This window comes from Lontra canadensis, unplaced genomic scaffold, assembly GCF_010015895.1.
Source record: "Lontra canadensis isolate GAN:19392208 unplaced genomic scaffold, GSC_riverotter_1.0 scaffold35, whole genome shotgun sequence".
In the NCBI taxonomy this organism is placed as follows: domain Eukaryota; kingdom Metazoa; phylum Chordata; class Mammalia; order Carnivora; family Mustelidae; genus Lontra; species Lontra canadensis.
The window spans coordinates 11,044,121-11,175,319 of record NW_022631029.1 but is presented as its reverse complement, the minus strand read 5'-3'; the positions used below and the strand labels follow the sequence as shown (position 1 = coordinate 11,175,319).

Genomic DNA, 131,199 nt, shown 5'->3' with positions numbered 1-131,199 from the left:
TTTTTTTTTTTTTTTTTTTTTTTTTTTTTTTTGAGGGAGAGAGAGAGAGCACGCACGTATGAGCAGGGGGTTGGGGGAATGCGGGGCAGAGGGAGAGAGAGAATCCCAAGCAGGCTCCAAGCTCAATACAGAGCCTGATTCAGGGCTCTGAATCCTACTACCCCGAGTTCACAACCTGAGCCAAAATCCGAAGTCGGACAGTTAACCGACTGAGCCACTCAGGTGCCCGAATCCTTTTCTTATAGCATAAAAATATTTGTATTCTTACCTGGGAAAGACTCAAGTTTCCACAAAATAGCCCCAATATGGTCTGTATTTTTCAAAGTATGTTTATCTAAACACTTTTTTGTGTGTATATACATCTGTATGAAATAGAACGTGGTGGTAAAGATCTACATAATTTGTGCTAATGAATAACAGTTAGTGTAGTTTTCAAGTACTTCTTTTGCCAAGCAGTCTTGACCATTTTGTTCTAAACATAATGTGTATAAAAAAGAATTAACCAGGGGTGCCTGGGTGGCTCAGTGGGTTAAGCTTCTGCCTTCAGCTCAGGTCATGATCTCAGGGTCCTGGGATCGAGCCCCGCATCGGGCTTTCTGCTCAGCAGGGAGCCTCCTTCCCCCTCTCTGCCTGCCTCTCTGCCTACTTGTGATCTCTGCCTGTCAAATAAATCAACAAAATCTTTAAAAAAAAAAAAAAAAGAATTAACCCAATTCAAAAATGGGCAAAGGACTTGAATAGTCATCTTCTCAAATAAGATCTAGAAATGGCCAGCATGCTGGCAAGAGTGTTGGGCACCCGGAACCCTCTTGCAGCACTGGTGGGGAAGTAAAATGGTGCGGCAGCTTTGGAAAACAGTATGGCAGTTCCTCAAAAAGTCAAATATGGGATTACCATAGGAACCAGCAGTTCTATTCCTGGGTATATACCCAAAAGAATTGAAAACAAGGATGAAGACTAATGTTGACTAAGCATTATTCACAATAGCAAAAAGGTGGGAACAACTTGTGTCAGTCCTCAGATGAATGAATAAATGAGAGGTAGGATGTGCACATGATGGAGTTACTTGTCAGTGTTTGTAGAAGGAAGGAGACTCTGACACCTGCTACAGCGTCAATGAACCTCAAGGACACGATGCTGGGCAAAGGAAGCTGGTCACAAAAGGACAAATATGATGTGACTGCATTTGAACGAGGTGCCCAGAGTAGGCAGATTGATAGGAACAGAAAGTCGAATGGAGATTATCGGGACTGTGGATGAGGGAAAGAAATCTTGGTTAGTTACACAGCATTGTGAGTGTCCTGAATGCCGCTGAGTTCTACACTTCCATGTGGTTATAGTGCTAAATTTTGGTAGATATATATTTACCATAATTTTTTTTTAAGATTTACGTATTTGAGAGAGAGAGCGTGCACTCAAGTGGGGGGAAGGGCAGAGAGAGAGAATCTTAAGCAGACTCTCTGCTGAGTGCAAAGCCTGGTGGAGAGTTCTGTCTCACTACTCTGACATCACAACCCATGCTGAAATCAAGAGTTGGACTCTTAACTGGCTAAGCCACCAAGGCACCCCTACCGTAACTTTTAGAAATTGGGGGAAAAGGAATTACATTTGTGCTTCTTGGTAGGCCTTCATAATGCCAGAGATCCAGAAGTGAGTAAGTCAGTATTCGCTTGGGGAGATGGAACCTGTGCATCCTGCTCCAGTTATGTGCGCTGGACAGAGAAGTGTGTCCCAAGTGAGAATTCACTGTCTGTTTTGAGTTACACTGAATGGATTTGAAATGTTAAACAACTATCTTTAATGACTCCTTGCATCAGGGAACGACAGGGTGATTTATAATAACTCAACCTTGATAGCCCATCAGGTGATGCTGTGTTGTTATTTTACATTTTGCGGGTATGATATTCCGGAAGGATTTGATGAATTTTTAATATCCCAATGTGTTATTTGATGTTCCATAAAACATGGAAACAACTTTATCTTGATTGCTGTTAAGGCTGTATGGTGTTCATATAATGATAACCGCCAACGTCCACTTACTGAATGCTTGTTGGGCACCAGGCATCATGTTGAGAATTTCATTTTCACAGCAGCTCTGTGAGGTAATTGCCACAGTTGTCCCCATTTTTCAGATGGGGGAACTCAATAGAGAGACTGTCATTTTCCCCAATTAACAGCTGGGAATTGAACCTAGGTGTCTTTGATTTCAGACCCGAAACTCTACAACTTCTTCAGAAGTAGAAAAATAAATAAATGAAAGCATACACATTCTTTCGCACTTTTTTACCTCCACAGTATATAATAGATGTTAGTGCTGCCTTGTATTTGAACCAAGATCCTGAATCTGGAAAATCCCCTTCAGGTGCTAGGAAGTGTTGTGACAAGGTAGTCTTACTAGTCTCACAACAGCATTGTTAATGGGGGGTCTGAATCTGCCATTTGACAATTCCTTCAGTTAAACAAAGCTTCTTGTCACGTTAACTTGCCAAGATATATTACATTAATTCTGTTTGTTGAGTGTTTTCTAACGGGGCGCCTGGGTGGCTCAGTTGGTTAACCGTCTGCCTTTGGCTTAGGTCATGATCCTGGAGTCTCAGGGTCGAGCCCTGCATCAGGCTCCCTGGTTGGCGGGGAGTCTGCTTCTCCCTCTGCCCTTACCCCACTTGTGTTTTCTCTCTCTCAAATAAATAAGTAGAATCTTTTTTAAAAAATGTTTTCTAAGAAGAAGTGGTTTGGTATGAAATTAGTTTTTTACAACTGGGGGAGGCCTCCGCATCTTCGCCACTGTTATCGCGCCCCACCTACGTTCTCCTCAGCCCCAGTAGCCGCACTGGCGCCGCTCCCCCAGCAGGCGATGCGAGAGACTGTACGGTGGCACTCCCTTAGCTTTCCGACCCTCAGAAGTGCGTTCCCCGGCAGCCTCAGTCCTGGGTGCTGGCCTCCTTTCCCCACCCCACCCATCCCGGCGTGGTGTCCACGGTCTCTGCTAAACCCCATCGGGGTGTCCCACCCACCTCACCCTGTTCAGAAGTTCGCATGAAGCCACTTCTGCTTTTAGGGAAGACCTGTATCAGTACCTACCTACCTTGCTGACCGAAAGAAATCCAAAGAGGATTTTTGCTTTTATGAAAAAAGGTAAAAAGCAAAAATAACATTTGGCGTTTGTGTGGCAGCAGGCCACCACAGCGGCAGTGACACCCTGTGCGGAGCCAGTGGCCCGCCGAGCCCCTGCCCTGGGAACTGCACTTGGCATCCCTGGGTCTTAAGCACCTGCGCTTTGTCTCCAAGTATTCTGTGCGTCTGTTAGCAGGATGTGTGCTGAGGTATCCGAAAAGCCAAAGAGAGGGGCACCGGGGGGCTCAGTCAGTTGAGTGTCCAGCTCTTGGTTTCAGCTCAAGTCATGATCTCTGGGTCATGGGATCCATCATGTCGGGCTCCACGCTCAATGAGCAATCAGTTTGAGATTCTTTCCCTCGCCTCTGCCTCTCCCCGCTGCTCACTCTCACACACAAATAAATAAAATCTCAAAAAAAAAAAAGCAAAAGATATTATTCTGGGGTCTAGAAATGGTCAAAAATTTTCCATATGAATTAATAATAATTGCTGCTTTACTTTCTGCCATTTTGGCTTAATGAACATTTCCTAGGCACACTCCACGTGCAGATAGCTGGGGAAACCTGTAATTGTTGATCACACGGATGAAACAGACATTTGCCTGAGGAAAAACTACGCTTTTTTCCTGTAGAAATGTTGTGCCCTCCCGCTCTCGTGCTTGTGCTTCAGGTGCAGTGTAGTTCCAGGCCTTTCTAGGCCTTCTCGGGTGCTGAAAGCCATGTGTTTCAGTGAATTGTCTTTTTCTACGTAAACGTTTATCTGAGTAACTAGTCCACATGCTTTAGAAATAAAACCGTATATCAAGGGTGCCTGGGTGGCTCAGTTGGTTGAACATCTGACTCTTGATCTCAGCACAGGTCTTAACTCTCAGGGTTGTGAGTTCAAGCCCCGCATTGGGCTCCACACTGGGCATGGCGCTTACTGGGGGAAAAAAAAAAAAAAGAACATATGTTGAGGTTGCTTAGCATTTTCAAAGTACTTAGGTTAGTCTCCCACTAGAACGTAAGTCCTGCTGAGAGTCAGAATTTTTTTGTTACTCCTACTGTGTCCTCTGGGCCCAGGTCAGAACAGGCCTTGGCACCTTGGAGATAAAGAGGAAAAAAAAAAGAGACGGTAAGTGAATATGGCCGTCCTGCTTAAAGTAAAGGTACAGGATAGCTCAGGAGTAAAAAGCATAAATATTTCTCCTTCAGATCATTACAGTGGTATCAGTAAGCCAGATCACTATAACAGATGGAACTTTTAACATTTTCAGACATAAGTGCTTTGCTTTTTCCTAAGGATTCTGTGATTTGGTGGTAGGAAGGAATGGCCTGCTATTTACAGAATGGTTAAATTTGGAACTTAGTCCCTAAGGTGCAATGGCTAGCTTTTTTTTTTTTTTTTTTAAAGATTTTATTTATTTGACAGAGAGAGAGAAATCACAAGTAGGCAGAGAGGCAGGCAGAGAGAGAGAGGGGAGGAAGCAGGCTCCCTGCGGAGCAGAGAGCCCGATGTGGAGCTTGATCCCAGGACCTTGGGATCATGACCTGAGTAGAAGGCAGAGGCTTTAACCCACTGAGCCACCCAGGTGCCCCAATGGCTAGCTTTTTATCAAGAGCTGTGAAGTATACAAACAAAGGGAGGGTTGCTTACTCAGCATTTGATCCCTATGTCCTTATATGCATTGCTGACATAGGGCAATTAATCCCTATTAACTTTGTGGTAAGATACTTGCCTTATATCCATTTGCCAAGGAAAAAAGGTAAATTCTAACATTATACCAGGAGCCCCTAAAACTTGGGTTTTATTATAAATACAGATTTCTGCCCACCAGCGTGGGGAGGTGATTTGGCCTTAATCCCTAGCACATCTTCAGTTTGTTGGTTCCTTAGTTCCAGACTCCATCCATCCTTGCTTCTGCAAACTCTTTTGGTTGATGGGAAAGAAGTTTGGTTACACTGGTTTGCAAGAGATTTCTTTCATTGGGTGCTTCGATTTGTTTTTTGTAGTCTGCTCCATCTGGACACAAACATCTGACAGTGGAAGAATTATTTGGAACCTCTTTGCCAAAGGAACAGCCAGCTGTTGTGGGTCTGGATTCGGAAGAAGTGGAGAGGCTGCCAGGAGATGCCTCCCAGAAAGAGTCCAGCTCATTCCTACCATTTTCTTTCGAGCAGTCAGGAGGAGCCCCTCAGTCGGAAAACCTGGGTGTCCATCCTACTGCCCACCACTCAGTCCCACCTGAAGTCCCTACCCCGGTGCTGATCACTCCTGCCTCCATTACACAGTCCGGTGACAAACAGGCCCCAGGCTATGCCATCCCACTGCGCCCTGTGCTCAGTCCCACTTTACCAGCAGAAGCTCCTACAGCACAGGTTCCGCCCAGCTTACCCCGAAACACCACCATGATGCAGGCGGTGAAGACCACGCCGAGACAGAGGTCTCCACTCCTGAGCCAGCCAGTCCCTGAGCTGAGCCATGCCAATCTGACTGCCACCCAGAGCCCCTTCAGGGCCCCCCTGAGCGTGACAAACACAGCTGGTACATCCCTCCCAAGCGTGGATCTTCTCCAGAAACTCAGGTTGACCCCACAGCATGACCAAATACAGACGCAGTCTCTTGGGAAAGGAGCCGTGGCACCCAGCTTTTCCCCAGCAGCTGGCCAGCTGGCCACACCCGAGAGCTTCATAGAGCCTCCCTCCAAGACTGCCGCAGCTCGAGCCTCAGCAGCCCTGAGCAACATGGTGCTTGCTCCCCTTCAGGTACTGGCAGGAGGCTGGGTGGCTCTGACTGGTGGGGGAAGCTTCAGAGGCCTTGACAGTGACAACTAGGACGCAGTCCCTTCAAAGAGACAGCTGTTAGGTACATCTGGGTCCGGAAGACGGGAGGTAAGAAGCCCTGTAGTGAGTAGCCAGATCACTGATACGTGTTGGTGTGACTCAGTTCCACTGCCCCAGAGATAGCCCTGGTCAAGCCAAGAAGCCACACGAGTGTTTTCCTATCAGGGCATGCATTGTAGAGGGTTGGTTGGTTTCTGCCTCACAAGTCCAGAAGTCCACGTTTGACTCAGGACTGTAGATGCAGATTATCGCCAGCTTTGGCCCATCCCCAGTTCCCTTGGTATTCACTGAGTGCCCACCTTGGGCCAGGCACATTTGGGGTGCCATAACAGTATCCCAGATTTGGAGATACAGGATCAAGTGAAGCTTCCTAGTGAAGCTCATGTTCAGCTGAGATCTGAAGACTCAGCGGAAGTTAATCAGACCTTCCCTAGAGGTAGAGAAGAGTGTTTGAGACAAGGAAAGGAAAGTAGCATGTGCAGAGGCCTGGAGATGAGCAACATTTATTAAACATGAAGACCTGTAGTGTGGTCGGATCTCCTGCGGAAGGAGCTTGGAGGCGAAGTTACTGGCCAGTCAGCAGGGCTTTGGAAACTATGTGACGCAATCTGAGGCTTGTTCTCAGAGCCCAGGGAGGGCAGGTGGCCTCCTAAGGGCTTTGAGCAGAGGTGGTGAACAGGGAAGGAGAAGACGGAAGCAGGACCACCGTCAGGAAGGAGGCCAGGCGGTTACCCAGTCTTGAGCTGGTGGGGGCCTGACTTTGGGAGTATGGACCAGCGGGTTCGTTCACAAGTGTGAGCAGTGGGACCTGTTGGTCGATTGCAGGTGAGGTGTGAAGAGGCTTGTCCCTCAGTGATGGATGAGGCTGGCAAGTTTACAGGTGAGAGTCACCAGGATTTCAGCCCTGTGCCCTTTAATAATAACCCTGAATCTTAAGATTTCACCAAATAATAGTGTACAGAGAGTCCATCATAGTAATTGTATGTGATTTCATAGTTGATGGACAGTTTTGTTCCATTCTTTTGAAGTCCTGTACAGAAAGACAGAAAACAGTGTTTTGGTTCTATCTTGAAACTGTGCTTTCGGGCCATTTCTGTTGAGGTTTTGTGCAGTCTACGGAGAGAGAATGTTCTGACAGATGAGTACCACACCCCTGCCGAGCGCCTGCTGCTCTGGAAACCTGGCCAGCGGCCTGAACTGCCGCAGTGCCGCCCTGCTCCACTGTGCCTCCTTGCGGGGGCCCCGACGCACGTGTGCATTTGCATTTACCTCTCATTTCCTTCAGGGTCTGGGGCTCCACTGAATTTTTTTTTTAAGATTTTATTTATTTGACAGAGATCACAAGTAGGCAGAGAGGCAGGCAGAGGGGGGAAGCAGACTCCCCACTGAGCAGAGAGCCCAATGCGGGGCTCAATCCCAGGACCCTGAGATCATGACCTGAGCCGAAGGCAGAGGCTTAACCCACTGAGCCACCCAGGAACCCCAGCTTTACTGAATTTTAAATGTATTTGCTCTACAACACGAAGTTCTTTGTCTCCCAATGAATAAGGATAAAATGTAGCATGTGGAGGTGTAACTCTAGATGAAGGCTGTCTAGTGCCCCCTATCCAAAGTTCACGCCACCTTATCGAGGTTTCAGGCCACCAGGATGTGGCATCTCTACAGATTCAACAGCAAAACCGTGCGTGGGATGTCCCCACTCTTTTCCTTAGAGACGCCTTGAAGGTTCTGCACACAGCCCTGTTCTTGGGGAGACTGAGGGGGCGGGAGGGCGTCCCAGGGCCCTCGCCCTGCAGTTGAGGCAGAACTAGTAGTGTCTGCACTGTTCTTAACTGCTAAAGTGAATTTATCCCCGGTAGTTGGGAAGTTTTCATTGAAGCTTGCTAAGTCTGTTCATCTTTTCTTTTTAACGTTGCAGTCTATGCAGCAAAACCAGGATCCTGAAGTCTTTGCCCAGCCTAAGGTGTTACCCAGTGCCATCCCGGTAAGCTCTCCCTTTCTCTGAAGAACACATTCTCTTTAGGTTTTTCCGCTGGGCATGAAGTAAAACATTGTTGCTTGAGTGGCAAGTTGCAGCTCTCGGGCCTGGAGCCCTCTCAGGTGCCCTTCTGGGCCGGGCTGCCCTGCTCCCCCAGCAGAGTTAATTGCTGTGGCCCCTGTGGGCTTCCGGTCATGGTCTCTGGAACAGTGCCTTCCCTGACTGTGCAGAGGGGGGCGGGCTCGCTGTCCGCTGAGAGCATGTCAGCCTGGTTTCCATGAGGAGGAAATACTCTTTGTCCTTCGAGGACCCTGATGCCTGGTTGAATCACCACCGTGCTCGGGCTCCAGGCCTGCATGCTCTGCTCGCTGGCCTCACTTTTTAAAAGTTGTCCCCACCCTCCATTACCTGCCAGCCCTGAAGTGCACGCTGATTGTTTTCAGTTCCTGAACTTTTACCTTCCCATTTACCTTTGAGCCTTTATGCCTGGCCTCAAGTCTCAGAACTGAAACTGCAGCCCGCTCCTGCCTGGTGGTGGTAACCCATCTTCCCTGTAGCTTGTCCTGCCACCTGGGAGTCAGTGGGGGCAACACCAGCATCAAAAACAGACTGGATGGCTCAGGCCCCAGAAGCCACACCCTTAACACTGTGGCTATTTATAAACGAAGAGGGTGACAGGAGAAGGAGAAATTGAGATGCTTGTTGATTCTGTCAGATGCAGAAATTACTAAAAATGCTGATTATTTCTGGTTTAGTGTGTTCTGTTGGTTAGCCATTGTTAGTGTATAAGTACATCTAATTGGGGAAAGGAGGTAGATGTTCGTTTTATGTGTAAGTTTTATTTGTGTCTTTGATACCTGTGGTGGTAGAATAAATATATTGAACACTACAAAAGAAACTAATGTTTCATGTAACTGGGTTTTTTTACTCCTTTTTAAGATGTTATTTACTTATCAGGGGGTGGGGGTGAGGGCAGAGGGAGAGGAAGAGAGAATCCATCCCGAGCATGGAGACTGAGGCAGGGTTCGATCTCATGACCCCGAAATCATGACCTGAGCCAAAACCAAGAGTTAAACGCTCAAATAACTGAGCCACTCTATAACCCTTCCCTTCTTTTTTTTTTTTTTTTTTTTTTTAGCAAAACAAACAAAAAAAAATGTTGATATGTAGTACCCATAATAAAATGTAGGTGTTTTACGAGTTTTAGCATACATAACATACCTTGGGTACCAGTCAAGATATGTAACATTTCCATCACTCCAGAAGGTTCCCTCATGCCCTCCTCCAGTCATTTCCCTGCTCCCCATATAAAACTTTACATTTTTAATTTATCATAGGTTTGTTATTATTGTGCATACCCCGCTGGGATCATACTTCCTTTCTGTGATGATCAGACTTGGCTTCCCAATAAATGGACCCTTCACCCTTTAGCTAACAAGCCTCATTCATGACCATTGTTCGCCTGCAGGTCACAGGCCCCACACTGGTTACTGCAACAACCATGGCAGTGTCTTCGGTCCTGTTGTCCCCAAGTGTTTTCCAGCAGACGGTTACAAGATCTGCAGACCTCGAAAGGAAAGCAAGTGCCCCTTCTCCGCTGACTGTTGGAACATCAGAAAATCAGAGAAAGCCTTCCATTATTCTCAGCAAGTCTCAGCTCCAGGATACGTTAATACATCTAATAAAGGTATGCAGGCCATCCCAGCAGTTGAGTCTGTAAATTCTTGTCTTCAATATTAAAGAACGTATGAGTTCTTCTTAGAAAATCAGTTCATAACGTAAATTCGAGACTAGCCAGAACTAACGTTTCTCTCTTTCTGAGCATACACTCCCAATGGAAAAGTTTCTGAGTGAATTCCAAAATATTGATTACGGTTGCCTCTGGGTTGTGGGATTCCTTGGGTAATTAGTTATACATCATTTATACAGCTTTTTTCCTAAGCTTTTGTCAAGGAAGTAAGTTCTGCTGAGGTAAACGAATCATTCCCATCTCTTCCAGAATGATTCCAGCTTCCTCAGTACGCTTCACGAAGTCTACTTGCAGGTTCTGACCAAGAACAAAGACAACCACAACTTATGACTGGAGCAGAATAAATCCGAAGGCAGAATGTCGACCTCAAACAAATAGGCCTCATCATGGAAACTTCTAAACAGAACATTGAGTTTTGAGAATCCTGAAATTGAGCCTATGAGAAAGAGACTCATTCCTTAAGAATGTTTTCCAAGTGACGTTCTCAGTGATAATGGAGGTTTCACTGTGAAGCATCACCAGCAGACCTTTGTTTTGACAAAAAAAAAAAAAAAAAAAAAGAAAGAAAAGAAAAAAATTCATTGTGTTAAGTTGTGTGGGTGTTTTCATCAGCTCTAAGAAAGGATGTGAAATGAGGAGTCTGGTTTTCAGCTTGCTTTCACTCTCAAGGTCTTAGGGAGGAGGGGTCACCAGCCTTGCAGCAGAGTTCAGCCCAGCCCGTGCCCCTTCCCCTGCTCCTCCCTCCCAGAAGTTTGAGTTTGAGCCTTAGGCTGATGTCAAGTTCTGATCAGAGCAGAAGTCAGCTCTGTGCAAAGTAGCTTTGAGTTTTAAGGATCAGAGTTTAAGTTGGCAAATTAGGACTGATTTGTTCAAATGAAGTATATTTTTATGAATGCCCCATTTGGGCCTTAAAATTCTGAAACTTCTCAATTGTGTTTTGTTCTTAAGTGTCCCCAGTGCTGCCATGCAGCAGGCTCCCCGGGCAGCGATACCATGTGACTAGGGCCCCGCCAGGCTCTGTGATGGTATGGGAGTAGCATGTCACACCTTTGAAGCAAAGGCTGCGGCTGGTAAAGACTGAATTCGATCAGAAACCTTCACTTTCTGTTAACCTCTTGAGTGGTTTTGGAAATGTTAAGTTTTGTGTGAAGTGTAGCCTTATTTTCCTTTTCTGTCTAAACACAGAAGTCCTTGTTGATTGTTTTCCTTAACACTTTGACAAAAGGACCAGTGGACCAATCTAACAAAGCCATTCTGGTCCCATTCCTCGAGTCTACTGAGAGTAGTTTTAAAGCTATGCAGAAAAGGGAGCTGTTATTCACACTGCCCTTACTTTATTATAGAAAATGGAGTTAAAAACAAAGTGTGAAATTCAGAACTTTACCAATGTATTCCTAGGCTGTGAGTACTTTTGCAGCCCAAAGTGTGGAAATATGTAAAGATGCTTTGTTATGCTGCTATTGACCTGCCATGATTTATATTTATTCTTTTATAGCATGTAATGGTGATTAGTAATATTTTAATGTAGAATTTGATTTATTTCAGCAATAGTAATTTTAAGATACTCTTTGAATGAAAGTGTCTTCGTTTCTATGATACAGATCATTTTGTAGTATTTAACCAATTAAGATGCACTGCTTACTTTTCTGAGCACTATTTAATGATGGGGTCAAAACCCAGTTGGCTCAACCAGGTAGCATAAGGATTAGCTGTGAATAATGCTGGTGGATGTGGTGGTTCCTCGGGAACAATCATTTTAAGCTTTAATGGTAACTTAATCATAAATCCATAGATTTTCTTTTTTTTTTTTCCTAGCTCAGATTTTAGAAAATTACTTGTGAATTACATGCTTGTTTTAGTTTGGTCTTAGTTTTTTTTAGCTTAAAGAATACTTTGATTGGCTTTCGTTAATCTAAATGCTTCCTGGGCAGTCTTCTGCTTGTCAATTTAGTGTCTTTTCTTGCTGTCTACATAGTTACTTGTGAATCGTGCAGAAGTCAGGGAAGCTTAGAAGTTCTCATACTCAAGGGGGGAAGAGCTTGTTTTCAAAGCTAGTGTGTAAACCCAGCAACCAAAAATGAATTGATCGTACATCACCCAGGAAGGACAATGTCGGAGCGAGATCCAGAGTGTTGCTTACACCAGGAGATGGTGTCGGGGGAGCTACGTGACTGTGACTGTTCTCGGGAAACAGGCTTGATCGCACCCCCAGCGTGGTTCCGGTGAGCTTCGGTACGTGGAAGAATCAAGGGATTCTTGTTATAATAGACATTTGACTTGAAATGATCTGAGTATGCGTAATATTATGAAAGAGTTAGAGAATATCCTAAGGAGGGTCGGTAATCAGATCTGTTAATTTTCACCCTTTCATCCAAGGAATGAATAGGACAGACAAGAAAAGAGAATCTATGATAAGTTTTCCGTAGTGGGAAAATAAACTTCGAAGTGCCCAAGTCATGGAGACTTGAAAAGGGTCAACCTGTTTCAACTCTCAAATTTATGTATTCAGAGGATTTACTTAAATTCAGAAGCCAGAAGTTCACCGTCATGATTACCAGGAGGTTCGGGCCAGAATGAGTCCTTGAAAGGTCAGGCCAAGCCTGACTTGTTGCAGTTGGATGACCCTGGCCCAAAAGTCACAGATCAGTTGCCTTATTCCTCGGTCAGATTTCCTATCCAGAACCTCACGCTAGCTTAGGTTGCATGTGTCCATAGCTGCCGTGACTTGACTGGAACCTTTGTCTCAAACCTTAGTTGAATCAAAGTGGACACCAAAACACAGATGCCTCTGGCTAGGTTTTGCAGTTAGGCCACTGCATCTGTCCTTGCATCCACCCCAGCCCCAGTGGGTGGCACTGCTCCTTTGCTATAGTTAACATCACCTTTGGATCGACCCCTGCCCCTCCCATACAGCCACGTTCCTGCCCTGCAGCAGCTCCTCCGCAGCGGGCGTCCTTTCAGAGATTTGTAAGGTGGGACTTTGAATCCTTACGTTTTTAAGCGAGCCTGTCAGTGTTAGAAGATGCATTTCATACTGTGTGCATGGAGTGTCCTCATCTCACCTTGCAGACCTTCGGGGGGGGGGGGGTGGCCATCACAGAGCGGGGTTCTGCAAAGAGTCCGAAGTGACGGCCACACAGGCCTCGTCTAGAATGTGTCTGGCCCAATTTTGCATGTCAAGCATCTGTCCTTTTTCTGCCTAGGTTTCCTTATAAAACTTAAAAACCCTATCGAATCTTGTACTAGGTAATATGTTGAAACCATGCAGCTTTATTACCATCCCTACTCCCCCCAAGAATGTAGTTTGAAGTTTTCTCATTGGGGTAGTAGAGGCCATAACTGCCATCGTATCCCTGATAATGCAACATGAAATTGAAGGTGCCTAACCGCTTAAAAAAACAAAATCAGCCATCACACGGTAACTGGGCAAAACATAGAAACAGAGGAGCGAGAGGGAGCACAGGCACAAGTGGGCCCAGTCCACAGGAGTGAAGACAAGGAACCACAGGGACGTGGGTCCTGCCTTTTGCTGCATATTTGCTGCTAAGCACGAGTTTCGTTCTTACCGATCTTTGGTTTTCTTCGGTTGTATTCAGAGTACCTTCTGGAACCAATAGTGCCCTGCATTTTCAGGTGTATAAAATGTTAAGATCTAAGTCAAGGAAAGCAATTTACACTAGGCTTTTTCAAAGCTATGTTTAAGAACATTTCCCTGAGGGCCGGGGCCTCAAGGAGCCTGTTTCCCAGCAAAATCAGCAGGAGCGAGGTGTGCAATGTTTCACTCGGTTTTCTATTCGACATCTTCATTTGAAATGCTAAGATGCAATATCGTTCACTTTGAATGGGGAAGATGCAAAGTTGTGTTTCCCTTTTATCTGTGTGATTCCTTAAGAAACGTGTTTTTAAAATCTGTGTTCTCATTGGTTTTTTTTAATTCTGTATTACTGCTTTGGCCATGCAGCTCTCATGACTTTCAGTATACGGAATTCTCAGCTCCCTGAAGTGTGGGGCTGAGAAGCTCTGGAATTACAGCAAGGTTTTTGTTCCATGAGCGCAATACTGCATCATTAACATTTTTAATGGTATGGATTTTATACCATCTGTGTATGTTTGCAAATATTAAGTTATTACATGTTTTCAGATGAGCATTTTTCATCCTAAATTTTATATGTTTGCAAATATATTTTTTTAATAAAAGTTCAAAACCAAGTTTTAGCACCTACTAAATTTTAATTGTGTTTTTATTTAATTTAGAGAAATGGAACTTCTAAATGTGTTGTTACCCTTTGCCAGAACCGCACGCTGGTGAGATGGGGAGAGGTGAGAGGACAGAGCCGCCAGAGAAGGCCCTTGTCTGCCCATTGCAGACAGAGAAGGCCCAGTTTGGGCCCGGCCAGCTACGCCGCAGTCCATGTGGATTCCCAGGTCCGAAGCCCCTGAGGCCTGGCGTCCGTGAATGACTGAGCACTTCCTTCCCCGGTAGCTGAACAGCGAGTGTGTAACGGCTGCGAGCGGACACCGCAAGAGCTTCACTGAGTCTTCAGTGGCTACCCCAGCCAGAGGGTGCACTTCTAGTCACAGCCAAAAACACTGTTCTGTAGGAGATGACAGCCAGAGCCAGTTCCCACAGTCTCACAGTTTGTGCTTATCGGGCTGTCACATGACAGGCATCTAGGATGACAAGAAAAGAAAGAGGGTGGAAACTAAAATCTGATCATTGTGGGAAATAGAGAAAAGTTTCAACGGGAAAAAAAAAATGGTTAATCTTCTCTCTCCCTAACAACTGTTGACATGTTAGTGATCCGAACAAAATTCTGCATAAGATGTCTGTTAGACCTGCCTGCCTTCTCAGGGCAGAGACGAAGGCAACCCATGCCTTAGGACAGTCACCATTACAGCTGCACGCCCACTCGGTACTTCCAGGGTTGCCGTCCCATTTGCTTGATCTTCGGAGCAAGCCATTCTAAGGAGAAGGAAGTTGAAGCAGGAAGTGACTGAGGTATGGGCCAAAGGTTGCTTCTTAAGCCAGCGCAGGGTCTTGAAGCCAAGCAGGCCAGAGAGCTGGTCTAGAACCACTTTCTTCACTCCTCTGTCTCCATGATGGATGGTCCTGGATTGCTTTTTCATAGTTTCTTGGGTTATCACTGTTTATTAAAGGCTAACGAGGTCTGTTCATCTTGCTGGTTTGCTTGTGTCGGCGCCTAGGAAACCAGATAACTGGGTTCATCGGAATTTCATGGAAAGGGAATGTCAGCAGGCCCTGCTGTAGCAGAGGAGTGTTTGGGGTTTTTTTTAAGATTTTATTTATTTATTTGACAGATCACAAGTAGGCAGAGAGGCAGGCAGAGAGAGACAGGGAAGCAGGCTCCCCATGGAACAGAGAGCCCAATGTGGGGCTCGATCCCAGGACCCCGGGATCATGATCTGAGCAGAAGGCAGAGGCTTCACCCACTGAGCCACCCAGGCGCCCTGGCAGATGGGTTTTAGTTTTCTTGGTTGTCTCGAACGACGATTTCATGCACTGTTTATGGATCCTGGTTCCATCTCAAAGATCCGGTGCTAAGAACCCGATCTTTGAGAAAGGGTTGTGTGAATAAGCCTCCTGAGGCTTCTGGGAAGCCGTGTTTGTCTCAGAAAGCTCTCTGGAACCAGCCCGTGGAGGAGAAGCTTGAACTCCAGCAGCCGCGCCGTCCCCGCGAGGGAGGCCCACCTTTCCGTGAAGCCACGTCCTCTGAAGGCAGAAGGGAAGAGCCGCGAGAGGGGGGCTCAAGCCCCGACGGTCCCCCTAAGTGTCCCCCTTTCAGACGGTCCCTCCCGGGCTCTCCTAATCACAGGCCACGCGACGAGGCCTGACACGCTCGCCAGGATCCTCCGCCTCCTCGAGCTTGCGAGACGGAGTTAGGCAAGAGGACAGCGGCCGGGCTCTGGCAGCCCGGCCTGCGGTGGACCTGTGCCGGCCACACACCGGCCCCGGCCAGCCCTCCGCATCCCCTCTGGGTGCACCAGGTGCCGCCGGCTCACAGCTCCAAGCAAGACGGCTCTTGTAACCAGCAGAGGCTCAACAGCCTCCAAGGAGCCTGGACAAAGTCCGTGTGACGGGTGTCGCCCGGGGTCTCTTTCGGTCTCCACAGGTGTGCATATCTGCCGTGTGTCCCCGGCTCGCTCACGTGGGCCTCTCCACAGCCCCGAGTGCCGCCCCGTGAACGGGTCCCATGGGGACCCCAGGGACTCCCTGTCCCCCCGGGCAGGGGCTGTGGTGACACAGACGTCGGTCCATCACTCTGAAACAGGCCCCGGAAGGCAGAGCCCAGAAGGCAGCGCAGTCCCCACGAACCGTTTTCCTACCCCGTCTCTGCCCTTCCAGAAAAGTGAGTCTGGCACCACCTGAGCTCTGGCACAGCCCGGGAAGGCGCCCTCAGCAGCCCGCCTCCCTGTGCCGCGACCTCTCGGAGGGGCGGCAGAAGGGCCCTGGCTTCCGAAGTAGGGGGCGAAACACATCTTGCTCCCCAAGTCCCACTTTGTTGTGCTGTCCCTGCCCCCCTGGAGACTGTCCCCGCGCCAGACCACTCACCACCTGCGCAGAGCCACCCACACCGACGCAACTGAGAGACTTCCAGGTCAGACCCCCAACCTGCAGCAGGCCCTCTGGACAGGGAAGGGGAGTCCCCCCCCTTTAGCATGTGTCCGTTCCAGGGCCACCACGCCAGCAGGCATCTCAACCCCCCTTTCCCAACAAATGCTTCGGAGCTCCTCCTTGAGTCTCCTGACCCAGAATTCACAGAGAATGTGACCCCTGCCCACACACACCATCTTTAAAAATATACTAATTGTGATATAAAGGAGAAATCTTAATTTGCAACGAAATGCTCCCTATTAAATATGTAAATGTTTGGGCATGACACACATTCTCAAAATTCATAAGAAGCCCTGGCTTCACTCTGACACGTCTCCCCACCCCACTCTGAAAAGTGGCTGCCCTCTCCCTCCAGGAGCCTGTCCAGGGCCCAGTGCACCCAGGAGCCCATGGCCGCCTCCACCCCTCCATCACCCGCAGTGCCCTGACTCACCGTGCTTCTGCCCAATAGGGAACCAGAGAGCTGTTTCTGGTCCAGCCAGAGAGTGCGAGGTCATTAATTAGCAACCCCCCTACCCTGCCCCACAGAAGACTCCAGGGTCCTTAAGTGATGGGCCGGTCCTGTGGCTGGTGCCCTCTTGCTCAGGCAGCATCTCCCCGGGCTGTGTCTCTGATGGGGCAGGGGAAGGTAGTCGGAAGGTTGGGAAGAGAGACACAGACACCCCTCATTAGTCCTCATCCAACCCTGGGGGGGCAGGGGTATTGCCTGTATAGCTGCAGATGCCATAAACACACACACACACACGCATGTGCCCTTACACCAAGCTTCCTGGGCGCTGGGATTGCTTGAGCCCCTCTGTGCTCACAGCACAGCACATGGTACAGGTGCATGTCCCTCTTTGTGGGATAAAGTGAACTGTACCCTCGGGACCACCTGGGAGATACAGGTTGTTACCTCACTTGTCAGATGAGGGTCCTGCGGATGGAGTAATGTGCCTCGGAGCATCTGCCCAAGTTCACCCAGATAGAGAGCAGCCGAAGCAAGAGTTGAGCTGGGCTTGTTCATGCCACCTCCCTCTGGGTTTAAGGTTTGCGGAGAGAGCCTATAGGTTCCTGGTGCATTCTGAAGAGCATTGAAATGACAGTAGCACTGCTCCCCCTGACAGGGCCATTAATTGGTTAAAGGACTGCTTCACCTATGGTGCTTGTTGCCAATGACCCTCATAGATGTGGCTCTCAGAGAGCTTTCTCAGCCCTAGGCCAGAAGGGGACAGGGGAGGCTCAGAGGCGTCTTGTGGGGACACTGCCCGAGTCAAGTGGGGAAACTGGGGCCCAGGGCAGGAGGTGGGTGTAGACACAGCCCACTTTTCCCCTTCATAGCTACTGCTGCTTTCCAGTTCAGTGTTTTAGAATTTGAAATGGGTTTATTGTAGAAAGAAAGAAGAAAGAAAGGGAGGGAGGAAACAAGGGTGGAAGGAAGAAAGAGAAAGGAAGGAAGGAAGGAAGGAAGGAAGGAAGGAAGGAAGGAGGAAGAAGGGAAGAGAAAAAAGAAAATAAGCCCAAAATGGAGTTAGTTGTTCTAAGCCCCAAGCCAGCAAACCAGGGTTTAGTACCTAAGTTACCTTCAGATTCAGCCTCTCCCAGGAGTGGAATTGTAAGCCAATCAGTCTGAAATTTCCTGATCAACACTAGTAATCTTCATGAGAGACCCTTGCCATCCCCAAAAGGAAGGTGACCTTGCCTAAAATAATACTTTGTTTTGTTAGTGACCTTTTTGTCCCTGCTCACTTCTGCCTATAAAAGCCTTCCACTTTGACCAGCTCCTTGGAACATTTTCCACTTGCTGGATAGGATGCTGCCCCATTCATAACTCACTGAACAAAGCCAATTAGGTCTTCAAATGTACTCCATTGAATTCTGGTTTGGTTTTTTTCAACAGACTTGGTGGCAGGAGTGGGATCTGGAGTGTACTTAACCAGCACTTGGGGATGAGAAACACAAACCCATTTGCATTCATTTCCAAGGGCCACGGGTAAGTTCTTCTGGGTCCTGAGCTCTGCTCTCTTTGCACTGAGCACTTGATCTAAGCGGCTTTCCAAAACACGGCAGGCCAGCTGGAACTGCAGACGGCTCTGCCTGGAGCCAAAGCCCTAGACTTCAGACCCCTACTCCCAGGTTTCGGAGTGGAAGACCCCCCAGCCCATCGTTCTGTCTGAAGACACACACGGGAACTGTTAGTGTCACGCACGGTTCCCCATTCAGGCGCAGTTCCCAGCCTGTCGTCCCCGTTGTTGGGGTCTGATGGTTCAACGTAACACATCTCCTGCTGCTCCCCTCTGCCCTCCGAGTGCTCAGTCTAGTCGTCCTCTGTCCAAAGGGCCTTCCAACTCCGAAGAGCCTATTCAACAGCTACTTTCTGAAGTTAGACCACCTGACACTATGGGTGATGCTTTCAGGCATCTTCCACCCAGTCAGAGGCCAACCTAAAGGCCATAGTCATGTTGTCCCTTCCTTTCCCGATCCAGGCCACTGGTTATTGATCTATGGGAGCAACTCTAGATCTCATGAAGATGGTATCTCCTGTACCCTCTTTGAGGCTGCCTCTTGGGCCCATGGGCTTGTTTTTGTTGTTGTTGTTGTTGTTGTTTTAAGATTTTATTTATTTATTTGACAGACAGATCACAAGTAGGCAGAGAGGCAGGCGGAGAGAGAGGAGGAAGCAGGCTCCCCGCCAAGCAGAGAGCCCGACGTGGGGCTCGATCCCAGGACCCCGGGACCATGACCCGAGCCAAAGGCAGAGTCTTTAACCCACTGAGCCACCGAGGCGCCCCCATGGGCTTGTTTAATACGGCCAGAAATACTTGCCATTTTGTAACTGAGTCCAACCTCATTAGGACAGGAAGTCGAGAGGTGAGATACCAGGGTAGGGAAAGCCACTCTGTTCCGAAAGCCCCCCAAACAAGGAGATGGCAGACTACTGTCTCAAAGACCATCTCCCCCGGGCATGAACTCAGCTTCTTTATGTCCGGGAAAGGAGGCAGCAGAACGGTGCTACAGTCGAAAGATGAATGATGTCTGTAGACATCCAGGAAAGACATTCAACTTCTCCATGCCTGTTCGTTTGATCTTTGTGTCCAGGAATCTGGTCATGGCACACCTGTAAATATTAAACATAGCATAGTCATTTCTGTACTTACTTCCTTGTTTCCTGGAATGAGGCTGATTTCTGGTAAAAAGCACTTTTTGTAAATCTCAGCTGTAAGCAAAATTCCTTTGAGATTAATATGCATGCATGTGGGACTAACCAGAGGTTTCTAAACTATAGGTCGCAGCAGCAAGAGAACTTCAAGCAACATGGGTCAGACATGCTAAGTTTCTCCCTGTCACTGTCTGTCCCAGCTAAACACTGACAAGGTATTTAAAAGAATTTTTAAGGAGCTCTGTGGCCAGAAGTTAGCCATGTGTGAAGGCTAATATTTAGAGTCTGATAAGAACTATTTTAAGTAGGCCTTCTCCCCTAAGCTAAATGTATCAGAGGGGGAGTAAAAACATCCCAAGGTAGATGGGTGGCTGTGTCAGTCCTGTGATACCATGAAGACAGTAACACAATGTTTTGAGGAAGTAAAAGCAGTTATACTTTATTTATTCATCTAGTATTTGCAGGGCCAGAGGTGTGGCTCTAGGAACAATTCAGAGTCCACCAATCATTTTGAGAAATCCCAAAAACCTCACTTATTTATCTCAAAAGGCTTATCCCTTTGCCTTTGAGATGCAAATGTCCTCCTTGGTCTTCTTCATCTATGTTCATGTGTGTCCAACACAAGTGTGTTGGAGATGTGTGGAATTTTATACCTCCAGATAGTATTGCCAAAATTAATTCATACAAGAGCTCTATTTAATCAGCTCAAAGAAAATGAAGGGCTTATATAAATTAAACTCTCAGAAACATAAGAGAGGGGCGCCTGGGTGGCTCAGCTGGTTAAGCACTTGACTCTTGATTTCAGCTCAGGTCATGACCTCAGGGGCATGAGATTGAGCCCGCTCTGTGCTGGGTATGGAGCCTGCTTAAGTTTCTCTCTCTTTCCCTCTCCCCCAGCCCTGCATGTGCTGTCTCTCTTTCGCTCTCTAAAAAAATTTTTTTTTAATTTAGTTAAATCTTAAAAGATAAATATAAGAGAAAAGTAATCCAAGTGATTTTCTGGTTCCCGTGATCTGGGAAAATATTTGGTATTAAGTTTTGGTTTAAGTTCATTGGTTTAATTAAAACAGGCATGTCTTTAGCATTGTCAGCATTAAATATAATACTTTTTCTCTACCTAAGTTTACTGAAGATCAGATGTTATATTTGTATCAGTATATGTTGCAAGTGTTCCCAAAAGTGTTGCATGAAATTCCTCAAGTCTGATATATCCTGTTATAATGTTATTATCATAATTTAAAATTCATATGTCACAGAAATTTTTTTTTCCAACTCTGTGATAATGAATTCTCATCAGCTCTTTAACAACAGACACTTTGAAGTCTTTGTCATTTACTCCGGTGCTTTTACTAAAGTGTGCCTGCAGAAGTGCTCCATCTGTGGGGAGACCCATGGAACATGCTCTAGAATATAGATTTCTGGGAACCTGAAGATCATAAAACTGAACTGGTAAGACTTTCCAGAAGGAATGGAAGCTCTGGATCCGAACAGGACAAGAGTCAATAACATGAGACCGATTGAACTGGTGGGCATGGTTACAGTTGTTGTGACACGCCTGTAATTGGACTAAGTCCTGAATGCTTCTAGTTTCTTCTATCTGGTTCCAAGTCACCAAACTAAATGTTTCCATTTTTCTCCCATCCTTCGAATTTGGAATCCCTAAAAACAAAGACTGCCCTTGGAGCTGCTTAGAAGGGACTCCATCAGAAGGACTCCTTCTTACGACCAAGCTGGTACCCAAACTTACTTTTTTTTTAAGATTAAAAAAAAGACGGGGTGTTTGGGTGGCTCAGTGGGTTAAAGCCTCTGCCTTTGGCTGAGGTCATGATCCCAGAGTCCTGGGATTGAGCCCCGCATCGGGCTCTCTGTTCAGCAGGGAGCCTGCTTCCTCCTCTCTTTCTGCCTGCTTCTCTGCCTACTTGTGATTTCTGTCTGTCAAATAAAAAAATCTTCAAAAAAAAAAATTTAAAAAAAAAAGTAATCTCTATACCCAACATGGGGCTCGAACTCACAACCCCGAGATCAACAGTTACACCCTCCACCGGCTAAGCCAGCCAGGTGCTCCCCTCTGGCACACTTCTCCCAGCTGAAGGTACTCTACGTGATCCTGGTCCTGTAGGAACCCTGTGTCTTCCAGGTTGTGGCTAAGTTGGGGGAGGGGGTCACCTTTCAGACTGCTGGATTTGTCGTCAGAAATTCTGATCTGTCCATAATGTTAGAGACTCTCTGGTCTGCTTCCCTATCTCTGGTTAACCAGCCCCAAACTTGGGGAACATTGTGTCCACGCTTTATGCAAAAAAAGGACACAAGGCAAGGTCAAAATAAAACAGTCTGTTTAAGCTACTGACCCTTAAAATCGTACGGGGCTCCATGGCCATCATCTTTCCAGTCCTGACCCACAGAGTCCAGTGGGAATTGCCAGGAGGCACTCATGAGTCAGCTTTCACCCACCTTGGCAGGGCCCTGCTTCCCTCCTTCGGAGTCAGGGTAAATGGGGCCATCGTCAGCAAGCTCCACTTCATTCTTGAAAATATCACAGAATCCACTGCTAAAGCAACAGCTGGTCAACAGAAGCCCTTAGGCGCTCCAGCCAAGTTGATTACAGGAGAGCCCTCGATTATCTTTCAGCTGAGCAAGGCGGTGTCCACGCTGGGGCCAGCAGCACCTGCTGCACGTGGATTCACACTTCTGGGGAAGTTGAAACTCAGTTACATAAGATCACTTAGCAACCCACTCAGTTTTAAAAAGCTAACTTACGGGACACCTGGGCAGCTCTTTCCGTTAGGCAACTGCCTTTGGCACGGGTCGTGATCCCGGATCCTGGGATTGAGTCCCGTGTTGGGCTCTCTGCTCTGCGGGAAGGGAGCCTGCTTCTCCCTCTCCCTCTGCTTGCTCTGCCTGCCGCTCCCCCTGCTTGGGCTCTCTCTCTCGCTCTCTTCTCTCTCTGACAAATAAATAAGTAAAATCTTTTAAAAAATAATTTTAAAAAAAAGGTAACTCCTTCAAGGGAGCTGACTTATCTTATTTTGGTTGGTTTGGGTCTTGGCTTCTAAGTCCACTCCAGACATTGGGAATTACCTGTTTAGAACAGTCCTAGTTATCTCCCTGGCACATTGTATTCTCTGCCCCTCCTAACCACCAAGCCAACTATCCTCCCCCAAAACCGGAATGTCAAAAAAGGGATAAAGAGAATAATGGACTAACAAATTGTGAGCCTGGAGTTGTAACCTGTGAATACCACAAAAATCTAGCAAGCCAACAAACACATCGTGACCTCGGAAGGTCGCCCAGAGTAAATGTCAGAATTGCAGAGCAGGAGCTGAGAGCACCCCTAATGCCGTAAGTTTGGACCACATCTCCCTCGGGCAGAGATTGGGCTCTAAAGGAGGGAATTGTTCAAGAAAATAAGGGACAGGCCCCAGATGGAGTCATTTGTATGAAGCTTCTCACGAGCAAACCAAAACCGGGTACCTAACCTCACAGCAGACCCAGCCTCTCCCACGAGTGGCATTTTAAAGCGGCCTGGAATTTCGTGACCAGCATTTAGTGAGGTCACCCTAATGACAGACCCCTAGCCTTCCCCTTCCTGCAAAGGAAAGTACCTTTCCTGAAATAATCTTCGCTTTTGTTTGTGACTTCCTTGTCCCTGCCCCCTTCTGCCTACCAAAGCCTTTCCCTTTGCACCGCTCTCCAGAGCAACTCTCGACTCGCTAGATGGGAAGCTGCCTGATTCCTGACTCACTGAATAAATCCAATTAGATCTCCAAATTTACTCAGCTGAATTGCATTTTTTAACAAAATTGTCTCAATCCCCCTCACCCACACCAGTTTGACATCGGTTCCGTTTTGTTGCAGGGAATGCCGCTGATTCAAAACTTATCTCCATGGTCACCTCTTCCTTGGAGCCTTCCTTGATCTGCAGCCTCAGCAGGCAACTCTTGTCCAGATCACAAGACAGCGCAAGATGCACCCATGGCCCCTGCTGACTTGTGACATCGTCAGAGGCAAGAACAGGGACAGGATCACCCTCCTTCTCCGAGCAACTTGCACAGCACCTGCACACAGGCCTGGGTAAATGGAATGAAGGGCTGAACTGGTGAGGGAATCCGAGGGCCAGGGATGGCAGCAACAGTTCCCTGTCCTGACTCGGAGGTCGGCTATGGCCGCACTCCTGTTTTGCACAGAGCACATGCCTTCCTGAGGCCTCACCTAAGCCACCAGAACAGGGCAGCCAGCTGGGAGCCATTGCTGATTGTGGAGGTGGGTCAGGAGAGAGACGGTAAAAGCTTCTGTGCCTGGGGGGCTTGGGATCTTCTCGCAAATCCTCCCGCCAGGGGAGGCACTGCTGTGGCTCAGAGTGGAAGGCAGTAGCCGTCCTCGCCTTTCTCCCAAGAACTTTAGTCCTGCCCTAAGTAAACATTCACAGCAGCGATGCCTCAACCGCCCAGGAGAAAATCCACTTCATCTCTCCACAGTTCAACAAAAGCTTTCATCTTGAATATCCACGGGAACAATACAGCCTGGTTTGCTCAGGGAAACCAGGAGCTGGCAGAGAGAAGGACAAGGTTCTCCCCCACTCCATCCTGCAGACCGTGCAGGGCGGGGCCCAAGTGCCCTAAACGTGCCCTGAGCGCCAACCGCACTGCCAGAGCCCTGCCTGGCACGGCGCCCCTGGGAAGGAGCTGACGGTGCTGTTGAGGCAGCTCCCTGCTCCCTGCTCCCCGCCCAGGGAGGCACCCAGGCCCTGCTGCTCAGACCACAAGCAGCAATGACTAAGCACCTTTCCTTTGTGCGCAAGGAAAGCCGGCCTGGCGGCACTTGGCCGGGCTCCACACTGGTGCTCACCTTTCACTGGTGCCAGGTCTCTCCCGCCCCAGGCCTTCTGGTGTGACTCCGAGGGTCAAAGCTCCCAGTTTGGTCCTGGGATTGGCCAAGGAGACCCAGGATCCCGTCTGCAGTGGCAGCCCAAACACAGGTCTCTCTCCCAGAGGCACAGTGCGGGCTGAGGCAAGGCACCGGTATCGCCTGTTCCAGAGTGAGCCCAGGAGCAACGCGGGTGTCCACCCAAAGGGGACAGCCGCTGACCTTCCTCTGCACCAGCGACCATCCTGGGGAGAGGAGCACACAGACCCTGTGCGGAGAGATTTAAGATGCACAGTGATGAAAACGAAAGCTAGAAGTATAAAGGGTTTGAGGACTTATTTAATTAAAAATTTTTTTTTTTTTGTTAAACAATCTCTATGCCCAATGTGGGGCTCAAACTCATGACCCCAAGACCAGGAGTCTCATGCTCTACCGATTGAGCCAACCAGACACCCAGAGACCCTATTTTATTTTATTTTTAAATTTTATTTATTTATTTTAAATTAACATATCATGTATTATCTGTCCCAGGGGTACAGGTCTCTGAATCATCAGTCTTACACACTTCACAGCACTCACCATAGCACACACCCTCCCCAATGTCCATCATCCAGCCACCCTCTCCCTTCCCCGCTACCCCTCAGCAACCCTCAGTTTATTTCGTGAGATTAAGCGTCTCATGCTTTGTCTCCCTCCCGATCCCATCTTGTCTCATTTTTTTCCTCCTCTACCCCCACGACCCTCCTCCCTGCCTCTGAAATTCCTCATAGGAGAGATCTCTCATATGAGAGATATGTGATCATTGCAGAGACCTTATTTGAAATATTTATGTTAATGAGTAGAAAAGAGGTAGGTGGAGGAAGACTGGAAGGAAAGGCACAGAAAATGTTGACCGTGGTGATCTCTGGACGGTGGGCTTAAGGAGGATCGAGGTTTCCCTCTGTGTGTGTGTCCGTCAGGGTCCAGGGACTAGACCTGTTGTTGCAAGGGACTAGCTCATCCACTGCGGGCGCTGGCTAGGCAGGTAGGAAACACGGAGGGCAGGCATCGGGAAGGGCCGTTGGGCTTTCGGCCACGGGAGATATTCCTGCTACAGGTGCCACTATTTTTTTTAAAGATTTTATTTTAGGGGCGCCTGGGTGGCTCAGTGGGTTAAAGCCTCTGCCTTTGGCTCAGGTCATGATCCCAGGGTCCTGGGACCGAGCCCCGCATCGGGCTCTCTGCTCAGCAGGGAGCCTCCGTCCCCCTCCTTCTCTCTGCCGGCCTCTCTGCCTACTTGTGAACTCTCTCTAGCAAATAAATAAATAAATAAAAATCTTTTTTAAAATAGATTTTATTTTATTATATTTTATTATTTTTTTAGAGAGAGAGCATGCCCATGCATGGGAGTGGGGTGGGAGAGGGGCAGAGGGAGAGAGAATCTTAAGCAGGCTCCATGCTCGGCATGGAGCCCGATGCAGGGCTTAATCTCACAACCCTGAGATCATGACCTGAAATGGAGAGTTGGACACTTAACCAACTGAGCCACCCAGGCGCTCCTCAAGATTTTATTTTTAAGTAATCTCTATTCCCATCGTGGGGCTCCAACTCAACCCTGAGATCAAGAGTCTTATGCTCTACCAACTGACTGCATCAGATCCATCCCAGGTTGTAGCTCAAATAATCTCCTTTTCTTTTTTTCTTTTTAAAGATTTTATTTATTTATTTGACAGACAGAGATCACAAGTAGGCAGAGAGGCAGGCAGAGAGAGAGAGGAAGGAAGCAGGCTCCCTGCTGAGCAGAGAGCCCGACATAGGGCTCGATTCCAGGACCCTGGGATCCTGACCTGAGCCAAAGGCAGAGGCTTTAACCCACTGAACCACCCAGGTGCCCCAATAATCTCCTTTTCTGAGAGTCAGCTGATCACAGACTTCCATCACACCTACGAAACACCTTTACAGCCATACCTAGGTTACTTGAATAACTGGAGGACTACAGCCTAGCCAAACTGACATAAAACAGACCATCATCATACTTTTGTTAAGTTTCCTAATTTTCTATACAGAACATGTGGCTACTTACATAATTTTTTTAAAGCAATAAATGACTAAACTACCATAAGATACCACTTGGCATCCACCAGATGGGGTGATCCCTAAAAAAGATAGGGGCACCTGCGTGGCTCAGTCAGTTAAGTGTCTGCCTTTGGCTCAGGTCATGATCCCAGGTTCCTGGGATCGAGTCCCGCATTGGTCTCCTTGCTCAGCGGGGAGCCTGCTTCTCCCTCTGCCTCTGCCTGCCTCTCTGCCTGCTTGTGTGTGCTCTCTCTCTCTCAAAAAAAAAAAAAAGACAGATGATAACCGTTGTATGGGGAAATTGGAACCCTCATCCACCACCAAATGGTGTAACCACTTTGGAAAACAGTTTGGTGATTCCTCAAAGAGTTGTTTAAAAAACACACAATAGACTCAAAAAGGAGTCATCTGTGCTAAACTGTCTGTAAGACTTAACACCTAACTTAATTGCAGAGCCAGCCTCTCTCAGGGGTGGAATTTTAAACCGATCAGGCTGGATTTTCCTGAGCAGCACTAGTGAGGTAGTCTGTGTACTAAACCCCTTTACCCTTTCCACCAACAAGGGTGACCTTGCCTGAAATAATCCTTTTTTTTTTTTTTTTTTTTTTTACTTCCTTGTCTCTGTCCCCATCTGCCTACGAAAGCCTTCTGCTCTTTTCTACCTGCCAGGTGGGATGCTGCCCAGCTCATAACTCCTAGAATAACACCAGCTGGATCTTTAAATTTACGCAGGCGAATTTCGTTTTTTAACAAAGGTAAGCATGGAACTGCTATATAACCCACTCTGAGGTATAAACCCAAGAGAAATGAAAACCCATATCCACAGACGTTTTTACGTCACCATTCAAAATCGCATTATTCATGACAGCAAAGAAGTGGAAGTCAGCCAAATGTCCAGCAACCCCCAAAATGGATCCAAACGTGGTGGATCCATGTAATGGGAAACGATTCCTCAAAAAACAGAGATGGGGCGCCTGGCTGGCTCAGTCGTTAAGCTTCTGCCTTTGGCTCAGGTTATGATCCCAGGGTCCTGGGATCGAGCCCCGTATCGGGCTCTCTGCTCGGCAGGAAGCCTGCTTCTCCCTCTCCCACTCCCCCTGCTTGTGTTCCCTCTCTCACTGTCTCTCTGTCAAATAAATAAATAAAATCTTGAAAGAAAGAAAGAACAAAAGAGAGAGAGAGAAAAAAGGAAGGAAGGAAGGAAGGAAGGAAGGAGGAAAGAAAGAAAGAAAATAGAGATAAAGCACCGCTAGGACTGTAATACAGATGAGCCTTGATCGCATGAAGCAGAAGGACTCATCCCCCCTCCGCACCACACATCGTAGGATTCCGTCTATCTGAAATGTCTAGAATAGGCCGGTTCATGGGTATATAGAGTAGCTCAGAGGTGGCCGTGGTCTGGCCAGGAGGGGAACATAGGGAACAACCACTAAGAGGTATGGGTTTCTATTTGCGGTGATAAAAATGTCCTAAAACTAGATGGTGGTAATGATTGCAAAATTCTAGAATTCTGTGACTGCACAATTCCAAAAATCACAAAATGGTACTTTAAAAGAGCAAGTTTTGTGACGTGTTAACTATATCTCGGGGAAGTTATGATTTTTTAAAAAGAAGCATTACATACAGGAGAAAGGAAGTAGCCACGTGTGCCTGGGTGAGCTGCTTCCCAGAAAAGCCAAAGAGCTGGTGCGTTACCTCCTGTCTCCAGGTTCCCTTCCTCACAGGTGCCTCCCTCCTATGGTGCTCTCGCCTGGTGCCCAGGACCCCAGGGTCTGCAGATGTCCTGGAGAAAGCCAACAGCAAAACTCAATTCAGAATCCTCTCTTCTCATCAGTCTTCCCTTGGCGTCCAGGTCACCAGGGTCCAACCCCTCTCACTGCCAGCCCAACCCTGCCAGGAGGAGCTCACAAGCCTGTGGCAATGACAAGCAGGGGCTCAGGCCTGCTGAACTCAAACTGGCCTCCTCCAGGCAGAGAGTAGCACGCCACAGGGCTCTGACCCAGCTCTCGGAGTCTGGCACAGAGGGAGAACTCAACCTCTGTGTTGCAAGAATGAGCCCATTTTGTAGTTATTTGGAAACCGAGGCCTGGAGAAGGGCAGGGATCCTCCCAAGACCATGCAGGTCTCTGATTCCCTCCTCCGCTCTCTTCCCTGAGCGCATCCTGGGACCTCTCCAGTGAGAGACAAGGGTGACTGAGTCACAGAACCACTTCCTAAAGAGCTCTTTGCCAAGTATGTATCAAGGGTTCTAGAAGGGTTGCCACCCTCTGACCCAGTACTTTCCCATTTAGAGCTCTGCTTCTGGAGACAACCTGCCAGGAGGGCAAAGGTTAGGTACCAAAATGTTCCGTGCAGGGTAATATATAGTGGTGAGGAATGGAGACACTGCTAACATCCATCGCTAAGGGATGGCTAGTAAATGGGGACATAGCTCTATGATAGGACAATACACAGCTGGCAAAAATGATGTCTTGGAAGAATTTCAGAATGCTAGTGGGAAAATGCAGGAGAGAAATGGCAAATCGTATGTGATCCTAACAATGTGTTAAAAATAATAATTAAAAAAAAGAACCCACAAGAGCAAACACATGTTGAGCCATGACTCTACCTGTTTTCAGTCTCACCTGATACGTGCAGTCCAGATGTGCACTACTCCCTTTCTCCAGCCCCACTCCAGACCTTGACCCTGTTTTATTTTCTGCATAACAATCCTAATAAATCAGTATTTGTCAAATGAACAAACCACTCGAACAGGGGTCCTCTTTGGGTGGGGTTATGCATGACTTTAATTTACTTTAAAATTTTCTATACCTTCTAGGTTTTTACCAAAAGCATGTTTTACTTTCACATTTAGGAAGGGGGGAAATGTTTTTCAAAGCAAAAGCAAAGACAAAAGTCAACTAAAAAAACCTCAGAGTTCTTGTGAGTGAGTTGAACCTTCCTGGGGGCAACATTATTGAAAGAACCATTTTCCCAAAAATGCCTCCAGAAGGAAATTTTGGGCTTTGAGAGAAGAGATGGATTTATTAAAACTTAATCAATTTACAAGCCCGTAGGGAACCTGGATGGCTCAGTCAGTTGAGCATCTGCCTTCAGCTCAGGTCAAGATCTAAGCTCCCGGGGCGCCTGGGTGGCTCAGTGGGTTAAAGCCTCTGCCTTCGGCTCAGGTCATTGTCCCAGGGTCCTGGGATCGAGCTCCGCATCAGGCTCTCTGCTCAGCAGGGAGCCTGCTTCCCCTCTATCTCTGCCTGCCTCTCTGCCTGCCTCTCTGCCTACCTGTGATCTCTGTCTGTCAAATAAATAAATAAAATCTTAAAAAAAAATAAGTTCTAAGCTCCCTGCTCAGTGGGGAGTCTGCTTCTCTCTCTCCCTCTGCCCCTCCCTACCACTCATGCTCATTCTTTCTTTCTCTCTCTCTCTCGTTCTCTCTCTCAAATGAATAGATAAAATCTTTTAAAAAAAATGTACAAGCCTGTAGAGAGTGCACTTGACATTGGGGGGGTGTAAGGCTGGACACCCCTTCACACGGGAATGATCCCAGGCCTCTGCAGGCCACAGCCCTGGGTAGTAGTCAAGGAAAGTGTCATGAAGACCCAGACTGGGATGCCAACTCCTCTGCAAACCCAGTGCTGGCCCGTGGCCCTCCGTGGCCAGCCCAGGAGTGCCCCAGGAGCACACATGCATGCCTAGCCCTGCCAAAGCGATGCCCAGCGCTGTCACTCAGGAACGCAAGTGCTCACGGCCATTCATGCCTCATCAGTGCCTGCTCAGCGGATGTGCAGGAGCACCTCTGGGTAACTCTGCCCTCCGTGCCATGCGGAGAGCGAGGCTGGGGCAAGAGGGGGAGCACCCATCGCCTGGGGGAGTGCTCCCAACCCAGAAACATCCCAGCAGCAGCCTGGCTTATGAAACACAGGGACAGCTTTACATAATCACGGGAAATCATGAGAAAAAGCGCCTTCCTAAAAATGCATCCCCCTACCTCGACGGTATTTTTTTCAAGATGGAATTTTGTTTTGCCTTTTTTTGGTTTATAAGAGTCGACCATGTTCACCAGCATTGAATTCCAACAGAAGAGAAAGCTGTAAAGTAGAAATTAAGAGCCCTCCCCTGTCCAACGCTCCAAAATCCCCAAGGGCTCTGTCCTTACAGGCTCTTGGCTTCGCCCACACAAACTTACAAACACACACGAACGGCGGCATGCATGGACCCACAAATGCGAGCGCACAGATGCTTTTTATTGATCGTTGACACAAATAGGATTATGCTCTGCCTGCTGTTCTCTACCTCTGAATCACAGCATCTTCCCACCCTGTGCCAAACTTTCGATGTTTTGCCAGGTGTAGCACACTCGGCATGGGGGTCACCCAGCAAGGCACGGACCCCAATTCTGTCCAGCTCCAGAACCCAAGTCCTAATGGTCTTTCCCGTGTTTGCCTCGAAGAGTTCTCAGAGCCCCCAAACAGCACTGCCTGAGACTCTTAGAATGGGCGGCCGCACCCCAGAGCCTGGTTCAGAAGGTGAGATGTGGTCCCAGGGGGTCTGTCTGCACGCAGGATATCTGCTCCGGGTGATTCTTACGACCTCACTAGCTAGGGGACTGTCCTGTCCAGTCGTTGCGGCCACTAAGAAGCTACATTTCCTCACCAGCGATGCCAATTTCGGTTCCCACATCAATAAACTTTGAGTAAATGAGTGAGCCCATGCCTCAGGAGGGTCAGTCTTCACCGATCTGGTAAAATGACCACTTGGGCCCCTGCAATCCCTGGTCTCTACCACTAGACCTGTTTGCAGCTGATTTTCCCTCAGGATCATCTCCCAGGCATGGAGTTCAAAGTCTAAGGGCATGAGCCTTGTGAGGGCCTTTGGGTTGGAAAGTTCTGCTGAGTGCCGTGGGCTGAGCAGCAGCAGGGGCTGGACCTTGGCTCTGCCTTGTGCCTGAGCCAAGCAAGGCACACAGGCTTTACAGGGGTCCAGGAAGGTGCTGCGTGATGCTGCCTGCTTGCTCCAGGGCAGGCAAGATAGGAGGGAGAGAGTAAGGGAGCTCAGTGTGTGTGTGTGTGTGTGTGTGTGTGTGTGTGTGTGAGAGAGAGAGAGAGAGAGACAGAGAGAGAGAGGGAGAGAGACATGGTCTTGGCAACTTCAGCTCCCTCGTGCCTGGCTGGCTCCCACAGTACCCAACAGAGGTGGGAAATGTGTGGCCCCACACGGCCAGGATGCCATACCAAGCACCTCTGCCCAGCATTGCTGATGGGTCCTGGCATTTCTTTCCGAAGTGCAGCTCAAAACTCTGTGGTCAGCATTCAGCTCCAGGCAGCCATTACAATCCACCAGCACTGTCACAGTGACCAAAAGCTACTACCCTCAGTAATAGTGCTCTATGTTACCCCTCAGCACCCCCAATTTCCCTCTCAAGCCCCTTTTGGTGATCCTGGAGGTCCCTGGGGAGCCAGCTGTAGGGACTCCTATGGGGACTTGCACTGCCTTGGCTGCCCTAAGAGTGCCCTTCTGCCCAGGCACTGTGTGGGTCCTGAGGATGGCTCAGTCTCCCATATTGGGCTCTGCTTTCAGGTCACTATGGGCTTTTGGTGACACCTGATGCTGGCAGCAGGATGTCTGTGCCACCTTCTGTCCTCCAACAGAGCCCCTTTGTGTCTCAACTCCTGAAAAAGCTGAATAGAGGGCGAGGGCCTGAGCAGACAGATTCCTTTCCCTGCTGTCTCCGTGATGCTCTCTCCCCGGGTGTAGCTTTGGCAGTTGCTGGCTGCATGACCTTGGGCAAATCATGCAACATTATACTTCCACTCCACAGGCATTTACTGAGTGCCTTACTGGAGGACATACAGGCATAGTCTCTGGGATAGAGATTTCCTGGAGGTGGCAAAGAACAAGGCAGATGGGAAGGAGGGCTGCTCTGCATCCAGGTCTTGTGAAAGGTTCGGGAACGGCATCACCGGCTCAGGAAATAACACAAGCAAAAGCCTCTCGGTGGAGTGAGCTTACTGTTTTTGAGGAAAGCAAGAAGGCTAGTGTGGCTGGAATGGAGTGGGGTGGGGGGCGTGGCTGGAGGAAATTCGAGAGAGGTGGGGGCAGCAGAGCATGCATGCCACAGGGACCCGAAATCAATTCTAAGGGTAGAGGGAGAGCAATGGGCCTTTAGCTGGGAAGTGAGTTATCTCCAGCAGCCATGGGGAGCACAAAATGGGGATTAAAGGAGGAGGAGCCATGTGGGAAGAGAGTAGAGGAGCAAAATGGCAACTTGAAGCCAGGCAGAAAGCTGTGACCTGCAGGACCCAAGTTCTTCCTCCCAAGTGCCCTGGGATATATGAGGTGCTTGTGGCGGAATAAGGGCCCTGACTCAGGACCTGGGGACAAGAGTACCACCTTGGACAAGGAGAGTGTTGGAAATACCTCCAGTCAGCCCAGGATTCTGGCTCTGAAGCGGACCCTGGGGAAGGTCAAGAGGCCCTAAAATATGGTTGAAACCAGGATGACCAAGTCTCATTCACCTGGACTTGGGAGGAGAAGCTGCCAGGGGTGGGGGAGGTTCCATCACTCCTGGGTCTCCAGGGACGCTTTGAGTCTCCTGCCACCATCAGAGACCAGGGTGGATGCAGATTGGCAAGGATTTGTCCCCTTGGGACAGGTGGGGAAAGTGATGTTTGAGATTGGAACAGAGCTCTCATATGGTTTCAAAATCACATCTTCTTTTAATGAACTGGGAACAGACTGAGGACAAAGGTATCACCTGCCTGGTCTCTGACCATGGTACACCCTGGGGTAACCTCACCCCGATTCTGCGGCCCTCTCCACCTATGGGGCCAGCCTTGGGTGCATGGAGCTCTGCAGGCTGGGCCAGCGGGAGCTAAGGGCTGTGAGATGCCACTCTTGGGGCCTGACCAGGCATCTGGGATCCAGACCAGTCAAGGAGCAGCCAAGGAGCATCTGGGGGTGAGGTGGGGGACTCACTCACATTCGGGCCATCGTCCCACATGACCCAGAGTATTGAGTGTGGACTGTGCAAATGCCACAGAGGGGACAGAGGCAGGGCGTGTCCACTGGTACTCCCCTTGGGTCTCTCAGGGGCTCAGCATCAGGCAGTTCTGGTGTAGGCCCCCAGCCAGCCACCAATTTGAGGGGCCTGTCTTTATCTCCCTGTACAATATCCTCCTGTGTAAGACATCCATCCCAAAAGGTATCAACTGCATGGGGCGTGATGTATGGCATAAACAGTGTCAGTGATGACAGTCCCCTCTCTACCTGCCACTATGGGGAGCCCCATTGCTCTGGGAGTCAGAGGGTCTGGTAACAGCAGAGGTGGGTGCACCTGTCCCTACAGATCTGGATCCAAACCCAGTAATCTCCAAAAGGTTCAACAGTGTTATTAGGTCCTAATAATTTGGGAAAGGCATACTACTTGTAACTTCTCAGTTAAAGACAGACAGCTGGTAGTACCATTACTACTACCGTGATTCTCATTTTCATAATCCCCATCCCTCTTACAGACCCCTAAAGCCCTGGCTTGCTCCCTCCTGGCTGGGACTTGTAGACGGAGCCATTCCGCTAGGGCAGAGTCCAGCATCCCCCAGCTCTGTGACCTTGATGGACCCTGCAGTTCTCAGTTGGCTCATCTGTAAAATGTGTTACCAACGAGGCTTCCCCTCTCAGTTCCGCACGGGCCTGCGTGGAGGAGGAGACGGAGCATTCCGCCGTGAAGATGCGAGTCAAGCGAACTCTGAGCCCAACCTAGAACCTTGAGTGACTATTACTATTACTTGTGTGTAGTTAATTCCAGCAGGGCAGTTCGGCTTCAGGAGCCTGGCAGCCCCCCCAGCTGCCCAGCAAATGCCAGGGGACGGGCAGGGCGAAAGGGAAGTCAGGCAGGTGGACTGACTCGGGGTGGGTCCCTGGGCGCCCCGGCCAGCCGCCGCCTGGGTTTCCCGGAACGCCTCTGGAAGGTTCGTGGCCTGGGCAGCTCGGGCGGCCGGGGGGCGGGGCGGGGGCGGGGCGGGGGCGGGGCAGGGCGGGACGCGGCAAGGCAGCTGCTGCACGGAGGCCTGGGGTGATGCCCTCGCCCCGCCCCCGTGGGCGGGCCCGGGCAGTCTTAACGCGCCCCCGCGCGGTGCTCGGCCTCGGCCGCCGCCAGTCGCCGCCGGAGACGCCGCGCCGCCTGTGCGTCTCCGCGTCCTCACCCTCGTCCTCCCCATCCTCCTGCCCGCCCGGCCGCGCCATGGAGGGCTACCACAAGCCTGACCAGCAGAAGCTGCAGGCCCTGAAGGACACGGCCAACCGCCTGCGCATCAGCTCCATCCAGGCCACCACGGCGGCCGGCTCGGGGTGAGTGCCGGGCACGGGCACCGGGAGGGCGCCGTTCCGGAGGCCGCGGTCACCGCGGGCGCGCCGGCTCCGTGTCGCGCTGCACGGAGCCTCCTGGCGGGAGGCGGCCGGGGCGCGGTCAGGTGGCGGGGACGCGCGCCTCGCACGGCCCGGGCCGGAGGCGCCTTCCGCTGCCGCGCGCGCTCTCGGCCGGGCTTCCGTCCTGTGGGCCGGGCCTGCCCCTCGCCGGGCGCCGGCTCCCCTGAGAGTCCGCAGCGGGGGGACCGGACTGGGGAGTCCCGTGCCGGGAGGCCCACTGTGACCGCGCTGTCGCCCGGCCTTGCGCTCCAAGCGCGCGGCCCTCTGTGGGCGCCGCTACCAACGTTTCCGCCTTGCGGGTGGGGAAACCGAGGCCTCGAGATGGAGTCAGGTGCCCAGTGTGACACACGGCGAGAGCTGCTGTTGAAATGCGGGCTGCCTGACACGAGAGCGCCTGTTTTAGTACCTCATTTTGCGGGGAGACTGGGGCCCGGCCCTCTCCCCACCTCACACGACGACTCCCCTTCGCAGCTCACGTTCCTGCCACGCGTGGTTTGGGATCCGAGTCTGGAGCAGGGTTCTGCTGAGATGCTGGGCTTGGAGAGTGGGGAATAAGGCGGCCATGTGGGTGCAGAACCCTGGCACGCGGCCTGCAGGGGAGGTCGAAGATGGGACCTGCGGCTGCAGGCGGGAGGAGTGGGAGGGGAGACTTGCAAGACTAAGAGAACCGAGGACCAGGACCGATTCCCAGGGCCAGGGCCAGGCCAGCTGCCAGACGCACTTTCCCCGTGGCAGGGGCGGGAGGCCCATCCCCCAATAGCCTTTCCCGCCGGCCTTTCTGGCTCAGAAGCTTTAGAAAGGCTGATGCTGATTCCAAGGAGCCGTCTCCGAAGGTAGCAGGGACCATGATAATAACAGGCCAGAGTGCAGCTGGAGGCGTTGGGGACAGTTGGGAGGGTGGGCCTGTGAGTTACTTCAGAGGCTGCTTCCTACTCTATAAAATGGGAACAGTAGTAGCTCCCATGCTCTGGAGGGTTTCAAGGATTCGGCATCACCCTTGGGCCCTGGCATGATGACTGGGAGACTGCACTGTGCCAGGCTGATTAAGTGATTTTGAGGGTTCGCTAGGGGGTGATTTCCAGGAATCTTTCCAGCTCCTCCGTGTGCTGAAAGCAATGACAGAATTCTAGCTTCTGGCCAGTGTCTTACAGGGTATGTTTGTTATTAATGAGTAAATCTGTTTGACTTTCAGGATGGGGACTCACTCACCTTTAAGATCTCCAGTTCTCAGAAGGGATTAGACCTCTCCTGGCAGGCACCTTCTCTCTCAGCCCATCCCCATGTGTGCCTTGAATCCATTGTCTCCACTGGGTTTGTGTGGGACTTACCCATTCTGTGTGGTGTTCCTTGCCTAAGCAGGGATTGGGCTTCCTTGCAGTGCCCTCTCCCCAGCCTGGCACACAGTAGGTCACACAGCTGGTATTGCTTGCTGGGTACTGCTAGGTCCCCTTCCCTTGACCGTTTCAGGGGGCACTCACCCTGAAGGGTTTTATTGAGCCCTACTTTGTGCTGGGAGCTTGTCTAGCCAGGTTCTTGGGGATCCATCTGGAGAGACGGCAATTACCCGGTTAAGTCTGTTACATGTCTGAGCATCCTGCAGGCCTACACATGACCTGCAGACAATTCGGGGTCACTGAGCACCCAACCAGGCATCCCTGGCGTGACACAGAGCATCCTTTATTGCTAATGCTGTTTCGTGCATTTTGAGAATAACTGTTGGGAGGAGATGCTTTTACGTTTCCTGACACTGGGGTGTTAGGCAAGTTGCCCAAGCTGGTCATTGGTGGCTGGCTGTTCTGTGTTGCCCAGTGAGGGGCTTGTCTTGATTGGAAGACTTCTGGGCCTGGCCATTCAGTGCCAGGCTGGACAATGGAACTTGGAAAGGGCAAGACAAGTGCAGTGATGGAGGGTGTCAGTTGGGTCAGCTTGAAAGCACTAGGAGAAATGAGATAACATTACAAGCATCAGGAGCTCCCAAGGGGAAGTTGGAAAGGGGACACCCTGGTGCAGAAATGGCAGGTGGCAGTCAGTCTGGGGACACTTGGAGAGAAATGACATCACATCACATAGAGGCTCCCAAAGAAAGGGGTGTCAGGTGGGTCTCCTGGGACTTTGTTAGGTAGTTAAAAACCTACAGGCAAAAGATAACAGTTTGTGGCCGCTGAGAGTTACATCCAGGTTTACATTGTAATAATGCCTTTTGGAGGAACATCTGAGCTCAGAAATGTCCACTTGCCAAAAGAATGAGCATGTCTAAGACTGATTCCTGTGTGTTTGTCAGTGTGTAAAGATGCAGGAGAGACTTAGAGAAAACTTCTTTTACAATACGAAGTAGTGGTGCTACACAACCGCTGTCACAAGAAGGGGGGTTCACGGGTGTATGCTGAGCTGTGTGTGTGCAGAGATGGCCAGGGAGGACTTGGGTGCAGGGCAGCATTCTGGTTCCTGGATGTTTGCCTTGAGGCCCTAGCCCCTCCCCACAGGGAGTGAGGCCCAGTCCTGAGGCTCAGGCCCGGTCTGGGCAGTAGCCCCAGCCAAAGTGACCCTCTTGTCAGGATGCCCCTTTTCTGGGGAGCTGACGCCCTGGGGTCTTTCCATGGTCCCCCCCAGGGGCTGTGCTCACACATTCTGGGTTCAGGATTGGGGAGGTCCTGATTTTTTGGTAGCTTTCCCATTCCCGTGCCATCGCCAAACCCCTGTCTGTGGAGCTCCGCAGGCCCTGGGCAGCGAGGACACTGGCCTCTGTGTCAGAGGAGCAGAGGGACAAAGCCCTCACAGAGAGGCCTTTGTGGAGGCAGCACTGACAATGGCCGGAGGGGCTCCAGGGTCCTGTCCTTCCACGTGCTGAAGGAACTGTGGCAGAGCCCAGCACATCCAGGTTTTACAAAAGTGAAATCTGGTGGCCTCCTCCAAAGGGGCCTGGCTGCTGAGGCTGGGGATGAAGATTCTGTAGTTCTCATCGACCAGGGCTCAGCTGTGGCGTTATCCAAACAGCACTGAGTGTTGTCTGTGGACCCCTTTAGAGTTAGGCCTGAACAGGGGCGGCGGCCATGCCTTTAAGGAGTCCCTAGGGCTCTGACCCACAGTGTTGCAAGGGCTGCCTGGGGGTGTCGTGTCTGGCCAGACCTGGCTGGTGGGCATGGGGAGACAGGAACCTAACCCCAGCTTTGTTCTGTACCCTTGTCCCAAAGGCCCTTCTCGTCTCAGGGCAGGTTCCCCATCTTTAAAGGAGAAGTTCATAGATAGGTGATTTTCCAAGTGGATCCCTCAGGAGTGGGACTGGGGGAATGGAATGAGCAAGCCCTGGGGCCCTGCCACCTGCCATTGTGGGCTTCACATCTTGGAGGGCCATGTGACTTTGAGGTGGCTGAAAACCCATTCCTGCTCCCCAGCTCTGGCTTTCCAGGGATGCTTCGGCCGAGGGTTCGGAAGGGCTCCTTTGAGTCTCTGGCCCCATAGAAGCCCTGTCAGGGCCTTCTCCTCCTTTGGGGCTGCTTTCCACCCCAGCCTGGTGCTGACTGTGGCAAGAGGGCAGCCCACTGAGATTGCCCCAGCAGCATTTCCCAACTCGGTGTGAAAAACACGAGGCTGTCCTAGAGTGACTCAGTTCTTTGCCTAAGAGACCTCTGAACTCAGCAGGGCAGGTGCTGGACCGTGTTTCCTGAAACTCGGAACCGGGAGCCTGCCTAGGGTCTGGCTGAGATGTTTTCAGGGTTTTGCATCAGCTCTGACTGCATCATGGCCCCTATCATTGCACTGGTCCTTGGACTTTGCTTCTTTAGGCAGGCCTGTGGTCACTAGAGCCTGGTCCCACCAAATCCGGAACTTTCTTGCTGCCACAGACCACTGCTGAGGGCCCTGGATGCTGAGGGCTGGGACCTGCCCAGAGGTGGGTCCTTAGGCAGTCCCTGTGCTCTTGTCCTAAACAATGAGGCAGAGTCTGCCCAGAGTTGGTGGGGGGAGAGGGCTGTAGGGCCAAGATGTTGGACTCCAGCAGCAGGTGGGTCTGGCTGACGAGGGCGTGCGCTGTTCGGGCTTCGTGCTCAGAAGTTGCACTTGGAGCCTGAGTCAGTCTCTGCGGGCTGCACAACAGGACCGGGGACTGCAGACATTTGAGAACTTCCTCTACTGGGCTCCCCATCTTTTATCCTCCTTTGAAAAACAAATCTGCAACAGCTCCATTGAGGTATAATATGCAAATTGTAACATTTACGTGTACAGTTTAGTGGTTTTTAGTAAGCTTAGTACATTTTTTAATAGATTTTATTTATTTATTTGAGAAAGAGAGCGCATGAGAGAACACCAGTGGTGGGAGGGGTAGAGGGAGAGGGAGAAGCAGGCTCCCTGCTCAGCAGGGAGCCCGACTCCATCCCAGGACCTTTCGATCATGACCTGAGCTGAAGGCAGATGCTTAACTGACTGATCCCCCCACTTGCCCCGTAAATTTAGTAAAATAACAGTGATTTACAATAACTTTTAATGAATTTGCCACATCCAATTTTTTAGGACTCTTCATCACTCCTGAAAGGTCCCTCATGCTCATTTGCACTCATCCCCAGCTCCCAGGCAACCGCTAATCTACTTTCTGCACATCTAATGCTTCCAGACATTTCACTTCATCCTCATACAGAATGGGATTTTGGGGGTCTGATTTTTTTTTCACTTAGCACGTTTGGAAGGTCCTGCATATGGTAACCTGTAGCAGTACTTAATTATTTTTGTTCCCAAATATTCCATTGTGGGGATGTACCTCATTTTGTGTGCTCATCAGTTTCTCTTAGCATTTTGCTTGTGTCCTTGTTCTTCTGATGGTAGAATTTGTGACCTTGGGCAAGTCACTTCCCTTCTGTGGTTCTTAGTGGTTCCATCTTCAAAATGAGGAAGAGGTTAGACTTCATCTCTGATACGTTAGACACAAATACTGAACCACTGCCATTTTTTCTGTGCACTGTGCCAAGGTCTTTACACACACACCACCTCATTTGGCGAGGTTCTGTTACTATCTCCAAGTTCACTGAGGTTCAGAGAGTTTACACCCCTAGGATCTCAGAGCCAAGGTACATCATTTATGCACTTGTGCACTTTGTGCCAGCTGCTGTGTTCAGGCCCGAGAGTACAACAATGAAAAGGCTCAAAGTCCCTCCCTTGGTGGAGCTTGTGTTGCAGTAGGATAAGTAGGCAGCAAATAGGCATGTCACGTCAGGTGGTGACAAGTGTAAGCGAGGGGAAGAAGGGTTATTTGGAGATAGTGTGGTCAGGGAGGGCTTCTCAGAGGAGGTGGCATAGGGGTAAACCCCAGAAGAAACGCTGTGAAGCTCTGGAAGGCAGTCTTTCCAGGCAGGAGCCAGCAAGGGCAGTTCCCGGAGCGGGAAGAACAAGGACTGCTTCCAAGGGTCACTTCCATCCTGCATCCTGGGATTCCCTTCTCAGTAGTTTTGTTTAAATAAATATACAGCTAGAAAAGAGTACAAATAATGCACATACGTTATAAATAATACACCTGGATGTGCCTACCACCCAGCTTGAGAACCAGGACATTGCAGTGCTTTAAAACTCCTGGGTGTCCCTCCTCCTCCCCCAGAAGGAGAGTCACCCCGAATTGTGCATTTTCATTCCGTTGTTTTTCCTTAACATTTTATAACATTTGCAAATCTCCATAAATCGAATGGTCTTCTCTGGTCCGTAGATCCTTCTACAGTATGCTTTGCTCACATGGTAGATTTGTGAGAGTAGGTCGGCGCTGTATCTGTGTGGTTCACTCATTGTTACTGTCCTGCCGAGCATTCTGTTATCCGAGTGTGGTGTGAGTAACCTATTGTGCCGACACACACGTGGGTGCCTCCAGGTGTGGCCGCTGCAGGCAATGCAAGGACAGCCCCTGTCCTTCCTGGAGTACACCTACCGCGCCGTGGCTGGGCCGTAGAGAATGTGCACCTGCCGTGGCTGATTGGTTTCTTTGTAACTGTTGAAAGATGACTCAGGTTTTCTCTTTCTTCTTGAGTCAGTTTTGGTGAGTTACTTTTTGTCCTAGACCGTTTGCTGTTTTGAAATTTCTTTGCATCCCGTTATTTGGAGTATCATTATCTATTAGGTTTCTCCTTCCTTTTCTAGTAACTACCCTTCTTTTTCTGGATCCTGCCTTATCAGAAGTTGACTAAATTTGTATTCTTTTTTTAAGAGCTAACTCTTGGCTTTGATATACATATGTATATTTTTTGTATATTTGTTCCCTATTCCATGAGTTTATTTTTTAAATTAACATATAATGTATTATTTGTTCTATTTATTATCTTTCTACTGCCTGAGCTCACAGCATTTTTATAAACTCTTAGTTTCTCAGCTATGGGTTTTCAGCTCTTGTGGTTTTTACTTTCTTCATTGGGTACTATGTATTCCTTCTTCACAACAGATTATTTCTCTTCGTACCTCTACACACTGAGGTTTGCCTCAGTGAGGCTGTGGTAGGTGCTTGGCCTCCCGGGTTTTTTCATTTGTCAGGAAGCCTCGTGACTCCTTGCAGTGCGGGCCCAGCTGGAGTATGGCGGGAGAGGGGTCACTTTATGGAGGCCAGCAGTCATATGGTTCGGTAATGGAGAGCAGCCTTGCCAGAGTGGTGAGGGACCTTCCCTCTGCTTCTCCTGCAGGGAAGCTGGCAAACAGGTGGGGTGTGTGCTAAAGGGAAGAGGGGGAAACGCCTAGAAGAATAGGTAGGACCTTTGAGACACTTAGGCCTTGCTCGAAGCAATCAGTGCCCTTTTCGTAGACTGAACGAATTGGGACTAGAGGTGCATTGTTCAGGCCAGTGCAGGTCTGGGACAAACTTGTAGCCCCCCTCTCCACATGCATCACAAAGAGTAGGATGCAAACCTCCCCCCTAAGCTCTCCCCCGCCCCACCTGTCTAGCTAGTTTACCTCCACAGGTGTGTCACAACCCCACACACCCCGGCAGGGTAGAGTTTGGGGGAGCCTCTACCCACAGATGTCCCCTCCCCACCCCAGACAAGCTGGAGTTGCAGGGGAAGCTCAAGCCCTGAAGCCATAGGCTCCAGACATTCTCAGCCCTGAAGTCCCTCTAGCAGGTTGAGCTTACAGGTAACCATCTCAGTCTTAGGCTCATTCCTTCCCCTCCCGCCTGCCCCGTGGTCCGCAGGGCGTCTCAGTCCCAGCCGGCACAGGAGGAGTTGGAAGCACCAGGCAGTTTGGCATCTGGCCTTCCAGTGGATGGATGGTGGTGGCCCGTAGTGACCAGGCTTCAAACGCATTATCTTACTGGACTGCCCTGCATCCTACCTAGCATCCCTGTTTACAGATGAAAGAGCTGAGCCTCAGGGAGATGAAGCCCTTGCCCTGTGTGTCTGCGCTCTGTGGATGCTCAGACAGGCCAGCAGGGAGGCCAGGATGCAGGCTTTGGAGGGGATAACCTTGTGGGCTTGCTGCTCACGGACCTGGCAGGGAAGGGTTACTCTTCAACTTCTGGTGTCTCTTCCTGGCTGATCTTCTCCCTCCCACCCCATCTCTGCCCCGGCCTGGGCATGCTTCCACCACGTGCAGAAAGGGCTTGTGCCACACAATGGATCCCTGACGTCCCCAGGGCGGTGGGGGAATGTCGCCCTGGGCTCACCGGGTGGGCGGGTCAGGGGTAGCTCCTGCACCTGCCTGCCTGCCTTCTCCCCTGAGCGAGTTGACCTGCCATCCACCTGTGCCCTTCCCCAGCGTCTCCTTATGGGGTCATCACTTCTGAAACAGGATCCTCAGAGACCAGGCTGCCCCAGGAGGCCGGGGAGGCAGGAGGTCAGCCTGGCTGGTGTTGACTAGGCCGTCCTCCAGCTAAGTTCAGTGCGGGGGATGAGGGGGAGGGTTCCCTGCCCTATGGAGCAAGTTTTCCTATTTATGTCTCCTCACCTCCCTCTTTCAGGCCTAGTGTCTTTCCCCCATGACCCGGAGTTCATAAAGACGGCTAAGTATAAGCTGATGGTGTGCCGGGACCGCTGTACTAAACCAGCATGGACAGTTCTGGGTTTCTCTACTAATGTGTCTGCACTGGGAGTGACTTACCCCCTAACCTAGTATGGGGAGCTGACCAGCAGGGGAGGAGGGAGGCGCGCGTGAACCCCAGGTGCTGCATGTGCCCTTGGGTTTGGCATTGGGCATGTTTCCGTGTCGGACCTCCGAGCAGCTCCGAGGGCTGCACTGAGCCGCATGGAGCAGGCGGCTGCGAGGTCCGTGCTCTGCAGCTGATGTGTTCACAGAACTGTGGACCTGGGGGCCGTTAGGGCCAGCCGAGAATTCCAGCATGGCCTGGCCCCCGGACTGGCGGACTCAGGAGGGTCCTGAGAGACCTCCACGAGCCTCAGCTAAGGTCTGACCCTTGCACTTTCTGTTGTTCATGCAAATTGGTATTTGAAAGGAACCGCATTTGGAACAAAAGGCTAAAAAAAAGGGGGTCGTCCCCTGACCCCACCACTCCAGGGCTGGAAGGGCAGCTTCTTGCTTTCGTGAGCAGCCCCTCCGCCTTGGTCGTGGGCAGAAAGGGTTGTAATTTTTTCATCATCAGAGCCTTTGTGGAAGACAAGATAACATGTGTTGCCTTTTAAATTCCGCACAAAAGCTTGACTACTAATGGCGATGCCAGCCTTTCCGATGCCAGTTGAAAAAGGGCCAAGTAGTCCAGCGATGCCTAGGAGAGTCCGAGGCCCCAGTTTCCCGGCTGCCAGCCCTCTGTACTGAGGCTGCTGGGAGCTTTGTGGTTCTTCTGTGAGTCTCCCTCCCCTACCCCCTGCCCATGGCCTAAGACAGCCAGCACCTCTTGCGGCTTGGGAAGGCAGGGTACCCCTCATGAGTGGGCAGCATCCTGAGCAGGGCCCCTGGCATGTAGCTCGCTGTCAGACAGAGTGGCCACCGCTCCTCGGCTGCTGTGTCCTGACAGCTGCCACTAGAAGCGGTGAGGTAAGATCCAGGCTCTACTCTCCAGCCTCAGCACTGCCTCGCACTGGGTCTGTTCTGGGCCCCAGGAGGGTGTGACCCCGTGCCACCCACAGTGGCATCTTTAGGACTGCTTGCAGCCCTTCCAGGAACAGGAGCATGTGGCTTTCTGATTAGCCAGGCCTCTGGCTCCTTGGCATATGCACCCCCAGGTCCCCATACCTGGGCCTGGGGAGAGCCCTGTCGCTCCGAGGCTCGGGGCCATGATGCATGCGTCTTGTCTCTCCCCTGGCCCACAGCCACCCCACGTCATGCTGCAGTGCCGCGGAGATCATGGCCGTCCTCTTTTTCCACACCATGCGCTATAAGCCCCAGGACCCCCGGAACCCTCACAACGACCGCTTTGTGCTCTCCAAGGTAGGAACCCAGCCCACCACCCTTCCCCTGGGCCAGGTGGCACACGGGCCCTGTGCTGGCAGCGAGGGGTCTCTGAGGGGACCCATCCCCTGGTGACCACCGGCCCGGCCCACCCTTTCCACCCGTGCCCCCTGTCCACCAGCCCAGCCCACCCCTTGGTGCCTCACCCCGTGCTGACCCACAGCAACACTGAGGCCAAGTTAAGAAACAAACAGCTGAATTCATCGGGGACTGTGAAAATGATCTGCTGGCTGTTCTGCCCGTTTTGTGTGAACAAGAGGGACTCCAGTCCAGGCATGGGGTACAGCGTTGAGGCTGGGCGCTGCACGGCTCTCTGTGCAGGGCTGGTGCCCCCAGGCCCACGCCTGCTGGCTTGGGAGTGGCGGGGCCCCATGGCAGGCTCTGGACTGAGGCGCCCGAGCCCACCACTCATGCATGACAATCACAGCCGCAGACCATGCCACGGAGCCCTGAAATCCACCTGTACCCAGGCCTGGCCCTGTGGCCTCTGGGCTCCCAGGGCAGGCATGAGAGCTTAGAAGTCTGTCCAGGTCGGCTCCCATGCCAGAAAGCAGGGATTAGGGCAGCCGGCTGCCTGCTGGGGTTTTTGGCACGGGCAGGCGGCACAGCTGTGCTCCCCCTGCACCTGTCCCGGGGCCCTTTCGGCCTTGGCTGGGGGAGCCTCGGGCTGTGGAGGCACCGATGGCCTTCACTGGCCGCCTCCCTGAAAGGGCTGACAGGCTCGGCCCGGCTCTGCTCGCAGTGTGCAAGGTGAAGCAGCCCCCAAGTACTGGCGACCTGGCTGATGCCCCCTGGGCCACTCATCTCCCCCCACCCCTGACAGGGCCATGCGGCTCCCATCCTGTATGCCGTCTGGGCTGAGGCCGGCTTCCTGCCCGAGGAGGAGCTGCTGAACCTGAGGAAGATCACCTCTGACTTGGATGGGCACCCCGTCCCGGTGAGCACCCCCACCAGAGCAACCGGCCTCGGCGAGCACTTCCTGTTTCTCAAGGCGTGTGGGGAGGGGAGGCGGGGTGCCACTGAGAAATGGAGGGTGTTGAAAGTGGGGGAAGAGGGCGTTGAGGTGAAGAAGGAAGGAAGTGGGTGTCTCCAGGGCACACTCTTTAACCCAGGCTGGGGCTTAAGGGCAAGGCCTTTTGAAGGCCCAACCTCCCTGCGCCCCCAGGGCCACACTGGCCTCCTCAACACAGCTTGGGAGAAGAGAAAAGAAGGTCATGGCGAGATCAATCTGAGGGTCACAGCGGGGTGCTGGGGACACGCCAGGGAAGGGCCCCAGCTTTACTCCCCTAGGTGCTGGCCCCTGTAAGTGTTTGGAGTTTATAGGCTACCGTGAAAACTCACCTCCCATCTGGGCACCCACAAGGGCTAGGTGTTTCCTGAGTCTTGTCATGAATGGGTGTGAGGTGGGTGATGGGGGAGGCTGAGGTCTCCCAACTGCCTGGCGGGCACGGCTGGTATGTGAACCGCACCCCCCATCGCCGTTGCTGGAGAGTGAGAGCTCACACTCCGGGTGCAGGCTGCCCAGGGCTGGGCCTTTCTGCACACCCAGCCTGTACCTGCCTCGGCGGGGCCCTGAGGCCAGGGACCTGGGAGGCTGGTTGCGGGGGGAGGGCAGTGTCCGCTCTCCGCTGTAACTGTGGCCCTCTCTCCTCTAACAGAAACAAGCTTTCACCGACGTGGCCACTGGCTCCCTGGGCCAGGGCCTTGGGGCCGCTTGTGGGATGGCCTACACGGGCAAATACTTCGACAAAGCCAGGTAAGACTTCCACTCACCAACCCTACCCTCAGTAGTTTTGAGAGGGGTCCTCGGCAGCCAAGCCTTAGCTGTTGCCCCCAGGTACCTTCTCTCGGGCCCCACGGCCCCATGGTCTGACAAAGCGCTATAGGCCCAGGTTCGAGCCACTCACCTTTATCTTGGGGAAGGAGGTTATGTGTTCTGCAGGGTCCTGGGCATCCCTGAGCCCTACCTGCCGGCCAGAGATGAGACAGATGTTGGGGAGAAGGGCCTGCAGAGGGTACGCAAGAAGCCTGGTCAGGGAGATTTGCCATTCCAGCTCAGGGCGGTTTGGAGGAGAACCCCCTCGTGTCAGGTCTCAGTCTCAGGGCTTTGTGGTGAGGCCGGGTTTGGCCTGCAGACAGGTGTCTGTATGGGTAAGAGGGGAGGAGAGTTGGCTACAGATTCAAGGAAAGCACGCGTCAGATTTGAACCCCGGGTGTGTATCTGCAGTGTAGGAAAGGTCCCCTGGCTGCTCCAAGGGGCCGGAGTAGGAGGATTCCTGGAGGAGGGGCTTCCCCAGTGCCCTACAGTCCACCCCACTGGCAAGAGAAGGGCCGAAGCCAGGGCGGTCGTGAGGGTGTGGTGGTGACCATGGGCCCACGGAAGAGAAGGACCGCAGTGAGTGCCTACTGTCTGCAGGGGAGGGGGATCCCGAGACCACTCTCCTGGAGTGGAGCTGCGGCTGTGAAGCCTCCCAGACCCTTTTGGGGCCAAACTCCGCTCCACCAGGACTGACTCACCGTGAAGTGAAGAAAGACGCACAGAATGGGATGTGTGTTTAAGAGTATTTTATTTGGCATAGAACCAGAGATGTGAGTTAATTATTCCCTACAGATGCTTGAAGTAATTCCCTGTGAAGGGTCATTTCCTGACCCTGACATAATGGAGCAAGCCAGTGGAGGGAGAAGTTTAGCTGCGTTCCCAGCAGCCAGGGTTGGTGAAGGCTCAGGCTCTTGGACTGTACCTGGCAGGGAGGCGGGGACAGGCTGTCGGGGGAATTAGCCTGCTCGACTAGATCTGGCCTCCTGTCATGTCGCTCCCATCCATCCACCAGCGAGCGTGGGTCAAGTTGGCTTTCTTTACTTTCTCTCCGAAATTATTTCGTTTGAATTCTCGAGTGCCAACTCAGGTGAAAAATATAGAAATGCATTATAAGGTAATGAATATTTTCCTATCCTCAACTACCTCCCATGTGAATCTCACTTAACGGATCCTGTTTCCTCCGCATTCTTGTGAGAGGAAATGTACGGATCGGTAACCTTCGTACGTGTACAGTTGTACATTCTGCTTTTCAGAAAAATAGAAAAATCTGAACATGGTGCACATTTTCTGCCTTAACTGTCGAGAGCTGGTTTTAAGGATTGCATAAGGTTCTTTCTGTTTTATGGCTATGCGGTAACCCCTTGGGCAGTCCTGATGGGGTGGGATATTTGAGGTGCTTTTCAAACACGTCTGGGGCACGTGTTAGGGTCCCTTATCTTCAGGGCAGTTTGTGACCGTGGACCTTTGGGGCCCCCGCTCCAAATCCAGCAGGCCTCCTCGGGTCTCCTCAGGACCCTAGCACGCCCTCCTGACCAAAGCCTGTGGCGGTGCTCCGCCCTTGGCCCCCACGGGCATTCCACAGCAGCAGGTGCAGGGCTGGGAAGGCAGCCAGCATGCTTCCCTGGAATCTCTTCCCAGGTAAATCAGACTCCCTAGTGTCTCTGGCCTGGGCACCGTTGGGCTGCTCACTTTGGGAGCTGCTGTGCCAGGCGCACCACCTGCAGCATCTCTGGGCCCCCCGTGCAGCCTGCAGAGGGGAGGGGAGAACAGCTGGGGGACAGGACACCGCTTCAGGGAGGAACAGGGAGGGCGGGGTGGGGGGAGGCTGGCCTGCTGGAGGCCGCAGAAGGGAAAGCAGCAGGCACCAGAGGGAGGATGCAGGAGTCCTCCCTGACCTCGGGCCCACACGAGTGCTGAGTCATGCTGACAGTGTGGCCTGCCCTCCCGCCTCTTCCCCAGCTCTTCCTGCCGTGGGCTTGCCCCCGGGGCCCTGAAGCTGGGCTCATTCAGCTCCAGCCAGCTCCAGGGCTGCTGCCTGCTGCAGTAGCAGAGTGCCTGTGTCCCCTCTGAGCCCGGCCTCGGGAGCCTCATTGCCCCCGGGGCCACACAGCTGGACACTGGGCGGGGAGTGGGGAAGACCTCCAGGCCCAGCGCTGCTCCAGCTGTGTGCCTTCCTGGATGGCCCGGAGTGGACCTTGAGGGCTGGGCGCTCAGACCAGTGTTTGAATCCCCGCTGGCCTCCTCCCCAGCTGTGTGACCCTTAGACAAGTCCCTTGACCTTTGAGCCTGTTGTCTTATCTGTGTGGTTTGAGAGTGGCAACTGTCCTTAACCTCAAGGACAGGGCTGCTCAACATGGAGAGCCCCCCGGGTGCCATGTGCTGGCCTGGGGGTGATGGGGTCCAGAGCCAGCTCTGTTCACTTGTGAGAGGAAATGTACGGCTTGTTCACTGGGTAACGTGCCCCAAGTTCAGTGCTTTTTTACCAGGTCACACTGCCTTTGAAGCCGTTGGGGTTGCCTTGTTGACCCAGGACAAGGCCCCCGGGGTAGAGACAGGGCTGGGCATGAATCTTAGGGTGAGAACCAGCCTTGGAATCTTGGGGAGGGCCCGTCCTATGAGGCACTGTCCCCATCATGATCGCGGTCCTTGGGGAGGACCCTTCTCCCCTGTTAGTGTTCGTGACCCTTCTACCTGACAGCTTACCCTGGGATGCTCCTGGTGGTGCGTCTTGGCCTCCCCAGCTCACTCCTGGGATCAAGTCCCCAGGGCTCCCCAGTACTCCTAGTTCCTGCACAGGTGGAGAGAAACAGACCCACCCCACACAGGTGGCTCAAGCCCTGTCCCCCCAGTGAGAATAGTAACAACGCCCCCCCACCCCGCTGCGAAGTCTTATTCATTTTACTCGTGCCCTAATCACCCCTGTTCTCTGGATCTTAGGTAGCAGAACCCTGCCTGTGGACGCAGGGTGGCAGCTGGGACATGACTGACAGCACTATTACATGTCCCACGTGGCTGTTGCTCCCTTCCCTGGGGGACAGGCTCTCCAGGAGGGACGGGCTGGGAGCACGGTGCCCCAGGTGGCGGGGGGGGCTAACCTCTGACCCACCACCTTTACACAGCTACCGTGTCTACTGCATGTTGGGCGACGGGGAGCTGTCCGAGGGCTCCGTGTGGGAGGCCATGGCCTTCGCCAGCATCTATAAGCTGGACAACCTGATTGCCATTCTTGACATCAACCGCCTGGGCCAGAGCGACCCCACCCCCCTGCAGCACCAGGTGGACGTCTACCAGAAACGTTGTGAGGCCTTCGGGTGAGTACGGGGCTGTGGCCTGCATGGCCTCACCACCCCAGAGCCGTCCGAGCTGGGAGCTTTTCAGGTCCAGGGGCTGAGTCAGCCAGAGGCCAGGCCCCCTTGAAAGGAGGTGTCTGTTCTTCAACGTCTGGCTCACAGTTTCAGGCTTAGAGTGGCAACCCAGGCCACCGGCCTGGAGCTGTGGCCTGAGGCCCAGTGTGAGGGAGTTCCTTTACTGGTGATGCTGGGAGATGGGATAGTGCTCAGAGCACTCACGTCCCACGACTGCACACGTCCTCGCCCAGTCCTTGGCTGGGGCAGGACGAGGGGCCCAGCGTGGGACTGAGGGATGTGGCTCTCGAGGGCTTGGAGCGTCCGTCCGGGGGCCGCGTCCGAAGCCAGCCCCAGGGGCAGAACAGGCCCCTCTCTTAGAAACTCGGGCCGAGGGGTGTGAGTGGTTGAGAATTGGGAGTCCCGTGTTGCAGAGCAGGGAGGTCGTCTGGGTGGGTGTTAGCTGGAGCAGCCCTCACCTCAGTGACCCTTTCCTGGCCCAGGTAAAAGCCGAGCTGCAGTGGGGGCTCCAGGGGACCCATGCCCCCACGCTTAGCCTCTGGAGAGGCGTCTGGAAGACCCTGGGCCCAGGCCTCCGGGGCTGCCCTTTGTAGAGGAGTCTGCAAAGAGAAGGTCAAGGCCAGGTTGCTGTCCCTGGTTAAGCAACACCCAGGGTTTGTTATCTCTGATGACTGACCTGATAAAGAAAGTGAGGAGAGGAAAGACTCCCTCCGACAGAGGAGGAGGAAACGGGCCCGCCAGGTGTCACAAGAGCCTCCTCAGGCCACATGGGCTGGGGACTTGGAGCATAACCCCGGGTCTGGAACCCATGTCCTGAAGTCCTGGCTGCATCACCAACTTGCCTTGTGACCTGGGGCAGGTTATTGCGTCCTCAGTGTCCGTCTCCGTTTACGTGTCTGTGAAATGGGGGCAACCACAGCGCCCAGCCCCAGAGCTGCGGCTTCAGGGGGGTCATGTGCGTGGTGCCCACCCGGGGCCTGCACAGAGCCGGCACTCAGGACACACCAGCTGCTGCCTCATTACTCTTAACGTGACCGAGTCCCAGAAGGGACGGCGGTAAAGGGAAAGTTTGCCCGGCCCCGGCTCCTTCCCTCACATGTTTGGCAGCCTGGCTGGTTTTTATTTTTGAAGATTTTATTTATTTGTTTGAGAGAGAGAACATGAGCAGGGGAGGGGCAGAGAGGGAAGCAGGCTTCCCACTGAGCAGGGAGCCGGATGCAGGTCTCCATCCCAGGACCCGGGATCATAACCTGAGCCGAAGGCAGAGGTTTCACAAACTGAGCCACCCAGGTGCCCTGGCCCATTTGATAAATATTTCCAGCACTTCACATCCAGCATCTGTGGAGTAACCAAATGTGTTCCGTAAAGAAAAGTTGAGCCAAAATGTTCTTGAAGAATCTAACAGCAGACAAATTCCAGAGCCAGGGCGGTGTCCCCAATGCAGCTTTCAGGAAACTAGTAGATTTCAGGAAACAAGTAGGTCAGGAGTGAAAGAGAAAATAAATGAACCAAGCTTTGAATTACTTAGGAAAGAGAAAGAAAATCTGTTCCAGGCAAACAGGATGTAAAATAATGTAAAAAGGGTAAAGAAAAGAGAAAATAAGATCAAAAGTGGAAAAGTCTTCTTAGGGTTTTTTGGTTTTTGTTTTTGTTTTTTTTTTTTTTTTTTTAAATCATTTACTTGAGAGAGAGAACATGGTGGGGAGAGGCAGAGGGAGAAGCAGACTCCCTGCTGAGCAGAGAGCCTGATGTGGGACTCAATCCCAGGACTCCAGGATCACGATTTGAGCTGAAGGCAGACACTTAACCGACTGAGCCACCCAGGCCTCCCTTTAGTGTTTCTCAGACCACAGCCACGTGTCAGAGCGAGGGCTGCCCTTCCCAGGGGCCCGGCGCCCGCCACTCACTCTTGGCGGTCTATCCACAGCTGGCACACCGTCATCGTGGATGGACACAGCGTGGAGGAGCTGTGCAAGGCCTTTGGCCAGGCCAAGCACCAGCCCACGGCCATCATTGCCAAGACCTTCAAAGGCCGGGGGATCCCAGGTACGTCCATACACTCTTCCACCCCACCCCTACCACTGCACCCTGTGGCCAACCGAGGTGTGGGGTTTTCACCAGTGGGGGGCATGTCTCTGAGGTCCCGTGTCTGGGGAAGTGCTAGTCCTTTGACGCCTTACACCAGGTGCACGGGGCTGGGTAGGGGCGGGTAGGGGCAGGTAGGGGATGCGGTGCTCCATGAGGTAAGTCAGCAGTCCACGTGGTTGAGCTTGAACTGGAGCCCAGGTTGTGCGGGAGGAGAGGAGGGACTTTGGGAGGACCTGCTGGTAAGGAGAAGGGACAGTGGTGTGACACAGCCCCCCACACCCTCCCTGGGTGTCATCTACACCACCTCCTTGGCCGCTCTAGCTATCTGCCTTGAGCAGAAGGGCTGACGCCAAGTTGGGAGAACCCGGGAAATCTGGGTCCTCCCCCAGGAGGTAAGTGGGGTCCCCTGCGTACAGGGGTGAAGTGCTTCCAGGGTCCTGCATGGGCAGAAGGTGGCTCCTGGCTGGCCCAGAGAGCAGTGCAAGTGTAAGCAGCTCCCCAGCACGCAGGCCCCTTGGATTCCGAACCCCTCGGGCTGAGGCAGCCCTCGCCCCTGTTAGACATGGGAAAGCGGGGCTGAAGGGGTCGGGCACTTGCCCAGGTCCATGGGGCCTAACTGCAGACCCCGGGCCAGCTTCTGCACCACATGCCCCACTGGCCCCCCTGCCATGCGGCAAATGAGGACAAGCACTGTCCTGTGGAGAAGATACACAGCTCTGGGGCCTTCGGGGAGGGGGTGGACCTTGAGGAGAGGACTCGGGGGTATCGTCATACCCCGGCACTGCCGCCTGGCATGGATGCCTTGGTGTTAGCGCCAGGTGGGATCTGGAAATCTCAAAGCTTCTGGGGAATCCTGGGGGTCCCCTAGCAGGGGGGCTGGGTGCTGTGTGGGAGAGTCAGTCCTTGGCTCTGCCTGGGCTGAGGTGACCTCAGAGGAGGGGGCTCTTCAGCCTCGCTGGTCCCCACACAGCAAGGCAGCATGGTGCAGGACGCTCCTGGGTGCCCTTCTGCTGCACCCCCGTGCGCTGGGGGACACCCGGCTAGTGCTCACCCTGCTCTGGGTCTAGGCTTCCGTTCTCCTGGCCGGGCTCGCTCCTGACCGACCCATTCAACAGACCGAACGGTATTTCTGCAGCAGGGGCCTCCCTGCAGTGGGGGAGGTGGTGTAGAGGCCCACGCATGCCCCCCAACCCCCCGCACTTGGGTGTGAGCCAGCTCCAGGAGACCTGGCTTCTGGTCTGTGGGGGCTGGGCATGCGGACTCCTGTTCACCCAACCCCAGTCCCTCAGCACGGGGCTGTGCTTCACAGTGTTGCAGCCCTGTCTGCAGCCCCTGGCCTGCCCTCTGCTGTTGGAGGGTCAGCCCCATGCAGCTTCCTGGTCCTCGGGAGCTCTGGTCTTACCAGGCCCGCCGCCCTGCTGTGTCGTACCCACAGAGATAGAGGACAAGGAGGCATGGCATGGGAAGCCCCTCCCCAAAAACATGGCTGATCAGATTGTCCAGGAAATTTACAACCAGATCCAGAGCAAAAAGAAGATCCTCGTGACCCCCCCTCAAGAGGACGCCCTGTCAGTGAGCATCGCCAACATCCGCATGCCCAGCCCGCCCAGCTACAAAGTTGGGGACAAGGTACGGAGTTGGGCCCTGCTTTTCTGGTCTAGCAGGCGTGACCGTGATTCTCAGGTTCCCCGAGGCTGGGACCAAGATGTGTCTTCCCTGGGGGGGTTGGGAAAGGGAGAGAGGAGAGATTAGTTCAGGGCGAGGAGGAATCCTAGGTGTTGATCCTGCCATCTCCTCTGTGGGAACAGCCAACTGTGTGACTGTTTTCCTACAGAGGCTCAGAGAGGGCAAGAGGGTGGCCCACAGTCACACAGCAAGCTCCCAGTGGCACTGCGATCAAAGCCCCTGGCACCTGAGTCCCCTTATCTCTAGGTCTTCAGCCTGAGTCCCTAGGTCCGAGCTCAAGACACCGCCGTGTCCAGCCTAGCAGAGCCGAGGCAGGCCTGTCCTGCTCTAGGGCACTCCCCCATGTGATCCCACAGCAGGCTTGCCCCGGTCCTCTGTCTCTTCCTTTGCAGGGTGGGGTCAATTCACAGACCTCTGTCACAGGGGTGGTAGAACATCCCCAGCCCTGATGAGACAGTCAGTCAGTCAGTCATGTACGAGTTCCCACTGGCAGCCTTGCAGAAGATAAATTTCCACCGGACTGTGTGGTGTTAGACTTCCCTTTTCTACCCTTGTTTTTATTCGCTTCCTCCCCAAATGCTGTGACCTCCAGAGGCTGAACCAGGCTTCCAGCCACATGCCTCCCCCAGTGCTCAGGGCCCCCATGCTCTTCTTCCCATAGATAGCCACCCGCAAGGCCTACGGACAGGCCCTGGCCAAGCTGGGCCGTGCCCACAACCGCATCATCGCCCTGGATGGGGACACCAAGAATTCCACCTTCTCGGATATCTTCAGAAAGGAGCACCCAGACCGCTTCATTGAGTGCTACATTGCGGAGCAGAACATGGTGGGTGCTGGGGGTGGGCAGGTGGGCCCCGGGCCAGCGACAGCCTGGGGCTGAGGTCTGCTGGGTGTGGAGCAAGGCTGAAGTCCTCCTGCTCCCCTGGGCAGCTGTGTTGGCAATGCCAGGTGCCTGCTGGAGGCCAGCCCAGGGACACCCCAGGAACAGCTGGGACCCGGCCCTGACCTCAAGCAATTGCAGCGGCGAGGGAGAGGAATGTGCGTGTGCCGCTCGGGTGCAGACGTACCGGCTGAGTGGACGGACAGCAGAGCTAGGTGGGCTGCAGGTGCACACCGGAAATGCTGTCTGTAGGCCACGTGTGGTACTCACTGGGCTGTCTCGTGGTAAAGGGCTTTCCAGGTGGTAGGGCAGCCATAGTCACAAGGCTGGAATGTGCTGGGTCCAGCAGCCGTGGTCCTCTCCCCGAGGACAACAGCCTGGCCTGCAGGCCTGTAGCACCTAGAGCTTCCTTGCTCAGAAGGCCATCAGACTCTACCACATGCAGAGTTCTTTCTCCACTTGAACTTGTCTCTCTGGGGCTTCTAGTCTTGGCAGCTGGAGGGTCTGGGCTAAACTGGCACAGTGTGTGGGCTGGGGAGGTCAACATCCGTGGCAGGTTCCAGAGCTGTGGAGGTGGCAGCCGACTTGGAGCCACTGCCTGCCCTCCATGCTTCCATGCCAGGATTTGGGTCTGGAGCTGCCTCGGGCCTAGAAGTGTGTAGGGAGGACTGGTCTCCACAGAGGCTTGGGGGTTGGCGAGGATGCTGGGGAGGGGGTTCGCAGAAGCCTGGGAAGGAGGGAATGTCCATGTCCAAGCTTCCTAGCCTTCTCTGTGGAAAGACCTTCGTTTGCTAGGAAGAAAAAAAAAAATGGTCCCAGGAACAGAACTTTAAAGAGAATTTCTGAAGTGGCCATTTCAAGTCGGAGGAGTTTGTGGACAGACAGACTGAAGAAGCCCTGGGTCCCCTGGAATCTCCTGCCTGGGAAGAGGAGAATTCGGTCACGAGGGTGACTGATGCCCCCAGCCCTGGAGAGGGGCGTGAGACTCTGGGCTCCTCGGCCACCCTCTCTCTTCTCGTTGGGGCTGATGCCACCGCCGTCTGCCCCGCAGGTCAGCGTTGCCGTGGGCTGTGCTACCCGCAACAGGACGGTGCCCTTCTGCAGCGCCTTTGGGGCCTTCTTCACGCGGGCCTTTGATCAGATCCGCATGGCGGCCATCTCGGAGAGCAACATCAACTTCTGTGGCTCCCACTGTGGCGTGTCCATCGGTGAGTCAAGCGGGGCCAGGAGGCTTGCTGCTGCCACTTCCCTGGACGTCGGGACCAGGAGGTGTGGCGGCGGCGGGGGGTGGGGGGTAGGATTCCATTCCGTGGGTGGGGGATTCATTCATGTCCTCTCCCACACCCCAGGGGAAGACGGACCCTCTCAGATGGCTCTGGAAGATCTGGCCATGTTTCGGTCCATCCCCACCGCAACGGTCTTCTACCCCAGTGATGGGGTGTCTACAGAGAAGGCGGTAGAACTAGCAGCCAACACCAAGGTGGGGCACGTGGCTGTTCGCGACCTGGGGGCGGGGGTCAGCAGGCTGGCACAGCACTGGCCATTCAGCCCACCCCCCCCCGCCCCCGCCGCCTGAGGGACTGTCTCCTGATCTTGCCCTGCCGCCTGGGGCTTGTAGAGGTTAGACCAGGAAACAGGATACACACCACCCTTTCTGCCCCGTGGCAGACACTGCTGACCGATCACTGTGCTCTGTGTCCATGAGAATCCCAGCATCCCAGGTCTCTCTGGCTGTTGAGGCCTGTCTCCGCCCCGAGTTGGGCTCTCCAGGATAGAAAGAGTGAGCGGAATGACACGGTCCTGACCGAGGGCCACAGTGCCATAGACCAGAGTCCCCTGTGGGTCCCCTTCCTCTGCCAGACGCACCTGCAGGGAGCAGCCCCACTTAGAGACTAGCCGACTGGAAAGGGAAGCCGACTGGAAGGGGCTTAGGGCTGCATAGCCACGGGGCTGCTCTACTGGGGGAGTGTCTGGAGAGGTGCACGCTCCAGAGGACAAGACTCTCCCTTTCCCTGCTGGAGGGGGGGGTGGGAGCCAGCATGGGGACAGTGGGGTGGAAGTGAGCAGGTGAGAAGCGGTGGCCTTTCTAGAATCTTCTCCCCAAGGGTGCCCATGCATACCACGTCCCATCCTTCTTTGTCATTGTGTTTTGTTCTAGGGCATCTGCTTCATCCGGACTAGCCGCCCCGAAAACGCCATTATCTATAACAACAACGAGGACTTCCAAATCCAACAAGCCAAGGTCAGTACCACTTATGGCCCGGTGAGACCCCACAGCATGCCCAGGGCCAGGGTCTGCCCCCGGCCACTGGTCCCTGAGCCTCACTGGCCCCGGTGTCCTCCCCAGGTGGTCCTGAAGAGCAAGGACGACCAGGTGACTGTGATTGGGGCCGGAGTGACCCTGCACGAGGCCTTGGCTGCTGCTGACCTGCTGAAGAAAGGTGAGGAGGGCCCCATCCGGTCTTAGATCAGGCACCAATGGCATCCACAGTCTTGGGGGTGAGAAGGGATTTCATCTGATTAAATGGTGGTAGTGACAAATGCCACCATTTATCAACATAGGGCTTGAACTCATGACTCTGAGATCAAGAGTTGGACACTTTAACTGACTGAGCCCCTCAGGCGCCCCATAGAAGCCCCCCTTTGGCCACTGTGTGGCCAGCATGATGCTGAGTTCCAGGACCACAGTGGCTGGAGGCCCTGCCCCTTCCCCGTGGCCCTGGAGCTGAGGTGCCCTAGCTCAGTGGTCCGATAACTAGGCTCGAATCGCCACTTAGTGGGGTACTGAGTTACTCCGCATCTCCATGCCTTAGTATCCCCATCTGTAAAGTGGAGATACCATCACCTTTCCACTAGGGCTGTCCTGAGGATTTAATCCGTGTGACCTAGAGTTATCATCACTATTATTATCAGCAGGGCAGGCTCGCAGGTGTTAGCTCCTAACACAGTAGGAAAAGTAGGAGCCCCGTGGAATCATAGCAGATGCCATGGTGTGGCCGTGCGGAGCAGGATGGAGAAGACAGACAGGGGTGTCCTCAGGAAAATGACCTCAGATATGAGAAGGAAGTGATAAGCAGAGGCCTGGGCAGAGGGAACAGCATGTCCAGAGCTCCAGTGAGCTGGAGGGAAGCCAGGGGAGGCCCAGTCCTGTCAGAGATGGCAATCCCGGGGGAGGGCTTCAAGAGGCACGTCCTTCTGAGGCCGTTCTGTGGGGTCCTCACCTGGCCTGGCCCCTGTGCCTGCAGGTCCCCCTCCCCTCCCCCGGTGAGCCCTGGCCCTGTCTCACAGCAGACGCTGGGAACTGTCCTCTGGCTTCCCCTGTATCTTCAAAGGCGTCTGGGAAGATGAGGCAAAGCTATGTGGGCCCCTGCTGGCCACACAGTGTTCTTTGATGGTCCAAAGGCTGATATTCTCTGGCTCAGGATGTGAGAGGAGACAGACAGGTATTTTTCTTCCCTGAGACCAGATGCTCTGAATTCAGGGTGCAGGATGCCGGAGGACGTGGGCATCATAGATAAGCAGAGGGAGGGGGCAAGCCCCTGGGTGTTGGCAGGCACTACCCAGATGATGGGAGCAAAGGGACAGCCCCCCATGATAGGGATAGGCCCAGGCTTTTAACCGTGGGACAACTCTTAGGACACCCCCACTGACCTCCCCCATGCAAGGACACACCCACAGCACCCAGCGCCTTGCCCTCAGCCATGCCCCTGTGTTCTCTCCCTTCACAGAGAAGATCAACATTCGCGTCTTAGACCCTTTCACCATCAAGCCCCTGGACAGGAATCGCATTCTCGAAAGCGCACGTGCTACCAAGGGCAGGATCCTTACTGTGGAGGACCATTACTATGAAGGTAACAGGCCCTGGGCCGGAGAACTGGGGGCAGGCGGATCAGGGAAGGGCTGGACGCCTCTCCTTCATCCTGCCCCCAGGATGGCAGCCTGGGCCCAGGAATGCCAGAGCCATCCCTTGGAGCAGCTGGAACTCGGCCTCCTGTGGGCCCCAGGCTTGGCCAAGGACCCAGCAAACTTGGCTGCTGATGTGGCTTCTTTGAGCAGCTGCTGCTCAGGGAGCCCAGGAGGATCTTGACCTTGAGGCTAAGAGGAGAAAAGGTGGCTTGTGTCCCTGACCCAGTTGTGCAGAATTTCTGTCTTCTATGGGTCTTTTGCAAAGCAGCCCCCCACAAGCACACACCAGCCCTCCTCCAGGGCAGGCTCCAGGGGAGAAGAGGTGGGCTTAGACTCTGAGGTCAGGTGCAGATGCTCACTCATCTAGGACAGCTGCCCAGGGCATGGTGTTAAAAATGGTTCAGAGGCCACTTTGGGCTTAGGAAAACACAGAAGGATCATGATTGATTGATGATGTCTGCTCTGGCTCCAGGCATGGGGGAGGGCGGTGTCTATGCTATCTCGTCATCCTTAGGGCAAGGGAAGAAACTTGGGTTGGCGGGCCGGGAAGACGCACCCGCTGCTCAGCCTGAGGCCGCATCCCCTGACTGCTCTCCTTTCCTCTCGCAGGCGGCCTAGGTGAGGCCGTGTGCTCTGCCTTGGTGGGCGAGCCTGGCATCACTGTCACCCGCCTGGCCGTGGGCGAGGTGCCAAGAAGCGGGAAGCCGGCGGAGCTGCTGAAGATGTTTGGCATCGACAGGGACGCCATCACACAGGCTGTAAGGGACCTTGTTGCCAAGGCCTAGGGAGAGAAGGGGGTGGAGATTAGAGGCTCTACACATTCCTGAAATTGTGGCAAAGGTGCTCGGAGATATATGGAGAGAAGTGATAAAATATATGTTTTGAGACAAATGACCTGGCCTGGTCATGTTTATTTGACGAGAACTGAGCTGCTGCTGGTAGGGGCAGTGGTGAGACGCCAGACTCTCGTGCGGTCCCCTCCCCCGGGGCCCCCATTGGCCCACAGCCACCAGAGAAGTGCCGCCACATGACCGCAGCCTACCTCCCGGCGCAGAGGATGAAGCCCGTTCTGTCCTCCCGCCCCTCAAGGCCGCACAGCCCAGTGAGCAGAGGTCCCCCCTCCGGGCAGGGAAGGGCATTAGCGTACAGGCCCAGCTCCTCCCCACATGCCCACCACACCAGTAAACTCAGAGAAGTAGAGAGAAACAGCAGTGCCCATCCTGGGGAAGGGGGCCCTCAGGTTGGCGTCAGAGCAGCTGGGGATGAGGGAAAGCAGGAGGCCTGGCTCCCACCTGGCCCCACAAACCAGAAGTCTCAATCCCTCAACCCCTGCAGAACTCCCTCCCACCGATTCGTTAAAATGCAGGTTCCCAGGCCTTGCCTCTGGTGCCTGGGATTCCCTCTGACGGCTGGCCCCAGGAGCACATCAGCACACCTGGAGTGGCACAGATGGCCCTGACCCACCGCTGAGTCCCTGCCTTCTGTGACCGCAGGATGATAGCTCCCTCTGCTGGCCGCGCTCCACTGCTGCAGGCCATGCCGGCAGCCAGATAGCTAGAACCCACCCAGCAGGGACGCACTAATGCTGGGGAAAGCGACTAGATGCTCCCGGCCACTGGTGGGGGCCCCAGGATAATCCTCTGAGCCCTTGGGGAGGAGGGGACCCACTTGTAGACATGTCTGCTTGCCCGCCCAGCAGTCTGGTCCAACAGTATGAACCAATTAAACCCACAGGGGCAAACAGCCGCTCCCACTGCCCCTCAGCCTGGTGTGGCTGTCTTGGGGGCCATGTGCCTGCCTTTACCACCGCCAGTTCCAGAAGAAGCCAAGAGCAGCGATGGCGAGGAGGCCTGGGCTGGCCTGCTATCCTCCTCGGGGCCAGGGCTTCCCAGCCTGCTAGCACTAGCTGGAGGGGACCAACACGAGGCAGGGAGGTCGAGGCAAGCACCGGGCGGACTGTGGGGGCCAGGCGCTGCAGAAGGGGGTGGGAGGAGCTGTCAGGGCCTCTCTTCTTGCATGGGAAAGGAGGTAGGGGGGGCAGTTCTCAGCCAGAGCTCTGGGTCCTGGCACAATTCTAATGGCCCTTCTCCTGTACTCCAAGAACGGGACACTGAAACCACAGAACAAGGAAAAACGCACAAAGGTCTGCAGGTGGCGGCGCTGCAAGGGAGAGCTGGGGTGGGTCTGCCGCCTGGTGGCCATTACCGGTGCCACAATGTCTGGTACCAGCTGAGGTCAGCTGGCCCTACTACACCTGCCACAGGAAGGTGGGGGACCCCATTTCCTCACACCACACCATCACACACGTGACACAGCTAGAGAGCGCATGGGAGGTCCTTTCCACACTCCCCAAGCTGGTAGGAGCCTGCACCCACTGAGCCTGACCAAGGGTCACAAAGCCTGCCCAAAGGGGTGCCTGGGTGGCTCAGTGGGTTAAAGCCTCTGCCTTTGGCTCAGGTCATGATCCCAGGGTCCTGGGATCCAGCCTCGCATCAGGCTCTCTGCTCAGCGGGGAGCCTGCTTCCTCCTCTTTCTGCCTGCCTCTCTGCCTACTTGTGATCGCTGTCTGTCAAATAAAATCTTAAAAAAAAAAAAAAAAGCCTGCCCAAAGCCCTGTGGAGTAAGACGCTGGTATTCTGCACCCCCTGGGGGGGTCATCTCCCCAAACCTCAGTTTTCTCATCTGTGAAATGGGAACGATGACAGCATCTCATAAAGCTGCCACGAGGATGCGGGAAGGACAGCAGGACTAATCCCATCTGCACCGTGCCAGGGTGCTGGGCTCTGGGGCCACGGACACGCACGCGGGAAGCACAGGCTCTCCCTGTGGCAGCCCAGGCATGGGACAGAATTTGCCCACCTCCATGTACCATCCAGTGGCTCTTGATACCTGGACAGAGTGGTGTGACCATCACCACGATGACCTGGCCACTCTGGTCAGCTCTCTGTGGCTATCCGTCCACCTGTTCTGGACGCTTCACGTAGGCACCAGAAAACACCATGTGGCCTTCCGCTGGGTCTTCTTTCATGGGTGTGCGGGGTCCCCCGTGTGTCCGTACTCCGCTTGTTTTTATTGCCAAATAATATCCTACTGTCCGACTAGAGCAGATTTTATTCATCCATTCATTGGTGAGCGGACACCTGAGTTGCTTCCCACTCTCAGCTATTACAAATTATGCCACTATAAATATTTGTGGCGGGGGGCGTAGCATTGCATTTCTCTAACTCTACAAGAACAGATTTGTATGTAAACTATATTCTATATACTTAGGCGTGGAATTGCCGGTGACCCTCCATTTAACTTTCCGAGGACCGGTTGGGTGGCTGCACAGTTTTACGTTCTCGCCAGAGATGCGAGGGACCCACTTCTGTCTCCATCCTCACTGTCACTCTTGGGGGTCATCTTACTTTTTATCACTCTGTTGTTTGTGTCGGCTCAAAATCTGTAAGCTGGAACTCTAGTAATGCCCAGTGTGAGAGCATCTGGAGGTGGGGAGTTTTGGAGGTAATTATAACTCCCTAAGGTCACAAGGGTGGGGCTCACGGGAAGGGATTAATACCCTTTTAAAAGAGGAAGATCGGGGGTACCTGGGTGGCTCAGTGGGTTAAAGCCTCTGCCTTCGGCTCAGGTCATGATCTCAGGGTCCTGGGATCGAGCCCCGCATTAGGCTCTCTGCTCGGCGGGGAGCCTGCTTCCTCCTCTCTCTCTCTGCCTACTGTGATCTCTGTCTGACAAATACATAAATAAAATCTTTAAAAAAAAAAAAAAGAGGAAGAGCGGACGTCCCCATCCTGCAAGCGTGTGTCAGGAGAAGGCAATGGGAAGACGGAACTAGAGACCCACATGCGACATGGGGGGCACCCACCAGATACCAAATCTGCCAGCACCCCGATCTTGGACTTTGCAGCACTGGGAGAAAGAAATATTTGCTCAGACCAGCGAGTCTATGCTCATTGGTTACAGTAGCCCCAACTGGCCGATTGTGGGAGCTCTCTATCGAAGTCCCTTATGAGACTCTGGTCTGCAAATATTTTATCCTAGTCTCTGGGTCTGTCGTTTTTAAAAATCTTTATTTCTTTGGATTACAGACTTCCAAGAAGTTACAAGAAAAGTGTAGTGGTCTCTTGCCCTGTCACCCAGTTTTCCCCATTGGTGGCATCTTAGAGAACGGGCACGTTTCGGAACCGGGAAATAGACATTTCCACAGTGTGTCCGGTGACTCTAGACTTAACTCGGCTTTCACCAGGGTTCGTGTCTTTCTCATTTGTGGGACCTGAAGGTTTTCCCTTCTTCTCTTTGCTGGGAGGAGGAGGGGGAAACAGGGATGTGAGGTACATCATGGCAGCTGGGGGGCCAGATGCTTCTTCCCCCCAGTGAGGACCTTTTGCTTCCTGGGGCCCAGGATCCACACAGGCATCTCTAGCTGCAGAGATGGGGTCACAGCTGTACGCCCTGCTCCCACCGAAGGTACCCTCCCAGATGGCGTGTTGTGGGTAGGGACCTAGGTCCCGTTATAAGGAAAGCCACCACCTCAAACAGCCTCTCCTGCTTCCCAGGCTCTAACCTCCAGGGGTTCGGAGGATCATACTTTAATAACCAAAGCATTTCAGAGGCAGTTTCCAGCCACACACATACACCCATCAGAAGATGGCCTGCCTGGGGCTCCCTTGTGGCCTCTCGGTCTCCCTCTGGGAAGGGAGAGAGGTAATAGGAGATTATGGGGTCACCAGGGAGATGCCCTGTGTAGGATTCCAGAAATCACTGACCCTCAGGAATCTGGGGGCTCTGGATCTGTGGATTGGAAGTGTAGATCACAGAAAATAATGAAGCACAGAAAATGGGAAGAGGAGGGTACAATCCTAGGGCTCCTTCCCCTGCCCCAAGTGGCAGTTCAGTGGGGCCCCCCAGGCCAGGTCTCCTGCTCCCAGTGTCCACTCCAGAGAGAGGGGGTCACCCAGTGATCACCCTCCTAGGGCAAGAGGAAGAAAGTTTCCCCCAAGTCGAGTCCTGCAAAGAGGCCAATGTAGCAGCTGCCTGTGGCCCAGTTTGGACTCACAGGGCGTGCAACTGTGTTGGTCCCATGCTGACTCGCTCTAGGCACAGTTGTGGGAAGGATGAGCCTTGGGTCCAGCAGGGAGGGCTAGGGGAACTTTCCAGGGTTCCATGAGACCTCAGGGTTGAGGGTCCTGTGGCTGGCCCTATGGCCTGGGCCTGACGCAGGAGGTATCCTGCTCCCAGCCCCTCTGGGACTTGAGAAGAACAACAACGTCAGCAGCAAAGAGGGGCCCAGAAGCTACGGCAGCCTCTGTGTCGGTCAGCTCAGGCTACCCTAACCGGAGACCACAGGCTGGGCGGCTCAAAACAGAAACTAAGTCCTCACAGTTCTGGAGGCTGGGAGGTCCAAGACAAAAACGCCAGCCAGTTTCTGGTGAGGAGCTGCCTCCTGGCTTGGAGATGTGGCCTTCCTCCCTCCACGAGCGTGCAGAGAGAATGTGTGGTCTGCGGTCTCTTCTCTAAGGGCGCTAATCCTATGGGGTCAGGGTCCCACGCTTCTAGCCTCACTTAAGCTCAATCACCTTCTTGGAGCCTCTATCCCCAAATCCAGTCACACTAGGGTTTAGGGCTTCAACCTAGGAGTGTGAGCGGGATGTGGTTCAGTGCATTAACAGCCTCTGCATCGGCCAAGTTCATGGCGACCCACCTGGGGCGGCCTGAGTCTCCATCCCTGCATGGTGGTGGGGAGCTTATGGGTACACGAGTCATACATGGCCTGTCTTTATGCTCCCATCTGTGACTCCAGATCTGAGCATTCAATCAGTATGCTTGTCACATTTTCATGATGGGGAGGGGGGTTGGGAGGGGGGCAGCTGACCAGTTTTAACAGAAATTCCCTGTCCCTATGCCATGCCTTAAACTCAGGAGGCTTCTACCTCTACTGCTTCACATTCAAAAGACTGAAGAAGCCACTACCCAACTCAGAAATGGATGAGAAGCTTTATCCCCACGAGAAGGTATTTGGAGACAAGCCAGGGTCCATGAGGGCAGGAGTTCGGGGTGGGTCTAAAGTTTGGAGCCCACCTGGAATTTCACGTTTGCAGGTCTCAGGGACACGGGCTCAGCAGCTAGCCAGTCGTGCCACCCGCAGAGGCCCGGGTTGTGTCCTGCAAGAGGAGGAACCCACACCTCCACCTGCAGGGCCAGGGAGGGATGGACTTATGGACCAGAGACCCCAGCGGCAGCGATGCCTCCCGACAGTCACATAGCACCGAAACTGCGAGAGGCACGCTAGAACAAAGAAGCAGCTTTCAGGCAGCTGCCCGCCCCCACACCGTGGGACTGCAGAGGGCTCTCCCCCACTAACTCCAGGTCCTGTTGATTTTACTTCCTGAATGATCCCAACACATCACCTCCTGCCTCATCCTGGTCCAGACCTCCACTACCTCTCCCTATGCAGGTGATAGCGGCTGCCAGCTGCCTCTTGACCTCCTTCCATCCCCCCAGCTCATTCTCTTTGTGGCAGCCCAAGGAACCTTCTAGAACCTGGCACAAGCACTCTCTTATTCAAAGGCCCCCTTCCCACAACTCCTACTGGATGAACCCCAGATATTGGCTGAGGCCCTCAATGGCCTCCTCCTGCACCCCCACCCCCATCCAGCCTCGTCTGAAACCGTCTCGCCTGTACCGTCTAAGCCCCAGCTCCAGCCCAGCTTCTCTTGGTTCTCTCCCACTTCCTCTTCTGCCTCCTACCCCTCCCCAGTCTGGGCAGTGCCTCAACGTTTAGGGCTGAGGAAAACACAGGTCAGTCTGGCCCAGGAACAGGGGACCAAAAAGGAAGAAGCCAGAGCTTGGCGGGGGTGGAGGGTACAATCAGAAGAGACTTCTGAGAGGAGGCGGCATCTAGGAGACAGAACGGATTCTGACCGAGCGAGCCGTGTATAACCCGGGGGTGGGCGAGGGCCTTCTGAGAGGAGGGCATGGCCTGGCTGGGCAACAGTAAAGGTTTATATATTGACAAGAGGCCTCACAGAGAGGGTCCAGTGATACGGCCTTGAATGCTCCCATCATGATGCTTGAAAAGATTTCCAGTGTTTCTTCCTTTCTTCCCTTCTTTCTCCAGTGTTTCACTGAATGCTTTCCAGGGCCCAGGTTCTGTGTGAAGAGGAAGCCAAAGGGGAGGCAGCCCCAGTCCACATCTTCCAGGCCCATGGCTTCTGGAAGCTGGGAGATCTCCACAGACACCAAGTCCTAAGCCCCAAGCCATTCCCATGTGGCCTTCCTTTGCCAAGACAGCGCCGGCGAAACATCTCCAAAAGGGTTTAGCTAGACCAAGACAAAGTAAACATGGAGAGCACTGGAAGTCCGAGATTAAATCAAATCTAGATTCATCAGACTTTCCAGAAGGGCCTGACCCTCCCCAACAGAAAGAGTCCCCCACCTTTCTGCTCGTACCCCCCACACACCCAAGAAGTCTGTGCAGAAGCCCCAGCACCGTCAGCATCTCCAGGGCCACTCACCCCCTCCCCAGCCGCCTCTGGAGATCGCAGATCTCCATATCCTGGTGGCAAACCCCATTTCCTCCACTCTGCTGCTTTTCCCTCCCTCACCGGTCCTCCCTTCTGCCTCAGAGTAATGGAAGGAGGAGGGGGATGAAGCAGAAAGAGAAATTTTAATCTTCTCATCAGAAGTTGTCAACAAATGACAAATCAGATGCAGCCTTTCTTAGCGAAATAGTTCTGAATTCTCATGTTTCCAAGGGTTACCTAGAAAATGGCCTAGGAGAAATCCCCCCCCCCCCCACCCCCCACACCCCTATATTTCTTCCTTTCATATGGGGAGTATATTTGTTACTTTCTATCGTGGTGATGTGTTCTAGATTGTGAAATCCTTAAAGCCTGTGTAGTCTTCTGTTCATCTTAAGTTATTCATTCATTCATTCATTCATTCATTCATTCAGAAAGTGGGAGGGAGAAACTTCAGCAGGCTCCATGCCCAGTGAAAAGCCAGACACGGGGCTCAATCTCATGACTCTGAGATCATGACCTGAGCTGAAATCAAGAGCCAGATGTTTAACTGACCAAGCCACCCAGGGGCCCCTGAATTTCCTCTTATTGAGAGCATTGGCTATTTTTTGAATTCCCATAAAAATTATCAGGCTCTGTTCTAGGATGTACTTTCTGGATACTTTCTATAGTAACCCCTAAATCGTGATGTTCCCCATTCTGGCTTCTGGGAACAGGCCCTATTCCTAACCTGGGTGAGTTCTGAGGATGATTACCTCTCATGAATGGAAAGCGTTCTTTCTCCCAGCCTTGGGTCTGTTCCCTACATGCCTGTAGGGATGGGCACTCAGCTTAGTCCCGGGAGAACGTCCCTGGCAGCTCTCCAGGCTTCTCAGACTGTCATCTTCCGTGGGCTGCGTTGTGAATTCTAGCCACCTTGGCTTCCCTGAACTTCCAGCTTCTTCTTCTCAATTTGAGGAGCCCCCTGGGCCCCACCTGTGTTCCCCTTCCCTGTCCTCAGCCTGGAGACTGTCTCCCAGCAATAAAGTCATGGCAATCACAGGGTTCATCTCCTTTGTTCCCCATCTCCCAGGGAGTCCTAACCTTCATTGCTTGATGTCCAGCGTCTTGAGAACTTTTCCTTCATTGATTTTATCTTGTTGTTTAGTGTTTTTTGTTTGTTTGTTTTTTCAGGCAAGAAGGTAAATCCAGTCCCTTTACTCCATCTTGGCCAAAAGTGGGATTCCACATCATTTATTTGGATAAATGAATGGTGGTAAGTTTGTATGATGGACTATACAACCACAAAAAGGAATGCTTCAGCCAGTCCGAGAAGATTATATATTGCCTGATTCTATTTATATGACATGTCCCGAATAGGCCAATCTATAGGCAGAAAGTCTAGAGTTGGGGTATGGGACAATTGGGGGTGGTGCTTAAAGGGTCTGGGGTTTCTTTTTGGGTGATGACACTGTTCTAACACAGATCGTGGTAATGGTCACACAACTCCATGAACACACTGAAAACCAGCAAACTGTACACCGGAAGTGGGTAGACTATATCCTATGTGAATTTCAAGGCGCTCACAGAAAGGAAAAACTTGCACTTGAGCTACAGGCTTTGGCAAAAAATCAATTTTGAAAGCATGCCATGGGCATATGCAGGGGCAGAAGGATCCTTAGGACAGAGACTGTTTATATGAAGCTTAAAAACATGCAAAAACCACTCCTTAGCCTATGCTCAGGGACGCAGAGAAATGCTCCTCACTCTGGAAACAGATTCTGGTCCCTTCGGAAGAACACAGACAAAAGGAGGAGGCTGCACGCCAGGGAGGGAGGTCGGCAGGGGGCAGTTTTATTTCTCAGTCCGGGGCAGAATCCTTCTCTATACTTTCCTCTATGTCTGAGAGTTTTCTTAACAGGATGACTTGCCAGATCAGTCACTGCTGACGTCCGTCAGGTGCACCTGCTCCCCATGCACTCCCGCCCGTACCCAGGCTCTGACTCGCCATTGCAGATGCAGAAGAAACACCAAAAGCTTAAGAACCCAACCTTTGCCTCCTGGAGCTTGTTTTTCGCTTCCTCCAGAGTAATGCAGTTTTGCTAACACCCTTGCACCTGCTGGGTTTCCCCCAACCTTCCAAAACTCCAAGACAAGCCTACCCGAGCTCCTAAAGACAGCTGCCCATGGAACCGTGTGGGGTGCTTCTCGCCGCCTCCACCGAAGGCCGCTCTGCCCTCTCCTGTCTGCCCTTCCCCATTAACACAGCCACACCCCACCCCCCACGCCAAGAAATGCCAGTCTCCTAGTCTCCCCCATGCAGGCCACACACCCAGCAGGTGCTGGTTGATCCACTTCTCGAAGCCAACCTCCTTACCTCCAGCTGGTGTCCCTCTGGGAGAGCTCGCTTTGTAGCCAGCCCCAAATAGGCTTGGGCCTGGATCAGGCCTGGCCTCATGGCCAGGTGGGGAGCAGAGGGCCCCACCACAGGTAGGCGGGGGCTGGGAGCAGGGCTGCCACTCAGGGCACCAAAGATCCCTGGGCCCCGCATACACAGGGCTCTGCCCAGCTCCCAGCCCTGCTCTCTTCTATCCCTCTGTCTGAACTGCTGCTCCCACCCTAGCCTCTCACCCGCTCATTCTTTTTAACTTTCAAAAACTGAAATGTCACCTCCATCAAGAAAAGCACAGAGAACCGATACACAGTGTAACAAATCATTATAAAGAGATACCTGGTCACTGGCAGTCAGGTAAAGAGACAGAACACTTAGCTGTTCTTTAAAAAACAAACAAACAAAAAAACACCTTTAGGAGGGCGCCTGGGTGGCTCAGTGTGTTAAAGCCTCTGCCTTTGGCTCAGGTCATGATCTCAGGGTCCTGGGATCAAGCCCCGCATCAGGCTCTCTGCTCAGCAGGGAGCCTTTTCCCCCTCTCTCCCTCTCTGCCTGCCTGCCTACTTGTGTTCTCTCTTTATCAAATAAATAAAATCTTTTTTAAAAATAAATAAGTAATGGGGCGCCTGGGTGGCTCAGTCATGGGGTATCTGCCTTCAGCTCTGGTCACGATCCCAAGGTCCTGGGATCGAGTCCCACATCGGGCTCCCTGCTCAGCGGGAGGCCTTCTTCTTCCTCTCCCACTCCCCCTGTTTGTGTTCCCTCTCTCGCTGTGTCTTGCTCTATCAAATAAATATATAAAATCTTTAAAAAATAAATAAATAAATAAATAAACAAACACCTTTAGGAGGGTGCCTGGGTGACTCAGTGGGGTAAGCCTCTGCCTCAGGTCATGATCTCAGGGTCCTGGGATCAAGACCTGCATTGGGCTCTCTGCTCAGTAGGGAGCCTGCTTACCCCCCTCTCTCTGCCTACCTGTCTACTTGTGTTCTCTATCTATCAAATAAATATTTTTAAAAAAATAAAATAAAAATAAATAAATAAACACCTTTAGGGGCGCCTGGGTGACTCTCAGTCTGTTGAGAGTCTGACTCTTGATTTCTGCTCAGGTCAGGATCTCAGGGTCTTAAGCTCAGCCCGGGGCGGGCCCCTCACTCAGTAGGGAATCTGCTTCTCTCCCTCTGCCCCTCCTCCCTGGCACACTGCCTCTCCCTCTCTCTCAAGTAATCTTTAGAAAATGCCTTTAAACATTATGAAACGTTTTGAATGTCAAGATAGGCACAGAGATTAAAATAGCATCCAGAGACCCTCCACTGAGTTTTATAAACCTCTAAAGATTTTCCTTACATGCATAAAACATTTGTTTTAGGAGGCAAAACATTACAGCCCTTCAGGTACCCTAAAGCCCTTCCTCACCTCCAGCAGTGGCCAGGGTCCCAGCCCAGCGTTCCCACTGCCGCTCCGTGAACGGGCACATCACACACAACTTCAGCCTGAGCTCTGGTTGCCGATTTCATCACCCAGCACACTCGTCCTTCTCCGTTGTGCTTTTCCCTCAACGTGGCTTTGAGATTTTTATCACCGTTGACGCAGGTGGCTTTCTTCCATGGAGAAAGCAGAGAAGCCAGGGTCCTGCTGCCTGAATTCACCTGCAGCTCCTGATCTCATATCCTGCCGAGGACATTGGGGTTGTGTCCGACTCGGGATCTCACAAACTACGAGCCAATGAACCTTCTTGCCCCTGCGACTTTCAATGTCACCACCACGACTTTCGCCAGCCGAGAAAACTCTGGGTCTCCAGTATCCCCAGAGAGCGCCAAATTGCCTTCCAGGGGGAGGGGGCTGATGTACATTCCCCAGCCTTGCTAAGAGGGACCCACTGCTGCTTCGCATTTCAGCAGTTAGCAGACTGCAGGTATGTCAAGGACTTACTTGTTCTATAGATCTCCAGATTAGAGGTCTCTCTCTTCCTCCAGAAGGCCTCTCCCTGTCCTTGCTGCTCTCCCAAGAAGAGCCAGCAAGTCCTCTGTGTACCCACAGCCCAGAGGGTGCCCCACTCCAAGTCCCTGTCATTGTCTCCTTAACCTGCCTCCCCCTAGAGACCATGAGGCCTCCTCCTTGCTCCCAGCGTCCTGACATGCAGTCAGCGCTTACTGAATGCTCACAGAATGAATCGAGTCCAGCCTTCATCTCAGAGTCAGGACCACAGATGTGCTAGAAAAGCCCCCAGCACAGGATATAGAAATATCAGTGCAACTTGCCTGGCCACGGCCCAGATCCCACCAGCAGGGGAGGCATCTGGAGGCCTCCGGAAGGTTCCCCAGCCCTGCCTCTGGAACACGCGGGGGAGGGGCATGAGGGCTGAGGAGAGACCAGTGTGGGCTGTAAGACCCAACAAGAGGGGGCCTCGACGTCTCTAGACGCCGGCTGTCCTTTTTGTGGCAGCCATAACTTCCAACAGAATTTCCTGACAGTGGTAATTACTGCCTTTCGTATCATTTGGCTTTAACTGGTGCCAAGAATCGTGGCATTTGACATTCAAATTTTGTTTTTCGTAATTTAAATCCACATGAGACCCACTTGCCATTCATACCAGTCTTAGACAGTCACTTTCCTGCTGTCGAGCTGGCTCTCGGCCCAGAGCCCACAGAGAGGGCAGGAGTGGAGCGAGAGGACCTTGCTGCCCGGTCCGGAGCCGGCTCCCGACTCACCGTCTGCAGCTCTTCATTCCCAACCAAGGGAAACCCCGTCCCCTCCCTTTCTACACAATTCCTGGACACCAGTAGCCAGGGCCCAGCCATGACTTGTCAGGAGACAAACACCTATGGATAAAGGGTTCACGAGCTCAGAATAAGAACAATGGGCTTAGGTTTCCTGAGTACTCACTGTGTGCTGAGGCGCATGGAGAGCTTTCCATGCAGCAGCTTCCCAACTGCTTGAGCAGGTTATATACAAGCTACAGGTGAAACACCAAGTCACAGCCTGGGCCAGGCAGGTGGAGACCCGGCCCAGGCTCTGCACCTGTGTCTTACAGGTTGGTCATCAGCACTGCCCCCTGCTGGCCCGATCAAAACAAAGGCATTGGGGGTGCCTGGGTGGCTCAGTGGGTTAAGCCGCTGCCTTCGGCTCAGGTCATGATCTCAGGGTCCTGGGATCGAGCCCCACATCGGGCTCTCTGCTCAGCAAGGAGCCTGCTTCCCTTCCTCTCTCTCTGCCTGCCTCTCTGCCTGCTTGTGATCTCTGTCTGTCAAATAAATAAATAAATAAATTCTTAAAAAAAAAAAAAAGGCATTGGATATCCCGCTATTGTCCAACCTAAAAACCGGGGTGTAAAGACAATCTTTTTTTTTTTTTTTTTTGGAACATACATTGTTTCCAAACGGAGAATTCGGGAACATTTAAGCTTAACGAGATCCATTTCCAATTCAAAGCAAACCTTTTGTGAAGTGTGTTATTTTTAACTTGTTATGGATGCAAAGTATGCTGAATTCACTTAATTGTTTCTGAATTCATTATTTAAAACCCAGGAAGTTGCTTGGAGAAGGCTTGCCAATATTATTGATGGCAGGTTTGTGCTGGACTCTGGCCAGCCGCTGCTGCCTTGCTCTTGAACGGGGTCCCAACCCTCAGCTGAGGCTTTGGGCCTCTGCCATTCACCAGCTGGTAGACACTGTCTTCTGAGGTCCGTGGACTCTGGTCCCCAGCCATTGCTAAGGCCATAAGGCAGGACTGGCAGCCTTCCTTGCTTGAGTCTATTAGTCACCCTTGGCCCCTCCCCATGCCAGAGCAGGGGCAGGGCAGCAGAGAGGGAGGCACAGGATGGTGCTGGGTGTCTAGCAAGTGCTCAGTGGACTCGTCGTGCTCACTCGTGTTCATTCATCAGCATTTACTGACCACCCACTGTATGCCAGGGTCGGGGTGAGCCTGAAATAGGCAGAAAGGAGGAGCCACGCTGGTGTCCTACAGGAGGGGGACATTTGGGGACACACCTGGCTGCTCCGAGGGTCTGCCTTTGTCCCAGCCTCTGCCTCCCCATGTGACCTGGCCCAGCCCCCTTTCTCCTCTAACCCCAGTGCTCTGTTGTGAATCCAGGGAGAGCCCCACTGAAGACCCACAGTCTCCAAGCGTCCTTCTAGCTCCCAGGCAGCCTGCCTGTGTCCCCTCCTAGCTGCCTCCACTGTCTCCGCCCATCACCAGGCCCACCTCCCCTTTTCCTGGAGCTGCTGAGGATCCCTGACAGCTCCTAAGCAAGCCTGGGAGACTGCTTGTTTCTGTGGAAAACATCACAGCTGAGCCTCCAGCCCAGAGCCCTTGGACAGATTGTCAACCTCCCAGAGCCTCGGTTTGCAGGTGTGTAAAATGGGGACACTAACTGTTATTATCTCATGGGGCTGTTTTGGGATTCTCAGCCTTCGATGGTGGAGGGAAAGCGTCAAGTGCAGTGCTGGACCCAGAGTGTCACCTTCACGGGCTCTTGAGACTGCTAGATCAGCGCAGTGGAGAGACGGTTCCAAATGATGCCTGTTGAGCTCCTGGCACAGAGCAGGAACCTGTTCTATGAGGCAACACCTGAATTTGGGAACACAGCCCAGACCGCCACCCCACCCACAGTGCACCTGTCTACCGTCACAGGTGCAATCAATAGAAAGTCAAGCTCCCCTCTCAGAAGGTGGGAAAGAAAAATGCCTTCCCAAGAGGGCTTTGAGATTTGCATGCTGCTTAATGTGGGCTGAGCAGCAAAGGGCTGGGCTTTCAGAGTATGCGTTTCTTGGCAGGGAAAGAGAAGAAACCGCGGGTCTTCTAAGGCCACTGAAAAAGCCCAATTTGGGGATTGGTATTAAAGTTCCAAAGGTTGAAATCACTGAGGCTACAGCTGCCCAAGTTTGGATTCGATCATATGAGAGACCCAGGGAGTACCCCACTGCCCCAAACCTCACAGGTCTGGCATCACCTGGGCCGTACTGACTCAGGCCTGGCTCACACTTTTGGGGGTCTTCCTTTGCCCCTTCTTTGCTTCCAGGTTCCTTTTTTCGGTTGCGTGCATCTCCCCTTCGCCGGCACCAAGGAGATAGGAAGGTGCCTGGGAAGGTTGTCAGGACTCAGAGGAACCAAAACAGGGTTTCCAGCCTCCAGTCTCACACAGGGCAGCCTAAGGTCACCTAGTGGGCACAGTTAGGGCACAGGAGGGAGCCAGGTCCTATCCAGCTTAGCGGGGTCAAGGAGAAGGCAGGTGCATGGTGGGCTGCAGTGGGGACGTCTTGGAGCCCACTAGCCCCTCCCATCTTGGCAAATGCAACACACCTCCTTATTTCCTGCTAATAAAATCTGCAATAAACCTCCCAGCTCGTATCAGCTGTGCACACCTTAACAAGGAATAAATTGAGGAAATGTGACCGTAATGTTGGGGTGGATGCCAGAGACTAGATTGGAGATATGGACTAGCCCTAGGACCCTGTTAAAGGTCAGGATAGATACCCAAATGTATAACTTCCGCATCCCTGAGCCTCTGCAAAATGATCCTCCAGCACCTCCTTGCTGGAACAATCCCCCAGGGACTAAGGACACAGACAGAGGTGGGTTAAGAACTCATCACAGTATCTGGTACAAAGCGGGTCCTCCTTGGTCTGAGCCAGCAGCAGCACCTGCCAGCCAGACGACCACCAGAGGGCGCTGTAGCCCAGCCAGCCCCGAGCCTTCCGCCAGGGGACCTCTGGGACCACGGAGCAGGGGGGTGAACATGGTTTGGGAGGTACAGGACTTCGCCTTCCAGAGTATAGCCTGTTCAGAGCAGCGTTTCCTGACTTCACTTGGATGACTGGGCAAAATGCAGATTCCTGGCTCCCACCCAACTGGCTCCTGATCCTGATGCAGCTTGGACTCTCTGGGGAGCTTTGAAAATACTGAGGGCCGGTCCCCCTCCAGAGGTGACCATTCGACCAGAGGCAGCCCAGGCATGGCACTCCAGCGCGCTGCCAGCCCTGAGACCTGCCGCTTGAAACTTGGCACGGTGGCCATATCTCATAGGTACGCACAGTACACCGAATCTGACAGCCCCTGCCTTAAAGGGACTTGTGTGATCATTCATTCACCCCTCTCTGTAGCCCTGCCCTGTGCTCCCAGATCTCTGGGTGCCTTCCTAAGCTGGCACATTCTAACCTGCTCGTTTGGGTCCCTTGGCCTTGTTGGTACTCGACCAGCTCCCCAACTGCTGGGCCTTCTGCTCACTTCCCCAGTAATCCATGCAGTGGCCGGCCAGCCTCCTGGGGCCTGTGGGTGAGGCTCCCCCGTAGCTCTGAGAAGGGGGATGGCTGGGACATGGGGCAGGTGCCTCAGAGGTTTTCATCCAAGCTGCCAAATGGGCCCCCCACCCCTTCCAGTCTGGTGAGAGGCTCGGCTGGCAGGCCCTCTGTCCTGACCACCTTTCATCCCGTTGAGGGGACAGAGTCACAGTGGCTGCTGATTACAAAGCATATCTGCAGTGTCCTGAGTCCATGGGGTACACTTAGAGACCTCATCCTCCCCCACACGTAGCAGTACGGTTATCCCCATTTGACAGAAAAGCTGAAGCTCTGGGAGGTGGTCACTCATGGAAGTCACCAACTAGGGACATGAAGGATTTGAACCCAGAGCCATCTGACAGCAGAGTCCATGCTCCTACCCCCCACCCCAGCCTTCTGCCTCCACGCCACCCTGCCCAGTACCAAGTGAGGGGCCCCAGGTGCAGCGGGAACAGCGCTCCCTCTGGCCCTTGTCGTGGGGGCCGACAGCCCTGCTGTTTGCACACCTGCCTGCTTCTAGAAGACCTCCGAGTCCAGTGACAATGTGGCTCTGGGCCCAGCCATGAGAGGCATTTCCTGAGGCAGGCCTGTCCCCTCGCAGCTCTGAGAACAGGCCTGGAGGCAAAAAGCCTCCAGCCTCCCACGCAGTGGGGCAGGATCCTGGTGGCCGCTTCCCCATCCCCATTCTCTGGCTGCTTGAGGTGGGCCCCACAGGCCCAGCCCCTGCCATTTCTTAGGCCCACACTGTGGGCTACCAGCATCAGTCCTGAAGGGGCTCCCCAGAACCAGGAGCTCCTCAAAACAGCAGGATTGTCCCACTTTATAGATGACGGGAACTGAGTCCCAGTGGAAAAACTTGTGGATGGCAGAGTGGGACTTGAACTCCAGGCTCCTGGCTCTCAGCACCATGTTCTCCCCACCACCCTCCACTACCTCTGGCTGACAAACCACTTGCCCCATCTCCACACAGGAGGAAGCAGGGTCTTCAGTGCAAGGGTCTGCCTTGGAGCTGAGGGAAAATGGAAGGAGCCGAGCTGAGGGAAAATGGAAGGAGCCTCGGAATTCAAACACCAACCATATTTTCGTTCTAAACCCCCTCTAGACAGCCCCAGGGGAGCTCTTGGGGCCTGTGTGTGCTCTCAGCAGAGCTCAGGGACAGGAGTGCCCCAGTACAGCCTTGTGCCATCCTGGCTCCCCCACCTGTGAGCCCAAGGGACCAAGCCTCACTTCCAGGCTTTTCCCTGCCCTACACCATAGCAGGGATTCCACGAGAGCATTTCCTGGAGAGGAGCTGGTGGATGGAGAGGGGAGGGGGACTTTATTCTCTTGAGGGAGTCGGCCCCACCCATCCCCATGGCCCCCTCCCCCGGCCAGCACCAGCCCCACCTCGTCCCACCTCTCTCCAGCCTTGGAAACTTGTACCTCAGCCCAGAAAAACGAACTTGCTGGAAGTCAGCTGCCTGGCTGTCGCCGCCAGCCGATCAAGCGCTGGGGGGGGGCACTCTGCCTACCTCTAGGGCTGCAGGGCCAGGGGCTGGACCAGAGGGGCTGGAGGGTAGGCAGGGGAAAAGAGGGAGGGAGGAGTGGGGAGCACTGCCCAGGTCAGGGGTCACTGGTCGCCACCTCTGCCCCTTGGAGCCACTGTCCTCACTGCACCACAGGCACACTCAACTTCAACATAGCCACTCAGCATTTTCTCATCCTCTTCTCCCACCCTGCTCTCCTCCCCTTCCCCAGGTAGGCCAGGACTCTTGAGAAATAGATTCTAGAACTCTAACACAGACTCTTCTGTGGCAGGGTCAGGGATACATAGCAATGAGGTGCGGAGTTCCATCTAGCATCACCTTGCCTTGTCCCCATTTTACAGATGAGGAGGCTGAGGCTTAACATGATTGACACGCCACGTCTTTCAGCTACTCTGGGATTTGAATCCAGATGGGCCTGAGGCCTGAGCTCTATTTCCTTCCTCTTCCCTGTCCTCCTCCCCGGTCTGGGCCAGCCTCCCGGCCTCTGCTCATGCCTCTGCCCTTCCACACTGGCCCTCACTCTCCTGACACCCTGTCGGCAGCTGCTCCCACTTCCTCCCATCCACCACCCCACAGGCACATTCAGGGATCCCTTCTGCCACGCAGAGAAGCCTTCTGCGGTAGGCCCAGGGCCTCGGAGCCACAGGAGACCAATTGATACAAACACATTTGCATGAAAACCCAGGGGTCTGCGTCCGTAGCTAACAGCTCCAGGACAGCCGCCGAGGTGGGAGCAGCGGCCACCAGCTTCCTGGGACAAACGTGTCCTGACAGCCAGCTCAGTACCATTCGGTGTTTATTTAGACACACAGATAAAAGAACCTGGTGGTTCAAACAGTTTCTGCTCCTTTTCTGTTCCTATATGTGTGTGTGTGTGTGTGTGTGTGTGTGTACGTATGTATATATATATATATATATATGTATATTTAAAAAAATCAACACATCACTAGTTCCCTTGTATGTTTCTCCTCTACTGAGCATTATATACAGCCTATTACATATATGTGTGTGTGTGTATATATGTATATATATATATAATATATTTTTTCGATAGATAACTACATTCAAGTAATGAAACACAGGATTTACAACTTCCCTCTGATGGCAGAGAAAAAGCAAATTCACACAGGGTTCACAGAAGTACCATAAGAGCCCAGCCAGACAGGAGCCAAGGCCCCTCTTCCGGGCCAGGGGGCGGCAGCAGCACAAACCAGACAGTCACACTGTTGCTAATTGTGGGTGGGCAGGCAGGTACTGATGAAGGGGGGGCACCGCCCAGCCTGCCGTGCCCAGGCCGCGTGGGCAGGCCACGCTGCCTGACCCAGGCTCCCCGGCTGGGGTGGTTTGGGGGGAGGCATGTCTGGAAACCTCACTTTTCCAGGAATCTCTCAAATTTGGGGTTCACGAAGGAGAAGCCAGCGAATGCTGTTTGGTCCATGGAGTCGATGAGGTTCTTGTCGGTGTAGGACAGGCGCGCCTTCTCGTTCAGGAACTCCTGGTCAAAGTTGCTGAAGTCTCCAGGGGATTTCTGCAGGTAGAGGGCAGCGGCACGTGAGCGGGACTCAAGGGGGGGGCCCCCCTGAAGGTCCCCAAGTTCCCGAGACTGCCTCCCACACACCTCAGAAGCCCTGTGGTGCTGGGCCAGGCCAGAGCTGGCCTTATTAAGAACAGAAAGAGAGGCAGACCCTAAGAGACTCTCAGGTCCAGGGAACAAAGTGAAGGCTGCTGGAGGGCAGGTGCATGGGAAGACGGGAGTAACTGGGCGATGGGTATTAAGGAGGGCACGTGATGTAATGAGCACTGGGTGTCATATGCAATTGATGAGTCACTGATCTCTGCCCTGAAACAAATAATACACTAGATTTTAACTAACTTGAATTTTAAAAAAAGAGAGAGAGAGAACAGAAAAGGGAGTTTCTCCCAACAGCCTAAGAGGAGCCCGGATAGACAGTAGATGCCGTCTCCCCAAGGGGACAAAGGAAGCCAGCAAAGAGCCCTGGGCCTGGGTAAGGAGAGGTGGGCATTGTCCTGAACGGGGCTCTAGCAAATGACCGCCCATGAGCAAACCCTGTCCCCGAGCAAACCCCACCCCCCATCTGTTTTTATGGGTCCCGAGAGCTGTAAGAACAGCTTTCACATTTTTTAATGCTTAGGAAAAAAAATCAAGAAGGTGATTAACATTTCATGACATGTAAACATGAAATGAAATCCAAATTCATACAAAATTATACCCATTCGTTGACATATTTTCTATGGCTGCTTTGTTGAGACCGTCTGGCCTGCAAAGCCTAAAATATGTACCATCAGACTGTTCCAGGAGAAGTTTGCCAACTCTCTGCTTCTGAGGATACAATGAAATGGGAACAGAAGAGATCTCAGGCCAGTGGCCTTCAGGACAAACTAAGCAGGCAGGTACAATCGTTCTGACTGGCACTGGGTTTTTTAATGGATTTGAGCCAGTTATTTTACAACTGGGCAATTTTTGACATAAAAATCCAGATTTCTGGCTGCTTTTGAATACTGGCAGCCCTGGACCCATTTCCCAGAGTGTGCGCTCCTGGCGTGGAGGTACCCTCAGACAGCTCGCCCTAGGTCCCTGACCATTTCCCACAGACCCACACACCTGCCCCGTGCTTTTTGCTGCAGAGAAAGGAATCTACCCATCTATCAAAAGCAAGAGACTGAGAACAGGCTGTGTGATTTTCCCCCAGCAGGTGCCCAGACCAGGAGGCCCCCGAGTTTGAGCTCCCTGGTTCAGGGGAAGCACTCTCCGGCCTCAAGGAACAACGCGGGGCACATTGTGCAAGCTGCCGCAGTGTCCTGACAGAGAGAAGGCCTGAGGGAAGAGCCGAGGTCACAGAAGAGCCATGGAGTCCACCTCCTTATCTGAGAATTCTGGCACCAACCTGCCTCTGCTCTCCTGCTGGCTCCTAGGAGGCCTCTGCAGATTCCGGACCTCTGTGGGAAGACCCCTCCTCTGCCTGGAAGGCCTCCTGGCTGCCCTCCCTGCCCTGCCCACATCCTGCTTCTCCTCAGTCCCGCTCTGTTCTTTGTATCTGGGCTTCTGCTGACAGACTCCCCCAGTGACAACCGATCATGTGTGGTCTTGTGACAGCTCCTGCACGGTCATCTCATATCATAAGCGATCATCAGTGCGCAAGCTTCTTATCTCTCCCAAGAGCCAGCACTCCTCTGGCTCTGGGCTTCCCGCTCTGCTGGGAGCTAGCATGGCACCCTGCACCCTGTACTCGGGCCCTTGGCATTTCCAAGACTTACTGGAAGATGGACTGGGTGGATGGAGGCAGGGAGAGAGGACTTAACTGATTCCCAAGGCACAGTGCCCGGCATACAGGGGCGTTAAAGATCCACTGAAGGGTGGCTGGATCCACAGTCCCCCCGTTTGTTGACTGACTGACTGACTGACTGACTGAGAGGCGGTGTGTGGTGAGAACACAAAGGTAGAGGCAGAGACAGAAGGTGCCGGGGCGGCCAGGGAAGCAGGCTTGCTGGAAGGATGGAGAGGAGGAAAGCATGCCAACGAAGCGAGAGGGAGGCAGGGCCCAGAAGGCAGTGGAGGGCAGGAGCAAGTGGGTGGCCCCCACGGGAGTGAGATCACGTACCACTTTAGGCTTGAAGGGCGGCTCCACAGCCCGTTTCTCCAGCAGAGTCCAGTTGATGGTCTTGAAGAAGGGGTGGATTTTGATGTTCCCACTCACTCCCAGCCTCTTGGTTGTATCCCTTTCAAGCAGCTGTAACCCAGCAGAGGCCCTGGTTAACATCTGATGACTTTGGGAAACCCAGAGCCTCAGCGAATCCCAAGCAGGCCCAGGAGGGCCCAGGCGGGTCTAGCCCAGCCCTGTGGCCCAGCCCAGGGCCTCTGGAGCTGAGAGGGTCCCCCCAGACACAACAGGCCACGCAGGAGTGCTGCTGGGACTTCCTGCCGGGGACCCATGAGTCAAAGCAGTGGTGTTTATTGAGTGTCTACGACGTGCTGGACACAGAGCCGAGCACCACACATTCATGGGGTGCCTCCTTAAAACCCCGCGAGGAAGCTTCTCCCACGGCCTCCATTCAGCAGATCGGGAGACAGACTCCAGAGTTTAGCTTCAGGTCTGTCTGCCTCCTGACCTAAGCTCATAATCACTATGCCAGGCTGATTCAGCGCGGCTGGACTCAGGAGCTCCCGGGAACACGGAGAGCAAACAATGCCCTCAGCACGTGAGGACCAGAGCACCGGCGAGGCTGCCATTCTGGAGACGAGGGGCCCCTGGCCTTCCCAGGACCCGTGTGTCTGCTGGTCCCCCCGCCCCAGCCAGCCTGGCCCAGAGCCTCCCACCTTCTCCAGGATGTCCTTGGACTCCTTGGTGATCCAGCGGGGATAATGCGGGGTGTCCACACGGATGGACTCAAAGAGCTCGTCCTCATCGTCACCATGGAAGGGGGACTGACCGATGAGCATCTCGTACAGAAGGACTCCAAAGGACCACCAGTCCACAGAGAACGAGTACTTCAGGCCCTGCAAGATCTGGGGCAGGAGAAGCAGGGCCGGAGCTGAGAGGAGCCCCCGAGCCAGAGGCCTGGCCAGGCTCCCTCGTGCTCCTGGCTGCAGCTCGGGACATCATCGTCTCCCCACCCTGCGAGACATTTTCCGGGCTGGTGGCTGGCAGGCGGCCCGCTCACCTCAGGGGCAATGTAATCAGGAGTGCCACAGAATGTGCTAGCCTGCTTGTCCCCGAAGATGTTCTCCTTGCACATCCCAAAGTCGGCGATCTTGATGTGGCCATCCTGGTCCAGCATCACATTGTCCAGCTTGAGGTCCCTGAGAGTGGGGAGGAAAGGGAGTCACCAGGGGCCACCATGTCTCCATTTCCAGCCCTGTGAGCCTAGGACCTCCCCCAGGGGACAAGGGAACGAGGAAGAGAAAAGGAAACCGAAGAAGAGGTGCTAAAAACAGGGGTTTCCTGAAAAACACCTACTGGTGTGCCACGTGCCGGATACACGCCACCTGACTTCCTAAAGCCTACACTGAGGCTCAGGGAGGTGACATGCTCAGGGTCACCTAGCTGGTCAGCAGCGGACGTGGCCTTGAGATCAGGTTTGTCTGACCCCACAAAGGCAGGGACCATGTCTGTTTTACACAGTTTGTGGTTTCGTGGATAACTGATACACGTGGGGTACTAGAAAAGGGCAAACAGCAGAAGTCCGTCTTCACTAACCTCAGTAACCATGCCTGCCCCAGGGCGATAGCACACACGGACGAGCACACTACAGTGCGCGGCTCCCCCTCCCACCGCCTTCTCGAACCCGAGTCCTATTTGATCCACACTGTCCCATGGATTCAATTTCCACCTGACCATGCATCTTGACCTTGTCCCACATCAGAGCCCAGCGCTCAGGATCAGCCTTATTGATGGGCCCCTCCCCACATCCAGAACGGGGCTGTTTTTTACTGGGTGAGAACTGATGGAAGCCGGCCCTCCCTCCCAACGGCTCAGATGGGGCTTGAGAGCAAGACCGATCGCTTCCAGGAAGGGAGACGGCGTCCCAGGCAGTTCCGTGCTCCCGCCAATGGCGCCAAGTATGGGCAACGCATTCCCAGGCCCTGGAGCTGGGCCAGCCTCAGCAGAGGGGCCACAGGAATCCAAGCAATGGAGTAGGAGGCTCAGGCAAATACCCAACTAAAGCCGGACTCTGAACGGAGATGGGGCCATGGCTGGGCCGGGCTTCACGCAGAGCCTCCTGGGGTCTATGATGGGGTTGGAGCTTTCCCTTCTAAACCCTCCCCCACAACACACCGTCGCCTTGTACCTGTAAATGATTCCCTTGCTGTGCAGAAACTGCAGTCCACAGACTATTTCGGCTGCATAAAACCTGCATGATGGAGACAAAGTGTTCCCGCATTTCTGCAACCAACTCCTGCTTCTCCCTGGGCCCCCATCCCCGCCCCCAGGGGCAGGAAATGCTGCAAATAACTCCGAGCCACCTGGGCCTCATTAAGCACATCTTGTATCAGGGAAGAAGGGGCTGGCAAACAAGGCCAAAAAGGAAATTATGAAGGTAGAGCTTCAGATGAGTTAATTCTGTCATAAGGGTGTATGCACTTAAATAGATAAATGAATGTGCATGCACACACATACACACAGAGTTGGGGGCGTGCATGCCAGTCTGGGGGCCCACAGCAGCGTCCTGTGTTGTGCAGCATCACCACCCACAAGGCTGCCTGAGGCTCAGGGAGGGGACAGGACGCTGGCACTCACCATCCACGACTTCCCATATGCTGGGGAGACCCCCCAGCTCCCCCAGGTCTCCCCACCCCCAGCTCTAGCCCTGGCTGGCTGTTCCAGGGAGAAGGAAGCAGGAACGGAGGGGAGACCAGCAGTGGGTTCCCCCCAACACACACACACATCAGGGCCCTCACGTACGTGGCGCGGTAGAGCTCAAAGCGGCCTTTGTCCTGAATGTGGTACATCAGGTCGCCCCCGTTGAGGAACTCCATCACGAAGAACAGGTGGTCCTGGGATGGGGAGAGGGGTGAGCAGGGGGACAGTATAGGGCAGAAGGCTACTGAGGGCCACCAGGGGCAAGCTGGGAAGTAGGGGACACCTCTGAGGACATGGGGGGGCAGGGGGCAGGCCACGGCTACTGGGGCAGTAACCATGAGTGAGCTGGGCACCTTGGTCTGGAATGTGCAGAAGAGGTGGGTGAGAAAGGGATTCTCCCAGGCGAGTGCCAGGACCCGCTTCTCCACCATGGTGCACTCCACATCGTCGTCGATCAGAACCACGTCCTTCTTGAGGGCCTTGATAGCGAAGAACTCCTTTTTGCCCTTCAGCTCTGCCAGTAGCACCTGATGGGTGGGCAGGATGCTGAGCAGGGGAAGGCCAGGCCAAAGGGCCAGGGCACCCCAGCCCTGCCCCCTCGGGAAGAAGCCAGGTAGGGTGGGATGCAGGGGCCCTTACTGGGTCCAGGTCCCTTGAGGTGCCCCGGGCCCAAAGGCCCCTTACCTTCCCAAAGCTGCCTTTGCCCAGGACCTTGTGGAAGGTGAAGTTCTCAATGTTGCACCTGGTGCTGCCCTCCCAGATCTTGCCGTAGGTCCCGCTGTCTGCCCAAGAGATGGCACTTTAGACTCAGGTCTCTGTCCGCCGAGGCCCCACCCTTGGGGCCAAGGGGTGGGGTGGGGTGAGGAGTCTCATAGAGGAAGGGGCTCCCTCTCCAGGGGTGGTGCCTCCGCCTGGTCTTGGCAACAGGGGGAGGTCAGGCCCCCATCTCGAGTCCTAGTGGGGAGTGGGGGCTTTCCTGGAGAAAATGGGCCCAGCTTTACCTGGGACAATGTCTCCAGGGACTCCTGACTTCCTCTCAAAATTCTGGTAGATTCCAACAGTCTCTGTTTCTGACTTCCGGGAGGGTCTCTGGAGGAGGGGATAGAGGTTGGCAGCCAGACAGGCATACCGTGATCAGAACTGCCAGCCCAGAGGGAGGACCCCCACCATCCGTAACTCTGTTCTCAAAACCAACCAATGGGGGCCAGCAGGGGCAGAGCCCAGGACCTCCAGGTAGTGCACATGTGAGTACACACACACACAAACACACACACACACAACTTCCCATGGCACAGGGACATCTGGATGGTATGGAAGGCATCGATTACAAACAAAAGTTTGGCACACTGAGTCCCACCCTCCCAACCACTTACCCAATAGATTGTTATTCGTGCTGCCTTCACCTGTAACTGATTCTAGAATTTTACCTTAGGTTTTATAGCATTCCTCAAGCCCTTCCCACATCTAAACACACACACACACACACACACACACACACACACATTTTTAGTTCCAAGCATTCCAACCTTGTGTTCTTCCAGGCTCACCAAGTAAAGAATTGCTCAAATAATTTGTTATGAGAACAAGCTCACCACCTTCTGCTGCCTAAATCTTGGGACTGGATCTTCCAAAAGTGGGGTCTTTGCAAGTTATAAACACCCCCTGTCCCCCGCCAGGGTTCCCACAGCACCTGCCCACCTGGGTCACTTGGTTCAGCGCCTCCGCCAAGAGCTTCTGGTTAATGCCGCAGAGGTTGGCCACTTTCTTCTGGCACTTATGGTGGACATTCATGCCGCAGTCTGGGGTGAAGGAGACAGGGCCATCAGAGCCCCTGCCCAGGCAGGACCAAACAGGCCACCAGCAAGCTCTGGAAGAACTGTCTCCCTTCCCCCAGGCTTGGCCAAGGGCAGGGAGGAGGAGAGAAGAGGGTAGGAAGAACCAGAGCTTTGGTACGGTCCACTGGGTTTCCTGTTCTGATTTCTAATTTCTAAATATTTCTATTATTTAGAAATAAATGCATCTGAAGCATCCTGAGCACTTCAAATTTTTCATTATTTAAAGAAGAAAAAGAAAAAGCCATAGCTATGAGACCTAATTCTAAACCCTTTAAGGAATGTCTAGGACAACTGAGACAAGTCACTTTCCCTCTGCGGTGGGGGGAGGGGGGTGAATTTCTCCTGCTTCTGCCTCGCTAAAGCCTGGAGAGGGGGCGGGGGTCTATGAGGCTTATTTGCTGAGCACCTGCTAGTGTGCGTCAGGCCTTGCGCCCCCCTCCCCCATGACTCTTTGGGCCGTACTCTACTCTAACCCTACCTTACCCTTGAGGACACTGAGCCTAGAGGGGTGGGCCCTCCTGGTCACACAGCAGGTGAACGGGAGAGGCAGTCAGGCCAGTGGGGTGGGGGGAGCATCGAGGCCTCCCCCCAGGAACAGGGCAAAAGCAGTAGGAGTTGTAAGTTTAAGTTTAAGTTGTAGGAGTTTAAGAAACCTGGGTAGGTAGGTGCCAGCGGGGAGTGCCCTTCTGCCCTGCCCTAGCCCCCTAGCTGGGGGACACGCACCTTCACATTTTAATCCCTGCTTCACCAGCCCCCAGAGCAGGCTGCCACAGTGGTCACAGAAGGTGGGGCTCATGTAGTTGTAAACCTTGAATCGGTGCGGCATGTCGATGTTGAAACGTTCTTTCTGGAACTGGGGAGGGGACGGGGTGGTCATAGGCTGAGGGTCACAGACCAGTGCCAGCTCCTTCCTCAACCCCTAGCTCTCCCCAACCCCATGCAGGGCAAGATGCCCAACAGGGCTCCCCCCCTGGGGACTGGGCAATCCAGGAGTCCCGGGACGGACCAGGAAAAATGGGGAGAAGGGTGGGCTCTACGGGGAAAGGCTGGGGAGAGCCCGGATCCCTCCCTGCTGGCCAAGTCCCCCCAGGTCCCCACCCCGGGCCCAGCCTCACTATGGTGTCCCGGCTGTTGGCTGCGGTGCCCGTGCACCGGCCGATGATCTTGTCGATGCATTTCTTGTGGATGGCAGCGTTGCATTCTTGAGGGGGCACAGGCCGAGGGTGGGGGGAGGCAGCAGGAGGAGCAGAGCTGTGAGCTGGCGCCGCTGGGCCAGTCAGGCCCTCTATACAAAGCCGTTGTTCTCCCCGACCGCCCACACCCTCACCCCACACAGGCCTGGGGCCCACAGCTGGCTTCTTCTCTCCTCCTGCCCGCCCTGGCAGGAGGGGCCTGGGAAGAGGAGGGGCAGGGAGGACAGGCCAATCGGGAGGGTCTCCCAGACGAGGGGTGGCTCAAGGGGGCCTAGTGGGCAGTGGGGGGCGGCTGTGAGGGGCACGGAGTGTTGTAGCAAGAGGACTGCAGGCAGGGAGGAACCAGGACAGTAAACGGGTCCTAAGCTCTTGCTCACGCTCACGTGCGCACGCACACACACACACACCCAACACAAAGACCCTGCGACACACATACTGATGTGTAAGAACAAGGGACTCCCGGTATAGAATCATTATTATGTGTCTATCGCCTAAAATGCAGCTTTTATGTATTTTACCCCATTTGATCTTCATAATGGTTCCTAGCCCTATTTTACTGAGGCACAGAGAGGTTAAGTCTTTCTGCCTAAGGCCCTCCGGGTAGGAAGTGGCAGAGCTGGGACTCGAACCCGGGCCACCTGGTTCCAGAGCCTGTGTCCGGAACCATCGCCATGTGTGTACGTGTGTACCCAGGCAAACACGTGTCCCCAAAGAAGCACATGAGCAGCCAGGGGTGGACTGGAAAAGTTCGCCTCAGCTGTCTGGGGGAACACAGCCGTGATGGGTGGCCCTGGCTGATTCTGTGCAAATCCTGCACTGAGGCCTATTTGGGCTGCCAGGGCAACGCTCCCAAGCGTGAGGGGGCTGGGAAGAGACACAGGGAACCGACTTCTGTGAGCCACAGCAACAACCCCCCAAACCCTGGCCCTGCTGGGTGTGGCTCTCCTACCTACATTCTGAAGGGGAAATCTCAAGCACACACGTGGGCACACGGGGACCCCATCCAGGCACACAGTCCTAACATGGGGACATGGGCTCCCCTGAGCACACACGCGGGCACACGGGGGCCCCGTCTGGGCTCACAGTCCTCACACGGGGACACGGGCTCCCCTGAGCACACACACGGGCACACGGGGACCCCGTCCAGGTTCACAGTCCTCACACAGGGACATGGGCTCCCCTGAGCACACACACGGGCACACGGGGACCCCGTCTGGGCTCACAGTCCTCACACGGGGACACGGGCTCCTCTGAGCACACACACGGGCACATGGGGACCCCGTCCACGCACACAGTCCTCACATAGGGACACGGGCTCCCCCAAGTATGTACATAGGCGCCGGCAGGCACGCAAGCTGGGCCGAGGAGACACTTACGTCTGCATTTGTAGCCTTGCTTGTTGAGACCCCTGAAAGACAAATCCCCCAGCAGGGTCAGGGCTGGCTCTGGGCCCTCCCTGCCCCACCCCACCCTGGCAGGCACAGCCATCCCTCACCAAACGAAGTCTTTGCACACAGAACAGAAAGTGGGCTGCCTGAAGAAGGTGGCAATGAACTCGTGGTTCTTGATGTAGTGGATTTTGGCCTGTTTGATGGCTCCACGGCGGTTCATAGTTGGGAACTTGGCCTCGTCTTCACCACGCATGGACTGTTTGCAATCTGGGGACCGTGGAGTCGTGAGGTCAGTCCCAGCCCCGGGAAGGACAACATTCCTGGAGTCCCTCCCAGGGTGGCTCTGGGGAGACCGTTGATAGGGACTGCTTCCCTGAGCTTCAGCCCTAGCTCCAGCCTCTCAACCTATGTCCCCAGCCCAGGGCAGGAGGGTCTTACCTACATCTTCCAGGAAATACTGCACAGACATCAACACCTTGGCCTGGGGTTGTAGGTCCAGCTGCAGAAGTGAGGGTTGGGGGTGGGGGTCAATGAGGGCGGGCTCCAGCCAAGCTGGACTCAGAACCCGCCCCCATGGTTGGTCCCCCAAGGCCAAGGGAGTCCTGGCAGCCTGGGCCAGACACCTGTCTGCCCAGTGTGGGCATGGCCCCGCCCTTGAACCCCGCCCCCACGCCCCAACCCAGGGGTATTATTACATTTGGGGAAGTGAAAGGATCCAGCTCACACCCAGGCCGGCCACAGGGCCCAGGAAGAGAGTGGGAAGGGAAACTCCCCAGCCTCACCCTTGCTGCCCCCTTGACAAGGATCTTAGAATAGAGCCCCCCTCCCCCAGTCCCTGCACATGCAGACAGACAGATGTGTGCTGACACCCCCACGCTGGTGCTCTGTGGCGGGGGCTCTGCACGCCCAGTCCCCCTGCACAGTTTTGAAGGCAGGACCTTCACCTCTCCCAGGACCCATGCCTGCTCCCTGACACTGTCCCTCGGCAGAGTGGACAGAGAGCACAGCAGGGATCTCTGCCTGACCGGCCAAGGGCTGGTACAGCTCTGCGTCAACTCCTCTCCTGGCCTGGTCCCTTCATGCCTCACTGGAGGCTGACCAGAGTCCTTGACGGTCTGGGTTTTTCCCATGGGGACATCTTGCCTGCAGGAGCCCAAAGGTGACCCCACGGAGCAAGAGACACCAGGGCAGCACAGATATCCTGTGGCCACAAGGGATATGTGGCCAGGTGCACGTGTGGAGGCCGGGTTCCAGCGGGTGAGCGGTGGCCCTCGGCTTTCCCCTTCTCCCATGCCCTCACTGTTGAAGCCACATAATTGTGCTCCCTCAGGCCTGCCTGCACCCCGAACATCTGTGAAGGTTCCAACAGAACTTGGGATGACGGGTGTCTCTGAGAGGGGGCCTGGGCCTGGTGGTGGGGCTGGGACATCCCCGCACACATGTTTTGAGATGTTTTACCATGTGCGTATCCTGCTTCTGTGAAACTAAAAGGGAAGAAAGGTGTAGGGGCGGGGGTGACTCTCTTGAGCACCTACTATGTGCCCAGCGCTACAGGAAGCCTTTGGCATCCAGTGGCTCATTTCCCCTGAACAACTGACCCCGAGGTAGGGTCTTTAACAGATTTGGACACAGACTCAGAGGAGCTGGGACCCGGTGGATCGCAGAGCTGGAGCAGCTACAGAGGTGCTCAGGAGGCCAGACAGGGCCCGTGCACACGCGTGTGTACCACTGCAGCCCACGTGCCCTCACCCACACCCCATACACGTGCATGCACTACCACAGCCGTGTTCCCTCACCCACACCCCACGCACACATGCACGCACCACTGTGCAGCCCATGCACCCCATCCCCACGCTGTGCACACGTGCATGCACCACCGCAGCCTGCATGCCCTCACCCACACCCCATGCACCCGTGTTCGCTACTGCCGCCCGCACGCCCTCACCCAGAACTCGGCCTTGCCGTTGTTCTTCTTGCAGCGCTCAGCCAGCACTGACACGCCCACCGTCACCTCGGACATGGGCTCTTCGGCTGCCCGCATCAGGACGATCTGGATGACTCGGCCCTCGTAGATGTGGGCGTCAAATGTGGACTTCCACTCGGGGTACATGGTGGGCTTCTTCTGCACCAGCGTCTTCCCACGCTCTGCAACACGGCCAGGCAAAGGTCTGGCTGGGGCCCCTCTCTCCTGTCCTCCCCAGGTCCCCATAGCCTTCAGCCCCCGAGGCTGCCTGGCTTCTCCCTACCCCCACCCCAAGAGCCCTCCTGAGGCTCTTCTCACTCCTCAGCCTTCACAACGGTGCTATGCGCATCTCTCCAGCTTGTCATTCCTAACACTCCAGAACACCAAACTGCCAGCAGCTCCTCTACCCAGCTAGGTGCCCCCCCCCCCAAGGCTTCTGCTCCTGCTGCTCCCTCCTCTGGTGACCCTCTTCCTTCAGCCCCGCTTAGCTGTCACCTCCCCTCATGCACTCTCTCAGTGAACACACTGCGGGCCCTCATGGCAGCCACAACACTGGAGGTGAGGAACACGGTGAAAGAGAAGACAAATCAGTGCCTGTCCCCCTAGAGCCCAGTCCAGGACAGAGACACGACGAGCCCACAAATCCCTCAAGTAAACGTTAAATCACAGCTGGGATGAGACTGAAGAAGGCAGGACCAGGGTTCTAGACCTGGTCTGGGTCATGGTCAGGTGTGTGTCCCAGCCTAAGATCAGGGAATGCTTCCTGGAGGAAGGGACAGCTCAGCTGAGACCTAAGGGGTAAGTCAGGGGTTCAGCAGGTGAGGACAAAACCCAAAAGGGATGGTGTGAGATATCTGCCTCTTTCAGGAAGACCTACCTGACCCCAGCCTGGGACAGTGCCTCTTCTGGGCTTCCTTATCACAGGACTCAGTGTCTCCTATACTTGTCCACCCGACCGTAAGCCCCACGAGGGCAGGGTCAAGTCAGCCCTGGAGCACGGCAGTATCCTCAGGGCCCAGCGTAGAGTATGACACAGATGGACATGAGGAAACTGTTGGGGCACACCCCCAACGGGGGAGGAGCCAGAAGCATGTGCGCCCCCCACCCCCGCTGCCGCCTCCATCCCCCTCCTGGGGATGGCTCCATGTAGCCAGTGCTAGAGGCCCTGTGGGCACTATGGTCCTGCATCCACAGCCAGGCTGGGCAGGGAGAGGAGTGTGAGGAAGTTCCAGGGCAACAAGGCCCAGGCCCTCTGGGGCCCCCCGCTGGGCCCCGAGTCCCAGTCCTACCTGTGCTGAGAGCCTCCTTCATCTTCACGGCACAGAAGGGCTGGCTGGCGTCATCGGCGGCCTGCAGGGAGCCCAGCTCATAGGAGGTGAAGGCGATGCGCAGGAACGGTGCCATGCTGGGGCCTGCGGTGGGGCTGTAGAGACAGAAGGGGTGAGGCCGGGCGGCGAGGGCCAGCCCTGGGAGGTGCTCAGGGGCCCCCAGGGGCTCTCACTGCATTCAGTTTGGCCCCACGGTGTGCTGACAAGACACTAGTTCTAGCTGCCAGTGGGAAACCCGAGAGGTTTTCTGGAAGTCTAGATCTGAGGCATCCCCGGTAAGAGAGCTGGCTGGCACAGCCCCCTTTGCTGAGTACCTACCAGTGCACTGCAGGCCGGGGAGCCCCTCTGTACTCTACTCTCCAAAACCTACCTGGGCCCTGGAGGTGGGTGAGTCTGTGACCTCGAGTCATTTATTTGGGGGGTCATTTAAGGCGTCCTTTAATACCCCACAGCTGTGCACCTACCACGGGCCAGGCACCCAGCACATGCCGATAGAGACAGGCAGGACAGCACCCCCGCCACCCTGTAGTCCTTCTCGGTTCCAAAGTTTGCTCCTAACTACTCAGGCAGACCAACAGGGCCAAGAAGACCACCCCCACTTTTCAGAATGAGATACTGAAAGCCCGAAGCTGAGCCAGAAGCTGAAGCCGAGGTCCCACTCATGAGGCACCCAGTCCACTCAGGGAGCAAGGCAGTGAGCGGCCAGGCCACACCCCTCGCCTTCTGAACTGGGGCCCCTCGGGGTCAGGTGCGCTCACCCACAGAGGTCGCCTGCACTTTCAGACTCTTTTTGGCCAAATATAAAACTATTTTAATGTTGAACCTACACTGACTTTGTGTTTCCGCCCACACAGGTCAGCCCTGCATCTCCCTCTTCCTAGCTGTTCCTCAGATCGAGGCTCACCAGAGGAGGTGACCGTGTTGTCGTTCCTGGAGGACGGTCACACGCACAAGCCCACAGGCGCACACGCGCCCTGGCTCTGAGCCGCACACACGAGGACACTCCGGGAGTGCGGCTGAGCCAACACTCACGCACACACACACATGTACGTGCTCATGCCTTCCTGAACACAAGCCAGCATGGCAGCGGCCTCACACACGCACCCCCAGCCCCCCACACATACGTGTGCATGTGCAGCAGCCCCCCGGCCCCTGGGACAGGTCCCCCAGCTCCTCCGCAAGGCAGCCAGAGTAACGGCCGGCTCTGCTGTTCCCAGCCCAGATGAGCTCACGGGAAATACTGACCTCAGCCTGCAGCCCAGCCCAGGGGCCCCACCAGCCCTCTGCGGCCCGCAGCCAGAGGGGAGGGGTCTGCCCTCCGTGTCTCCTGCCCAGGCCTGGCTCCGCCTCAGAGGGAACAGGAGCCAAGCCGGTGTGGAAGCTGGAAGCTCACATCTGAGGCCAGGTCCCAAAGCCTTCAGCCTAAGACCAGCAGAGCCAGTCACCACGACCTCTTGGTAGGTGAGGAGGAGGAGCCAGCCCTGGGTGGCTGCGGGCTCCTCCCTGGGCTCAAGCATGTGTGAGTGTGTGAGATGGGGAAGGTGTGTGTGGGTGGCATGTGGTGGGCCCTGAGCTAACGTGGAAGACAAAAGCAAGCTGCGTGGGCCTGGCTGACTGCATGCAGGCGTCTGGGTGAGTGTCCCAAACTCTCAGGCCAAAATGGACACCGTGCCCCTCCTGCCACCCGGCTGGACTTGGGGCTCCAAGCTGTGGAGCCGCCAGATGAGTTCTCCCTGGGGGATCCAGAATGATCAGCTGGGCCTGTGGACAACACCCACTTGCCCTGAGTCTGCTCCCACAATCCTAGGCCCTGACCCCAGCAGACATGGCTGGGTCTCGTGCTTCCCAGCACGATAACCTTGAGACCCAGGTGGGGCACTGATGGGCTTTCCGAATGTCTCAGAGAACGCGGGCTGAGAGGGCAGTCAGGCAGGGAAAAAGAAGCAATGGTTGTGCCGCAGGGGACCTGGGTTCCTGGGAGAGAGGGGGCCTGGATAGCCCAGCGGCAAAAATGACCTGGCCATTTTGGGCAAGGGGTCAAGCTGCCTCCCCACAGCCTTCCCCGGACCCAGATGGCCCCTGGGCTCCATGACCTCTCTCACTTCTAGGTCGCCTCGCAAGAGTCAACCAGGAGGACCGCCCCGGGGGTGCATGGAGGAGACGGATCAGAGAAGCCCCCGGAATCGGAGGCAGAGCCCAGCCCTGTAGGCTGCCAGTCAGACCTGCCCTCCAGCTCTCGATGATCAGAGCAGCTGCTGCTCAGTTAAAAGCCACTGGAGGGAAACCACGACCACAGCAAGCCCCAGCTCTTGCCCCAAACCTGTACAGCCAGGCTGCAAGGAGGGGGGCCCATGGGTTCTGTGGGCTGCCCTGGGGCTACTTGGCAGTGACCCTAGGGTTAGGTTACCCAGCCCCAACTTCCTAGACAAAAACTAGAGTGTGAGCCCTCTGCCTAGCTGCACTGCCCAGACCCCAGGAGGGAGACAGTCGCCGTGAGCTGGCATCTTCTTCCATCACCACGTGATGCTGGGAGAGGTCTCGGGCCCTGCACACTGAGTGCCCCCTGCACAGCGGACCCAGCGCCCCCCATCTACCTCTCAGAGAGTCTCAGCTTGGGTGGGGAAACAGGGAGTAAAGAAACAGCACAAAAGCAAGGTGTGCCGATTATTTATAGCCCCCATGCAAATAGGCCCAGGCCCACAGGCCCCAAAGGAAGGCCACTGGCTCAGCCCCATGCTGCTGTGCAGGGCCGTGGAGGTGGCAAGGGCAGACCTCCCATAGACCTCCACGGGCGCCTGCTCCTTGGAGCCATCTGGAGCCAGAGGGCTCCTGATCTCTACTGACCTGCTTCTCCAACCCACAGCAAAAGCAGCCTTACGAAGCAGGGAGCACTGGACAGAGTCAGAAGATCTAGGGCTGAGTCTTAGCACCCCCACTTCAAAGAAAGACCCATCCTTCCCTGAGGCCAACACATGCCAGATTAACCTCATCATGGCATTAGCTCACTTCATCCCTGTGCTTGTTCTGGAAGTGGCAATTTTACTGATGAGTGAGCAGGTGCAGAGAGGCTAAGTGACTTGCCCAAGGTCACACAGCCAGGAAGTGGCACAAGGATTTGAATTCAGGCCTGCCTGATGTTCTTTCCAGTATGCCCAGCCAGGAAGAACTGATGAAGGGAGAGAGGGAGCAAAGGGAGAGAGAGAGAAACATGCCAGGAGCGACACACACACACAGTGAGGACAGAGGAACCAAGGAGAGGGGGAAAGGAGCTGGTGTCCTGGGGCACACCCAGAGTTTGTTCCCCCAACCTCCTGTCGGCCTAACCTTGAAGACCTCCTCCTCCTCTGAATGAGGGTGATACTGACCCCTGAAATCCTCCCTTCCCTCCTGTCCCAGCTCCTTAGGCCAGCATCTGCTTATCAAAACCTGGGGAAGCCTCGGCTGTCCTGAGTTCCTGTTCCAGGGCATGAGGGTGCACTGACTCTGCTCCCCCCACATCCCCCACCCCCGTCCTAGACCAGCCACCCAGAAGTGAGGAAAGGTAGTGCTGGGCCAGACCAGAGCAGGCAGGTAGCCTCCTCCAGGGCAATGGAAACCTGTTCCCAGCCAGCCAGGGCAGGCTGGACATGGCCAGAGTGGCCACGATGGCTGGAGCTCCCGGGGAGCAGAGGACAAGTGTGCATGCTGCATATCTCCACACAGATGCACGTGAGTGTGTTTCAGCAAAGGGGGTGGGGTGGGAGACATGGCCTGAGGGGTGTCATCTGGAACAAAAAAATGTATTTTCTAATTTTTCTACTGCAATCACGTGTAACTTGTTTGAAAATAGTTTTATTAATGGTGAAAAATAAAACCTAACAAGTCAAGAGATGGGTCTTTAGAAAGTAACATACCCACCTCCTCTTCGTCAGGAGGGGGAAACCAAGGGCAACATCCTGCAGTGAGAGTCCCCAGGCCCCCAGAGCCAACCTGGTCCCCTCTACCCCAGCCCTTCCCTGGCCTTGGATTCTGCCTCACAGGCCACAGGGTAGGACAGAGGAGCAGAGGGGGCCCTGAGAAGAGAGACCTGGCCAGGCTCTTGGGGAGTGTGAGCAGATGTGGAGGGAGGCTCTCTCAGAACATCCGCCAGGGAAACAAGAGGGGGCAGGCTGAGGTCCAGCAAAGCCAGCCCAGCCAGCAAAGCTGAGGCACAAGCTGGGTCTGCTCTTCCACGAACAGACCACTGGGGGCAGAAGATGCGCCCCTCCCATGCAGCCCTTTCTCACTCATACCTGCCCAACCCTGGGGCCACCCCCTGCCGCCGGTGGATGGAAGGCACCACCCGCTGCAGGTCAAGTCCGGCTGGAGATGGCAGCAAAGCGAGTCAGAGTCAGCCTGGGCTCTCCTAGGGATCAAACCCTGCCTTGGGGGGGTAGTTCAAGGTGCAGCCCACGTGGGCCTTGAAGGATGAATGAAGCAGGGAGGACACACAAGGCCCAGGCAGTGGGAGGGAAGGACAGTGAGAGGCAGTGTGAGCAGCAGGAGGGACTGGCTGGCTCGGGCAGAGCTCCAACAGGGCAAGGGGGCCGGGCTTGACAGGGAGGCTGGCCTCCCCAGATGGCCTTCCCACACGGAAGCAAGTCAAGGAGGCCACAGGGGTTTCACAACCCAGGAAATGGGCTCAGCAAGAAGAACAGGAGGTGGGGGAGGGGAAGGGCTAGCAAGGCCCTTCTCATGCCCTTCCACCAGGGCCTGTGCCCCAGCCTCCCTATGCCCAGTCCTGTCCTGGGCTACTATGGTCTCAGGTCACGGCCAAGTCCCAGAGCAGGGGATGCTCCCAACACCTGCTCCTCCCCAGATCTAGCATCTTACCCACTCACTGTGCTCCTTCTTGGCCCCTCCCTCACACCACACAGACCAACCAGGGCAGTGAATTCTTCTCCTTTTACCCAGTTGCTACCATTCCTGGTCCCTCCCCAACCCATGGAACCTCCTGGGCTCCCACTGCCCTTGGAGAAAGCCCAGACCTCAGTCAGGCTGTGGCCTGCTCTGCAGCTCAGACCTCACCTCTGGCTACTCTGTGAACTCCCATTTTGTTTTCTAGCCCCCTTGTTTTGCATATGCTATTCCCTCAGCCAGTATGTCCTCCCTAACTCCTATATATCCTTCCAGACAGTTCTGAAGGCCAACGCTGGGGAACCGTTGCCTCCTCCCCGAGAAAGCTGGCTGCTCCTCTACCCCATGTACCTCCCCCAGGCACCCTGTGCAGCTGTCTGGGAAGTTCATGCTGGGGACCTGGGTCTATTCTCTGGGCACAGTCTCTGTCCCTGGCTCCGGCTTCTCAGCCTTGGCTACACAGCTGAACGTCCTGGGGACATTAAAAAATCCTACTCCTGGGCTGGGATCCAGTGGGAGTCACAGGTGAGACCTGGGCAGCATGAATGAAGCTTCTGCAATAGCCAAAGGGGTGGCGACACCCTGAGAGCCAACAAGGGACATGGACCCTATTCCCAGGAAAACACGGGCTGGTGGCGACAGAAGCCCACACGCGATGGGCTGGGAGGCCGTTAGTCGCGAAGGCCCCACTGGCAGGCACCACAGTGATAAGACACACCAGGCCATGGAATCCACAGCTTGGTGGGGACAGTCACATAAATATGTATCAGAGGACGATAGGACCACCGCTCAGGCAGTAAGTGCAAGGAAGGGAGTGAGAGGTGCTGGGGTGTGATGGGGATCACGACGGGGTTCCCTCTGATGGACGTGCGGGGGTGCAGCTGGCTTACCAGGCCAGAGGGGCTGGAAGAGTCTGAGGGCCAAGACTTGGGACCCTACTCTCGGGGGCTCACTCGCTCCTGCCAGCACACGGTAGGGAGGGGGGTGAGGCTAGGCCCTCTCGGGGGCAAAGTCCACACCAGCCCCAGGCCTTGAGTCGCTCAGCTAGTCTTAGTCCCTTTCCTTGGGAAAGCCCTGGGCTCGGTGGGAGGGAGGGCTCCAGGTACCCCCAAGGGAGGAACAAAGGCCCCGTCAAGACTGAGGACAAGGGGGCCTCTGTGAGGAGCTGGGCTGGGGGGGGGGGACACTGGGGCCTCTCCCAGAATAACCACACATGTGTGCACACACGGGCACACCCACCAACCCAAACACACAGTCACGCACGGGGAACCCTGCTTGCAGTTAGACACACGTGACCACAGGCACACTCCTATGATGACTCAGTGACACACACTAAGAAACCACCCCCCTTCCCCCCGCTCTCACATGTTGACAGACATCCAGGCCCACGCGGGGCCACACAGGACACTGACACCCTCACGCATTCCCCAGCACAGAGAGATCCGGCCGCACACGGCACGCCAAGAGCATAAGGTAAACACAGGCAGAGATGCTCCAGGCTGACACAGGCATAAACACATAAGCCTGGAAGGACCACACGTGTCTGACTAGGGGCTGGCACCAGGGAAGTCCAAACGGAGCTTTTTTGAGCACAGTCCCTGGGGTAATGACAAAGGAGAGAACAGCAGCCGGGTGCTGGGCAGTCCTGGCCTCCCCACTGAGGGAGGCAGAGAGAGTCCCTCCTGGCCCAGAGCAAAGTCCAAAGTGCATGAGGGAAGGAGTGGACCAGTCAGGCACGGAGCCGGGCAGGCCTCCCCACCCACCTGTCTGAGGGGACAGCGGAGGCCGAGGACGAGGCTAGGGGTCACAGGTGGCAGTCACAGGCCTGGCGTGCAGGAGGAGGGGAGAGCGTACACCTGTTGCGGGTAGGACAGCCATGCCAGGCACCCGACACATGACCACCATTGAGCTCCAGACTCACTGGGCAGAACCTGACAAAGAGAGATGGAGCAATTCATCCAAAACCACAAAGCTGATGGGGCAGCCCCAGGGGGAGGCCGAGAGGGACCCTCCAGTTCTAAACCTGGAACGGGCCACCTGGCCTCCTGTGGGGTGAGGGCATGGGTGTGTCTCGGGCGGGGGAAGGGCTCTGCCAGCCTCCTCAGGGGGGGCCCAAGTCCACTCCTCCACCCTGTCCCTCTGTACCCATGGTTCTCCCCTTTGTTGACATCAATCCTTGCTTGAGAAGAGGTGAGATGCCCCCCAAAGGCTTTTGCCAACCGTCCCCACAAAGTGAGCAGGGCCTCTATCACACCTCCCCACTCGGAACCTGGAGGAGCTGGGAGCGAGGCAGGGCCATGCTGTCCCATCCCATGGCAGGCAGTGAACATGGGAACTTAGCAGTGGAGGCCTGGGTGTGGGCTGGACAGGTCTAGTTCAGACCCGATAGGCCCTCAGGGCCCTGTGAGCTTGGCCAAAGCGCTCTGACCTCCTCCCAAAAGGGAATGATCTTGCCCTGCCTTAGAGGCTGTCCTGAGTGCAAGACCATCATCCTCATCACCACCGCCATCCCAGCCGCACACCTGGCCCTCTCCCCACCCGCCCCACTGCCCATTTCCGTCTTCCTGTCACCACAGGTACACCCTGAACTTCCTCATATCAGTGGGCAAAGGGGCTCCTCGAGCCTCCAACTCCTATAGTGCCCAGCTCTGGGCTGCTGCCCTGGAAAGAGACCCGATGGGGCAAAGGTTAGCTGCTGTCTCCCTCACGGCTTCAGTCTCCCCATCTTAACAATGGAGACCGAGAAGCTTTCTCCAGCCCTGGTCCTGGAAGCCCCTGCAATCCTCCTCTCTCCCCCCACCCCTGCCCTGGCCCCACTCCTTGCCCCTGCAGCCTACAGCAAGCAGATATCTGGCCTCGCCGCTCCACTGTGTCTGTTGACCCAACAAGCCGGCGACATGATCCAAAGCTTCCGGGACTGTTGTGAAAACAGTGGCTCAGCCACCACAAGCCTGCCCTCCTGGACACCTTGGCAGGGACCTTCGAGGGACAGCCAACCAGCCCTGTACCCAGGGCCTCTAGAATTTCCCCACCAAAGACCATCCGAACCCCATCCTCCCCTGTCCAGGCTCGCTTGCTACCCCTTGACTCTCGGGTCTCCACTTTCAGCCCAGACCCCCCAAATACAGGCCTGCCTGTGGGCCCACCTGATGCCCCAACCTCACCAGGCTCTAGGGGTCCTCAAACACATGTGAAGCTGGCCTCCTGGTGTTCCCCAAGCGAGTGTCCCCTCCTCTCCTAGCAGGGTAGGAGGTGGGGGAAGGCTGGAAGCCTTCTTCCCCACACCGCATTGCTCTCAGTTCTGTCCTGCACTCTACCCTGAAGTCGTCTCCTCTCCACCACTGTCCCCATCCTGGCAACAACACCTTCCCCAGGATCCTCTGCTCTGGCCCCACAGCCCCTCTGCCCCATAAAGCAGATCTCAGCACTCCCTTTCCAATAAGCCCAGATGCCTCTCCTAGGCCTGACCCACCCAAGCTGCCTCCATTACCTCCCTGACCTCCTCCTCGGCCACTGCCCTCCCCTCATTCCTCTGCCCCAGCTGCAGTGACCCCTTTCAGTTCCCTGAGCAGCCGGGTTCCTTCCTGCTTAGGAGCCTCTGCACTTGCTGTTCCATCTTCCTGCCCCCTCCCCTGAAACACAGGCTTGTTCCTTATCCGTCAGGTCTCTGATGGAAACTCCCTGATCTGCCCATTGCACAGATGAGGCCACGGAGGCTCAAAGCAGTCCAGCTGCTGGCTCAAGAGTACACAGCCAGTAAATACCAAGTGAGAACTCGAACCCAGGTCTGTCTGATGCCCATAGAGGTCTTGCTCCTAAACCTCCAGCATGCCCTGGCTCACAGTCCTGCCCCAGGCTCCTGCCCAGCTCGCTCCCTCCAATCTCGGGGCCCTTGCCTACTATACCACCATCATTACCACACCCACACTCTAGCAAAGGGCTCCCCCTCCCTGCCCTGACCCTCTTGCAGGTCCTTACGATAGGCAGGTCCCTGCCACCAGCTGCCAAGTGTCAACGATGTAGATAGGGATCTGTGTGCAGGGGGCGGGGGATTTCTAGCCCCGGCCCCGGATATCCACCCCCTTCCCAGTTCACAGGCAGACTCTGAAGGGTAGGCAGGCCGGCAGGAGGGCTCACCATCCACCTCTCATCACCAGCCTCAGCTTCTCCAAGAGTCCCGTGGGGGACCATAGAGGAGGAAGGGGAGGCCTGAGGGGGCAGCAGGCAGCTGCCTTTCTCTTCCTGCATCCATTTGTCATGAGAGCTATTTTTCTCCCTTTGAAAGGCAGTGAGGGGGCTGGGCTGTTGAGTGGGCACAGCTGCTCCACCCGGATCTCCCACCCTGCAGGACTGCCACTGGGAGGCGGACGCGAGGGGGAATGAGAGCCTGAGCCCTGGCTTCTTGGCCAGGCTGTGTGGCCACCAGGCCCTGTGATACTGGGCGGGGGTCCAGGCCTTCAGACAATACTAACCCCATCACCAAGACCACTTGCTGTTTTTTGGGGTAGTTACCACAAACCGAGTGCTAAGTGCTTCACATAACTACAGTTTCCAATCTTTAAACGCTAATAAAGTGCCAGGCACGATGCTCACCACTTTGCATACATTATCTGTAGTTTTCTGCACCAGCCCATGAAGATGGATGCCATCATTGTCTCATTTGTCAGAGAAGAAAAATGAGGCACCAGGAACCAAAGCCACTTGCCCAGGTTCTTTCATACAGCTGCTCGGAGCTGCCTAATCCCAGAGAGGCAACTCAGCGGCTGCTAATTCACACAAGGCCGCCGTGCCTGCCAGTTAGGCTTTGAGCCTCAGGGTACAGCTCAGAGGGAAGGAGGAACTGGGGTTCTCGGGGCTGCAGGGGACTTGATGGCCTCACCCCATGACCCCTCTCCTTGGGCCTCCGTCGAGGCCCAATCAGCCCTAGCGTGGGAAGCCTGGTCAGTCAGCCTAACCCACGGGCCAGGAGCTGCTCCCCTCACAGGCAAGGCCAGGGCGGGGCAGGCCACAGACAGTGGGCTGGTCAGTCCCACTCTGAAACCACTTCCTGGGCAGCCCAGGGGAAGTGAGTCTCCGGAAACACCTCGGATGGACAGGCCTCTCCCTGGGCCCAGGCCTTGGCAAGTGCACACACCGCCCTGGGAGAAGCAGCCTGCTTGCCTCTCAGTCGCCAGAGCCCAGCAACCCCACTTCCACCAGGCATGGATGCTATGGGGGACAGAGGGGCTGACCGGACCCCCATCCACCTGCGAGCACCTTGGCCCCATGACCACAAGCAGCCCACTTCCTCCTCTGTGGCAGCGGCCACAAGCAGTGCTGGCACAGTTCATGTGGTCCCTCACCCTCATCCCCAGCTCCCCTGCACCGAGTCCTGGTCAGCCTGGGGTCCGGTCCGGGTGAGCAGGCTGGCGTGTGGCCGCCGGGGGCAGAACCCACCTCCCAGTGTTGCCAGGCCCCCTGGAGCACCTGTGGTCACAGCCACACCTCAAACCTCACCCTCAGTGCCGGTTGCAGGCAGGGGTGGTGACCCTGACCGAGTACTCCCCCTTCCTGACCCAGAATGGGCAGTGTGGTGTGTGTGGGCAGGCTTCTGTGTGCAAGGATGATTGGGCGAGCATCTGCATGCGTGCCTGAGCGTGCCTGTGGGTGAGTGCATGTGAAAAGCCATGGACGTGTGCGTGCATGTGTGGTGTGTGTGTGGGCACTCGAGGCTTTGAGGGCACGGGTGCTGAGGGCAGCTCCATTTCTATGTCCTTGTGTGAGCACTCCTAGGTCTGTGCCGGCTGGGTAAGTGATGTTTGAGTATTGAAAGTGGGCTGACTGCAAGACAAACTGGGTGAACTTCTTAGGGAATGAGGCTCAGTGCTGGGAGAGGGTGGCCCCCTGACCTCAGAGAGTGGAAGCCTCCAGCCAGCCAAGAACAGGTTACCTCCTGCCCTCTGGGTTTGGTGGTTAAGTTGAATAAACAGCAGACCCAGGGATGATCCTGGCCTTGTTCAGTCCCCACTCCCATCCCAGGAGCCAAGACCCTGACCTCCTCCTTCCCCTGCCTCCCCGACTTAAGCTCTGAGAGCCCAGCCCCCATTGGTCCATTCACCCCCCTCCCCAAACCTATAGGTGCCCAACAGACAGTGGGGAGGGGAGTGGGGGCTGATCAGGGAGGCCTCCTGGAGGAAAGACCACCTTGGCCGCCCCCTCCCCAGTGTCACTCCCTAGGTTCCAGGTGCCGTCAGCAATGCCATCACACCCACAGAATCTTGTCCACTGGACTTTGGACACTCAGTGGGTAACTCACAGGGCTGTTTTCACTGCAGTGCGGGCTAAAGGAGGCAAGTCTGGTCCCAAAGGAAGGAATCTCTAGTTTTACAAGGGGCCTGAGAGAGGGCAGCCTTCCCTAGCATTCCAACTCTCCCAGAATCTGGGGGCTGGGGAGGGGGATTTTTGAGCCTCGCTTCTGCCCCAGAGAGCCTGGAGAAATGAAGGAACTGGGGTGTGGAAGAGAGTGCAGGAAACCTCTTTCCATTCTCAGCTTGATATCCAACCCGATGTAGGGCCCAGGGCAAACGTCAGGTTCCCTATGTGACAATGATGAAGACAGCCTGAGGCCGCACCAAGGGGCCACAGAAAAGCTGATACACCCACCCCCAAGCCGTGGGACACACTCCAGCTTCTTTCTAACTGACCAGCAAAGCAGCCCCACTCCTCACCCCAAAGTGCTGGCAGGCCCAGGCCTCAGAGCTCCAGGCAAACTGCTGCTCCCTCTGGGCACCCAGGCCCCATACCCAGCCTGAAGGCTTTGTGGGACCCTCCCCACACCCCACCCAGCCCCTGCCCCAGCAGAAGGGGAAGAGCCCAAAGAGGAGGGCCACGCCATGCACACTGTCCCCATGTCCAGGAGGATGCGGTCTTACCTGGGGCTCCTGGCTCCCCCTTGCCCTCAGTGCTGGCTCCTGCTGCAGCCACGGCCACACAGCCACCACCACAGGTAGGCCCACCGCCCTCACCTGGGCAGGGCGCAGGCAGACCTGCAGGAACAAGGGGAAGCAGCTGAGCTGGGAGGCACCGCCACACAGGCTCTCCCCCTCAGTCGACCCCGTCTGGCTTGGAGACCTCCGCCTCTTTGGACTCGGATTTCTCTCCTGTGAAACGGGGTGTTGGGCCCAACTTTTCCAAGATACCGGCTATGTGTCCTCTCCATGCTAGGGGTTGGATCACTGTGTGTCAGCCCTCGGAGCATCTCCAGACTACAGGCGTAGCAAGAAAGCGCTTCCTAATCTTCCTGTCTGCAAGAGGTCGCCCTGTGATTTAGACCACACGGCAGTGGGAGCCACTGCTCTGTGGTCCGGGGCAATCTCTCTGAGCTTCTGCCTGTCTTATCTTTAAAATGAGGAGACTACATCTCCCCAGGGAGTTCTAAGCCCCCCCCCCCCCCGCCCAGTGACACGGCCTGACCGCTCCTGTGTGGGCTCACATTGGGTGTACTGAACGAACAGGGACACTTTCTTATTCCTTGTTTTGCACCTTCTAGTCCAGGTGATTCTATTAATTTTGGGCCCATTATGCAGCTGGAAAAAACTGAGGCCCAGAAAGATCCTAGAAGGAAGGAATGGCAAAGGCAGCGAGGTATCCCGGGTCTCCTGGCAGAAAGACTTGAGCACTTTTCCTGCAAGCCCGACCACGGAAGACTCCCCTCCTCCCCCCATGGCGGCTCCTCCTTCAGCTGAGGACCCCCATCACCACTGCCTGCAGAATGACGCACCCTCAGGCCTGGCTGTACTTTATTCCTAATTTTAATTTAAACTCCAATTAGCTGTGGCAGCTAAACGGTGTCAGCACCCTGCAGCCAAGCTCCAAATCACCCCCCAGCCCTATTCCTCCATCAGTGCTGCTGAAACTGGGCAGGCATCAAGTGGGCTGAATAGGGTTCATGAGGTCTCTGCCAGCCATCTGCCCTTCTGCAAGCAGTGCGGTCAAGGGCACGGGACGGGCAACAGACACATCACGGACAGGAAACTGGGTTGGGGACTATGTGGGCTTTTATTAGCCCAGGGGACCATACACTTGGGGGCGGGAGTCAGTGGTCACCAAGTAAGACTTAGCACGTGCTAAGCTCTGCCTGTGAGCCAAGCCTGTGCCAGAGGCCCAGTGACCTAAGACCTTGAGTCCTCACAGCAACTTTTTCTGTTCTGCAGATAAGGGGACTCCCTCAGCCTTAGAGAAGGTTAGCTCCAGTCCCTTGCCCATAAGAGGCACAGGAATATTGGAGCCCACATCTTTCCTGGGTCCAGAGCCTTGGGTCTGGGTCACAACACTGCAAACACGAAGACTTGCCCTCCGGTCCCTCTCAACCGGGGGAGCAGAGGAAGGTGAGAGACAGAGGCCTTCCCCAGCCTCCCCAGGAACAGGGGCTGGGCTTGAGGTGCAGCATGCACACCTCACGGCCTCCCCCCTGCTCTCACGCACACTGGGGCTCTCACCTTCCCTCCAGCGCTGTCAACCAGGGGTGCCATTCTCTCAGTTCCCCACAATCACCGGGACTCCCTAGCTCCCAGACTGGCAGTTTCATACTGTCAGACTGTGAGTTCCCACCAGTCACACACTCGCCCCACACACTCCCAACCACAGCTCAGAACACACCAGATCTCTTATACCATTCTGCAGCCAGGTACAACTGTCCGAACCAGGCAGTGTGCGTGCAAGGGACACACACACACACACACACACACACACGGAGCTGCCCTCTACCGGCCTGTCCACCACACCCCAGCTCTGTCCACAGCAGGAACGAGGAACTCAAGGGACCCGTCCCCTCCTTCAGTGACCAGGTCAGCCTGGTCACAGCAGCTCTGTGGCAGCAGGAAAGGAAGACAGGGAGTGTACATACACACCCACACTCATACAGACATAAGCGTGAGGGGCTGACACTCTAACACCACTGGCTCCCCAAATTAACAGTTCAAACATATATGGCCAGTGGGTCACCACGGCACAAACCAGTGTGCAACACAGGACCCTCCAGACACACAGGGACACACAGGCATACAAGGACACACACACACACACACACACACCCCAACACACAGGAGTCTGGTGCTAGCACACCAGGACATAGTACGCACAGAGTTGCAAAGGGCACACAGAGCCGTGAAACACCCAGACATACACAAGCACACACAAGCAAGTCACTCCATGTGGAAAAGGAACGCAGACACAGTGACAAAGAACACAGAGGGAGAGACAGACACATCATATATCTACATGCCCAGATACAGGCGACTCAGCACAAGGAGTCAAGTCCAACCATACAGGGTAGGGACCAGAGAAGAGGATGCTCCCCACCCCACCAGATCCTTCTAGCCAGGCGGAAGTGGAGGGGCTCAGTGGGGTTCTCCCCTCCCAGGCGAGGACAAATGGGAGAGTCGGAGAAGTGGGACAGTTCTGACGGTGCCCACCTCCTGCCTTTCCACCCCGGCTCTCCTCCACCCCGTCCCCTCACCTGGCCAGGCCCCCACGCGGGGGTGGCGCCTGGATTGCGGAGGGGCCCGGATCCACTGGACCTGGAAGGAGCCACCAGGGGAGGGGACTCAGAGGGGCGTAAGGGCGGGGCGGTAAGAGTGGGGGAATGGTGGAGAACGGAGCCACGCCCAGCCCGGAGACAGATGGAGAAAGGCATAGAGAGACACCCAGACTGGAAGAAGAGGGAGAGCAAGGAGAAGGCGCCGCGCGGGCTGGGCCCGGCAGGGACCCAGACGCGGGCGGCGAGGCCGGGCGGGCGGCCTGTAGCCTCCCCTCCGCAGTAGAAAAGGAGAGGCGGCGGGACCGGCAGGGGGCGACGAGCGTGGGCCGGGGGCGCGGCTCCGGGAGCACAGGATCCAGGGGGCGGCGGGAGGTGCGGTGGGGGTGGGGCACGCGGAGGGCTACGGACTGACCCGTCCGGACTAGAAAGACGCGGACGCGGGAACGTAGAGGGGTTGGGGACAGATGGACCGACCGAGGGCCCCGGGGATCCGCGAGGGACGGGCGAACGCTCCGAGGGTCTAGGGCACACAAGCGGGTGACGGGGCCGGGAGCAGACCGACGAGAGGGCCTCGACCCCCACCGCTGCACGGAGGGAGGGACAGACCGACGGACCGGGAACCGAGGCACCGGTCGGTCTCGGGGCGCGACGGGACTTTCGCCGGTCGCGGCTCAGTTTCTCAGTTTCGGAAACGGGAACCGGATCGGGGAGGGGGGAAGGGAGGGGCGGCGCGCCCCAGGGGTAGCCGGGATCCTACGTCGGGGCCCGGCCCTCACTCACCTCCCGCGCACCGCCAGGCGCCAGGGGTCGCGGCGGCTGAGGTCCAGCTCCCCGCGCCGTTCCCGGGCGAGCGCGGGGACGGGGGTCGGTGCGGGGCCGACCCGGACGGGCCAGTAGGCCAGAGAGTCCCGTCCGGACCTCAGCACGGCGGGCGGATGCCGGGGGTCGCTCCAGGGATCCCAGAGCCGCCGCCTCCTTCTCCCGCGCCGCTGCACACGGAAGTGCAAGGGGGCCGGGCGGCGCGACCTCACCCAGGTGCCGGCCCCGGCCCCGCCCCCGCTCAGGGCCCGCCTCCGCCAGGGCCAGCCCCCCCCAAGGCCCCGCCCCCGCCGCCCCGAGGAGGGTGTCCCGGCCTCCGCCTCCGTGTGCGGGTCGCTCTCCGCCCTCCCCAGCACGCCTCGGCCCCCGTCCGCCCTCAGCCCCTCAGAAGGAGCCCCACTTTACGGAGGAGGACGCTGAGGCCCGCGGGAGGGGCGAGCTCTCCCCACCTCTCGCACACCGAAGCGGGGAGGCGCCGGCGGGGCTTCCCCAGCTCCCAGCGCCCACGCCCGGGACTCCCCACCGGCCAGCTGGCCCGCCGCGCCCGGCCTCGCTCTCTCTCTCTTCCTGTTGGCTGGAGTGCGGACGCCGCCGGGCCCAGTGCCCGCCGCCAGGCCGGCTAGTCCCGGCCCTGCCCCGGAGACGAGCTGGGAAGACTCCAGCGGGGGAGACTCTCGCTGGTCTGTCGCTGCTGGTCCAGCGATTCTAAGAGCAGCCCCTACCTTGATCCCCCAGTCTTCTGCTCTCCTGCCGCCACTTTCCAGAACTCCCCACCGCCCCCAGTAGGAGCCCAAGGATCCTTTCTGTACTGGAAACTCGGTGGCCAGGCATAACTCATTCATTCATTCCTTCACTGGGTACCCTCTGGTCCTAAAGTCTGGGGATATAGAGGGACCCAAGGATCCTATTAGCTTGCCCCAAAAGCTCAAAAAGGGAAAAGCCAATGGCGCCATACTTCAAAGAAATTTCATTTTTCCAGAGGCAAAGAAGAGGGTTCCAGGTCCCAGGCCTTCTGGGAGAACACCTAGAAGGGATGGAGAGACAGCTCTTCCCAGCTGAAGCCTAATGGTTGGAAATGGGGGGCAATTCCTGAGGAGGACCAAGTTGATCAAGGGGCTCATGGCAGAGACAGGTCATGGCTAGGACTTTGGTCTCAAGGAGTACGTTGGTGGCAGCTCTTCCAATGGAGTGAGCTCCTGGGAGAATGGATGGGGACAGGGGAGCTACCACCTGTGCTGGTGGGAGGACCCTGGGTTGTGGAATATGGGTGGGGAGAACGGGCCAGAGCAGGTGGGTCACTGGACGGTGGGTGGATTGGGAGGGGGAAGAGTCTAGTGAGACTTCCAGGGATGGAGAGCCCTAGCAGAGATGCGGATCCCAAAATTCTATTTTAAGGGGGGAGGGTGGGCTGGGCTGTAAAGAGCAAAATTATAATGATTCTTTCCACCACAGAGAAAAAGAGGGTTCTGGTACCCTATACCTGGGAAGGGGGACCTGTTTTGAAAACTGGCGTATGTCCAGTTTCCTTGTCCTGATGTCCCATGACGGTAGGCTCTTTCCACCAAACTGGACTCCTCTGGCCACATGGAATATCATCTGGGAAACAAACCTTACGCCTTACCCTTCACACATGCTGTGTCCTGGGCCCAAACGCCATTTCCCAGCCACCCTCATGTCTCTCCCTGTCTTGGTTGCATCCACTCACATGCCACTTCTCCCTGACACCCAGCTGTGAATCCAGAGCAATTCCCTGAGCTGAGGAACCGTGTTCATTAGAGTGTTTTGTGCCCTGGTCCTCTTATCCCCACCCCATGGCTTCCCTGGGTCTGGGCTGGAGAGAAGGGTGATGGAGGTGAGCTTCAGGTGATTTCTGCCTACCTGGGATCAAGTTTCCTTTCTGATTCTTTCCTCCGGGTCCGCAGTGGCCAACTTATCCTCCCCCTCAGCATCAACAGTTAGCCCACTTCATGCTAGGCTGTACCCTTTGGGATCTCCAGGTCTAACCGCAAGACTTTTGCTCCCACACCCTAAGATTCACCTTAGAACATGGAAAGGAAGAATAATGGCTATCACTGATGGAGCCTCCCCAGGGTCAGGCCCTGCACCCCATGATTGTGTTCAATCCGCTCAGTCCTCAAGACCCCACAAGGTAAGGACCACTATTAGTGCCACTTTGGGTGAAGAGCAAAACTGCGTCTCAAAGACAGGCGAGACCGCTTGCCCAGGGGTACACAGCTAGGGAATGGCAGGGTCAGTATTCGAACCAAACTACCCTGCTCTGAAGCCCATGTTTTATATCAGCGGTTCTCAATCTCAACACTCCTTCCCTTTGGCCCAGATAATTCCTTGCTGTAAGGACTGTCCTGTGCCTTGCAGGATGTTTAGCCGCACGCCTGCCCTCTACACACTAGATGCCAATAGCACTCCTCTCCCTCAAGTTGTGGCAGATAAAGATGTCTCCAGACTGCCAAATGTCCTTGGTAGGGGAGGGGCAAGGGAGCAAAAATCACACCTTGTTGAGAACCATGACTTTAGAGCAGGGCTGGTAGCATGCTGTGGGAGCCGGAAAGACATAAATTAGACAACAGGAAGGACTTTCTGGGCCCTCAGGATTATGCAGACACATGAGCTCAAGGGCTGTGAGCACACACTGGCATTGGTCAATCTTTCTGTTCTGGAAACTTCAAAGGGAAGTGTGGTGCACCCGAAGAGGGGCAGAGAGGCTGAGGCTGTGTAGGCCACACTAACAAGGGTAGAGGGAGGATGCAGGTGGGCTTCTATACAGAGACAAGCCCGGTGACCAGGGACCCTGGGGAGGGTCACCTCTCATGACCCTGGGGAGAACAGGCCAAGCTCAGCTGGAGCCACTGTGCATGGCAGAACTGTTCCTGAGCGCCACACTGGGCGGGCCAGGGCAGGTGCCACACAAGCTTGCCTCTGTGTCCCTATAACCTGCCTGCTCCCCACCTTGGAAGGGCCTCCTGAGGCCTGGGAGCAAGCCTGGGCTATGTCACCTGCTAACTGTATGACCTTAGGCATCGACCACACCTCTCTGCTCATGACAGACCCATGTCAGGGGCTGAGTCACAGGTGAGATGAGGTGTGGGAAACCTCAGCCAGGGTGGACACCTGGTGAGTGCTCAGCTCCCACGGGCCAGGGCACAGGTACCGTCACTTTGCTGAGTCACAGGCTATCAGCCTCGGAAGAGCCCTTGATAGCCTCTCATGACACGGAGTGTAAATCCCCAAGCAGGGCTGGGCCCCTGGCAACCACCCAGAAGTGGTACTTTCTCTTCTTCCTCCTTTGGATTTGCAGCCAAGGAAACAGGCCCATCACGGAGAGTGGTGGACAGTGTCCGGACCCCTACTCCTAGCACACACCCAGGGCTATTCCTCTCTGGGCTCCCTGCAGGGTTTGTCCAGAGGAGGGCTGGCTTGACTGGTGCAGCTCCTACCCCATCCAAAGACCATGAACCCTGGGGGCCCCCAGACCCCTCCACAGGAAGTCCAGGACTCAGCTAAACCACCCGGAACAGGCCTGAACCTTCCTCTGTCCCTGTGGCCCACCTAGCCGGGGGGCAGGATAGAGTTTCCCCCCTCCCCTTGATCCCTGCCAAAAGTTGGTCCTTGCTCTGGCCTCTCTGCCCCTTGCTTTCTTGCTCCTCTGTATCATCATCCCTGTCCTTAAAGCTTTGGCTGCAGGTGCCATCCTCATCATGCCCAGAGTGCTAGCCTGGCCACGGTAGATTCACTCATGTTTCTAGAGCAGGAGGCCCACGTCAGCAGGGATGTTGTGCCTGGGCCATAGCTGGGGAATGGAGAAGCCGAGAGGGTTCTGTTGGAAGTTGGAAGGGCACTTGGGACATGGTCCAAACTGTGGCCCTACCTCAGGCCACAAAGAGAGTCATGAGCAGGGATTGCAGCCTCGGGCACTGGGTAGGGGGCAAGTAAGTGCTGTGGCTTTGGGAGCAGTGCCACATGGTAGTAGAATGCTGGGCTAAGGGCTTGAGGGGCCAAGTTCACATCCTGGATCTGACCTGGACCTGGACTTAACTGCAGATGAGCTTCCTCATCTGTGGAATGGAGATGATAAAAGTAATACTGGCCTGGTGGGTGGTTGGGAGGGTGGGAGAGACCGAGCTCATGGGGTGCTAGGCATGAGACTCAATCCAAGAGTTAGTGAGACCCAGCTAACCGTCCCCAAGTTCTGTCCTCCATGCATGTGTGTTTGGGTGAAACTTGAGAAGTACTGGGGGTAGGCAAGAGGAAGGTGCTTTCTGAGAGCATGGGGCGCAGGACTTTGCTGGGGCTCTCATGGGTATGCAGCCCCTGGCTTGCTGCAGTCCTGTACTGACCATGGCAGAACACCTGCCCACCTGAGTTCCCACCTCAGGCTCTTCGGGCCCTCTGCCCTCAGAAGGGCAGAGAGGGGAGGCTGGATGGATGTCCGTGCTGTCAGAGCCAGGAACAGAAGGAAAGCTTTTCCCTGGCACAGAGACCCAAGGGAGCCCCCACCTCTTCCCCATCACCACTGGGCCTCTCCCATCCCTTCCTCCCCGCCACGCAACAGCACCCTCTGCTCTAATCTGCTAGGTCTCACACTAGGCTCTGACACCCGGGCTCGCCAGGCCCCTCCCCTCCTCCCTTACCCATGACTCCGTTTCTTCCCGCAGCGGGCAGCTCACCCAGCCCAGCTTGGCTGGTGGGGTACGGGGCGACTGGCCCTGCGCGGGAGGGCGGCCCTCGCGGTGGGGAGGGTGCGGAAGAACCGCAGGCACACGGTCGTCCACCGTGCGACACACACACACCCCATCCGCGCCCAGACCGCCGCGCGCGCCCCCGCAGGCATGTCTCAGTGTTAGGGTACCGACTGGCCTCGGGCCCGGCCGCGCCCCGCCCCGCCCCGCCCCGCCTCAGGGAAGCCTGTGGGAGCCGTGCCGGAGGCCCCGCCCCGCCCTGTGACGTACGCCGGGCTATAAAAGGGCCGGCTCTATTCCCGGGTCCGGCTGCCACCTGGAGGCTGGGCTGGCCCCGTCCCCTCGGTCCCGACGCCACTTGGCGCCTTCGCCTCCTCGTCCTGTCTTCGCAGCTGGATCTGTCCAGGAAAGTCCGTGAGACCTGAGTGCGCCCATTTGATGGACGGCACAGCCAACGCCCTGGGAAAGAGGGTCGTCCAAGGCACCGCAGCCTGTCCCCTAGGAGGGAGCCTGTGAGAAGACCCTGAGGACAGGGGCTTGGACTGGGGATGAGAGATGGGGAGAGAGAGTCACAGAAATCTAGAAAAGTAATGACACGCTTTGGCTATTCTGATGAAAAATAAGGAATTAAGGAAAATAAAGATGAGTTTACAGAGGAAAGTAGAAGTCTCCCATAATTGCCCCAATAATTTGATCTCCCCAGACAGATCTACTCTCCACACTGATTATATCTTTAGAAACTGTTGTGCTGGAGGCCACCATCCGGACAAACTTTCTAAAGAAGATGACAGAACACTGTGGGGCTCAGGACCCCTTAATAATTTTGCCCTGAGACCAGGATGGGGGGAGGGGGAGTGGTCCTAGGCTCCTAATCCAGATTTCACCCAGGGTTTGCCAATACCTCTGAGCAGGACTGTGAGCAGGGGCAGTGGGCAGTGCCCAAAGAGAAGTGGTTGGGCCAGTTGGACCAGCAGAGTGTGAGCAAGTGCCTGCATACTGGCATAGCCAGCACCCTCCATCCCAGGTCCTCCAGGGTATAAGAGGCCCCAGGGCACCAGGACACCCCTTGTCAACCTACTCACCTTCCCCCCACACTCTGCTCATCAAAACCCCTGCCTCTGCTCAAGCTGGGCTTTGCCCCTGGAATGCCATTCCGTCAAGCTCTCCACCATCTCACAAGGCCCCCTACAAAAAGTCCTCCTCCAGGGAGCCTCCCAGATGCCTGCCCCTCACCAAGGAGGTCCTCTGTTTCCCATAAGCCCTCCCTTCAGGTCTACCCCACCAGCCTGCACTGTCCAGAGCCTGTCCTGAGGCCCCAACCACGTGGCACAGAGGCTCCGGAGTGGGAAAAACTAGCAGGCAGCCTCCACACTAATTGGCTGTGTGACCTTGAACAACTCCCTTGGGGCTGCTCTGAGTGGGGGGGGATTGAAATGTTGGGAGCAAAGGGCCCAGCCTGTGCCCAGGGCTAGAAACAGGCCGCTGGGCTATCCGTGTCCAGCTCCCTCAGACTGTGAGCTCCCTTGGCTGAGACATGCCTCCACCCCAACGCCCAGCGGGTTGAAGGGGGCAGAGGCAGAGGTTAGCCTCCCCGGGGAGCAGAGTCTCACCCTCAGACTGCTGCTCACCCCACCACCACCTTCACACGCCTGAGCCCTGTCTCTGCCCACAGGCTTCTGTGGGCAGAGGCTGTGGCCACCTTGGCCACAGCAGCTAGGCAAACAGCCAGGCTGCTGGGCAGCAGGAATGGTGAGGCCTTGGGGCAAGAAACACAGCCAGTTCCCAGACCAGCCCCTTGGGGCCTGTGAGCACTGGGCACTTATCCCAGAGCAGTGGAGGAAGGGGAGGAAGAAGGCTGGAATTTCTGGATAATGGATGGCATTTGGGTCAAGGGCTGGGGTACACAGTCTAAGCCCTCAGGTGGGACCCTTTACACTCCCACTCTAGGCCAGTGGGGTGAGGACTCAGGCCAGCTGAATACAGCTGCACCAGGGTTTCCCAGGATGAGGACTGGAACCATAGCTTCAGGTACCGAGTCCAGAATCACAGGAGCAGCCAGGTGTGGGGGAGATCTGGGATCATGCTAGAGGGCCTTGCAAAGAAGACGAATTGACTTTCAACTTGGCCTCAGGTTTCACAACCTAGAAGCCTGGGAAGTTCATGCTGATGTCTGCTCTAGTTCTATCATGTTGCAAAGCAGCTGTGCTGGCGTGTCCTCCGGGGTAGGGGTATGCACACATGTGCACTGCTCCCAGCCTTGGGGGCATTGCTCCAGGGTAAGCCTGGAGGGGCTTGAGATTAGAACTCAGGAAAGCATGAGTGGGTTTGAATGCCGGGCCTTAGGGGCTGCAGCGGGAGTGTTCTGGGGAATCTGACTTTGGGTTCTTGTGTATGCACGTAAGTGCCAGATGGTGTTGGGGGGGCGGTGGGGGGTAGTTGAAAGGAACGGAGTGGCAGAAAAGCCCAGCCTTCCCTCCTGTTCCTCAAGGCCCCTCCTTCCACATTACCCTCCTGAAAAGCCTGGAATCTAGAGAAGAAGTCCCCAAGGAAGGCTCCATTTCCCCCCCAGGCTTTGGAGAAGGCATGTGGTGGCCAAACTTCAGTCGCTGTTGGGAGTGCCACGTGTGCCTAGCGTGGCCACGGTGCAAAGGAAGAAAAATAAACTTGTCCGCCCTGAGGCAGAAGCTTTGTTCCAGAAGAGGGGGAGGGGAGAGAGTATTCATAGAGGCTGGGATGGACTGAAGTGGGCCTGCACTGAGCAGCCCTCTGCCCTGTCACTCAGTCTGCTCAACTCTGCCCCCACAGAGCAGTTGCCACCCCAGCCAGGCCCCAGGTCACGGGGGCAGCTCATGCAGGTGTTTGTCCCCAAGGTACCTCAGTCTCCTATTCTGACTTCTCCATTCATTGGTCCCCATTGTCTCCACCCTGGCCAGGCCCACTGGTGTCTCTCATCCAGCCACCTGCTGTCTTATCTACTCGGGACCCCACCACCCCACCCCCAACAGCTTTTTCTCCTCACAGCAACCACACAATACTAACATGCCAAAGACTGTGTACTCCCCAACCCGAAGCTGACCAAGGATCTCTCAGGACAAAGGACAAAGTCTAGACATGACCACCAGGCCCAGTATGGCTTAGCCCTCCAGCTCCAGTGAGAGGAAGTTCTTTCAGTTCCCACTGGACAACATCCTGTAACTTCTCACCTCAGGACTTTGCCTGTGCTGTTCCCTTTGTTTGGTACTCCATGCCCAGCTAACTCCTTCTCAGTCTTCAAATAGGTCTTAGCTTAGTGAGAACCTCCTCCAGGAAGCCTTCCCTAACCCCTTATGCCAGGTGCAGTAAGACCTCAGACAGACATCAGGGCAGAGTGTGCCTTCTAGCCCTGGGGAACCACACACCTAGGGCTTGGGGTATGGTCCAGCGGCCAAGCCCCAGCCTCAGCCCCCAGGTCTCGGAGGAAGAGAAAAGAGGGTGTCAGGAAGAAGCGAGGGCAGTGGACAAGGGGCAGGGCTCAGTCTGGCTCCTGGAGCCCTGTCCCCCCTGCCCCGTAGGGCCTCACCGGGTTGCTAGTACCACCAACTGTCCCCCGAGTCTACTTCCTCCAGAACTTCCAGGCTGTGGGTTACCTGGACCTGAGGCTCTCCCACTGAATATAGTCCCCTAGCTGAGCGCCGATCGGAGGGAGCCCTAGGAGCTGAGGGCAGACCTGGCTTCCTGGGGCTTGTCGGATGGGAGGCAGGCACAACCTAGATCCTCAGAGAAGGAGTAAACCACCGGGCTGGGGTGAGACTAAGCGCATAATAGTAAGTGAGTTTGTGTCAGGGCTGGGGTGGTGGCAGAGCCGAGGCTGACATGGGCCCCCAGTGGACATGCTTAAGGAGATGCCTGGGGTGTTTGTCCCCCCTCACCCCCCGCCACACCTCTGACTCTGACCCGCTGCTGATCTCCGCTCCAGCTGTGCAAGGGAGGCGGCAGAATGGTACCTGTTACTTTGCTGGTAGGACGATACTGGCTCCTGCCAGGGACAAGCTGAGCCATTCCAAACAGTCTCTTGTTGAACGCTTCCCTGCCAAGTAGGGGTGATGCCAGCTTAGAGGGGAGGCCGCTGCTTGAGGCCTCTTGGCAGGTCGGGGGCAGGGTCAGGTCCCCAGGTCTGTGTGAAGCTACAGCCTCCAGGCTTCTGGGAGGAAGAGCTGATGACTTCAGAGGCAGGGGAATCTCATGGTTAAGCCTGGGTCTCAGCCAGCCAGGTCCCCAGCTCAGTCCTCGGTGGCCACATGACCTCAGGCAGGTAGTTCAGCTTCTCTGAAATGTGATGGAATGATCATGAGAGACCTAGCTCTCCATGGTCACGAGGATGAACTGACCCAGTGAGGGACAGAGGAGGAGGACTTCTGCCTCCCCTATCCCATCTCTCCCCTTCCTCGGTGTGCATGAGGGTCTCCGGGGAGCCCACATGGGAGTGCAGTTCTGAGGGGTATAGGAATCCTGTCCTGCCCTTCGGCCCAGCCACACTGTGCTCCCCCAACTTCCACAGAGAGCCCCCTCATTGCTGTCTAATTGCCTGCACCTGGGTAGACCAGGCATTTTGATCCCATCCCACAGATGAGGAAACTGAGGCTCGGGTGAATCCTTGTTCTAGGCCATACAAGTTGCTGGAGGAGACTGAGGCAGGAGTCCAGGGCCTGGCTTGTCCACCTGGCCTGCAGAGGGTCCCTGGCTCCTTCCCCAGACAATAGATGGGTGCTGAGGTGGGGGCCGGCTCTGCGGCCCAGCCATGGGTTCCAACAGGGCCTCGGCCAAGACAGCTTCTCAGGAAACTGGAACAGGCCACAGGTTTCCAAGACTGCTAGGGCACGGCCCAGATGGCATCCTGGACTTTGGCCCATGTCTCCACCAGAAGAGGGGATGGAATCTAGCATGATTTAGGAGGCCAGACACCTGTTTTCCTCTGGCTGGCAGGGCTGCTCAGCGGGAGGCTCCCAGCTGCCGAATGCACGGACAAATGCACGGACTACTGCCTTCTAGAAACCCCTCTTCCCTTCCACACAGCTGTGGGGTTCCCAGCTCACAAGGCAGCCCGGGCCCCTGAGGCTGACCTCCTGAGACCAGGAGCAAGCATTAGTAGACGGACCTATCCTTACAGCTCCTGTTGGAGGGCAGTGGCTAAGCCCAGGGGGCCCTGGCAGGAGGTCGGGGTCCCCCGGGGTGATGGCGGCTGGTCTTCTTGCAGGGAACTCAGCCACTCCACTCTGCGACCTTGGCCAAGGCACCTTCCCCTCCTGGCTTCAACTCCCTTATCTATAAAAGGGGCTTTTTGTACCCCTCAGAGACTCAGGGAGTGTGGACCAGAGAGAAGTCTAGCACAGTGCCTGGGTCAGATGTGTCCTTCCTAGATCACTGCGACCTCTGTTATAGGATTTAATTTTGTTATTACCAGGGTATATGGGGGGATAGCCCAGGGAAGTTTCCAGTCCCTGAAGCCCTCTGCATAGAGTCTAAGGTTTTTAGAAGATTAATGCAAGCCATTTCATCCAACTCCTCTAACAGTCTCTCATGGGAGACTAAGGTCCCAACAAGCAAAGCAACTTGCTCAGGGTACTAGCAACAGACTTCAACTTTTAAGGCCAATTCCAGGAAACAGTGAGGGAGGCCTGTGGGGCTTGCACACGGTACCCCAAGGGTCAGTGGGGGCTTCCCATTCTCAGTGCCTTGGACGCAATGCAGAGGCCTGAGCCTGCATGTAGAGAGTGGGAAATGAAGCCTTGGGGAAGGGGTTTTCCAGGTAGGCATGAGGGAGCACATCAGAAGGATAGAGTGTTTTAGCAGAGGACGCAGCAAAAGGGAAAGCCTAGAGGCAGGAGTGATGGCAATAAGCACCTTAAAATGAATAGCTCGATGAAGGCACGGCCTTTATGGATTATATCCATGCTGTCTGGCTTTCCTGGGGCTGACAGAGCAGGGACCAGAGTGCCCTGCCCCATGCTGGTAACGGCCCAGGCCGGGTAAGGCTGGAGCCACAGGGGGGATTCCACCAGCCGAGAGGCCCAGCTTCCCTCCTCCAAGGCAGTGCCTAAAGCTGACCACAGCCTGCTCCTTGAATACAGGCCTTGGGCGTGGGTCCAGGGAGCCTTCGTCAATCTTTGCCCTTCTGACCTTTGCTCTGGGAGCTTGCGCTCAGCCCTTAGCAATGGGCAGCTGGGAACCTGACCCTCAGCTCGTGGGGCAGGGTGTGGGGGTGTGTAGGGGGCTCCTGGGCCACCTCGAACACCTTTCCTCTCCTTCACTCTTGATTCACTCTTGATTTCACTCTTGATTCACTGTTGATTCTGAACCTTTGCCCCATGGTCTCGGACCCCCTGGGACCACTGTTCTGGTATGTGAGCTTCTAGGGGCCGGTAGGGTGAGACTTAGACCATGTATGTCTTTGTTCCTTCCCTAGCTGCAGGGTCACTCCCTTAAGGGCTGTGTCCTCTTCTCCTGGTCACTGCCAATGCCACCACACATGTGGCCCCACCCCATGAGGGCCAAGTACACTGTAGGCACTTAGCGAAGGCTGGCTTTCCTCTGGTGGCACCCCTGCACCCAGAGACCGTGCTCAGATGTGTTTGTCCACTGCACATTTCTCGGCTTCCCCAGCTCAGGGTCTGCCCTGGAGGCACCCTTCCTCCCAGCACCCCCAATGGGAATCATGCCAGCATCTTCCTGCATGAGACCAAGTCCTGGGTGGCTGAGGGGAGGAGGAAGGGGGGACAGAAGAGAGGAGGACAAGGACAGAGAGTCTACTATGGGTCTGCGGCTCCCCCGCCCGCTCCATACTATGGCTTCCCACCGTGTCCAAGAGTGTCCTCGGTGCTCCCCATCGTCTTCCCCAGCTGCCTGGGCTCCCCAGAACGGAGGAGAGACCATGGGCTCCTGACCCCTTGCACCCTGCACTCAGAGGTCAATCTTTTTGGGGGGGCCTTCTCCCCAAAGAGCTCAACCTTTCACCATATTAGGCAACAGCCAGCTGGTATGGGGCTGCCCGAGAACACTGGGCATCAAAATGAGACGTGACAATAGTTGTTTCTGCTTGGTGCCCCAGAGCTGTGCCAGGAGAGAATGAGAAGTGGCCTGGGATAGCTGACTCTGTCCACAGTGCAGAGCTCAGCAGGCCCAGGGGAGCCAGGGCTGTAGGGAGACCCCACTGGCCCCATCTTACAGGGTCCCTGGCCTTCAGGTTCAGAGCATCCCAAGTCCCCAGCTCCAGGGTCCGCCACCAGCCTGCATGCCTACTAGTCAGGTCCCCTGGGGTAGACTCTGGCCTCTGCAGAATATGTGGAGCACATGAACTTGGCCTCAGATTAGAATAATAATAACAACAGAATAATAGAATAGAATAGAATAATAATAGAATAAGAGAATAATAGTAATAACAGTAATTCCAGGCCCCATGTATCAAGTGCCCAAGACCTACCAGGCCCTGAGCTAACACTGGATGCTCTTTAAGTGACCAGCCTCTCACAAACCCCTTACCACCTAGACACCGTCAGTACCCCCATTCCTCGGGAGGGGAAACTGAGGGCCAGGAAGGCTGAGTGACGTGCGCAGGACACAGCCAAGCTGAGCCTTACAGCCACTAGGCCAGGCTTCCCTAGAGCCACAGGAGCGAGAGTGGGACAGTTGGCCACTGGCCTGGGCGTGAACCAGACAAGAGACGGCATGGAGGCACTGGCAGCTGGCCAGGGAAGGGCGGAGCTCCCCCTCCAGAAGGCTTCTTCTCCAGCCGCAAAGACTGGTGCAGATCTTGCCTACTTAGTCTCATGGGGCAGGTGTCAAGGGGCCGCAGGGGGCTGGGAGAACAAGCACAGCACACTGATCCGGGGCCTTCCCGTGGGCCCTGTGGTTCTGGCTACCACCCTCGGGGCCCACTGAGAGGGGCCATCCTGCCCAGCCCTGCCTGCTCTGATGTTGCAAGATTCTCCCCCCACAACTTGGGAAGCTGTGTGAGGGCACCCGAACCCGAGTGCCCCTCAAACACCCTGGGCCCAGAGAGGATGCCCGGGTCTGTGAAACATAGAAGGTGTGGGCCTGACCCTGGCAGCATAGGGCCCCGCCGCCTGGGCCCTTCCCTGGATTATCTCTGGAATTTGCCTTAGAAAACTCTTGGTTACAGCTGACTGGGGAGGGCAGAGCCAGGCCTGCCAGGCCTGCCCTTGTCACTGGGCCCAGGGTCTCAGGCACACTATGGGGAAATACTGATGGGAATCAGACTGTCACTTGACCTCTGTTATTCTTTCCTGTTCTCTTCTCCCTACTCCCCTCTGGCTCTTGCAGATACACTGGTTAAGAGTATTTCCATCATATTTCCATCTCCACAAACAGTAACTCCAAACTGACCTTGTGGTTAGTAATCAACAAGGAACCTGCAACCCTTTATTTAGTCCTACTCAGTGCAGAGAGTCGAGGAGAGGTGAAAGGAGGAGGGGGCATATTCTGCGTGGGCTAGGGCGCCCCAGTCTGTGCTGGTGGCAGGTCTTACTAAACGACCACAGACCTTCTGGCTGAGCCTGGAGGGATATAGCTCAGAATCCTTCTTAACACAGTCTCAGGGAGCCATCAGCAACCAGTCACAATCGACATAACAAGTTGAAACTCATTGACCTTCCCTCCTGCAGTCCACCCCCTGCCAAGGATTGAGGCCAGGGTGAGGCCAGGGCTCCTGTGCAAAGCTATCCTTGTCCTGTCCCACCTTGCACTGCCTGTGCCCTGATTTCTTTGTCCTCATTCTGATGCCTAACACAGGACAGGGAGAGGGCAGACAGGATAGTCTGTCATCGCATCTCAGGTTCCTGTGAGGCACTGATGGCCTGGTTAGGGACTTGGCCCCACAGTGGTGCAGTGCCTTTAGACCGAAGATGTCTGGGTTGCTGATCCAAGTACCTTCAACAGCTGTCTCCATCTGGAACCTGAGACCCTCCCCAGACACATGTCACATGTCTTCTCAGAGCTGCCCTGGGGCCCAGGGAACACAGGTCCACTTGCCTGGCTTCCCACACCCCCAGGACTTCACTGTGCATTCCCTCCCAGGTTGAGGACAAGATCCTGACCACTAACTTGCTTTTTGTAGTCATTCAAACACGTGAATAGCACCTACTGAATGTCAGAGCCTGTGGCAGGGGCCAAGGGCTTCCTTGAGTGGAAACAGAGGGTCCCTGACTCAAGGAGCTTGAGGTCTGCAGGGGAAAGAGGTGTCTTCCAAGATGGTTTGTTGAGAAAGCATTAAACTCAGGATCAGACAGTTAGGAAGTCAGTCCCAGCACTGCCACTCAGGCCTCAGTTTCCTTGTCTGTGACATGAGGATTATAGTCATAACCCAGTAACACTTGGCTCACAGACTTATTAAAGGATTAAAGATAATTTATTCCAGCTTTCAACATTGTTGAGCACTTACTAGATGCTAAGCCTTGCGTTCAACTCAAGGGATGTGATTGCTCTCTTAGAGCTGACAGAAGAAGGAAGAGCAGACAAATCACTAGGAAAAGACCACACGGAGGGAGCAGAACCCAGATGGGGGAAGCCTAGGCACTGGGAGAGCCAGGAGAACCCCTAACTCCATCCAGAAAATCAAAGCAGCCTTCCTGGAGGAGGTGACTCCTGAAGGAGGAGAATGAATAGACAGGCTTAGGGAGAAAGGTGTTCCAGGTGGAGGGAGAAGCCTGGGCAAAGGTTAAGCAGTGAAGATGGTGGACAGGAAAGTGCCTGGTAGTGGGCTTCGGCATTTGTTGAAAAAATGCAAGTCAGGAGAAGGGCCCAGACAGGGTGTCCTAGGTGCTGGATGTGGGACAGATGAACTGGGTCGGGTGTGTCCAAGGAGCTGCATTATTTACTGTCCCAGCTATAAAATATTTACACGGGCTTCCTGATGATTTATGGTGTTTGCTTTCCTACCTCTGGGCTCCTGGCAGGTAAACCACGTGCCCCAGAGCTCAACCCGGGAGGAGTCCTAAGGTGCTGGCGCCAAGCCCCTAACTGGGCTAGAGCTCTGCTCCCTCCGGCCAAGCTGTTCAGCAGCTCTGAATTCTAATGAAGCGTGAGCCCCACAGGCCTGAAGCCCTCACCTGAGTCCCCAGGGCAGAACCAAGAATCCAGGGTGACAGAGATCCAGGCTGTGAGGCAAGGCAGGCCCAGACAGTGGCCTGGTGCTCACTGGCTATGTGGTCTTAGACAAGGTTCTGGACCTTTCTCCCCCTCTGTCCTCCCTCTGTAAAATGGGGTAAATAGTGCAGAGTTTTGAGGACACTGAGATCACATGGCACAGTATGTGATCTGGGTGACAGGAAGCTTTAAATTCCTACATGTTTCATTAAATGTCTGCAAAGGGTAATATTAGGACAACTTGTCTAACGTAGCACACCTCAACTCTTATAAAGTGATTCAAAATTGTCTTATGTGGGAAGTGGGTATGTTGTAACCTGCTTGGGTTGAGAGCTGCGCCTGCAGAAACCTTAGAAGGGCCTGACCTCTCTTTTCATGGGAGGGAGACCAGCCTCCTTTGCTCAGCCCCTCTCTTGGATTCTTTCTAGAGAGCGGCCCAGTTTCCCATTCTTTTCTGGAAAGGAAGAAAGAATGAGCTCCAGACGGTGGGAGGTTAGTGGGGTAAGGGGCTCAGGTGAACCTCTGTCCAGGCCAGCTTGATGCCTCCTCTTCCTCCAGGGAGAAGCAACCCCTCAGGCAGAAGGCAGACCCCCGACAGCGGGAATGGCTCCTGGCCGTGGGGGCGGGAGGTCTAGGCCATGGCTGATGGGCTCTAAGGTTCCCGCAGATCAGGCTACAGGGAAAAGTGGGCACATGACCAGGTGGGCTCTAGTCTGGGACAGCAGAATGGGCAGGACATTAGCTGAGCAGGGATGCTGAGGTCAGTAGGTTTCTGAGAGAGGCTCCTGGAGAATCATGGTCCAGTCATGGATGTGGACCAGGGTCTCCTTCCGGGGCCCACATGGACCAGCTTGATCAACCTCTCCACTGAGCAGACAGGCACACTGAGGAAAGAGAAAAGGGATCAGAGGCCACACCAGATCAGACTTGTGACAGGAACCCAGGGATATCATGCCCGTGTTCTAAGAGTCACAGATCTGTGGACTTTCAGAGAGCAAATGTCCTCAGGGACCACCTGGTCCGACCCCCCCCCACCCCGCCATCACAGTGCACAAAAGAGGAAAGTGCACATCCTGGACCTGTTTGCCTTTCCCAGCTCTGATCTTTGTCTGTGGAAGGGGGCCAGTCTCTTCAGTCTGCCTTCTCTGCCTTCTCTGCTCTCTTTCCCTGTAGCTTGGTTTAGCCTCTGGGGTTACTGCGGGGGAAAGTGGACAGGGACAAGAAGAGAGATGCTTTGGGCATGTCTCCTGCTGTGGCTGCATCTTCTCCACAGCCTCAGGTCCCCCTGGACAGAGCCGATGAGGTTTTAGCTTCTTCTGGATGACATGGATATCAGTCAGTAATACTTTAGTGAGAATCAGCTGATGAGTTCCTTAAGCTCACTGCACAAAGCAGAGAAGCTGGCACAGAGCTAGGGTGAGGAATGCAGATCTCCAAATGGAGAGGGGGCTGAGGAAGAACAGTGGGTTGTCCTAGGCACGCCCTTTCATCCTGGACAAGTGGCCTTACCTCTCTGGGCTTCAGGGTCCAACAGGAAAAGAGAAGCCAACTAGGTATTTCAAATATATGGAATTAAATGCAGGGAATCCACGACACAGGGGATGGAAGAGTGGAGATGTTATAGGGGGAAAGGAAGCCCAGAGAGAAGGAGCCCAGAGAGAAGGACAAGCAGGAAGCCACCCCCTTTCCCAGGCTAAAGGGACAAAGGGTAAGGGGGTGGTATGCGTGTGCTATCCCCCCGGAGATCCCCTCCCCAGAGCTCCTCGGCCTGTTGGATTTTCCCCAGTACGTTTCTCAACCAGGGTGTTTGTAGCAGCAACTTCCCCATTTTGCAGATACTTCCCTCCCTCGGCCTCAGCTCTAGGACACACAGCTCTCTGGAGAATGGCTGCCTTTTCTGCCCAGCTTGTCTGGACCTGGAGAGGCTGGGACCTGTGCCTCACCCCACCATGTCCAGAGGGAATGCAGGGGGCCTACTAGGCTGAAATGCCAGGAACCTGTGGAGAGGGCTGAAGACTGATGCCCTCTGAGCAGGGCCCTGGAAACCCAGAAAGTTGAAATCTCCATCCCACTGTCTAAACTTCAAACAGCAGCAGCCCCTCGGGGTCTTGAGACCAATGCTCTATCAACCAGTGGACCTGTAAGTATTTACTGAACACCTACTGTGAGATGGGCATCATCATGTCACCTTGGCTTTACCTGACTCCAGACCTGTGATGTGAACATTCTGATATAAGTCCATTTTACAGATAGGAAATAGAGCCTTGGAAGAATCCTGGGTCCCTACACTAAGATGGAGCTGTGCTAGTTTACGTTTATTCCCTCACAGCCCTGAGGTATAGACGTGGAGAACACTTGGCATTCACCATTTCAACATCAAGGCTTTCAAGAATTCAAGAGTAACCCCAAAGGTCGGGGATTTTTCTGTCTTTTATAGCATGACTTGGAACCTTGCCTAGGTCAAAGCAGGTGGCGGGAGGCTGATTTGGAAGTTTAAGCAAAGCAAACCAGGCTGAGTTCCTCGGTAGCGCCCTGTGGGAAGGCATGAGGCGTATCAGGCTCTGGGATCAGGTTACCCTCCCCCACCCCCACCATTACAGTTGCCTGACCTTGAGTTGGTCCCTTTATCTCCTCAGTTGTAAGATGAGATTCATAATGCTGACCTTGATGAGTTCTTGCGAAGACTATAACCACACATGTCAAGGTCCCGATGCTCCTGGCACATAGTAGGGGCTGTGAGGTCAGTGATGTTGACTGTGGCCTTGTAGATGGCAGACCCATAAACATTCATGGCTATATGACAGGCCATGAGGCCTGAGTCAGAGGGAGCTCCAAGGTCAGGCAGGGTGATCCTAGGAGACCAGGGCAGTGAGGAGGGTCCGTGCAAGTGAAATGTGAAGGTCAGACAGGCAGGAGGGGCTGAGGTGTGTGCTCAAGGGCTCCAGCCTTTGGGATCCCAAGACGCCTGGGTACAAAGGGCAGCTCAGCCCCTTCCTGAGGGTATGATCTTAAACATGTTACTTCAATGGGTCCTTGCTTTCTTCTATAAATCAGAGGTATCATCAGTGCCCATTTCCTAAGGTATGTGGGGGCGGGGAAGTGCCTGGGATGCCCCTGGCCCATGCTAAGTGCTCAGCCAAGTCCATAGACACTGTTCTCCAACATCCGTTGTTACTAGCACTTTCATGGCAGCAGGAAAGGAACTCTGGGGAGTGAGTAGAGGCTGATGGTCCTCCATGGTGCCAGCGATGTTTCCTGGGCCCTGAGCCCCACTTGCCTCTCTGCTCTGGCCTTCTCTGAGGGAGCATTCCTCTGGTTTCCCATCACTTCCCATCAGATTTGGGTAGGGCAGTGGCCAAGGCCTCCTGACCAGTGGCCTTCTGACAGTTTCATGCTCCCCTATGAGCTCGAGTAGGAAATCGGTCTGGATCCCCCACTGGGAGTAGCTGGCTCCCTTGTCCTGGCCTCCGCACTAATGTCGCTCTGCACAGACTCTCCCTGACACCCCCCACCACTGAAGCTGTCCTCCGATCCCACCACCCCGCCTTCCAGGGTCTGGAGTTATCTCACTCACTGGGTTGTTCGCTTGCAGTCCCCCTCTCCACCCTGGGAGGAATGCTTCTTGAGACAGGGTCTTATCTGTACCTTAGCCACCAGTGTGGTGTGTGGTCCTGAAGAGGTTCTTGGTAGATGATTGCTGAATGCATGAAGGAGGGATGACTGGGGAAAGCAGAAAGTGTGTCTCCGTGGGAGGCACAGAACCCTGGACAGAGACGAGAAGGCCTGAGTTCCCAGCCTTGTTCCTCCCCAGCCGTGTGACCCTGGGCCTGAGTCTCCCCACGCATACCTTCAAGTCTTTGGGGAGAAGAGATCAGAGATCCTTTCGGGTTCCAACATTTTATGCCCCTGAGGGGTCCCTGCCAGGCTCCAGCTTGGGGAAGCCTCCTCTGCCAGGGGGTAACAGGAAGTTCCGATGACAAATGCAGCCTGGTCTATCGTGAAATATGTTCTTGGATTGGCTATGTCTGAGCCATGAGTGACTAAGCCCAAAGAATTCTCCCTTTCCTCGGGGCCGCCTTCCAGAGCATGAGGCTTGGGGCACCCCTTACACAAGAGCATGTGCGTGCACACACACACATACACATATGAATGCATACAAGTTCACACACACATTCACACAATCTGCACACACAACTCTTACCTACACCTGCATATAAACACTCAAGGATACCTGTTCACACACACACGCCCCACAACACAGGTGAACACTCACCCACATATGTGCTCTGTACATTCTTACTCAGGCACATTCACGCTCAAACATTCACATGCCTAGAGGCTTATTCACAAATTCATCTGTACCTACTCACACGTGCACACTCACACACACACACACACGCTCGCATTCACTGTCACACACGCTTACTCATGCATCATGTACAAACTCATTCAGTCACACACATAGGCACACACTCATACACAATCACACACACCCTCTGTTGCACAAACCCAACCCCCACCTGTCTGGCAGCTTGTCCTTCTAGACCCGCACAGACCTGGCCTCGTCTGGTGGCTGCGCCCTCCTCTTTTCCCTCTTGGTTCTATTTATTTTCTTAGTCATGATGAGCATATTTGGAGAAGGATCTATTTTCACCCTATCTGGAAACATATTTCCCCTTGGCCATGAGCTCTGCAGAATAGTGAGAAGGCTCCGGCTGCCGTGGTGTAGGCCAGGAGGGCTGAGGCAAAGCCAGGGTGGAGACAAGGGAGCCACAGAGGCTGGAGGGCTTCCTGGGATGGTCTTACTGCCCATGCTGGGGCCGCACCTCTGAAGTTCTTTTTGGGTAGCTCTGAACTCAGGGCAGCTGCTCCCCACAGAGGAAACTGTGGCTGGGAGAGTCTGACATCCCTTTTTGCTTCTTCTGTCTGACCTGGGGTTGTCCCTTGATCCTTATCAACTTCTTTATTTCTTCCTTCTTTCCTTCCTTCCTTCCTTCCTTCCTTTCTCCTTCCTCCTTCCTTCCTTCCTTCCCTTAAGATTTTATTTACTTATTTACTTGACGGAGAGAGACAGAACACAAGGGGGAGGAGAGATGGAAGGAGGAACCTCAAGCAGACTCTGCTGAGCACGGAGCTCAATGTGGGGCTCCATCCCAGGACCCTGAGATCATGACCTGAACCGAAGTCAGATGCTTTACCGACTGAGGCACCCAGGCGCCCCATCAACCTCTCCTTTCTATGAGGGAGTCAAGCCTTCAGAGATTATCTTGTCCCTCACAGTTTTCAGATGACAAAACAAAGAACATGAGTTATACTTAGTGAACATTTCCTCTGCCTCAACCTCTGTATTATTTCATTTCAGCCTTATAATCACCTAGAGAATGTGCTAGTATTCTCCCGTTTCACAGATAAGGAAACTCAGACTCAGAGTGCTCAGTCTGAGTGGCTCAGTCAATTGAATGTCGCACTCTTGATTTCATCTCCGGTCACGATCACAGGGTCATGAGATCGAACCCCGCATTGGGCTCTGCACTCTGCAGGGAGTCTGCTTGAGATTCTTTCCCTCTCCCTCTGCCTGTCCCTCCTGCTCATGCCCTCTCTCTCTTTCTCTCAGATAAATAAGTAAAATCTTAAAAAGAAAGACTGAAAGAAAAAAAAGAAAGAAAGAAAGAAAGAAAGAAAGAAAGGGGGCACCTGGTTGGTTCAGTGGATTAAGCCTCTGCCTTCAGGTCAAGTCATGATCTGAGGGTCCTGGGATCAAGCCCCACATCGGGCTCTCTGCTCGGCAGGGAGTCTGCTTCCCCCTCTCTCTCTGCCTGCCTCTCCTGCTTATGATCTCTCTCGGTCAAATAAATAAATAAAATCTTAAAAAAAAAAAGAACTAAAACTGAGGCTCAGAGAGGTCAAGGAACATGCAGAAGGCACACAGCAGTGGACGCAGAGCAAAGTCCTCCTATCTTCCTATCACTCAGACCTCAGCAGAGCCCCACTGCTGCCAGCAGTCACCGCGCAGAGCTCCCTGAAGATGACCAGGGGTTATGTGGCTGGCCCTGGTTGGGTAGGAGTAGGTTTAAACTGAGAATCCCTGAGGGAGCATACTCAGGCAGTGCCTACCACTTGCAGTCAGCTTCGGGCTACATGGTATTGATCACACTGGTGTCAGGTGTAGTGGGGCAGCCAATGGGCAGGGTAGCTCCTGAGAGGGTGCATTACACAGACAGAGCCTCTGAAACCCGAGGCCCTTGTCCACTCTGTGCCTCCTCCCTTTTTTGGAGCCGTGTCCCTTCCCCCACACACATGCTCCAATGTGACAGCCCTGGGAGGCTGGGTGGGGCAAGCTTTCATGCTCTAAGCAGAGTCCCTAAGTTTGCCAGCACATAGTAGGTGCTCCAGTAACTACTGGCTAAAATAAAAAAAGAATGTTAAAACGGGCAAAGGCTTTCAACAGACATGTGCCCCAAAAAAGACATGCAAATGGCCAATAAGCACACAAAAAGATGCTCAAGAACATTAGTCATTAGGGAAATGCAAATCGAAAGGAAGGACATATTGCTTCATACCTGCTGGCGTGACTATGATTAAAACACGGACAATAGTAAGTATTGGTGAGGAAGGGGAGACATCGGAGCCCTTCTCTACTACCGGTGGGGACATAAAATAGTGCAGTCACTGTGAAAATCAGATTAACACGGAGTAGGCACAACCTCACACCCAGATACCTACCTAAGAGAATGGAAAACATGTATGTCCGCGCAAAAATCTTTATGCAAATGCTCATAGCAACAGTATCCTTACCAGCCAAAAAGTGGAAACAACCCAGCTCTCCACCAGCAGCTAAGTGAATAAATAGAATGTGGTCAAGGTACACGTAGAACAGGGTTCAGCCATAAAAATTACAAAGTACTGGACATTGCCCAACATGGACCATTCTTAAAAAACAAAACAAAACAAAACAAAACAAAACAAAACAAAACCCACTATGTTAAGGGGAAGAACCCTGGTGCAAAAGACCTGGCTCTGTACAATTCCATTTATATGAACTTCCCAGAATCAGCAAATCCAAAGACACAAAGTTGATTCTTGGTATCCAGGAGCTGCGTAGAAGCAGGAAAGGGGAGAGCCTGCTAGTGAGTAGGGGGCTTCTTTTGCAAGTGATAAAAACGCTCTGGATGAGATCCTAGTTGACCCTGGCACAGCTCTGGCCATACGCTAACACCCCCTGACTTGTACGCTTTAGAAGGGGTGAATTTAATGGTATGGAATTATGAAAATAAATTTTTAAATATTTCAATATATAACAACAGAAACAACCAAAAAAAAAAAAAAAAACAAAACCAAAAAAAGTCAAAAGAATCTCTACGGGGTAGGAGACGGAGGTCCAGAAAGATGGAATGTTTTGCCAGGGTCACAGGGAGAAATGAGGTCAGCCTTGCCGTTGCGAATCCGGTGGAAATGTCGCTGACAGCGCCTGTGTGTGTCAGGCACGCTCATTCTGTGTGCCCAGCGGTGTGGAGAGCTCTGCACGCGTTACCTCATTTCATTCTCGCTGTGACCCACGTGGTAGGGATTCTGGTTACCCCCGTTTTACAGATGAGGGTAGGAGACTCAGAGAAGTGAGCAAATGACTTCCCCAAAAGGCCTTTGACTTAGATCAGTCCATCTCCAAGTGGTAGGGAAAAGGACCCTGGGAGACCCTTTGTTTGTGGTCTGTTTTGTTTTTTAACATGGCAACCGGCACCCTGAACGCAACAAGAAAGACAGGGACACAAGGAGTGGGGTGCTGCTGCAGCCAACAGGCTGTCAGAGGGCAGGGAAGGGACGCTGGTCCCCAGTCTGGGATCCTGGCCTTCTGCTGCGAAGCAGCCTCCAAGAAACCAGCATAACAGAGTCTGGGGCAACTCTCCATGCTGGGCTGTTGTTCCAAAGAGCAGGACACAGCACATTGCTCAGGCTAGGGGACTCTGCTGGCTCCAGTCCAAATTCTTTGGGGTTTGGGATAAACAAGGACTGCCCCATTTCACCTCTGTGTGACATTTCTATGTTGCAGCCCTGGGTCCCAAGAGCCAGGCCCCAGGGGTGGTCCCTTCCCACTTAGCCCATGAGGAGCCCTGGGTGTCTGTGCCATGTCCAGGCCAGCCGTATGCCAGTGCAGCTCCTCACCACGGATGGCCCAGCAGCAGCTTGTAGGAAACAGGAAGGGGGGGGGGCTCTGAGGCCCCACAGCTTGGGCTTAGTCTTGGCTCCGCTACCTGCTGGCTGTGTAACCCTAAGCAAATCACTTGACTTTCCTGAGCCTCGGTGGCTTCCTCTGTAAAACGGAGGTAATAACAGATAAGACGATGACATACCGAGTATAAGTCCACCTCGCAGGATGGATGAGAGGATGCCCCGAGGTGTCGCATGGGAAGCGGGGGCCTGACTCCGACAACATTAACCACTGTTCCCCTTACAGGGGCTGTGGACCGCGACTCAGAAAGCCCGAAGGCTGAGTCCCAGTGTATACTCGCAGGCGTCCACGCCTTCATGACCTCCCACATCGCGTGCTCTGCACGTGACCACACAGTCCTGCTTTCGTGTCCACACTCACATATGAACTCACAAGCATGAGTCCGTTCATACACACGGGCACACACCTCCTCGCCCAGACTTTATGTAACTGAAGGCAGTCCCTGGCAAACAGGCCTGCTCACACACGCGAGTGCGTGCTCCCCTCACCATGCCCATGAACACATGTCGCTGAATTTGTATTCATTCACACATGCATGCCCACCCCCGTGAACTTGTTCTTCTGGAAGCCACTGGCCCAGCACTGGGACCCAGCCCATTTGTAGGATTCTGCACTCCAGGGCAGTCAGAGCCAATGCCTGGGTCCTCCGATGGGCTCAGCCAGTTCCCTCCCATAAGCCCTCGCTGCTCCTGCTCCCTTGGCCCAGCACAGCCCTGTGTTTGACCCAGCCCTCTTGCCCATTCAGGCACAGCCCAAAAATAGCCTCTGCAGGAAAGATTTGCTGATTCCCCAGCTGGAAACATCTGTTCCCACACCTCCCCCGAATTCTCCAGGCCCATTTCTTCTACCCCAGCCTGCCTGGGATCACACTTGTGTTCTCCTGGAGAGGGACCCTAGGCTCTGAGAGCACAGTGATGGTGCCCCATTTGCCCTTGCTCTCCCTCCCAAGGCACAGCATGGGGTGGTGGCTTCGAAATCAGGATGGCATTGAACTGAACCATACTGCACGTGTGACAGGTCACTTTCCTGTCTCTGCACAAGTCAGTGCCCAGAGGAGCCAGCAGAATCCTGGGCCTATGGCAGCTCACCCTCAATGCATGGGCAGACCCTGGGTCCCCAGGACAGCACGGTACACCCTTCCTGGCAAGGAATTTCCCCAAGGCCCTCACCCAGGCACTGCCTCCAACCCCTGCTGCCCTGACCACTGACCCACAGCCCAGTCCTGACAGCAAGATCCCTTGCAGGCTGGACAAGCCTGGGGCAGAGCTCAGGATTTGCTTTGCCAGCTTAAAGCAGACAGACTCTTTTCAGCTCCTCGAAGGAAGCAGTTTTGTTTTGTTTTGTTTTGTTTAAGATTTTATTTATTTATTTGAGAGAAAGAGGTAGGGAGAGAAAGCACAAGTGGGAAAGAGAGGGAGAAGCGGGCTCCCTGTGAGCAGGAAGCCCAATGCCGGGCTCGATCCCAGGACCCTGGGATCATGACCCAGAGCTGAAGGCAGAGGCTTAATGACTGAGCCACACAGGCGCCCCAAGGGAAACAGTTTGTACAGGGTGCCTGAAGAAGTGCCCTCAGGCAGTGCTTCTCAAAGCCCGCTCCACTGTATAAGAACCAACCAGGGTGCTCGTAATAATGCAAATTCCCAGGCCCATCCCAGCCTCTTGAATCAGAACTGCTGAGGTGGAGCCCAGGAATCAGCATTAACAAAAGACACTCTGGTTTAGTCCTGGTTGGGGTCTGAGAGCCACACTGCCAGGGGCAAATTCCAGCACCACCATTTACTAGACCTTGGGCAAGTCTGTTACGGCATTGAGCCTCAGTTTCCTGCGTCTGTAAAATGGGGAGAACAAGGGTGCCTACCCCATGGGGCTGCTGTGGGAATAAAATGAGATCATGAAAGCAAAATGCCTGATACTGAGCCTACATGGGCTCGGCAAATGTGAACTATTAGTTGCACCGCCGGTGCTCTCACCTTCCCCCCCCCGCCCCAGACCCTCCCGGGACTTCTGAGAGAGGAGCAGAGCCTTGGGGTTCTCCTTCTGGGAGGGGCCGTGGGGGAGGTTCTTGGTGCAGCAGGAAGGCTTGGGAGGGCAGGGCCCTCACCCAAGACAACCGCCACCTACTGGCTGGTGCCTGGGACCAAGCCCAGCTCCGCCTCCTCCCAAGGCACATAGCTTCCTCCCTCCTTAGCTGCCCCATGGCAACCCGCTCCCCCCCGCCCCCCCGACCCTGCCCTGCTTCTTGGGGAGACTAGCTGGCTTGGTGTCAGCCCTGGCACTCCCTCTAGCTTTGTAATGAAATAGCCTGCTTGGGTCAGCTTTCCTCTGCAGGGAGGCCACCTGGCACAGAGGGCAGGATGGGGGGGGCAGCCTGGGGACACAGCTCCTTCAGTGACCACCATCTATAGTCTGGTGTTCTCCAAACCAGGTGATCCCTGGGGAAAAACCCGTCTTCCCTTTTCTTCCTAGTGCTTCATCATTCACTTATACCTGCATTCATTCATTCAATATCCAGATGTGTACTCCATGTCAGGCACTGGGGCTCGACACTGATCACCAGGACTGACAACCTTTTTCTGTAAAAGGCCAGATAAGAAGTATTTTCAGTTTTGGGGGGCACACTATTCTGTTCTGATAGCACGACCGTAGTTGCAGACAGTATGCGGACAAGTGGGTGGACGGGGGTGTTCTCCGAGACCACTTTATTTCTGGACATTGGAATTTGAAGTTCATATACTTCTCCTGTGTCATCAAATATTTTTCTTTTGATTTTTCCCGCAACCATTTGAAAATGTAAAAACCGTTCTTAGTTTGAAGGTTGTGTACAAAACAGGCAATAGCCAGCAGACAGCAGTTCACCAGCCTTGAGCTTAGCCTTCTACACAAAACCCACAGATTGTGCCATACCCTGTGGGTACCAGTGCTCCTAAAAAAGGCAAGGCCTTTGGGGAGGCTCGGCATGGAGGTGAGGGAATCCTCTAAGCCCACTGGCGCTTGACCACTGCAGGCCTCCCAGAGTCCATCCCCTTGATGCCACGTATGTTCTCTGTGGTTCAGATATGGGGACTCTTAGGTCTCCTTTGGGGCCAGAAGCTTTTTGAGGGCAGGAACATCTCCAAGCATTTAGGGTCAGAAAGCATCTGGGTTCAAATACCAGCTTGACTGCCCCCTCGCTGAATGATCTTGGGTGAATCACTACCATCTCTGTGCTTCCTTGTGCTCATATGTAATACCCACCCCAAGAGCTGTTGAGGGAGGTAAAAGAGCTGAAACATACATATACATTGCACACACGAGTGCCGTGCATGCCACGAGTACCACGGAGTCGGTG

At 54.6% G+C, this 131,199-nt stretch overlaps 3 protein-coding genes and 1 long non-coding RNA gene across 5 annotated transcripts in view; 3 read left to right on the top strand and 1 right to left on the bottom strand.

Moving 5' to 3' along the window:
- LOC116873977 overlaps positions 1-3,938 on the top strand; it is a 7,643-nt gene extending 3,705 nt beyond the window's left edge. Inside the window, exons 2-3 of the long non-coding RNA XR_004383917.1 lie at positions 526-528; positions 3,920-3,938. This is a non-coding gene — a long non-coding RNA (uncharacterized LOC116873977). The remainder of the gene's footprint in view (positions 1-525; positions 529-3,919) is intronic.
- DCP1A (decapping mRNA 1A) overlaps positions 1-10,233 on the top strand; it is a 54,417-nt gene extending 44,184 nt beyond the window's left edge. For both annotated transcript variants that reach the window (XM_032868306.1, XM_032868307.1), the window contains 4 exons: positions 5,106-5,858; positions 7,855-7,920; positions 9,383-9,601; positions 9,914-10,233. In XM_032868306.1, the coding sequence (XP_032724197.1) occupies positions 5,106-5,858; positions 7,855-7,920; positions 9,383-9,601; positions 9,914-9,994 (1,119 nt within the window). In that variant the 3' untranslated portion in view covers positions 9,995-10,233. The remainder of the gene's footprint in view (positions 1-5,105; positions 5,859-7,854; positions 7,921-9,382; positions 9,602-9,913) is intronic.
- Positions 10,234-34,487: 24,254 nt separating this feature from the next.
- Positions 34,488-58,768, top strand: TKT (transketolase). Its single transcript, XM_032868305.1, has 14 exons — positions 34,488-34,692; positions 43,992-44,109; positions 44,954-45,067; positions 45,789-45,886; positions 49,069-49,260; positions 51,242-51,360; positions 52,838-53,031; positions 53,750-53,914; positions 55,020-55,176; positions 55,318-55,448; positions 56,127-56,210; positions 56,316-56,409; positions 57,697-57,819; positions 58,484-58,768. The coding sequence occupies exons 1-14, from the start codon at positions 34,586-34,588 to the stop codon at positions 58,657-58,659; spliced, it is 1,872 nt and encodes a 623-aa protein (XP_032724196.1). The 5' UTR covers positions 34,488-34,585; the 3' UTR covers positions 58,660-58,768.
- Positions 58,769-76,532: 17,764 nt separating this feature from the next.
- Positions 76,533-104,967, bottom strand: PRKCD (protein kinase C delta). Its single transcript, XM_032868304.1, has 19 exons — positions 104,772-104,967; positions 101,386-101,499; positions 89,561-89,694; positions 88,254-88,453; positions 86,747-86,807; positions 86,413-86,575; positions 86,294-86,325; positions 84,840-84,925; positions 84,448-84,577; positions 83,588-83,688; positions 82,891-82,978; positions 82,574-82,671; positions 82,243-82,416; positions 81,992-82,083; positions 81,378-81,440; positions 80,250-80,388; positions 79,906-80,094; positions 79,190-79,318; positions 76,533-77,097 (listed from the first exon to the last, which is right to left on the bottom strand). The coding sequence occupies exons 3-19, from the start codon at positions 89,673-89,675 to the stop codon at positions 76,939-76,941; spliced, it is 2,019 nt and encodes a 672-aa protein (XP_032724195.1). The 5' UTR covers positions 89,676-89,694; positions 101,386-101,499; positions 104,772-104,967; the 3' UTR covers positions 76,533-76,938.
- Positions 104,968-131,199: the final 26,232 nt, after the last annotated feature.

Excerpts from the sequence above, each read along its gene's own strand:
- TKT (XM_032868305.1), top strand. The coding sequence starts at position 34,586 with ATGGAGGGCTACCACAAGCCTGACCAGCAGAAGCTGCAGGCCCTGAAG. Across the intron at positions 45,887-49,068 it reads AAATACTTCGACAAAGCCAG|CTACCGTGTCTACTGCATGT; the intron begins GTAAGACTTCCA and ends ACCTTTACACAG. Across the intron at positions 53,032-53,749 it reads GCTACAAAGTTGGGGACAAG|ATAGCCACCCGCAAGGCCTA; the intron begins GTACGGAGTTGG and ends TTCTTCCCATAG.
- PRKCD (XM_032868304.1), bottom strand. The coding sequence starts at position 89,675 with ATGGCACCGTTCCTGCGCATCGCCTTCACCTCCTATGAGCTGGGCTCC. Across the intron at positions 88,454-89,560 it reads GAAGGAGGCTCTCAGCACAG|AGCGTGGGAAGACGCTGGTG; the intron begins GTAGGACTGGGA and ends GCCGTGTTGCAG. Across the intron at positions 82,979-83,587 it reads CGCTGAACCAAGTGACCCAG|AGACCCTCCCGGAAGTCAGA; the intron begins GTGGGCAGGTGC and ends CCCCTCCTCCAG.